The 144,179-nt window shown below is 34.8% G+C and overlaps 11 protein-coding genes, 1 long non-coding RNA gene and 2 other non-coding genes across 20 annotated transcripts; 6 read left to right on the top strand and 8 right to left on the bottom strand.

Annotated features, from left to right (window-relative positions):
- Positions 1-5,168: 5,168 nt before the first annotated feature.
- LOC149479791 (uncharacterized) lies at positions 5,169-27,687 on the bottom strand. Of its 2 annotated transcripts, XM_089707110.1 has the most exons (8): positions 27,307-27,687; positions 26,150-27,271; positions 10,608-10,861; positions 9,593-9,700; positions 8,464-8,549; positions 7,267-7,390; positions 6,428-6,606; positions 5,169-5,723 (listed from the first exon to the last, which is right to left on the bottom strand). In XM_089707110.1, exons 2-8 carry the CDS (start codon positions 27,114-27,116, stop codon positions 5,501-5,503), a joined length of 1,941 nt encoding a protein of 646 aa, XP_089563236.1. In that variant the 5' UTR covers positions 27,117-27,271; positions 27,307-27,687; the 3' UTR covers positions 5,169-5,500. The 2 variants fall into 2 exon arrangements, with proteins under 2 accessions (XP_089563236.1, XP_089563237.1); XM_089707111.1 differs by having other exon boundaries at positions 7,267-7,387; positions 26,150-27,687.
- LOC149479793 (uncharacterized) lies at positions 13,291-14,684 on the top strand. The gene is made up of 3 exons (XR_016317105.1): positions 13,291-13,714; positions 13,841-13,902; positions 13,978-14,684. It is a non-coding gene; the product is annotated as an uncharacterized LOC149479793 (long non-coding RNA).
- On the bottom strand, positions 21,366-24,409 carry LOC149479792 (uncharacterized). Its single transcript, XM_089707112.1, has 2 exons — positions 24,167-24,409; positions 21,366-23,015 (listed from the first exon to the last, which is right to left on the bottom strand). The coding sequence occupies exon 2, from the start codon at positions 22,996-22,998 to the stop codon at positions 22,624-22,626; it is 375 nt and encodes a 124-aa protein (XP_089563238.1). The 5' UTR covers positions 22,999-23,015; positions 24,167-24,409; the 3' UTR covers positions 21,366-22,623.
- Positions 27,688-32,592: 4,905 nt separating the features above from the next.
- LOC149479790 (uncharacterized) lies at positions 32,593-34,001 on the bottom strand. Its single transcript, XM_089707617.1, has 3 exons — positions 33,980-34,001; positions 33,184-33,918; positions 32,593-33,107 (listed from the first exon to the last, which is right to left on the bottom strand). Exons 1-3 carry the CDS (start codon positions 33,999-34,001, stop codon positions 32,791-32,793), a joined length of 1,074 nt encoding a protein of 357 aa, XP_089563743.1. The 3' UTR covers positions 32,593-32,790.
- A 664-nt stretch (positions 34,002-34,665) lies between these two features.
- Positions 34,666-48,091, bottom strand: LOC149479789 (uncharacterized). Of its 2 annotated transcripts, XM_089707393.1 has the most exons (13): positions 47,681-48,091; positions 47,416-47,550; positions 46,681-46,974; positions 46,074-46,232; positions 45,578-45,715; positions 44,579-44,706; positions 43,785-43,859; positions 42,516-42,648; positions 39,627-39,757; positions 38,822-38,957; positions 38,241-38,360; positions 35,645-35,842; positions 34,666-34,911 (listed from the first exon to the last, which is right to left on the bottom strand). In XM_089707393.1, the coding sequence occupies exons 1-13, from the start codon at positions 47,786-47,788 to the stop codon at positions 34,732-34,734; spliced, it is 1,935 nt and encodes a 644-aa protein (XP_089563519.1). In that variant the 5' UTR covers positions 47,789-48,091; the 3' UTR covers positions 34,666-34,731. The 2 variants fall into 2 exon arrangements, with proteins under 2 accessions (XP_089563519.1, XP_089563520.1); XM_089707394.1 differs by lacking the exon at positions 45,578-45,715.
- A 1,344-nt stretch (positions 48,092-49,435) lies between these two features.
- On the top strand, positions 49,436-70,285 carry LOC149479788 (uncharacterized). Its single transcript, XM_089707396.1, has 13 exons — positions 49,436-49,870; positions 50,001-50,135; positions 51,233-51,532; positions 53,385-53,543; positions 54,629-54,766; positions 54,940-55,067; positions 55,769-55,843; positions 57,188-57,320; positions 57,997-58,127; positions 58,585-58,720; positions 59,819-59,938; positions 65,955-66,152; positions 68,957-70,285. The coding sequence occupies exons 1-13, from the start codon at positions 49,763-49,765 to the stop codon at positions 69,092-69,094; spliced, it is 1,899 nt and encodes a 632-aa protein (XP_089563522.1). The 5' UTR covers positions 49,436-49,762; the 3' UTR covers positions 69,095-70,285.
- Positions 70,286-73,461: 3,176 nt separating this feature from the next.
- Positions 73,462-105,108, top strand: LOC149479784 (uncharacterized). Of its 2 annotated transcripts, XM_089707397.1 has the most exons (13): positions 73,462-73,997; positions 74,128-74,262; positions 74,651-74,950; positions 75,760-75,918; positions 76,533-76,670; positions 77,908-78,035; positions 78,733-78,807; positions 82,155-82,287; positions 84,988-85,118; positions 89,288-89,408; positions 89,873-89,992; positions 100,589-100,786; positions 104,947-105,108. In XM_089707397.1, the coding sequence occupies exons 1-13, from the start codon at positions 73,890-73,892 to the stop codon at positions 105,082-105,084; spliced, it is 1,884 nt and encodes a 627-aa protein (XP_089563523.1). In that variant the 5' UTR covers positions 73,462-73,889; the 3' UTR covers positions 105,085-105,108. The 2 variants fall into 2 exon arrangements, with proteins under 2 accessions (XP_089563523.1, XP_089563524.1); XM_089707398.1 differs by lacking the exons at positions 100,589-100,786; positions 104,947-105,108 and adding an exon at positions 90,985-91,127 and having other exon boundaries at positions 73,463-73,997.
- On the top strand, positions 80,676-80,751 carry TRNAS-GGA (transfer RNA serine (anticodon GGA)). The gene has a single exon. It is a non-coding gene; the product is annotated as a tRNA-Ser (tRNA).
- Positions 80,985-81,060, top strand: TRNAS-GGA (transfer RNA serine (anticodon GGA)). Its single transcript has one exon. It is a non-coding gene; the product is annotated as a tRNA-Ser (tRNA).
- LOC149479785 (uncharacterized) lies at positions 102,528-103,796 on the bottom strand. Its single transcript, XM_089707439.1, has one exon. It carries the CDS (start codon positions 103,402-103,404, stop codon positions 102,883-102,885), a length of 522 nt encoding a protein of 173 aa, XP_089563565.1. The 5' UTR covers positions 103,405-103,796; the 3' UTR covers positions 102,528-102,882.
- Positions 105,109-106,161: 1,053 nt separating the features above from the next.
- On the bottom strand, positions 106,162-112,731 carry LOC149479783 (uncharacterized). The gene is made up of 2 exons (XM_089707616.1): positions 112,372-112,731; positions 106,162-106,364 (listed from the first exon to the last, which is right to left on the bottom strand). The coding sequence occupies exons 1-2, from the start codon at positions 112,729-112,731 to the stop codon at positions 106,350-106,352; spliced, it is 375 nt and encodes a 124-aa protein (XP_089563742.1). The 3' UTR covers positions 106,162-106,349.
- Positions 112,732-116,063: 3,332 nt separating this feature from the next.
- On the top strand, positions 116,064-123,491 carry LOC149479782 (omega-amidase NIT2). Of its 3 annotated transcripts, none has more exons than XM_089707429.1 (6): positions 116,064-116,201; positions 119,542-119,688; positions 119,934-120,118; positions 120,626-120,794; positions 121,467-121,700; positions 123,137-123,491. In XM_089707429.1, exons 1-6 carry the CDS (start codon positions 116,165-116,167, stop codon positions 123,223-123,225), a joined length of 861 nt encoding a protein of 286 aa, XP_089563555.1. In that variant the 5' UTR covers positions 116,064-116,164; the 3' UTR covers positions 123,226-123,491. The 3 variants fall into 3 exon arrangements, with proteins under 3 accessions (XP_089563555.1, XP_089563556.1, XP_089563554.1); XM_089707430.1 differs by lacking the exon at positions 116,064-116,201 and adding an exon at positions 117,598-117,755; XM_089707428.1 differs by lacking the exon at positions 116,064-116,201 and adding an exon at positions 117,740-117,875.
- A 60-nt stretch (positions 123,492-123,551) lies between these two features.
- Positions 123,552-142,236, bottom strand: Daao2 (D-amino acid oxidase 2). Of its 2 annotated transcripts, none has more exons than XM_089707422.1 (8): positions 134,957-135,252; positions 126,960-127,063; positions 126,045-126,245; positions 125,611-125,836; positions 125,280-125,344; positions 124,809-124,926; positions 124,421-124,529; positions 123,552-123,886 (listed from the first exon to the last, which is right to left on the bottom strand). In XM_089707422.1, exons 1-8 carry the CDS (start codon positions 135,035-135,037, stop codon positions 123,789-123,791), a joined length of 1,002 nt encoding a protein of 333 aa, XP_089563548.1. In that variant the 5' UTR covers positions 135,038-135,252; the 3' UTR covers positions 123,552-123,788. The 2 variants fall into 2 exon arrangements, with proteins under 2 accessions (XP_089563548.1, XP_089563549.1); XM_089707423.1 differs by lacking the exon at positions 134,957-135,252 and adding an exon at positions 141,914-142,236 and having other exon boundaries at positions 123,554-123,886.
- LOC149479781 (uncharacterized) lies at positions 137,680-141,609 on the bottom strand. Its single transcript, XM_089707419.1, has 5 exons — positions 141,579-141,609; positions 139,975-140,817; positions 139,616-139,735; positions 138,298-138,490; positions 137,680-137,949 (listed from the first exon to the last, which is right to left on the bottom strand). The coding sequence occupies exons 2-4, from the start codon at positions 140,743-140,745 to the stop codon at positions 138,311-138,313; spliced, it is 1,071 nt and encodes a 356-aa protein (XP_089563545.1). The 5' UTR covers positions 140,746-140,817; positions 141,579-141,609; the 3' UTR covers positions 137,680-137,949; positions 138,298-138,310.
- Positions 142,237-144,179: the final 1,943 nt, after the last annotated feature.

The raw sequence follows: 144,179 nt of genomic DNA, 5'->3' as shown, positions 1-144,179 counted from the left end.
TGTAATATTAAATATTAAAAGGCTAATCAAATTAAGTGTGTATAGTGACATTGTTTTATATATGTATTTTAAGATTCTGAATTTTCAGATGAAATAGTTACCCAGTATTTACACAAAAAAATTTATTTTGTTAAATTATGGCCTGGAAACATTTGCAAATTTTATTATTTTAGACAACTATTATATAATAGACAAAAACAAATACAACAAAAAAGGTTTATCGAAATCAATCCATCGTTCACGCGCGATGCCATGGCCCGTGACCAAGGAAAATAGGGACTCATTTTTATTTGTTTTTTATTATTTTTTTTTATAGTAACCCTCGCAATAGAGCAGGCGACTCACTCGGTGGTAGACGCCGCCCATGACGATCACAACGTTGGGTACATTACGATCGTAGGCTTTAAGGTGGAAGTTGGTTTTTCAGGAAGGTGTAGGCTCTTTGTTTGAATTCTCTTTATACTTTAGAGTTATTTTAATATAATTATATTACTAGTGGTCCGCCCCGGCTTCGCCCGTGGTACCTACATGTTTAAACTATCGTATCTCTCAAGTTGGATCGAACTGCACATGGTGTGCGAATTATATTATAATCGGTTAAGTGGTTTAGGAGTCCATTGAGGACAAACATTGTGACACGAAATTTATATATATTAATCTTAATATGATATAATAGATGTTAAAATATATTATAATGAAATCTTGTTTTAGTATTTTCTAGCTAACTATAGGAACCAAAGTTCTTATCTTTCTTAACAATAAAAAAAATCGCCTTAGTTGTAAATGTTAAATCCAATACTTTGTCACTGGTGGTATGCATAAGAATCCTAAAAATAATATTAAATGTTTTCATTTGCTTGTGTTTGAGTTAATTTTTAACATTTATAAAATCAACTCAAAGAAAGTATATTTTAAATTTTATTTATATCTGCATTCATTGAGATTCGGCCTTGGCGGTGGGATAATATTTTATCTTTTGTGAAAATACCCTCATTTCAAAGGTAACATTTCTAGGCAAGATTTTTGAAACCTTTTAAAATTATTTTTAGAAAAGTGCACACCCGTAAACTTAATACTAAAATATAATGCTTTGGAGTAAGCTAATTCGTACATTTCTGAGGTATAAATAAACTTTTATTCAATTGAAGCAATTTTGAATTTTCTTATAAGGCTTTAATTCTAATATTATACATGCACAAAAATTTCCTTGCTTTATTCAAAATAGCCGATTACATTACTGAAATATATTACATCAGCAATAATTTTACAATTTAGAGTTAATTCCTAGTAAACAACAAAAAAATTACACTTGTATAACATCCTATAACTTTCAAAGTACAGAGGAATGCTTATTACAATCTCAAATTCAATCTACATATTTATTGCTTACTCCTTACACTCCAATATATATTTATCAATTAAACATACCCAAAATTTCATTTCAAAAACTAACAAATAATATAAAATTGTGAAATATTAAATTGTGATGGAAATATTAAGCGTAAATTGCGAATGTCGCGGGCAAACCATAGTCGGTTTGAATTAAAAATGGTCCAAGAGCCAGTGAACCCTGGGAGTAACGGTCTCCCTGTAAGGCTAGAAATTTGTATACTTACGATTTATGGCATTCTAAGAGCAATAGCCATGACCTGGCAGGCGTCAGCCCTGCACGTCATCAGCCCTTTTATTTTTTAAACTGTTAAAAGAATTGGTTTTCTAAACTTGTTTCTGTAAATTTGAAAATTTAATAGGACAAAGTTTATTTATTGTACATCTTAAAAAAAAATTGACAGGCGATTACAATAAGCAGAAGTATATGACAGATCAATTAGAAAACGCACAGTTGATGGGGTAAAATAAACTTTATCCTGTATACTCGAAATTTTTATATGTCTTCAAATAAACGTCTCAGAGTAAGTATGTACAATGCCAGGCGGTTTTGAACAGCATAAGACCATGACAGGCGAGGGGACAGTTGCTAAGGGCGGCGTGCAAATAAGAAATTTTACATGAACGCATACAGTAAATGCAATGTATTTTATTGTGTTTTATAATTCAAATCAAAAAAGCTTTTTAAATGTATTAAAATCACAATAAAATACATTATTTCATTTTTTTAATATTTTAAAATGCATAGGTAGGTACCTACTTCAAATAACTTTCTTTATGATGATTATGATAAATAAATATGTGAGCAATCAATGTCTTCTTAAAGTACTACCTACACCACCTAATATTTATTTTGTAATATTTTTGGAACAAGTATGTTCCATATCGCGCGTTGCGAAAGGGGGCTAGACATGGGCTAGACAGAAAAAATAAAGGCCAAAAGTTGTAACGAAGCTTTTTTTTTTTTAAATCGTGGCCGCGTCGCCACGCTATGTGATGTTATTATACATAGTCTATATTATAGTAGTGACACTACTAGCTATACAAGGTAATATAATAAAACTGAAGAATTTGCTCGTTTGTTTGCTATGTTGAACGCGCTAATATCAGGATTCAGGAACCACGGGTCGGATTTGAAAAATTATTTCATTCATTTGTTAGATGGTCTATTTATAGATCTTATAAGATAAGCGAAAACTTACAAAACTAAAATTATTTAATATTTTTGTACGTTTAAATAAAATAAATCTTTACTAATATTATAAAGCTGAAGAGTTTGTTTGTTTGTTTGTTTGAACGCGCTAATATCGGGAACTACTGATCCGATTTGAAAAATTCTTTCGCTGTTAGATAGCCCATTTATCGAGGAAGGTGATAGGCTATGTATCATCACGCTACGACCAACAGGAGTGACAGACAGAATGCACTATATGCATTCACGCAAAACCTCCCACTCGCACGCCCTTAGCAACTGTCCCCTCGCCTGTCATGGTCTTATGCTGTTCAAAGCCGCCTGGCATTGTACATACTTACTCTGAGACGTTTATTTGAAGACATATAAAAATTTCGAGTATACAGGATAAAGTTTATTTTACCCCATCAACTGTGCGTTTTCTAATTGATCTGTCATATACTTCTGCTTATTGTAATCGCCTGTCAATTTTTTTTTAAAATGTACAATAAATAAACTTTATCCTATTAAATTTTCAAATTTACAGAAACAAGTTTAGAAAACCAATTTTATTAACAGTTTAAAAAATAAAGGGGCTGATGACGTGCAGGGCTGACGCCTGCCAGGTCATGGCTATTGCTCTTAGAATGCCATAAATCGTAAGTATACAAATTTCTAGCCTTACAGGAAGACCGTTAGTCCCAGGGTTCACTGGCTCTCCAGCTAAAAGCCATTGGTGGTGTTAAAAAATTATACTTTAACCACATTAAATTACAATCCATGCAAATAGCATAAGACTTATGTTACTTAACATAATATGTGCTTATTAGTCAGTTCAATAAAGAAACGAATCTTCAATGGCGGCCAAAGCTGACTTTGACAGATGGTAGGATCATCAAAAAAGAAAATAAAAATAACGTAAATTGATAATTATTTTATTAATTATTTCAAATTGTTTGTTGACAAACTTTTTTGTTATTGTATTTGTGTATTTATATGAATTATCATATTTACGTATACAGAATGTAATAAAATCCCCATAATACTTGTAATAAGCCCATAAAACTGAACAACTTTTCCCAAAGAACATATTTTGTCAAATTCCAATAAAACATTATTTACTTGCAAATGCATAATTGTCATTGTAAATTTATGATAAAAACTATTATAGGGAAAATCAAATACATTTTAGTGATTTTATTTTTCAATTTTTTTTTGCATACCGTACGGCCGTGTGTGAGCGAGAGGGAATGATAAGCGCCGCCATTGAAGATTCGTTTCTTTAAAGAACTAACTAATATTAACATTGAGTAAAATCATTTTTACTACAACATCATAGTACAGAAGTCTCACTATCTTGCATGTTAGTAGTTAAGTCACAACCAATGTTAAAAACCCTATAATTTGCCCTTAACACAGCCGAAGCACTAAGTAAAATAATGCTCATATTTATGCGACAACGAGACAGGTAATCTAGAAGACATTAATTTATCTACATGCAATATTTACAAATATCATTTACATATTTCCGACCGACCAAATACATAACTATATTTGTAAATCAATCTATGAATTCACAAAAACATATTGTTCTATGAAATAATTAAAAAATAAACTCTCAGTCTTCTATTAAATAGTAATAGTAGATCGTTATAAACAAGATCCTTCCGATTTACATACATACAATTTTTACAGAATGGATTGTTTCTTAATTATTTACCAATATAGTTCGTACTTCACATCGAGTGGGTTCCTCGGAAGCCCTTTAGCGAAAAACACTTGGTGCGGTACATCCAGACAATTTGAAAGCTGGCAGTGAATCTTCTCGACACAAAATCATTCTTTCGTATAATTATATTACAGTCACCATCTGTGTCAAGGCTGTATTATTTATAAGAATGTTTTTCTTGATTAACGTTGCACAACTATACTGGCAATTTTTGAAGTGAAAACTTCTTTAGCGGCGTTGAGCACTTTTTCTGTAATGGGTATAAAATCTTAAACTCGCATCAGGACACGTGACCTGATCGAAAAAGCGTAAGACGGATACCATTCCAAAATATCAAACATGCTCAACGTTAATAATCAAGTTTTCACTTCTGTTCGGAGTGCAACCCGTCTTTTTTTATATTATTTTGATGATACATTTATTTAGTTTATTTTATTACTAAGTATATGATTGTAGTGCAAGGTCATGTGATTGGACCATCTATTGCATGGCCACATCATTTTACTGTACATATATTTTCTATTATTGTAGAAATACTTATAAGCCCCATCATGTTTCTTATATTAAAAAGTGTTAACTGTTGTATATGAACACATATAAGAATTTTTTTGATTGCAAATTCCGGATTGTGAAGTTTATTCAGTGATTAAAGCATCAGGGATAATGTTTAGAGGCTTAATATTGACTTCATTTGTGTCTACTACAGTGCAGACATATTTTTGGTCTTGTTATTTACATGTGTAGCCTGTTCTCTTCTCAAATGTGTTATTTGGCGACTAATCTAATCTCCCTTTGTTGTTTTTGCATTCATACAGAGCTGCAGTTCTGATCCTTTACTGTTCTCTATACATTGGACGCAATCATTATCGCTCCTCTTACAAATAGCCGCTTATCACCGAGAGTTCACTTTTTTCGCACTGAATACTATGATACAGACTGTGAACCAGTAAATGTTAATCGCTGCTATATGTTCCATCACTTTACACTCCGCACATGTTCACATTGTTCACTTCACTGTTCCCGGAGACTGATCACTTGGCCCTTGCCCGTTTTGCTTGGTGGGACATGGGCCAGGCTCAGTGACTTATCTGACACTAGACCAGACCGTAACATACTCGAACTGCCGCATGTGATCACTGCACTATCCATACTGTTCACTCCGTTCACTGTTCTGTTCACTGATCACTGCACGGTTCCCGCCACTCCGTATACTAGTTGGCCCTTGCCCGCTTCGCCTGGTGGGACGGTTGTGGGGCATGGGCCGGACGCGGGGGCTGATGCGGGGGCTCATCTGCCGCTAAACCAGACCGCAGCATGTATTTAAACTGCGGCATGTGTTGCATCACATCACGTATCTGGACAAGGGCCATGCCGTTCTCGCCGGCTGCAGCAGATTTGCACTTGCCCGAGTTGCGCAGCACTTGCAGTTGCGTTCTGTAAAAGAATAATGATAATAAATTTTTTTTCTGTTTAGGAAAGTAAATTTTTTTGATAATAAAGGCTAAGAGGATAATGATAATAAGTTTTTTTTTCTGTTTAGGAAAATTAAGTTTTCCGATAATAAAGGCTTATACAGGGTGTCCCACTGTTGGTATACTAAGCTCCAAGGAGGTTATAGTTTTGCATACGCTGAGTACGTAAAAAATACTTATAAAATTCCAGACGCATTTTTTTTCAAATAGATGAATTTTTAAAACTCTATGTTGTACACCCATATCAAGCAACCCGCCCAATTTTGACACCCGCACGTGAGCTATCGTTTAAGATTATGTTTTCATAGATAAAATGCTCACATTAGAGAAACGGTGCTAAGCTAGAGAAGAAAACATGAATTATCAGGAAAAATCTAGCAAAAATTTTTTGATGTAATTTTGTTGTTTAAGTATTTTTTACATGATCAGTGTATGCAAAAGTACAATTCCCTTCCCGCTTAGTATACAAATAGTGGGACACCTTGTATACATATAAGAAATAAATTTCGTCATATTATGTCGTTGGTGATCTGTCGTTTTGTCAATGTTTGGGGAGACCTATTTCCCACAGACATTTTAAAAAGGTTGAACCTTAACGATGAAAAAAGCACGGAAGACAGTGGACATTTTAAAAAGGTTAAAAACGCAAATTTGTAGGACACTAACGAGTTGGGTCGGTACAGCGACAGGCCGAGCGCGTCGAGCATGGCGCGGCACGTGGTGAGCGACACGCGCGGGAAGAAGTGGCTCGCGAGGTCCGGCAGCGTCATCAGCAGCTCCGTGTACTGGTAGGGCTTCGCGTTGATGCACGGCACCATCGTGTTCTCCACTAGGGCTTTCTGGACCTGCACACAGATAGAAAAAACCATTAGAAATGTGTTAAAAATTCAAATTCAAATTATATTTATTTGCAAGAATGTAGTTACAAATTTAAGATGTTTTGATTACAATATTATGTGGCTAATACATTCTACCCATTGATTGGGTGTGCAAATATTAAAAAAGAAAGTTGATTAGTTTAATTATTTAAATGTACACACAATTCAATTTTAACAATTACGCGAACGCACTACGATTTACACGATTATATCACACACTTATCACACACAAATCACAATTCAGTTTACACTACTTCAAAAGAGCGTATGTGCCGAACACACGTGTCAGAAGTGAAACTTTTTTGGCAAGATTCAAAGATAACAAAATCATCGCCTTACTCTATGACGTGACGGTTAGCCATGACGTGACCTTTAAATTTTACTCTCAACGCGCCTAAAAAAGTTTCTCTTCAAAAAAACATTTTCAAGGATCTTTTAAACATTTAGCAAATAACACCTATTAACGAAAATGTTTATGGCTTTTAAAAATACTTTAAAACTATCTGTTAAAAAACAATGCAGAACCAAATAATAATTATAAACAAGATATTTTTCTTTCAAATACATTTTTTTTTTAAATAAATAATTTTTATATCCATAAAAATTACATATATCGAAGAATCTCACCTTATACGGCGTATGGTTGCCAATGGTGCTGATGTCTGGTATGGGCGTGAGGCGCTTTCGCGTGTCCGCCGCGTGAGAGGTTGAGTGGCCATTCATGTTGCCGCTCACTTGCGGGGAAACGCTGCTAATTTCATACAAATATTATTACTTTTGTACAAAAAATGTTAATATAGTTCGATTCCCACTTAATGGTGGATCGGAAGTTGGGTGCAGGTGCGAGTGCGGGTGTGCAAAGGTCCCTTAACGTCCCGCTAATACCTAAAAGAGCCGCCATCAAGTTTGAATCATACTGTATTTTATTGTATTTGATTTCACACTTTTTCTTATATATACATTTAGAAATTAAAGACTGACGGATTTCTATAGAATGTTGGTAAAATAATTATTAACATAGTTTAAAAAAAAACAATGCTGAAACTCATGAAATAATTGTATTGTCAGCAATCCTTGATAAGTTTACAAAGTTCGAATTAAATATGTTTAAAGTGGGTCTTAAGTCTGCATCTTGCAAAGAGTATGTTTATATTATGAGAAAAATAATACATTTTTCAACATTTGTGTTTCCGTTGATTATTTTCAAATAAAACTTGGAAATAGTAATAGTAACTGATATAAATAAAATGTAATTAAAACTTCACTACAATTAGTTTATGAGTGATCATTCTAACAAGTGACAAACAACTTTCTAGTCGCATGAGATTTCTAATTCATCATAATATATTTTTTACTACATAATATTAAACTATTTAATTTAAAATGTTAAAATAATCGACAACTTTAAATTAAAGCTTAATTTTGAGAAAATTTGCTATTTTATAATGACCATAAACTCATGCGACTAGACAAATAGAGCAGTGTCAAGACAATGGCGACTGGAGAATCTAAATACCAACTTGTAAGACAGCCTTTATTTTCAATAAACATTTTGTAAACAAAACTATTTCATACAGGAGGCGAAGGAAATCTAACAGATAATCCTTTCTGGAATTATAAGCAAAAAAATTTTTTTTTTATTCCAGTGCATTATATATTTACTATATTTGTCACAATGTCTGTCTATCATGGGTTCGATTCTTCTTTTTTTAGTGTCAATTATTTTTTAATAATTGTGAATTAACACCACAGACTACAAACTAGCTAGCACAAAATAAGGGCCGTCTTTCTTTGAAATAGAATAAAAAAAAATATAATGCTCACTTCATATTGGTAGAGTTTTCCGAAATTCGCACCAGAGGAGGGGGCGGTTGCTGACCCATCGCCATTGTTATTGCACTGTTCGGAAACTGCAATAAACGATAAACAACACCAAATTTTACACAATATGTCTACTATACATATAATTTATATTTCTATGGGCCCTCTGCACAATGGGCAGCGTTGGGCGAGTAGAGGCAATCACGATAGACTTGTAGAGGGACTAAATGACCGACCGTCATTGTAGATGTTGTTTCATATTCGCCGTAATGGTGACCAATATCGACGATCATTTGTTGGGCCAACACTGCCCATTGGAAAGACGGGCCCATATGGCAAACGGTTTCAACTTCTTGCCAGTTGCAGTGTTCCAAAAAAAAACTGTCAAGTCAAATTCGCGCGCAAATATGGCGGGAAACTTCATTTAAGGTGTCAATTTACGTTCTTATAAAAGATGCGATGACCATAGTTTTGAAAAATCTAAATTGTATTCATAAAAAAAAATTGATTTTTTTTGTACAGATTGGTTAAATTGACTTTGGAATTATTTTTCCTTAATTACAGAACCATAACATTATCTAAGTACATATAAAGGTGTTGGGGTTTTCCTATTTACAAAATATGAATTCCAAGAACAAAGTCTAACAAACGTAAAACTTCCGTCATTAAAACATACAAATACATAAAGTACTATTTATAACTTTGGAGGTATTGATCTATGCTATGAGAAGTATCTAGAATGTTTAAACGGACTAATTTATATTAGTACACTCTTTTCTTAAGATTTTAAGAGGGTTCCAATTATTTAGTATTCATTTTATATTACGAGTAGGGTGGATTCGGATAATTGGCTATACGGTTAATCGGCGGTCGGATAATCGTCATTATTTTGTAATATAATTATATCTAATACATATACATATTATATTATAATATAATACTAGCTGTGCTCTGCTCCGTTCCTGTTGGTCTTAGCGTGATGATAATAATATATAGCCTATAGCCTTCCTCGATAAATGGGCTATCTAGCACAGAAATAATTGTTCAAATCAGACCAGTAGTTCCTGAGATTAGCGCGTTCAAACAAACAAACAAACAAACTCTTCAGCTTTATTATAAGTATTGATTATACCTGTACAGTTCTCTGGTTGTGCGATCTGTGCTGCGGCATGCTCGCCGCCGCGGCTGCGATCGCCGCGTTGTTGTAACGAGCGGCGGCTTGCGCTTGGGCAACTTGCGCCTACCAACAAATATGCTATTATTAGCTAGGAACGTGTATAGGAATGTGTATTATTGGCTAGGAATGTGTATTATTAGCTAGGAATGTGTATTATTAGCTAGGAACGTGTATAGGAATGTGTATTATTGGCTAGGAATGGATATTCTTTGCTCAGATATAATATGTCAATTTGTATTTGGTATGCACGTATATTATAGGGATAAGCTGACAACGTATGCGTGGGAATATGTGGGTGTGTGTGTGTGCGTGCTTGTGTGAAGTTTATCAAATTGCAGGATAAGTCATACATATTTTAACGGTTCTTCTGCTAAGCCAATAGAATCTATTTTGTTTTGAATATTTAAATTTCAGTTACCTATTATCTCTGCCTAGAAACACAATATTGGATATAATGAAAAATCATTGGGCTTATTACCAAACCTTATCTTTCCCAACTGTATCTTTCAATGGCTTGGGACATTATCATGAAATTTTAACCACTCTTAGATAACCTTTGTCAATGACTGTTAACTGTTTATCATGACGCATGTATTCAATGGAAAACCTTCACTCTTCAGGTTATTATTAGTAAATTCAGAAGTTATTGCGAAGTAATCGAATTATTTTAACAAAGTATTCTACAGTCTGAGAAAGAACGTCAATATCGAGGACTTGCGTATAAAGAATCAACATGTTTGTGTATTAAAAAATCGAATCTAGCTATTCGTCACATATAATTAGTCTCATATAAGCTATTTGACTACCAATATCAATTAAAAATTTGTTTGTGTAATCATGTTTGTATTTACACTGTGTATTTCCAAAACGTGCGAGTTACTTAATAATATTTGTGACTTGTGTTGTGCATACGATTTATTTACCTAGATCTAGGGAGACTATATCATGGACCAAAAACTATATAGCTCACCTGAGCCAACCGCAGCACTTGCTGCGTCTGTGCCTGGGTCAGCGTACCAGGCAGGGTCCATCCATTGGCCAGGGCTTGCACGGCCGCAGCCGATATACCACCATGGGGCATCTGCATGGCCGCGGAGGCCGGCGAGTGTCGCTGTGCGGGCCGGCGGCCGCGGGACGGCACGTTGGCGACCGCGCCCGCGACGCCCGCGCCGGGGGGCGGGGCGGGCGGCGCGCGCGTCCACTGCCCGCCGCCGGACACGGAGCCTGAAAGCGCGGGAATTGGTTAACGAGATTGATATTTATTATTACATATTTAACACTTTATTAGTTGTACAATCAGGAAAACCTTAGAATTACTTACAGCTAAAAAACAGAGTACAACTAACTTGGCGGCCTTATCACTACGTAGTGATCTCTTCCAGGCATCAGATACTATGACTATGGAGTTTCTTGCCGGTTCTTCTCCATAGATACTGCTTTCCGAATCGGTGGTAAATGTTAAAATTATGTAATGACGATGCGAAAGTGCTTCTAAAAGAAGTCTAATTGAATAAATAAATGTTTGAGTTTGATTATAAAAGAAAACATTTATTTAATGGCACATAGAATACTAGTGTGCAGTTTAGAGCTGAGAATGCAAAACGCCAGGAAAAGAGTGAATTATAAAACAAACAGCGCTAGCTTATTAAAATTTACCTATAACTTCCAAAAATTAAACTAACTTGGCCGAAATAATTAAAGTCGAATGAAAATATTCTAATGTATTAAGCTAAATTCGATCGATTTCTAAATTTTATTTTGAAGTAACCTAACCTTATCAAATTCAAAGTACCCTCACATACAAAACTAACCTAATAAATTTCTAACCACCGTTACTTGCCAACAACCATAGCTTTAACAAGTGATATTATATTTATTACGATCGTTTTCATTACAATAATACAAATTCAGAATGTTGCTTATTAAATTTCTTGCATCTCTGTAGAATCGGCAAGAAACTTAATAGTTAACAGTTTGACCCACTAAAGACTGTTCTGTTGTTTAATTTAATAATTAATAATACTCGTCTAAACATTGAATAGATGTTTGTACATTTGTATATGTACATTTCACACTAAAATATAGGAATATTTTAGTGGCTATATTTCATCACGCTACGGGCAACAGGAGTGGAGGAGCCACGGGGGTGAAACCGCGCGGAGCAGCTAGTAATTGATAAGGCCGTCCTCTCTGCTGATATTGTAATAAGTTTTAATTTTAAGCATCTAGGTAGGTATTTGTATGCCAGCTAAATTATTTTTATTATATTTTGTAATAGAAAAATCTCGGCAAACACATATAGGCATAATGATAAAGGCATGTACACAAATTCACATTTGACATTAGCAGGTGCCAGGTACCTAAACAGAAAAAAGTCTTTCGGATGCAAAATCACGGAAAATACAAATAATAAGATAAATGGTTTACATTGAAACATGATAATTTGATAAGCAATTCAGAGAACGTTAAATGAAATTAATGTAGGGACGATTTGGGACATCCGGCAAAATATACTACGCGGCCGGGTGACTAGTATAAGTATACATAAATATAAATAATAAAAAAAAGTTTCGTCGTGGATGATAGGCGATAGCCAGTATTATAAATAGTACACCTTTCATTTTTATGTTGTGCTTGTAATGGCCTAAATTGGATTATAATTTATAGATACCAGACCACTATCAACAATTGAAGCAAGAATCATACGTATTTTTGTCTCTAATTTACCTAAATCATAGGCACCTACGTAGGTAAATTCTACTCAATACTCATCAAATATCTTTAATTGACAGTTTTTTATTTCAGAACTAGCTTTCCGCCCGCGGCTTCGCCAGCTTTGCCTAAAACATAATAAATTATATACCTTCCTCTTGAATCACTCTATCTATTAAAAAAAACCGCATCAAAATTCAAAATCCGTTGCGTAGTTTTAAAGATTAGGGACATAGGGACAGAGAAAGAGACTTTGTTTTATTCCTACTAGGTACCTATGTAGTGATTATGCCTTTTTTGGCGCGTATTTATTACAACAATAATACTCATATTATCATAGATTATTTTACAATTACACGACTATTAGGCAAGTGAAAGTTTGTTAGACTTCTAGTGATTGATTACACTCAAATCAGTATTAATTATTATGAATTAAGCAATTAAACATGAGCAAAATATTCAAGAATAGTAATAGGAATATCTATATATTGTTTTCATTGACTTTAATACATACATTATTAATCGTATAGGTGGTGAATCAATTTTGAGAATTCTTTTTTTTTTTTGAGACGACTTTACGATTTTGATTAATCGATTTAAAAAAGCATTATAATAATATGTACTATGTTTGCGAAAAAATATTGTGAAATAAGGGTTGCCCGTAAAAATCATCATGTAACGGTAACGCTGACGTATTAACCTACGTCAAGTGCGCTGTGCGCTAAATAACAATAACGTGTACGCACTCAAAAACACTAGTTACTAAGAAATGAAACAAATCTAAAGCCTGAAACAAAGTTTAAGGTGATGAATTAATTTTTCTAACATTTACGGCCCTTTTTAAACCTTCGTAATTTTTATATTATTAAAGTTGTCGTGATGAAAATTCTTGACAAGAAAGTTCAATAGTAACACAATATCTACCGTTTTAGAAACATGATTCCATGATATTTTCTCGATAGAAAAAAAATACAAAGTTGTCATTGTTATTTTTTTTTAATCTCTGGCATCTTCAAAATAACAAACGTAAAGTTACGACTTTTTGGATATTAACTATAAAATATACAACCTATACGTCTACCGATTTAGAATTTTGAAATATGCGATGGTTTTGAAATAAACAAGAAATACTTGAAATTAGCGCGCGACCAGCCAATATAGCGAGAGCCGCCCTGTACCTTCCTACCCCGATCGCTGCACGAGTCATTCCCGCTACGGCCGTCACACGGGGAACTTGTGTCGCTCGCGCAATCGTAACAAAGGGTGACAACACGATAAGACAAATGGGGACAATAAAGAAAATAAGAAGAAGAAACATAAAGGTTGGAGGAAAAAGAATGCTTACAATTGGAACAAATTAATGAAGTAAGTTGGTTTTATTTTAAATTTGATGATAATTGTATTATAGACGATGTTTGATACGTACCCCTGTTTTAAGTACATAACGAATGTGTAAGATTTTTTCATTTATAGCATAGATAATCTTTTCAGAAATCCGGAATCCAGAAGGAAAATAAACCCACTGATTGTTCACAATGTGAACCCACTCCTTCGTAAGTACCTTTATTCAGTCAAAAATGTATGTTATCAACGCTCTACTTTTTTTTATCGCATGATTCCATTTTTAGCAAAAAGCAACAAAGTGCAAAGAAATAAAAAATCATGGTGAACTTAGTGGAAGTATGGTGGATGTAATATGGAACAGGAGCTCATTGGAGTAGTATTATATTTAAAAAAATACGAAAAAATTTCAAGAATTACATTTCTTAGTAGGTGGTAGATAAGTATGTTGTATAAAGAATTTGATGTTGATATTTATTTCATTTATACTTACTACACCTGTGCGGGAAATTGCTTAGTACTAAAACAGGTTTATATTCATATTTACATAGTAATGTGAGTTTTCATTTCGAAAAATTTTGTGTAAGTATATTAAATTGAGTTCCTGGGTGATCTGGAAACACAATTGGGCCCGGAAGATGGCGCTGCAGTCACTCCTCCTAATCACATGAACCGATTTGGATGAATATTTGTGTGCACATTTCATTGTTGTGGGATGATTGGTTGATTCGTTTTCACATTAGCTAATATTATGTATTTTTGTTGTAAACTTAATGTTTATAATACATTATTATTGGTATAAATAAGCCAGTGTTCGTCTCACATTGCTGTACCTGCCTACCTACCCTACCAGGGCCTAACTTTGTTCTGGCTATTTTATTTTGATTATTTGTAATGAATAATTACAATTATAATAGAGTGCAAAAAATAAATACATGCGTCAATATATTTTGTGTTTTTTTTTTAACAATTTTTTTATTTAAAAAAATATCATTCCGACCGCACCTATTATAACCTGTATTATTTTGTAATAAAGTAAACATTACTAAATAATAATAATTAATAATAATGTCTAAGAAGTTGTTAAAAAGAAGATTATTTGTTTATAAGCAAGAAAATAAAACCAATAAATCAACAATTAAATAAATGTATAACAATATTATAACTGTATGACGACTCCATACATGTTTGTCCCGAGTCGGCCAGCGGCAGCGCGGCGAGTTTGCAAGAATGACTTCGCGCACACCCGCGTTCGCGATAGCGAGCTATTAGACTCCGCCCGCCAAGCAGTGGATTTTTTTTTGTGTATCGTCTTAAGCGGCGCATCTGATAAGAAATCCCGCAATGACACCGTACCCGCTTTAATGACACCGTAAAAGATGAATAAAAAACGATAACATCAAATCCGCCGATCGAGCACTGCGTGCGTAAACCTCTTTGATACGAATTCAATGAATTGAATTAAGACACCATAGAAGGGTATTAGTCCATTGAATGAGTCCCTCCAAGGGGGGTCTAGAGTGCGTGAGTTAGTAACGTAAGATGTTTCTTCGGAAACATGTCAAGAGTCCCTAGGTAATAAACATACTAAAACCCCGGGCCACTAGGAGGAGCCCCAGAGTGGGGGGAGGGGGGAAATGGGTCCATTTTTTCAATTTTCGCTTAAATCTCAAAAACAGTACATGTTAGAGAAAAACTTTCAAGGAAAAGTTGAAAGGCCATAAAATTATCTACAAGTTGTACCTGAATCATTTTTTCCTATATCCTACCGTTTCTGAGTTATACGCAGTAAAACATGATTTTGGCTCAAACAATTTCCACATCAATCGATCAAAAAATATTTCTTTCTTCCAAAAAACTCAAATGTGCAACTTGTGACCGGTACTGATAGATTGCTCTTAATTAGGTCTATAATTGGTAAAATAAACACATTCCTCCATGGAAGCCTTTAGGAGGAATCGATTGTCAAAATATTATATTAGGGCAGTTTGAGTTACTGAACTTGATCTTTTTATTTTTTTCTTCCAAAAAACTCAAAAGTGCAATTTGTGACCGGTACAGATAGATTGCTCATAATTGGGTCTATCATTGCTAAAAATACCAGATTCCACCACGGAGGCGTTTACGGGGAATTGAATTTTATCAGGGTAGTTACGATACATGAACTTTTTATTTTTTTTCTTCCAAAAAGCTCAAAAGTGCAACTTGTGACCGGTACAGATAGATTGCTCATAATCAGGTCTATCATTGATAAAAAAAACAGATTCCACCATGGAGGCGTTTAGGAGGTATTGAATTTTATTAGGGTAGTTAGTTAAAAAGTCCATGTATCGTAACTACCCTAATAAAATTCAATACCTCCTAAACGCCTCCATGGTGGAATCTGGTTTTTTTACCAATGATAGACCTAATTATGAGCAATCTATCGGTACCGGTCACAAGTTGCACTTTTGAGCTTTTTGGAAGAAAAAAAATAAAAAGTTCATGTATCGTAACTACCCTGATAAAATTCAATTCCCCGTAAACGCCTCCGTGGTGGAATCTAGTATTTTTATCAATGATAGACCTTATTATGAGCAATCTATCTGTACCGGTCACAAGTTGCACTTTTGAGTTTTTTGGAAGAAAAAAATAAAAAGATCAAGTTCAGTTACTCAAACTACCCTAATATAATATTTTGACAATCGATTCCTCTTAAAGGCTTCCATGGAGGAATGTGTTTATTTTACTAATTATAGACCTAATTAAGAGCAATTTATCAGTACCGGTCACAAGTTGCACATTTGAGTTTTTTGGAAGAAAAAAATAAAAAGATTAAGTTCAGTAACTCAAACTACCCTAATATAATATTTTGACAATCGATTCCTCCTAAAGGCTTCCATGGAGGAATGTGTTTATTTTACCAATTATAGACCTAATTAAGAGCAATATATCAGTATCGGTCACAAGTTGCACTTTTGAGTTTTTTTGGAGAAAAAAAAATAAAAAGTTCAAGTATCGTAACTACCCTAATAAAATTCAATTCCCCGTAAACGCCTCCGTGGTGGAATCTGGTATTTTTATCAATGATAGAACCAATTATGAGCAATCTATCTGTACCGGTCACAAGTTGCACTTTTGAGTTTTTTGGAAGAAAAAAATAAAAAGATCAAGTTCAGTAACTCAAACTACCATAATATAATATTTTGACAATCGATTCCTCCTAAAGGCTTCCATGGAGGAATGTGTTTATTTTACCAATTATAGACCTAATTAAGAGAAATCTATCAGTACCGGTCACAAGTTGCACATTTGAGTTTTTTGGAAGAAAGAAATATTTTTTGATCGATTGATGTGGAAATTGTTTGAGCCAAAATCATGTTTTACTGCGTATAACTCTGAAACGGTAGGATATAGGAAAAAATGATTCAGGTACAACTTGTAGATAATTTTATGGCCTTTCAACTTTTCCTTGAAAGTTTTTCTCTAACATGTACCGTTTTTGAGATTTAAGCGAAAAATGAAAAAATGGACCCATTTCCCCCATCCCCCCACTCCGGGGCTCCTCCTAGTGGCCCGGGGTTTTAGTATGTTTATTACATAGGGACTCTTGACATGTTTCCGAAGAAACATCTTACGTTACTAACTCACGCACTCTAGAACTTTTTATTCAATGGACTATATCTACTGCGCGAATTAGGTCAAAACTCAAACACGCACCAGAGTTATCACATTTTCGCAGAAGTCTCAACGAATATTCCGTAAAATTAATACGAAGTCGGAAGCCACAACCACGTGTAATAATATATACATATCGCACCCCTAGATGAAGACTCCGGTAACTCAAAAAGTGCCCGTTTTGAGTTAATGGCCTTTTCAAATCCTCGTATCGAGTACCTACACGGAGATATAACTCACGTAACAATATCGTCCACCATTTTGAAAAAATGGCGCGAAACATTACTTTAGTTGAATGACCTTGCCCCGCACCGCCCGTAGACTAGTCCGCCATCTTTAGTTAATTCCCGATCGACACAGGTGAAGGATGCTTCAAAAGTTGCACATTTTAAGTTGCAGGAGTTTACGTGAAGTTTATAAGGTAAGTTTATTTTCTTATTTGGAGTTGATTAAGTTTTGCTGAAATTTCGTTGATATTTAGGACTGCTCATTTTGATTTGCAGGGGTTTTGATGATATTGTATCACAATGTTTTTTTGGCTATTTTGAGTTACTTTAATTTACATGAAAATTTACGTAAATTTTGAGTTAACTCAGTTTTCTTGAATAAAAGATTAACTCTGTTTATTGTTGCTTGTTTAGTTAAATACGCAATTATAATAAAGTAAATAGATTATTTATAACATTTTCAATTGATTTCTTTCTATGTTATAAATGTTCGAAGTAAGATCGTGAAGTTTTGCTGTTTTTTTTTAGTTGGTTGACTTTACTTGATTTTTTAATGAATGTGATCATTATTTGCTTTCAGAATTATGAAAGGTCGGGGAAAATTGATGTTAGAGATGTTGAACACAAAAAAGGAGGATCCTGACCCGCTAGAAGCATCGGAGGGTTCAAGGAATTTGTCCCCGGGTACAATAATGGTCACAAAAATACTAACAATTTTTATTCTATTTTTTAGAATAAACATCTATTTACTTATTGCTGTGATTTGAAGAAAATTATGATAGTTATTAAGTATAGTTTTAGCTAAGCAATAAGTAGTCCACGATCTCAATTTTATTAAAATACCTAGTAATTATTAGTAATAATAGTTTGTAATAATAAGTTCATATGTACCATTTTTTGAATACATATTTAAATTTTCTAATATTATGCATTTTTATTTAAAAAAAATATTTATTTATTTATTTATGAATGAAAAACTAGTAATATAACTCAAAACTCCTCAGCAAAAATCCGCTTTTTTTTAGGTGAAACTCATTTTAATTTCAGGTAAAGTAAACTAACTCTTCTTAGTGTACAAAAAAGTTCAATATTTCTACTTCAAAACCCCGGTAACTAAAAAAAAATATATTGTTCAGGTTTTTAACAGTCAATAAACAAACAAGTTAATCCAACACGGTCTAAAAATATTATCTTTAAATGTGTATAGTTAGAGTTTTGATATCTTTTCTAAATGCAGAAATATCAGTTTTTCTTTATTTCTGAAAAAACTGGTTTTTTGAGTTACCGGAGTCTTCATCTAGGGGTGCGATATATTGTAACCTTTTCTTCCTAACCCACTATCTCCCTTTAATGGACTGGAAAAATACTGTATGTCTATTTTTCTAATAAGTTCTTATTTGTTTACTTTGGGTGAATGAAACGTATTAAAAAATATGATAATCAGTTGTTTACTTTACATAATTAATACACGCTTCGTTTACGGCGTCTTTGGAAAGGTCCAAAAATATTTGTTATTGCACGCCTCATAAGCGAAGCGTTGAGGTGGGTACTACTGTCACTTCGCGCAAAACATCTGATTTTTCAAACTTAAAATGTCTTTATGTATCATACATTGCACTTGTAAGATAATACATACACACACATATTAAGAAAAAACACTATTTTTAACATTCATGATATTTTTGATGTCATTTTTGTTATTTAAACTAGTTAAAAAACAGTTTAAAAAAGTTCTGTCTTGGACGTCCGTGTGTCTGTATGTGCGGAGGATTTTCTTGTTAACACGATAGCGACCGAAATACTTTACTAATCGAGTCTTTTTGCACGCCTCATAAGCGAAGCGTTGAGGTGGGTACTACTGTCACTTCGCGCAAAACATCTGAATTTTCAAACTTAAAATGTCTTTATGTATCATACATTGCACTTGTAAGATAATAAATACACACACATATTAAGAAAAAACACTATTTTTAACGTTCATGATATTTTTGATGTCATTTTTGTTATTTAAACTAGTTAAAAAACAGTTTAAAAAAGTTCTGTCTTGGACGTCCGTGTGTCTGTATGTGCGGATCCTTTTTCTTGTTAACACGATAGCGACCGAAATACTTTACTAATCGAGTCTTTTTTTTTCTCTTACGCTTGAGTATGCTCAGGAATAGAACCCTTTCATTTTTCAGGGTCTGATTCGATGTGGTTTAATTGTTATTAAATAAACAAAAATAATAATTAATAAATATTTATTAAAAAAAAATTATGAGGCGTGCACTTTTGGATTTTCCAAATTATTTTTTTTCTCTTACGCTTGAGTATGCTCAGGAATAGAACCCTTTCATTTTTCAGGGTCTGATTCGATGTGGTTTAATTGTTATTAAATAAACAAAAATAACAATTAATAAATAATTATTAAAAAAAAAATATGAGGCGTGCACTTTTGGATTTTCCAAACTATTATTAGTATTTATTTAACATGGTCAATGCTCTTATGTGACCGTCTTATCCCTTTAGTTTCTATGATCTGTGGTCTCATCTATTCCATTTATAATGTCCTTACTGGATTGACTCTTGTAATAAAACGAGTGGAGTGGGGAGACGTACATTTCAAGGCTGGCCATCTCATTGAATGTTTAAAATTTACAACCAACTAATTGTGATTATAAAGGGCGAGGCATACACAGATTTTAAATACGCCATGCCATAATGCCGCGTGTACATGGCATGAACAAAACAGCATAGACTGTTATCAGATAGCATGCTTATAGCTCTTGTTTGTAAAACTCTTATCCTTAAACCCTAATCATAACTGGATTAATCTAAGTCTAGATAACACTTTAAAGAAAAACATGTGGTGCTTATTGACGCGAAAACAAAACTGGAAGGGTGTGAAATAGCGAATCTACATACGAGCCACGGCCGAGAAAGTACCTTTTTGTGTTTACGCTAAAGCAAATTGTCATACTACAAGCAATACACAAAATCTATGCAGCTGTAAAGTGACGACTTTCGGCAGTGCGGCATAAGGTCACTCTGAACATAATATCGATAATGCAAAAGTCACTTAATATCATAAAGCCTTGACATTAATACAGGGGCCATAGACAAGATTTTTTTCTTATTGATCATTATCACATACCCAAAAAAATCATCATGTTAAAAATAGATATTAGAGAAATTAATGGACCAATGAATAATTAAGCAAACTGCAGATAAGAAAAATCTTGTTGACACAGTTACAAGTTAAAAGGAAATCTTTTTTATATTGTAGACAATGTAATGCAAATTATTTTTTATCATGTCAAGGCTTACTTGAAGGTCCAACCTCAGCTGCAAACAACTTTAAAACCACTTTATACCGAGACCTATACTATAAATAACAAGTGCAAGATATAGAATTAAAAATAGCTTTGCTTTGGCTGTTAAATTTGGCATATACATATTATGTATTTAAAATTTCATTGTGTAAAGTTAGGATTAAAATATATACAGAAATAAACATTAAGATTTTTGTAATAATACTTATTATATTTAGTTTGCAAAGATGAAAACACACACATCAGGACAAACAATTAATAAACATCTATCCTTCTTATTTTTAACTAGGTGCTCCGCGCGGTTTCACCCCCGTGGCTCCACTCCTGTTGCCCGTAGCGTGATGAAATATAGCCTATAACCTTCCTCGATAAATGGGCTATCTAACACCGAAAGAATTTTTCAAATCGGACCAGTAGTTCCCGAGATTAGTGCGTTCAAACAAACAAACAAACAAACTCTTCAGCTTTATAATATTAGTATAGATTATGTTAAAAAAAATTGGTTGTTTGTAAAGTAGGTTTACGATCGAGATGTTTACGTGATAACGTCTTATTGGTGATATAAGTATTTGGGAAGTAAGGAATTAATGAAGATAACAATTTTTTCAAATTTACAATTACATCTATCGTTTTATTCACACTTTTGATGATAAATTTCGGGTGTAAAATGACAAGTTTACTTATTCGACTATGGGCCGATTTTTCATTGCTTAGATAAAACTTATCCGTCCAATAAAGTATTACACGATAATATTAAAAACGTCACGTAAACTGTCAAATACGGGCAATTAGAATACGTTTTTAAAATGGTAGTTTTATACATTATTCGACGAATAAGTTTTAACCAAGGATTGAAAAATCAGCCCTATGACATTTTTCTTCATACAAAGATACTTTTATACATTTATACAAACATTTATGCATACATACATAACATACAATACGATCAGTTACAATCTTCACGTAAATTTATCTGTTTCCAATCTGGGTAATTCTGTTCAGGATAGGACGATGATAGGAAAAGTAAGAAATAAAAGGAAGGTTTTCAGCTGTTATGTGCCATGCAAAAGTCAGGTCGATGGTTGTTCCTTTTAACGTAGTAGACTTTGAAACATCTGACAAGTTTTCAAGATTGAACGTTTCTTTCATGAATCTGAGGAATGAGTCATCTGTCATAACGTTTTTGTTGAAATCACCACACAGAAGAATGGGTATATTAGAATCAACTTGAAGGAACGGGGGCACGTACTGGGTGTTGTGAATGTACGGACCGAGTGCTTGCCAGAGTAACATTCCGACGTTTTGCGTACTAGCTCCTGGATGAACGTATATATCGCCGAGCACAAACTTGAAGGTGGTATCTGCAGTAAAGCAAGTAACTTCAGTCAAGCACACATCTCCTGAGGTTTTGATGTGACGAGCTGAGTCTGTAATCGCAATTTCAACCACTTTCGCTGTAGTTTCGAAATTTGGTTCGATGATAATCTGCGATAGATTGCAACTCCTCCAGCTGCGTTGGTGTCTGAATCAGTTCGATTATTATTCCTGGATATGCACTCATATTTGTTAATAGGAAGTGGTGGACAACTGTCTCGCATCCACGTTTCAGTCAGAACTAAATAGTCGGATCTTAGTATGACTGTATCTGTTTCTAAATCCTCAACGTGGGCGCTTAAACTTTGAAAATTGATGTTTGTTATAATTGTTTGTCCCAAGTCGGTAGCATCATCACAGAATTTTACTTGGTGCACTGCTGCTTGATTCGATGAAGCACTGGGTTGTGCAGCACTCCTAACTCTTTTTGACGCTGTCGAGATGCACGTTTTCGCTGAGCGCTGGTTTGTGCAATTTTAGTTGTCTCCACCGTGCCGCTGGCGAGAGCTATTGCAGCTTTACGTAGATGGTACGCTTTACGTTGTCTTTCAGCAGCTTTTCTTGCAAACTCCGCGGCCTGTTCTGGGGTTCTTATAGCTGCTACACGTTTTCTGTACTCACGATTTCGCAGGGCATTCTTTTCGGCAGTGGTGGGTTTTGCAGACGTTGTCGGCAAAGCATCCTCGGTCTCCATCGGTGTACTGGATGTTGAAGGAATGTGCGCACAGGGATCCATCATGTTGAGCGTAGTGATTTCTATGGAACACAAAATATTTTTATTCCAAATGAAATGAAGTCATTTGGAAGTTTTGTAAAATACACATTTCCTGTACTCACGGTTTCGCAAGGTATTAGATTCAATAATAAATAAGAAATATTCAATTATATAAATAAGAAATATTAGCAACTAGCTTTCGCCCGCGGCTCCGCCCGCGTAACGTTTATTCCTTCCCTCGGGAAATTAGTAATATTATTAAAAAGTACCCTATGTCCTTTTCTACACCCCAGACAACGTGTATGCAAAATTTCATGGTGATCCGTACAGTAGCTAAAGCGTGAAGTAAAGTGAAGCTAATTCCGTTTAAATTATCAATAAATGATATTCAATTAATAAGAAATAAAATTTGAATTGAAATCAATACTAATTTTGAATGTTTGAATTTGTAATACGCGCCTTTACCAACTTGGCACATAAGAATGATTACATGCATTGTGATTGGTCGCTCGAATCGTAGGTTAGAAATTAGAATGCAGGGTTTTGACAAGTGAGAGATTTTAATTTGGTATTATAATTCCGTTTAAATTATCAATAAATGATATTCAATCAATCCATACTATCCATACTAATATTATAAATGCGAAAGTAACTCTGTCTGTCTGTCTGTTACTCAATCACGCCTAAACTACTGAACCAATTTGCATGAAATTTGGTATGGAGATATTTTGATACCCGAGAAAGGACATAGGCTACCTTTTATTGCGAAATATGTACCACGGGCGAAGCCGGGGCGGACCTCTAGTTAGAAATAAAATTTGAATTGATTTCAATACTAATTTTAAATGTTTGAATTTGTATTTATACATGAGAATGGTTTCTTGCATTGTGATTGGTCGCTCGAGTCGTAGGTTAGAATGCATTGTTTTGACAGGTGAGAGATTTTAATTCGATATTCTAATCATTCACACGACGCGACGCGCTCCTTTATCTATTTTTTCCGTATTATAATAATTATTTAGGGTATGAGTCCAACTATGTTTTTATTTAACACTACCACAATTCATTTTTATCATAACAACCTCTAAATTTCGTTTGTTTACAAATTACACATGTCTTTTTTCCATCTTTCATTTCTTTTACAAGTTTATTCAAGAATGTTAATTGTTAGTAAGTAGGCTATTTTATTCACCTTTTTTTGTTGCAATTGTTGTAACACTTCACTTGCACTTCACATTTTGTTTCACTGTTAAATATTCCACGAAAACTTAACCGCACGAGAAAATCTCCATTCGTTTGCATGCCGCTAGAGTGAGAGAGACGGAAGATCAGTCCATTCACTCGAACGCTATGCCTGCCTCCGCTCGTGAGGATTCCGCGTGACAAGTTTCACGGAATGACTGGCAGCGCTCGAGATGAGACGGGAGATCGGTCCGTCTCTCTCTCGTTGTACCTGCGATCGCGCTCGTGAGGTTTTGGTGTGACACAAAGACGGACCGATCTCCCGTCTCATCTCGAGCGCTGCCACCAATAGGACGTTATCACGTAAACATCTCGATCGTAAGCCTACTTTACAAACAACCAATTTTTTTTCAAAGATGAGTATCTCAAGTCCCTCTATCAACAACATTGTAATATAAAAAAGCTATAAATAGAAACATCAGCAAATAAAGTATAGGTATTTTACCAAAAAATATATCAAAATGAGGTAGGCCTCAGATATATTTTTTGGAACATATTTAAATATTCCATGTAGAATCACTTCCTTGTTTAAGAATAATTAAAATTTAAGTAGTATTTTTATTGTCATATTTAAATGATATTATAATCAATGTTGATTATTTTTATTAATAAATAAATTTGCTTTTAAAATACCTAGATCCTGGCCTAGCCTGGCCTAGATCCAATACAGAATGGGAATTATTTTAAAATAAAAGCAGAATTCATATTGTTTTGGAAGGATAGATGTTTATTAATTTTTCATGTCACAGCTACTGCATAATGATATTTGCCATCAAGATAGCTTAAAACCATGTAAAAAAATATTATTCAGCAATACCTAGATCAATCCTAGAATAGTGACAATAAATAAAATTATTAGTTTTATTAATAATACTAGCTTTCCGCCCACAGTTTCACCCGCTTTGTCTAAAACCTAATAAATTATATACTAAAACCTTCCTCTTGAATCACTCTATCTATAACAAAAAACTGCATCAAAATCAGTTGCGTAATTTTAAAGATTTAAGCATATAATATAGGGACATAGGGACAGAAAAAGCGACTTTATTTTATACTATGTAGTGATGATGATAAACTTTTTATAAGCTTCAGCTGTATGTCAGTATGTAACCAACATGTTTGTATGTAATTTACTCCAGATTTTGACCCACTTTTAACAGATTCAATTAAAACTTTGTACACTATCAAGGAACCAATCCTTACAATAATATCATAAGTTTGAGTGTGTGTTTTAGTTATTATTATTGTTAAATAGTATTACTGAAATAGTGATAGCGTAATCAAGATTCTATAGTTTAGTTCTATGAGACTTATTAATTTCTATGATGCTGAAAATAGTTGATACTAAAAATATCATCCATACTAATATTATAAATGCGAAAGTAACTCTGTCTGTCTGTCTGTTACTCAATCACGCCTTAACTACTGAACCAATTTGCATGAAATTTGGTATAGAGATATTTTGATACCCGAGAAAGGACATAGGATAGGTTTTATCCCGGAAATCCTACGGGAACGGGTTTTTCTTTGAAAACGCGGGCGAAGCCGCGGGCGGAAAGCTAGTTTTAAATAATTTATATGGAAAACTGCATTAAATGTAAAACTAAAAATTAAAGTGCTTTTGAACAACATACAGCTAAAGCAAATAAATTGTTATAAAATAAATAATATCATAAAAAGTCAGCTTCAAGAGTATTTGGAACATCTAAAAACCAGGCCAGATAATATTATATATTAAATACCTATGTCATCAATAACTCTGAATTTATTTTATAAGTTTCAAAAATAATGATGAAAGCATAAATAAAAGTGTGTTTGTTTGTAAATTGTGTGAATATTGTAAAAAAAGCTTCTAGAGACAAGACCATTGCCTAATAAAACATACAAAACTCATAAAATAATATTATAATAATGTACACAAAAATATTCCTACCTTTAGCGGAGATTAGCAGCTGTGAATCCACAACTTTGTTCGGCCAATATTCCTCAAACTCTGTTCCAGGTGGGAAATAACTTTTAATGTCTGATAAACTAATCACTGAGCAAGTTTCACTCGCAAACAGTTCATTCCTAATGCCTTGCACTTTACAACAGAACTTAAGATATGACAAGTCCCAGCCCTTGAGCTGATCGGCTTTCAACTTCAAATTGTCCGTTTCACCTTCAAAATAGAACAACGGCACAAACTTTTGATTGTCTCGCACTGTATATGGAACCACTGATTCCTTATTTATCCTGATAAAACCACATTTGTCTTTATTATTAGTTGTACCACGTAACAACTTATTGTAACACACATCTAAGAAATTATAAAACTCATCTGCGTCCGATAGTCTCACAACCAAGTCCTTTTGAGTGAACGGCTCCCGTCCAAACTGACTGTCACAATGCCGATTATTGATTTCATTCAACAGCAATGCCTCTATTTCTGTGATGTAATAACTTCGTATGCAGGTACACGAGTAGATATCTGCATGTAGATAGTTCAGGTACTTGTTAAGAAGTTTGATTTCCACCATACGTACTGCTACGTACTTCTCTCCGGACCGGTAGATGTAGGGAATGTGACACTTGCCAAGCATATCCCAGCCGAAGTGACCCTTCCAGCTGGCTTCATCTGGTGCCGGCGTCTTTTTATCATCGCTAACTGGCCTCTGCTCCGTTGCAGACGGCGTGCCAGGTTTTTGGTTGCGTGTTAAGAAGTTTAAAATGCCCATTTGACCGCCAACTGCGGGGGCTGCACCACCGAGCCGGGCGCCAGGAGGCGGCCGCGCGGCTGCGACTGAAGCCGCCAATGCCTTTGCCTTATTGGCCTCCACCATCTTCGCGGCCAGTTCCCTAATTTCAGCTTCATCGGGCCGCTCGGTTTTGATCTTTACTGCTGGTATAGTTTCTGTCATCTTGACAAACACAAGATAATTGCACTAAAATCAAAGTCTGGGTGTTATTTACGTTTTATTAACATAGCACAAGCTACATCCTGACAATTAGGGCTGATATATGAAGTCAACTCCCATGACAACTTCGGCTTTTTGGAATAAACACTGAGTTATCACTATATTGTTTGACAACACTTTTCACAATTCACACGCGTAGCTACTTTGATAATAAGTAGTTTTTATTTTATTTTGATCTTCGAACATACAATGCGGCCAAGAATTGATTACACTTGCACTCGAGTGTGTTCATCCATGAGTTTCAAACAACTGACTCCACAACATAAACTTCCGTCATAACTCGAAAAACTTTTTGAAAATTAAATTTTTCAACGTTTTCGTAGTATATTAGAATTACTTTTATTCGAAAATAATAATTGATCCACTCAAAAAAATATTTTTGTTTCCACGCTGCGGACGAGGGAACATGAAACCCAAATTTTGTGTTCACGAGGGAAATGCCCAATACCGTTGTATAGTCTCGTGGGGAGTACATACTACATTTTTCACCTTTTGGTGACTCAGCAACGAACAAAATGGCCGCCGACAAGGCTTTGTTGGCCAATCGGGCCATAGCTTGCATATACATACCTACAAAAATTCACGTCTGTGACGTAACCGCACTCCTCACGAGACTATTTCTCAAGGACTTTTCATTTTTAGTTTTTGAGCTAAATATAATATTAATGGATAACCCAAAGCGCCAATAATTTCTTAAAAAGAACGAGTCATGATATCTCTTAATACATTTCATTCAAAATATTTCTATGTTCTATAAAACAAATCTTAAAACTTCATCAAAAATAAGATTTATGAATGTACTCTTACAAAGTAGGTAGTCACTATGGATAGTCTCGTGTCACCGTTTCTGAACAAATAAGGAGGCTATGAACTAATCAAATTTCTAAATTCGACCTTATGTCTATTGAGATAAGATTGATGTTTTTAATTTAATAAGAATAATTTGCGCCTTAGTGCCGAGTGTAGCGAGACTATCCGACGCGCGCATTCCTCGTACAATAATCCCCTGCATGAGTAAGCGAGATGGAAATACACAAAAAGTACATGTCAAATGTTTAGGTATTTTACTATGGACGTAAAGAGAACGTAGGTAGGTATATAATGCAATTACAAACTTACGTAAGCACATCTAACCTACTTTATAGTAAAGTGGGTACTGTATAGCGGTTGATCCAAATTAATAAAATTATATTTTTAGTCATGAACTTAAAGTAAAGCTTAACAGTTTATCATTAATAATGTACGTATACATTATCTTTATATTTTATGTTAGGTTACAAAATTGTTAGAAACCTATTTATTGTAGTCTTTAAATAAATAAGCAATAAAGCAGATAGACAGAGCGGTAATAACTTCCTCACTAAATTATAAGTTAGAACATATTAGATAAGTACCTACAATACTTAATTAATAGTACCTACACAATAGTTTATAACTCCGACATGATATTGATTTACTTTTTTGTACGAATAAAAATATATGATGCTTAATTTTATGTCTCTAGACTTTATGTCTCTACTACGGATTATGCCGAGTTAGTTTTTATTGATTAAAAAGTCAAAACAGTAGGTACTTACTATGTTTATTTTTTCCAGATTCAGTTTAGAACTAGGCGAATATTTGCCTAATAAAATTATCAAAATGTACCTATCTTAGGTTAATTTCGCTAACGATACAAGCTACGTAGTTAGGTACATTATTATATATTTTATCATTCATGTTTTCTGATAAAGTTGGTTTAATGCTCTAAGGATAAAGTGTAGTAATTTTATGAATAATAATTAGGTAAGTAGGTACCTAACTAATTAATTTTTACCCACGACGAGAGCATAACTTTCTTAAAATTTTGGGGATTCAGAGTAGGTAGGTAAGTACATACCTACCTACCTATTTCAATTTTTGTTAAAATTATTTTTACATAACATTGGAATTATATTGCGAAGCTAAGACAATTAAAAAGTACTATGTAGGTACTTAGTTAAGAGGAGCATGCGTGCTTTTGTCGATATTAAAATAACTTAATAAGAACCTAACTATGTAGTGTATTACTAAACGAGGCCTACATATTATTAACTCAATGGTTCAAAACCCAGAAATACAATCTATAATCAGATCTAATCATCCGTTTCCGTGTGAAAATGTTCACAAACCGTACCTAAAAGAGTAAAAGATCTAATCCTCAAATGGGGAATAGAGCAGACTACAGTATGTAGATATAACATAGGTACACTCGGACAGCCATATATATATATATACATATATTTCTTTCTTTCTATATATGTTACGGACGACGTGATTTATTAATAAGGATCAGCCATTATTATTTATTAATAAGGCCTAAGAGCGAAGGGCAGAGTGATAAACTTATCACTTTGACCGGTCATTATTAATAATTTAGTAAGCATGTAATAAGTAAGTGTTTGAGATAGCTTGAAAATATATCACTTGGATCGGGCAGTATGAATTATTCCCTATTTGCAGCCGGTTAATGTGATAAAATGGTGATAAATTAGACCGCGACTAAGCCGACGGATTTCTGCGTAGTAAAAAAAACAAGAAAATAACCTAACCCACCCCAACAAACTTATCCGAACCAACGACTATGTGACTATATGCTATAAAAACACTTCAGTTCTCCTATTTCATTACTTTAGCCAAAATAGGGTGGGCTTTAATAAGAACCGGGAATAGTGATTATTGATTAATCATTACATGCTATTTTAATCATATAGCCCATTAGTTGGGGAGGCGAGGTAGCTAAATGGCGTAATTCGACGGCGCCGTCGAGACTTATCAAAATCGAAAGATAAAATAATTTCGAAAAGAAAAGCTTCTATGGTAAAAACCATTTTAGCGGTGGGTTTGGCGTGTACGGTTTTTCAAAAATGTAAAAAAAAACAGTTACTTGGGCATTCTCGAGCGCGTCAGATATTCATACTACGTATGCCCCAAGTGCCTCTGATAACAACGGTATACTAATCTGCCGGTTTGCGTGGTGGGGCTAAGCATATAAATTAGTCAAAAATGCACAAAAAAAAAATTTACTCGAGCGCGTCAGATTTTCGGAAGGGGTGTTAAGTAGGCCCCAAGAAAGCTCCCCTTAAAAAAACTGACGATTTCGGCGTGACGATAAGTTACGATGAATTTTTGAAAATGCAAAAAAAATAAGTCTTTTTGAATTACTCGAGCGCGTCAGATTTTCATAGGGGAGGTTTATCTCGATATCCTGAAAGCATATTTTCTTAATCTGACAAAAATGTTGGTGGGTTCTCTTAATCTGACCGAAAAAGGTTTTTGGGTTTCGTTTTTTTAATCATCGTTATTTCGTATCAATTTTTTTAACACCCTCAGTTTTCGAGATATACTCAAAAAACCGGGAGTTTAAGTTTTTATGATGCTTCAAGTCAAAAAGTTTTAAATTTGGACAAAAATGTAAAGAGAACTTTATTGTGTAAAATAAAATTACGGTACCTTTTTTGTGTATTTATACTTTTTTTTGTAAAATATATCGTTCGCGACTTATATACTGCAACGCATTTTTCGGAAGACGAAATGGCTCCTCCAGACTTCCGGTCATGCGGAAACCGGCAGTTTTTGTATTTTTAGTAAGTTTTAGGTTATATTCTTCAAAATAAAAAATAAAAAAATCGCGCTCGAGAATGCCGGATTAACGTTTTTTTTTTACAAGTTCGCGACCATATAACTCGGCGGCGTCAAGGACTTATCGTCAGATTAGTTAGTCTTATAACACTAAAATCAACCCCCAATATCTTAATCTGACGCGCTCGAGTATTTCAGACTATCGATTTTTTTTTACTAATCTGATCGTCTATCCTAGGCGCGCGTCACTACTTATAGAGCTAAATAGTTTACAAGGTTGTTCTATTAGGTCTAAGGTATCTCCCATATCTTAAACTGCCACGCTCGAGTATTACCAAAAATTCCCCTATTCGCCTCCCTATCTACATAGACTAGAGCATTATGAACACAGACCGGCCTATCAATAGTCCCCGGACTTATCAAATTGCCCGTTACATATAATATGAAACCCGCGAGTACCGGGTTCGATCGATATTCGATAGTCTTGTAACTAATTACTATTCGATAAAAAGATAAAGATATTCTATGTTGTACTTTTTGATTATCCTGCGATTTATTGTATATGTATATATGACACATTATATGCCTTTAATATATTCTTATTTATATGTTTCTGCCGTAATTTTAATTATATGCATTTATTTATTTATTATATTTAATATTTATTTATTATTAATATTAATATACTTCCATATCTATATATTTATTTTAAGTACCTAGACCTAATTCAATATTAAGGCGAACCGCAATCGCCGGTACAGCCTGAAAATCAGCGCTGCTTTTGTGCAGCATTTTGCTGAGGCTGTATCCGTTTGCCTAATTTTAAGATAAATTGTGTAATGTTTATGTGTGTTTTTTTTTGGCAATAAATTACTTTTCTTTCTTTCAAAAACTAGTAAATATCTAGATACTCATGAATAAGTTTTAAATATTGAAATGAAATGAAATGAAAATCCTTTATTGCCATAGATATAAAAATAAAAAGCAATATAGTCTATAAATTTTAAAAAGCAAAGGGCGGCCTTATCGCTAGGTAGCGATCTCTAACAGGCAACCTTTACCAGTAAAGGAAAGAAATAAAACAAAATGTGGGTGAGCAAATATTTATTAAAATAGAAGAATCAATGGCCGAAACTAATAAAGGAATACAAAATAATATTATATCAAAGTACATAATAGGTGGTAATAGTCTACTTTTATATTATTTTATTGTGAACTAGCTTCCGCCCACGACTTTGTACGTTATATACCTCAGAGGAATAAACCTTATATACAGGATGTAATCGTTAAGTGTGCACAGGCGATTTTTCCGTAAGTATTACAGATAACAAAAAACTTTAAACTGATATCGAAAGTACTTAGCCTAATGAGTAAAATGGCGGTAATAATTTGAAATATCAAAAAATTATCTTTAAACCCTCCCATACATTAAGTATGAAATATGAATATCCCATATACATTTAATATGAAAGATTTTTTTTTGACAATCGATTCCTCCTAAAGGCTTCCATGGAGGAATGTGTTTATTTTACCAATTATAGAACTAATTAAGAGCAATCTATCAGTACTGGTCACAAGTTGCACATTTGAGTTTTTTGGAAGAAAGAAATATTTTTTGATCGATTGATGTGGAAATTGTTTGAGCCAAAATCATGTTTTACTGCGTATAACTCAGAAACGGTAGGATATAGGAAAAAATGATTTAGGTACAACTTGTAGATAATTTTATGGCCTTTCAACTTTTCCTTGAAAGTTTTTCTCTAACATGTACCGTTTTTGAGATTTAAGCGAAAAATGAAAAAATGGACCCATTTCCCCCCTCCCCCCACTCCGGGGCTCCTCCTAGTGGCCCGGGGTTTTAGTATGTTTATTACCTAGGGACTCTTGACATGTTTCCGAAGAAACATCTTACGTTACTAACTCACGCACTCTAGACCCCCCTTGGAGGGACTCATTCAATGGACTATAATTACTTCGCAAATTTGAAGTGATATTTTCCACGTTTTTCCGGACATTTTCACGCATTTTCCGGATATTTTCCGGGAATTTTCCGGACATTTCCCGGACATAGCCTGTAAATGTCTGGAAAATCCCCGGGAAATGATCGGAAAATCCCCGAAAAATGCCTGGGAAATTCTCGGAAAATGCCTGGGAAATGTCTGGAAAATATACGGAAAATGCGTGGAAAATTCCGGAAAAATCGTGGAAAATGCCTGGAAAATCCCCGGGAAATGATCGGAAAATCCCTGGGAAGTTCCCGGAAAATAACCGGAAAATGCCTGGGAAATGTCTGGAAAATATCCGGAAAATGCGTGGAAAATGCTTGGAAAATCCCTGGGAAATTCCCGGAAAATGTCTGGAGAATATCCGGAAAATGCGTGGAAAATTCCTGAAAAATCGTGGAAAATACCTGGGAAATTCCCGGAAAATTCCTGGAAAATGTCTGGAAAATATCCGGAAAATGCGTGGAAAATTCCGGAAAACCCGAGGAAAATGTCCGGTAAATATCCGGAAAATGCCTGGGAAATTCCCGGAAAATGCCTGGGAAATGTCTGGAAAATATCCAGAAAATGCGTGGAAAATGCTCGGAAAATCCCTGGGAAATTCCCGAAAAATGTCTGGAGAATATCCGGAAAATGCGTGGAAAATTCCGGAAAAACCGTGGAAAATACCTGGGAAATTTCCGGAAAATACCTGGAAAATATCCGGAAAATGCGTGGAAAATTCCGGAAAAACCGTGGAAAATATCCGGAAAATGCGTGAAAATTTCCGGTAAATATCCGAAAAATGCGTGAAAATGTCCGGGAGAAGCGTGGAAAATGCCTGGAAAATCCCCGAAAAATGCCTGAGAAATGTCCGGAAAATGTTGGGACATGCGTGGCAAATGCCTGGAAGATCACCGGAAAATGCCAGGGAAATGTCCGGAAAATGTCTGGAAAACATCCGGAAAATCCCCGGGAAATGCTCGGAAAATCCCCTGAAAATGCCTGGGAAATTCCCGGAAAATAACCGCAAAATGCCTGGGAAAATGTCCGGAAAATATCCGGCAAATGCGTGAAAATGTCCGGAAAATGCGTGAAAATGTCCGGAAAATGCCTGGAAATCCCCGGAAAATGCCTGAGAAATGTCCGGAAAATGTCTGGCACTTATTTTTCCCTCTATTAAAAATATGGCAAATATAATAATGGTTACATTGCATCATATACTTTCCAAAAATCTAAATGCCATACTGCAACTGGTACGAGTAGTCATTTTTTTATTTTTTTTTTACGTCTTGGCTAAAGTCTCACAATCGTCCGCCTCATGTTTGCAATCCGGGATAACTTTTTGTAGGTAGAATTGCATACAAACAAACAGAATATAATGATCCCATGCTGTAACAAATATTTTACGTATTGTACAGTCGTATTTTTGAAACGTCGAATACTAACAATGAAAAACTTTATTATACACATTGCCACAGGTATGGCATTATCACATTTCTGTTTATGATCAGTCAGGAGCTGTTGAAAATAAAATTTAAGGTGGTACAAATCGTTTAGCGAAAAAAAATAATAATTGCTGATTTTCGGCGGTATGGCGACCATTTGGTACTGTCTGAAAAGTATGGCATGGCGATTTTCGTACATGGCTGCAGGACGATGAGTACCTGTGCAAAAATTAACCTGGTACAAATGTTTGTTTTTATTTTTCGGCGGTCTTCCTGCGGTCGAGGCGCACCCTACTATGGTACGGCGACGGCTGCTTGAGGTGTACCTTGCAGCTGTTTGACTGCGCGAATTTTTATTTCTATTGTAAGGAGGGTGGGATGGGATAGAATAAAACTACCCTCATTTTTATAAAATCGTTAGCTCTAGCTTATCAAATGGAGGAGAAAGAACACAAAACCACATAAAAACCATAAATTTATTTCGTGAAAATATTTTTTTTTTTTCGATTTTATTTACATTTTTCAAAATCAGAATATATTAGTTTCGGCGGTCTTCTGGTTCTGGTTTCTGCGGTCGCGTCGCGCCCTGCTGAGGTAGGGCGCAGGCTGCTTGAGGTGCACCGTGCGCACGTGCAGCTTGCAGCTGTTGGACTGCGTGAACGCCTTGCCGCACACCTCGCACTTGTACGGCTTGTCGCCCGTGTGGCACTAAGGGAAATTGCTATATCTTATCTTAATACTATTATAAAGGCGAAAGTTTGTAAGTATGGATGTATGGATGTTTGTTACTCTTTCACGTAAAAACTACTGAACCGATTACAATGAAATTTAGCACACATATAGAGGGTAACTTGGATTAACACATAGGATAGGTTTTATCCCGGAAATCCCACGGGAACGGGAACTATGCGAGTTTTTCTTTGACAACGCGGGCGAAGCCGCGGGCGGAAATCTAGTTATTATATAATTATAATATGTTATGCTACTTTCCTAAGTAACATTATAAAGACGAAATTTACCCCGTCTGGTTTTGTGTTTCTTCTTCACGCTTAAAACATTTAACCGATTTGGTTGAAATTTGGTACAAATATAGTTTGTGACTTGAGAAAGGACATAGGATAGATTGTATCCCGGAAATCCCACGGGAACGGGAACTATGATTTTTATTAACATGTGCATAGGTGGAAAGCTTTCAAACGATTGGCTGCCATTAATTATTTGCTGCGTGTTGCGTGCACAGTTACCAGCAAGTGCGCGAATGAGTTTGGCATATTGCTGCATACAGACGCTCCGAGTGTACTGTGTAACTGATTTTGTCAGATAAAATCAGTCAATAAGGACATTGACCGACGCCCTTAGTCAATAACCTTATTGACTATTTTAACCGGTCAATAAGGATATTGACTGGTTCAGGGTTTTGACTGCAACATATACAACTCACGCGCGAGTGCCGGTCGAGCGCCCCCTTGCACTTGAACGCCTTGCCGCACTCGCAGCACACGTGCGGGCGCCGCTCCGAGTGCACGCGGCCGTGCGTCTGCAGGTTGACGCGGTTGTGGAACGCCTTGCCGCACTCGTCGCACTTGAACGCCTTCACCGCGGAGTGCGTGCGCTTGTGGTACTTGAGGAACGCGTTGCTCTGACCATTTTTAATGAAAACTCTATAAATGTATGCCTTTTTTGAGAAAAAGACGGGTTGCACTCCGGGAGTGCCATTTGCCAACAGAAGTGAAAACTTGATTATTAACGTTGAGCATGTTTGATATTTTGCAATGGTATCCGTCTTACGCTTTTTCGATCAGGTCACGTATCCTGACGCGAGTTTAAGATTTTATACCCATTACAAAAAAAGTGCTCAACGCCGCTAAAGAAGTTTTCACTTCAAAAAATAAAAACAAAAAAAAAGTAACGTAGATATATAAGACGAAATAATACTAATAAATAAATTCCGGACAATTTTTCACACACGTCACGATCTGATCCCATACTTAGTTTTCGCTTGTGTTATGGAAACCAGATGACCGATAAACATACATGGGTTGATCCAAAAGTAATGATAATTAATATGAAACAAAGTGATTAAAGTCAAAAAAATAATTTATTTCTCTTCATAGTCTCCTAACAAGTTAATACGCTTATTCCATCTTTTTCCTAAACCCAGAATTCCCTTAAAAAAAATCTTTTTCTTGGTCCTCTAAAACCCCTCTACAGCGGACATGACTTCTCTATCGTCTTCAAATTTCTTGCCCCGAAGGTGTTCCTTGAGCCGAGGAAAAAGAAAAAAGTCACTGGGAGCTAGATCTGGCGAATAGGGTGGATGTTCGAGTAGCTGGAATCCTGATTCTTGAATGGCAGCCATCGCAACCGCGGCTTTGTGAGCTGGTGCGTTATCTTGGTGGAACAGCACTCCAGTTAGCAGTTTGCCACGTCTTTTTTTTTAATTGCCTCCCGCAATCTCTTTATTTGTTCTGCGTAGTAAGAGCCTGAAATAGTGGCACCCTTTTCTAAATATTCCAACAAAATGATTCCCTCAGCGTCCCAAAAAACTGACGCCATAATCTTTCCCGCAGATTTTAACACTCTGAATTTCTTCGGCGTCGGTGAGGAAACTCGCTTCCAGGCCATTGATTGTTTTTTGGTCTCAGGATCAAAATGGTGAACCCAAGTCTCATCCATGGTCACAAAACGTGACAAAAAATTGTCCTCATCTGCTTGGAATTTTCTGAGATTCACTCTCGAAATGTCTACTCGTTTTTTCTTCTGCTCGTCGGTTAACATTCGCGGCACCCAACGCGCGTAGACTTTTCTCATAAGCAATTCGTTCGTGAGGATTCTTTGAACATTGCCATATGAGATCCCTGTGTCCTCAGCTATATGTCGGATAGTTACTCTCCAATCCGACAACACGATATTTTCAACTTTTTTAACATTGTCTTGAGTTAGGGACGTCGATGGGCGACCTTTACGATGTTCATCATCCGTGGATGATCTGCCCAATCTAAATTCTTTTGCCCAGCGTGCAATTGTGGAATATGGAGGAACAGAGTCCCCCAATGTTTTCACCAAGTCAGTGTGTATGTCTTTGGTAGACATTTTTTTTCAAGCAGAGGTTTAATCACAGCTCTTATTTCGTTTTTCTCCATTTTAAAATGATGTGTCCGACAGTTCTTATTCAAATCAATGTAACTTTTAGAAAACGTGACCTGTTTATAAGATTTTTTTATGGTAATCTAGTGAATAAATGACAATTAAAAATTTTTTTTTAATTTTATGAGCTTTGGATATACCCACCCGATTATCATTACTTTTGGATCAACCTAGTACATATTTAATTTTAAATAAATAATTATATAGATAATTAACACCCAGACACAGAGCAAACATCTATGTTCATCATACAAATATTTGTCCCGGGTGGGAATCGAACCCACGACCACGAAGGCAGGGCCTCTACCAACCGAGCCAACCGGTCAGTCAAAATAAAACAACAACGAAACAATTTGCATTCAAAGTTCATGTTTTCTTATTTTATAGTTTTTCACGAGGCTTCCGACTAAGTGAACTAATTGTTGCTTTACAAAATTAATGTAATAGACGCAAATTTATCTGCGGCTTTTACCTCGGAACGTTTATTATGCATGTTCGAAATTTTTTTCAATATATTTAAGCAAAACAATGAAAAATTGACTAAGCATTTCTCATAATCCCCACTACAGGTGTCTCTCAAGGATCGCTCTTCGGACCAATATTATATTATTTAGTCTTTATTATATACCGTATGATAAAACAGTCTAACTAAAGTAATAAAAAACGGGTAAATCACATTACTGTATAACGCTGGGTAATGTATTAATTTAGTAAAATTGCATAATTATTTTTTTATATTACATAATTGATTTTACATTTATAAGTTACCGATTTTAACCGCGATTTATTCTTGATATTATTTATTCTTACGTTTCATTTCATTGTAGAATAAAAGTGAGTTAATAATAATTTAACCGTTATAAATAATTTAAAATAATAATATCACTTACCCTAAAGCCCTTTCCACACTCGTCACAAATATTTTTCCTCTCTATTGGATACTCTTTATCTGGATGGTTTTTCCTGAAGTGGGCCCAGTACGCAGCCCCGTTAGCTATCTGTTCTGAGCACTGAAACGGATGAACAGTTTTCGGTGAAACAAGTCGAGTTGAAATGCGAAAGTTTGTGAGGATGTGAATGTGTGTGTTTGTTACTCTTTCACGCAAATACTACTGAACCGATTACAATGAAATTAAGCACACATATAGAGGGTAACTTGGATTAACACATAGGATAGGTTTTATCCCGGAAATCCCACGGGAACGGGAACTATGAGGCTTTTTCTTTGAATTAGTTGAAGTGAAACTTCTTTATCGAGGTTGGACAAAAATTTAGTGTAACATTTTTTCGTTACGCGTGACATCTTTCCGTTACGCGCCATCTTTTTCTTATCCTTACCACGCGTGATTCGACGTAAATATAGTAAATTATTTTTTGAAAAATATGGTCATAAAGAAGTTTCACTTCTTACGTGTGTACAATAAAGTAAATCAAGTACACGCATACATTTTTTTAAGCTAGTTTAACATACATGCGGACAATTAATCGGCCAAGTGCGAGTGTCGCTCTTTTTGTTCGTGTGTGTCTTGCGCGAGTGTGTGCAGCGCACGTGTGCACGCTTCTCTTCCTCCGTCTTAAACGACTCACCGCAATGGCGACAACCGTTCCTGGGAAATGTTGGAAGATAATTTTTTTTTTTCATAAAATTAAATAATTATTTGTAAAAAAAAGACGGGTTGCATTCCGGGAGTGCCGGCAGAAGTGAAAACTTGATTATTAACGTTCCGCATGTTTGATATTTTGGAATGGTATCCGTCTTACGCATGGAATATAAGGGCTAAAAAAAACATCCGTCTTACGCTTTTTCGATCAGGCCACGTGTCCTGACGCGAGTTTAAGATTTTATACCCAACGCCGGTAAAGAAGTTTTCACTTCAAAAACATTTACATTCGCAAATTGGTGTGCTTAAAAATGTATTCGTATTTTTTTTGCCACCTCATGAGTAAGACTGTAATGATTTCGATATTTTCTTTGTTTTCTGATATTTTGTAAATATACGTAATAAAAAAGGGCATGTGTGCCAAGCACACGTGTCAAAAGTGAAACTTCTTTCAAGCAAGATTCAAACAAATGGCCTTACTCCATGGCGTGACGGTATTGCCATGAAATTTTAAACTCAACAAAGTTAAAGTTTCAGTTCAATAACGAAATTGCACAAATAAATGATATTTTTTTTGTGGATAAAATTTGTATTAGAGCCATATCGATAAAACCGGATTAAAAAGGTGAATAAATAAATATTATTATAGACATAAATAATTATAAATAATCTCACTTATTCTCAGATTCCTGCGTGTGCCGTTTCGCTGTGACCATGTGTCGCTTGAACGCTTCCTCGGAAAAGAATTTGACGTCACACGCCTCACAAAATGGCGCCTCTTTGTCGTCCACATTACTGGCCGGCATCTGTTATGATATTTATTAATGCTACTTAAAATTTAAATATACAAATAGCTTTCCGCCAGCAGCTTCGCATAGTCAAAGTAAAACCCACATAGTTCCCGTTCCCATAGGATTTCCGGTATAAAACGTATTCTTTGTCCTTTTTCAGGTCTCAAGGTATCTTAATACTAAATTTGAAGTAAATCCATTCAGTAGTTTTTGAGATAAGCCCGGACATACATACAGACAAAAACTCTAAAAAGTATATTTTTGGCTTCGGTATTGATTGTAGAAAACTCCCCAAGTCATGGGCGTAGCCACGGTGGGGCAGGGTGGGGCACTTGCCCCACCCTGGCTCTGACCTGGAAGGTACCTAACCAAATTTAAAAAACTAAATTATCTAGGTACTAACTTTTTACTTAATATTTGTAAGAAATTCACATTTAAAAGTCTTCAGTCGACATAAAAAAATGCGATCAAAACAAAAAGCTGGTACGATTTATCTTATGCGTCATTGCGTACACAAACGCAATCTTTTTCTCCGATTTCTCGGAAACTATCTACTTTAGGGCAAAAATTATTTTGACTTTTTTGTAGAGAATTAAATTTCACATATTTTTTACCTTGTAAACTTTTTTGTAAAACTTACCGTTTACGATTTATGGCCTATTTAATGAACCGGTTTATCGTTTTTGGCTAATAACTCTTAAAATATTTAATTATTCAATAAAATGCATCTATTCATTTTTTAAGAGCACTTTATTTCCTACACTACAGCATTTGTTTGATTTTTTTTCTAATGCCGTATTTTTCGAGTTATAGAACGTTTAATGTTGGACTACTGGGCGTTAAAATTTCAAGGTATGCATTGTATATAATGGTATAAATTCGACAAACTAAAAAAAATATGTGCTGTAGTGCTTAAAATTTATAGGTAAGTAGTTTATTTTGGACGTTCTATACTCAAAAAATATGGGCACTGGAATACATTCTCTACCCAAAGTGGATAGCTTTTGAGATATTGGCCAAAAACTTTTTAAACTAGGTATATTTCATTTCTATTTTCAACTATAATTAATAAATCAAATTATTGTATTTATACAAAGCTAAGCTGTATAATAAAGTAGCCCCAAATATATGTTTATTGTTTAGGGTTCTGAACCACCAAAAGGAAAAAAGTACACGGAACCCATATAGGATCACTTTGTTGTCCGTCTGCCTGTCAACACCTTTTTTATCAGGAACGCGTGGATGTATTGCTTAAAACATTATCGAATACTCAAATCTAAGGTCCCTTGAAGCAAAAAAAAAACAAATGAAGAATCCAACTACTAGGCAAAGCAATCAAAAAGATACAGCCGCTTTTGCTAAAAAATTTCAAGAATCGAAAGGGCCCCAAGGAACAAAACCTACAGTGTACTTCCCGTGAAACCAGAATCTGTATTAAGTAACTTCTTATAGCGCAGATAAAGAAAAATATTGCGAAAAGCAAAAATTCAAAGTAACAACAAAAATAAACATGTTTGTATAGAACCCTCGGTGCGTGAGTTCGATTCGCACTTGGCTGGTTTTTTGGTTGTGTCTACTATTAACTACATCCATGTAGTATCTAGAAGACACAACTGTTAACTTATTTCTTGATACAAGGCCGGGTGTTTGTCCCTACAGACCCTTCTGACCATTTTGTATGAAATAAAAACCGCAAGTTGAACTTGCGCACCGACGCGATGGTTGCGTATGAGCCTGTTTAAATATTATGTTGTTACAAAAAATTTATAATTTTTTCACAATTATTATTCTTGTATCTGTCATATAAGATATTGCTTCTTACCAAATTTCAAGATACTGTGTTCACGGAAAGTACCCTGTAGGTTGATTCCCTTGCGAAAGTCGCAGCTTGCGAAAATTTACAGCATAAACGGCTGTATCTTTTGATTGCGTTAGTTTATAAATTTGATTTTTTCACAGCTTCAACGGACGGTAGAGGTACTTAGCAGATTAGTATTAAATATTAATTTCAGCTTCATATCTCTACGCGTTCCTGAGAAAAAAGTTTAAAGATAAACAGGCAGACAGACGGACAACAAAGTGATCCTATAAGGGTTCCGTTTTTTCGTTTTGAGGTTTGGAACCCTAAAATTTAACCGGGATATATAGACCTCGGCTATTTCTAGTTACATATTTTATGTGATTGCCCCACCCTGAGCCCATGGCTGGCTACGCCCATGCCCCAAGTATTCTTTTAAAAAATATTTAATGTACAGATTTGACTTTCCTACGATTTTATTATACATATAAATAGATAATAAAAAACTGATTTGTAGAAAAAATATGGATGGCTATTAAAAAGTGTGTTATATACTGAAATAACGTCTAAGGTGATGACGATGACGTCATTGGTGTTTGTGTTTTGTAATGTATAATGATGACGTCACACCTCACTTTCAACCCCTTGTGTATCATAGTCTTGTGCATGGTGAGGCCGAGCTGCGACACGAAGGACTAGCCGCAGAAGCCCCAAATGTTTTTTACTTATCTATACTAATATTATAAAGCTGAAGAGTTTGTTTGTTTGAACGCGCTAATCTCGGGAACTACTGGTCCGATTTGAAAAATTCTTTCGGTATTAGATAGCTCATTTATCGAGGAAGGCTATATCGGTTCGTGCATTCTGGAGTTATAGCGTCAGGAAGGAAAACCCGACTTATTTTTATATAGTAGATAACGTATATATCTTAACGTTATCTATAGTTATCGTAGCAATGATGACGTCACAACCCACCTCCAAACCTTTATGCATCATGGACTTGTGCATGTTGAGTCCGAGCTGCGAAACAAACGAGTAGCCGCAGAAGCCGCAAATGTAATCCGACGGGTGCTTGATTCGCACGTGCGATAGGTACGACGTCCATTTTCTGTATGCGGGTAATAAAACGAAAGAAAATACAACATTCTAGCTTAAAACTAATACACTTTAAGAACAATAACTTTAACAGACCGGTTGGCTTGGTTGGTAGTGACCCTGCTTTCCAAGCCAGAGGTCGTGGGTTCGATTCCCACCCGGTTCAAATATTTGTGTGATGAACATAGACGTTTGCTGTATCTGGGTGTTAATTATCTATATAAGTATTTATTTAAAATTGATATATGTATTGTTTATCAGCCATCTGGTTTCCATAACACTAGCGCATGCTTAGTATGGAATCAGATCGTGCCGTGTGTGAAAATTGTCCTGAAATATTTATTTATTTATTTATTGAATTCTCGAGTCGCGAGTTTAACTTCAACCACCGCTGTTTTTTATGGGTTTTTAACGGTTTGACCAATAAAATTTTGTATGCATAACGGGTAGATCTGAGAATTGGACAATAGCTACTACTCTAAGTGATAAGAGAAAGGCACGGTCTTATCGCTAAGCAATCTCTTCTAGGTAACTTGGTGGCGGATATGTGAATAGATAAAAATATATATGTAGGTAGTTAAAAATTTACATAACGGCAATACATTTCGGCTAAAATATTCATTGACATACGATAAAATATAATCAGACTCAAAATCGGCTATTTATACGTCGCCAAAAAATGCAAGAGCTGTGTTTTATAAAGATTCATTAGAATTAGCACCTTATTTCGTTGCAGTAATGTTCAAAGTCTAATTTACTACTCATTAGAATCCCTGCCTGATACACGCGTAAGCAGAGTTTTGCTTCGGACATTTATTATTTCGACGAAACTTATATTGGCGGAGCTTACTTTTTAATAGTGCACTTTATACAAAATATAAATTACAATATAACAGTACCACATAAAGCAAACGAAGTCAGGTGCATCTACTACTAAAATAACATCTATCTACAAAATATCAAACACTAGCGGTCCGCCCCGGCTTCGCCCGTGGTACATATTTCGCAATAAAAGGTAGCCTATGTTCTTTCTCAGGGTCTAAAGATTATCTGTGCCAAATTTCATCAAAATCGGTCCAGTAGTTTATGCGTGAAAACCGTACATACATACAAACCTTTCCTCTTTATAATATTAGTATAGATACTCACGACGACATCTCATCACAGTATGGACACTTGTACATAACGCCTTGGTGCCAGCAAAGGTGTTGCTTAGCTTGAGTCCTATAAACACAATATATACAAATTTTTATAGTAGATAGTAGCGGTCCGCCCCGGCTTTGCCCGTGGTACCTACATGTTTAAACTATCCTATCTCTCAAGTTGGATCAAACTGCACATGGTGTGCGAATTTTATTATAATCGGTTAAGTGGTTTAAGAGTCCATTAAAAGAAACATTGTGACACGAGATTTATATATATTAAGATTAGAACTACATTTAATTAAAATAATATTAAAACACACATACAAAAATAGTTTTTGAAGTAGACATTTTAATAATGGAGATAAGAGTTAATCTTATCGTCATTTTAATACAATAAGAGTCATTTATGATGAAATAAAGCTGAACATCTTATTTATATACATTTTTAATATTTCCAAACACGATTAAAAAAATTATTTGCTATTCTCAGGAACTACAGCCCCCCTATGCAAGTGGCTTTCTGTTAGTGTAGCGTTCAATAGAATAGACTACGAATGTATGAGATTGACGTAAGCTGTAGGTTCCTACAGCTTACGTCAATCTAACAGAAAGCCACTTGCATAGGGGGGCTGGTTCGATTTGAAAAATTCTTTCGGTGTTAGATAGCCCATTTATCAAGGATGGCTATAGGCTATAAATTATAATATATCATCATGCTAAGACCAACAGAAGCGGAGCACAAATGAAGAATGTTTCAAAATCGGGGGTTTAGTTATAAATATAGATTATTCTACTCACACGTGTTTAGATACATATGGGCAGTATTTGCATATATACCTCTTCGCATGTATGGTAAGATGTTTATTGAGAACTCTTGTCAATTTAAAACGAATCTTGCATATGTTACATTCCAGGCTGCCTGATGTCTGTAAAGTTGCTTTTTTTCTATATTAATGTAACACTTCGTTTTATTTTCTTTATTTAGCCATACTTACGTTACATACGTAATTGTATAAGTGTATTGAAATAGAAATAGAAAGCGTTTTATTTGCCACCATGTAAAAACATATATCTTAGTACTTAATGTAACACACAAAACAGAAAAAAAATTGGTTGTCTGTAAAGTCGGTTTACTGACGTTAGTAATTGAACGTGACAACGTCCGATTGTGCTTCTTTGTCGCTCGTTCCGCGCTCTCGCTCGCACTTCAAGCCTTACATGGAACGCCTCAGAGCGAGGTAACACCGCATGAGTCATGTTTTTTCGTGCGTGCAGCCGGCTCTATCGAATTATAAGACGTTGTCACGTCAAAAAATTATTTAAGAATTGGACACCGTGGAGACCACGTGACTGTACAGATGCAATATTGTTTTTCAAATTCAAAAAATAATCAATAATTCATGTTATCATTCTGTTTTCAATGACAACAAATATTCCAATAATATTTTAGACTAATTTAAACCAATATCATGAAATTAGTATAGTTTTTATGAGAAGATGATAAAGATTATAAACAATCTTTCTAACCCATATTAGAATTTTTGTTTCAAACACTTATTTTTATTCCCTATAATGCCATAAATTGTCCTCTAATCAATACTTTAATATTATAAAGCTGAAGAGTTTGTTTGTTTGAACGCGCTAATCTCAGGAACCACTGGTCCGATTTGAAAAATTATTTCGGTGTTTGATAGCCCATTTATCGAGGAAGGCTATAAGCTATATATCGTTACGCTAAGACCAACAGGAGCGGAATCCACGCGGGTGAAACCGCGAAGCGCAGCTAGTTTAAGATACCTTATCATGTTTCTGCATATGATGTTTCCATGTCTGTGTATCTATAAAACCCTTAAAACAGAGCTCACATTTGAATGCAGAATTTTTATAATTGAGAGACTCTCGCCGTATTTGGATTTCTTCCAATTGTTCCTCTTGCTGAAATTTTTTAAAAACTTTGAGAGAAAACAATAAAAACACATGTTCCAAAACATATTATTAATATGGACTCAATCACTTTATCGAAGAAACAGCATTATTTACCCATGGCAAACTTCTTTCCAAACTGGGGCAAAAAGCGGGTACAAGTCCCGCCTCGTTATCAAATTTATTCTTTTCTTTTAAAATGTTTGAATCTATATACCAATATTATAAAGCTGAAGAGTTTGTTTGTTTGTGGAAGTTTGAGGAAGGCTATAGGCTATATATCATCACACTAGGTACAACAGGAGCGAGCAATGCACACCTAGTTTAAAATAAATGATAAGTAATAAACAATATTTCAAATATTATTTACCGTCAAATTGACCACCGTAACATATGTTTCCAGTTCGATATTGTCCAAGGCCCCTTGGGTCTGACTCGTGAACGTTTTTAGTATGTCTTTGCGTTGAGACACTACTTTTGGTTGCGGTGCCTTTCTGGGTCTCCTTGCTTTCAAGGCTTTGGGCGGTTTCTGAAAGCATTAAATTAGCTTTAACGCGAGTATAATATGATTTAGAAATTGGACTTTTGAACAAAGTTTAAGTGATTTAACTGTAACGTCTTATTTTTCCCGCGACCACGCTCGCTGTAAGGTGTTTGACACGTCAGGTTAAATAATATATAATGAACAAAACACACCGGAAAGAAGTTAGCGCAGAATGTTAATTTCTTTAAATTATTAATTTCTCAAAAAATTGCTCCCGATTTGCTCTAATGCGCCTATAATTTGTTGGAAAGGAGAGTACTTCAGAGAACCAATAACATTTAGCAGCCAATTTCAGTCAATTTATTTTTATTTATAGTCAGACAGACATATTATATTTAGAGGCAGTTCAGCCGAAGTTCATAATCTGTTCAAACCAAATTCGGCAGATCACGAAAAATTGGTACGTTAGTACATATATTCTTGAATAACTTACCTTATCCACAATATCTTCCTCTTTTATTACTTCCTCCATGTTCACCTCAATTTCCTCCAAATTTCCTTTCATTTTCTCACTCTTATGAATGGATAATGGTTCGTCATCACTCGGCCAATCATTATCACCGTTTGTTTGAAAGGAAAAATCACAATCTAGTAATTCTAATGGCTCCTCTTTGATTGATTCATCATCTTCATTTATAATTTCAATTTCCACTACATTCTGAATACTTAAATTCGAATTTAGGCAGTAGGATTTTTTGTCCAACCGCCTAATGTCTTGTTCTAAAACCTGAAAGGATAATATAAGATACATTTCAGTTTAAATTGGTACAGCAATAGAATAATTATTCCTAATATGTTTTGTTACATACTCAAACAATTATATGATAGGGCATTTACTTATAAGCTTCAGTCTGTGGTGTTGCTTCAATGATAGAATGAGTATAAAAAGTTCTATATAAAAATAAGTTGGGTTTTCCTTTCTAACTTCAGAACGCATGAACCAATTTCCACGGTTTTGCATTCGTTGCAAAGTAAGTTGATTAAGTTTGTTACAAAGTACTTAATTTTTTTCTTTCCTTAATATATTTTATTACTAGCATTCTTTCTGCGGCTTGACCACACTTCCTTAAACTGCATCAAAATCTGTTACATAGTTTTAAAGATATGAGCGTACAAAGGGACGTCGACATTTTTTTATACTATGTAGTTATAGAATATTAATTCAGACCTTTCCATTGCTCTGTAAGATCCCCTGCAATATAGCCTGACACCTCAGGCTCCTCTGTCTAAATGAATAGAACTTGTGTAACATCGCTTTGCACACATAGCAAGCGAACATAGGAAGCTCCAAGGATGTTAGTGGCTGTAATTAAAGAAAGTACTTATTTTACATTGTTGTTTATTTATGTACATACACTTGCGTAAGATTTACGAATGATAATCTATATTTTTTAACGATAAGATAAAATAAAATAATTTTGTTTGCAACTTACATCTGTTCCCGTAAATATTCTATAATATCGTTCCAGTGAACTAGAGCGCAAATTATAAAGGGTTACATCCATTTCTAAGCACATTACACAAGCTCGAACGTTTTCCATGTTGGAAGTATTAAAATATATAACTTAATATTTTATTTTTAATTACTCTTCATATTCATAGGTTGGCGGCATAAACACTATAGACTTAATAAGACCTTAGATCTGCTCGTGTGCAAGTCGGTCTTGCAAACTTTTAAATAAGAAACATCGCGCCTGTTAAAATCAAGGGCTAATTGTGCAACAATAAAAATAAGCAGTACTCTTTATTTTCCCATCTACTTTATCAGAAATACATGCCGAATATATAAAAATAAAAGTAATGAGAACGTCTACTTTTGCAGAGGACGCCATTGAGCAAATGGCTGTGTTCAGTGTTGACGTTGTTGTCATTTCATTCATTTTAAACGTGAATACAAGTCTATTGGAACGTACAACACACATTGATGGCTGTATCATAAATCATAATAACTAAGTATTATAAATAAAATTTAATAATAAAAAAGGTATATACAGCTATTAAAACAGAAAAGTGCAATCAATTTTTTATCTACGTCTACACGTCTGCGGCACTGAAGTGAGCTATTTATTCAGTTTATTTTCTGTCTCAAAAGTTTCTAATGTCAATATGGTCCCTAAAAATTACGTATTATGTAATATCTTGATTAATAACAATATGCCATATTAGTCCATTGAAAAGTTACATTTGGGGTTGCGTTTTTTAGAGGACGCAAATTCATTTTTTTGATGTGCAGGGGGGGTCAGTTTGAGGGTATCACCAAGTTTGTGGGGTCGCCACCCTTGTCCCGCGGCAGCTATGTTGAAAATAGCGGCTGATATGGTTTTTACGATATACCTCTTAAACTATTTATCTGATTAAAAAACATCGGTAACATTATTTGTTGCAAATTAAATTCTCTACAACTTTGATCCAGTCACTTTTTGTCGTAGAACTATAAATAAAAATATAAATAGCTCTAATTTTTGAACATTTTCGCTTATAACTTTTTTATTTATAGTTCTACGACAAAAAGTTACTGGACCCAAGTTGTAGAGAAGTTAAATTGCAGCGATTCATGCAAGACTTCCGCGAGTTTACTTGCAGGTGGAAACACGGCCATACGGAACTAGACCGATAAGCAGCGAGATCTGTCGCAGTCATGTTTACACACGCTTTCGCAACTTCTCGCAAGAAGCGCTTGACAAACTTGCTACATAGTTTACACATGCAAGCTGCTGTCAGACAGATCACAGACTGTCGGACAGTTCTTGCAGAAATTTACTTGCAGATGGAAACGCGGCCTTATTTTAAATTATCGTGCAAAGATTTTTATACATTCACTTTAGAAAATGAAGAGCTATTAAAAGCTGTTTCTTCCAAAAGCAAATATAAATGCCAAAAATAAATTTTCTCTATTTAACATTGCTGTTTTAATTATCTCCCGTAAAAAATAACTAAAACTCGTATTTTTGATGCTGTTAACCCTTAAATCAAATACTGGCAGCCCTAGGTGCGGTGCGGTCGTGTGGCGAGTCGATCGCACCGCACGAGTACGGTGGTCCGGTCGCACCAGTTCGAACGTCTGTTTATAATTTTAGATAATGTATAATATGATACAGCTATTATAAATGTGTGTTGTACGTTCCAATAGACTTGTATTCACGTTTAAAATGAATGAAATGACAGTCAGTCGTCAACACAACTGACAACACAGCTGTGAGCTGACAACACAGCTGACTGTTTCTGCTTGCTCTGTGGACTGTGCTTTTATTTTTATTTATTCGGCATGTATTTCTGATAAAGTAGATGGGAAAATAAAGAGTATTATAATAATATGCTTATTTTTATTGTTGCACAATTAGCCCTTGATTTTAACAGGCGCGATGTTTCTTATTTAAAAGTTTGCAAGACCGACTTGCACACGAGCAGATCTAAGGTCTTATTATGTCTACAGTGTTTATGCAGTTATGCCGCCAACCTATGAATATGAAGAGTAATTAAAAATAAAATAATAGGTTATATTTAATACTTCCAACATGGAAAACGTTCGAGCTTGTGTAATGTGCTTAGAAATGGATGTAACCCTTTATAATTTGCGCTCTAACTCACTGGAACGATATTATAGAACATTGACGGGAACAGATGTAAGTTGCAAACAAAATTATTTAATTTTATCTTATCGTTAAAAAATATAGATTATCATTCGTAAATCTTGCGCAATTGTATGTACATAAATAAACAACAATGTAAAATAAGTACTTTCTTTAATTACAGCCACTAACCTCCTTGGAGCTTCCTATGTTCGCTTGCTATGTGTGCAAAGCGATGTTACACAAGTTCTATTCATTTAGACAGAGGAGCCTGAGGGTTCAGGCTATATTGCAGGGGATCTTACAGAGCAACGGAAAGGTCTGAATTAATGTTTTATCACTACATAGTTTAAAACAATGTCGCTGTCCCTTTGTATGCTAATTTTGTATGCTTATATAGTATAAAGAAGTTTTTGAGGAAGGCTCAGTGGGTCAAGCTGCGGGAAGAATGCTAGTAATAAAATATATTAATTATTTGAGTGTGTAACAAAACTTATTAGAAATAATTTTATTCCTGTACCCATTTAGGCTAAACTGTACATTATAGGGTGTGGAGTTGAGAGTCGTAAATTTTTGAAGTGAAACTTCTTTATCAGGGTTGGAAAAAAATTTAGTGTAACATTTTTTCATTACGCGCCATCTTGTTTTTATCCCTAATGGCTGGTTCACACTTTGATTAGTGCGAGTGCAGGTGATGAGTAGTACTACGTGTGGACAGCGACTGTTTAGTGCGAGTGTTTAGTAGGCTGTGTAGTAAAGTGAATAGAAGCGTGTTCTATTTTTTTGCGAGTGGACTGCGAGTAGCCACGTCCCGCGCGCCCTCCCTTCCCCTTCACTCGCAGTGTGCCTGCCTAAACACGTCTGGACAGGAGTGTTTAGTGTTTAGCGTAGTGTGTAGCGTCGCGAATTTCACCATTGACCTGCACTCCCACTAATCACCTGCACTCGCAGTTGAATTGGACACTACTCGCACTACACACCTGCACTCGCACTAATCACCTGCACTCACACTAATCAAAGTGTGAACCAGCCATTACACGCGTGTTTGATGTATTTCTGTAAAGTTGCATATACATAGTAAATTATTTTTTGAAAAATAAGGTCATAAAGAAGTTTCACTTCTTACATGTGTACACTAGTACACGCACAAATTTTTTTGAGGTTAGCTATTGTCCTATTGAACCTAAATCTGAAATTTCACACCGAGGAAACTTTTAGTTTTTGAGTTACGAATTTTTGAAAATCGGGTAATTACTATAGAAAGTTACTCCATCTTGTTTTTGTTACGCATATTTATTGTTTTGACAATAACTAACCTAGCCTAACCACAAAAAAATTTACGACTCAACTCCACGCCCTACAATGTACACTATTACCCCAATTTAAACTGAAATGTATTTTATATTATCCTTTCAGGTTTTAGAACAAGACATTAGACGGTTGGACAAAAAATCCTACTGCCTAAATTCGAATTTAAGTATTCAGAATATATTTGAAATTAAAATTATAAATGAAGAAGATGATGAAGAGACAATCAAAGATGAGCCATTAGAATTAATTGATTGTGAATTTTCCTATCATATGAATAGTGATAATGATTGGCTGAGTGATGACGAACCATTATACATTCATAAGAGTGAGAAAATGGAGGAAAATTTGGAGGAAATTGAGGTGTACATCGAGGAAGAAATAAAAGAGAAAGATATTGTGGATGAGGTAAGTTATTACACAAGAAAGTTTGTATATAACTTAGGTACAAATTTTCTTGTGATGTGCTGAATTTGGTTTGAACAGAATGTGGACTTCGGCTGCACTGTCTCTAAACATAAATAAATTGAATTGGCTGCTGAATGTTATTGTTTCTCTGAAGTACTCTCCTTTGCAATAAATTATAGGCGCATTATTATACATTGTAGGCGCAGTAGCTTACTACATAAAACATAGTTTTTCAATTAATTATTGTAAACATTGTCAAAATTAAATATTTTGAAGTGAAAACTTCTTTAGCGGCGTTGAGCACTTTTTCTGTAATGGGTATAAAATCTTAAACTCGCGTCAGGACACGTGACCTGATCGAAAAAGCGTAAGACGGATATCATTCCAAAATATCAAACATGCTCAACGTTATTTTTTTTTTTTTTTTTGATATAACTGCGACCAGGCAATCTGTTTGGTAACAATTGGCCTTTATATTGTTTGGAACTCCGTCCGGGAACATGATATTGTTTCAAGGGGCTCGTCCAACGACTCCACCCTTGTAGTCTAGTGTTATATTTGTTTTAGATTAGAATCTTTTAGCAAGGTTTGTAATGTCCTGTCTTTTTAGCCTGATGTATTGTTGGCCTCCCTCTCCACTTAACGCTTGAGCAAGGTCGTTGGTGTGTACTGTTAGCCTTCCCTGATATTTCTGGCTGCTTTCGACAATTTGTTTTCGAACTGTGGCTATACCGAGATCAAGGTACATGTATTTATTTGCAATACATTTGGGGATACCAAGTATTGTTCTGAGAGCCTTAGTCTGGAATCTCTCTAGGATTTCAATGTTGCTATTACTGGCAGAGCCCCAAAGCTGTATGCCATACGTCCAGATTGGCTTTAAGATTGTCTTGTAAATTAGAATTTTACTATTGTCTTTCAATTTTGAGTGGTGACCTATCAGCCAATTTAGGCTACGCAGTTTTCCATCAAGTTGTTTTCTCTTTGTCCAACGTTAATAATCAAGTTTTCACTTCTGCCGGCACTCCCGGAGTGCAACCCGTCTTTTTTTCTTTGTAATTGATAGAGCAAATCAGGAGCAATTTTTTGAGTTATTATTAACAAGCGGTCCGCCCCGGCTTCGCCCGTGGTACATATTTACGTTTTCTCTACATAAGAACCATCCTCGTACTTCAAGGAACATAATAGAAAAGAATTATCGAAATCGGTTCAACCGTTCACACGTGACAACGCGAAACGGGTGCGGACCCGCCGCCTTTTTATAGCTCCCGCCGCGAAGCGCGTCGAACGCGGCAACTGACACACAAAAATAATCCTTATGGCATGATTCTGTATTCACGCGCGATGACTTAGCGTATTTCATGTATAACTTTGGTGTTTCTACACCGATTTACATGATTCTTTTACTATAACCTGCCCAGGAGTATGAAGAATAATTGTGCCAAATTTCGTTAAAATCCGTCGTGTAGTTTTTGTTTCTATAACGAATATACAGACAGACAGACAGACAGATAGACAGACAGACAGACAAAAATTTTACTGATTGCATTTTTGGCATCAGTAGCGATCCCTTATCACTCCTTCATAGTTTTTTTTTAAATATATTTCATGTACAGAATTGGCCTCTCTACAGATTTATTATAAGTATAGATTAAAAAAAAAAAATATTTTGCGCTAAGTTCTTTCTTGTGCGTGTTTGCATTATATATTATTAAACATGATGTTTCAAACATCTTACGGCGGGCGTGGTCGGGGGGAATCTAAGACGTTACAGTTAAATCAATTAAAGTTCGTTCAAAAGCCTAATTTCTAAAAGCATATACTTGCGTTAAAGCTAATTTACTGCTTTCAGAAACCGCCCAAAGCTTCAAAAAGAAGGAAACCCAAAAAGGCATTGAAACCAAAAGTAGTGGGTCCACGCAAAGACATACTAAAAACAGTCATGAATCAGGCCCAAGGGGCTTTGGACGACATCAAACTGGAAGCATATGTTACGGTGATCAATTTGACGGTAAGTAACATGCGAAATATTGTTTATTACATCATTTAATTTAAACTAGCTGTGCATTGCTCCGCTCCTGTTGGTCTTAGCGTGATGATATATACCCTATAGCCTTCCTCAAATTTCCACAATCAAATAAACTGTTCAGCTTTATAATATTAGTGTAGATTCAGACATTTCAAAAGAATAGAATAATTTTTATCACGAGGCGGGATTTGAATTTTGAACCCACTTTTTGCCCCAGTTTAGAAAGAAGTTCGATAAAGTAATTGAGATGATGTCCATATTAGTAATATGTTTTGGAACATTTTTAAATACATATTGTCGAAATGATTTGGGTCAATTTTGTATTAGTTATTTACACATAGTAGAGTAGAGTAGTACATAGATATCTGTTTTTAAAGCACAAAACAAGGTTTAAAGTTAATGGTTTAAAGGGAGTAAAATACAGCTTAAATATAAAAGTTAGTTACTCAAAAGAGTAGAAGCTTATTGAAAATTTTCTACTCCTACATTGAATAATAGAGTACATTTTAATGAATAATAGAGTAAATTTATAAATTAATCAGGAAATTTTTGAAACAGAGTAAATTTTAAAAATGAATCAGGAAATTTTTGATATATCCTATACTTCCTACCAATATGATAAGTCCGAAAGTATTGTGAGTTAATTTGGAGAGAGAGTATTGTGAGGATGGATGTTTGTTACTTTTTCACGCAAATACTACTGAACCAATTGCACAATGAAATTAAGCACATACAGAGGGTAACTTGGATTAACACAAGATAGGTTTTATCCCGGAAATCCCACGAGAACGGTAACTATGCAAGTTTTTCTTTGAAAACGCGGGAGGATAGCTAGTTTTTCTATATAAGGACAATGTTTTAAGCTATTGCATAGCTTCTATCGCGGGCCTTGAGCGCGGGAACCGAATCGAGAAATTCCGTAACGAAAAAACCTCACGCTCCGCACTCCGACGGGCACGGAGGTGTGACTTGAAGGCATAGCATGCAATAGCTTTACCGCGGCAGTCCCCGAGTGCCACACGTCTTTTTTTTATTATTTTCTCTCAAAGTTTTAAAATAAATTTCAGGAAGAGGAACAATTGGAAGAAATCCAAAAACGGCGAGAGACTCAAAATTATAAAAATTCTGCATTCAAATGTGAGCTCTGTTTTAAGGGTTTTAAAGATACACAGACATGGCAACATCATATGCAGAGACATGATAAGGTATGTTTATATATTTTTTAAATTAGAGAACAATTATTTATAGCATGAATTATTGATTATTTTTTTGAATTTGAAAAACCAATAAACTTATACAATTATGTATACAGTAACGTATGACTAAATAAAGAAAATAAAATGAAGTGTTATATTAATATAGAGAATCATTTTTCCAGACATCAGGCAGCCTGGAATGTAACATATGCAAGATGCGTTTTAAATTGTCAAGAATTCTCAAAAAACATCTTGCTATACATGAGAAGAAGTTTATATGCAAATACTGCCCACATGTATCTAAACAATTGTGAGTAGAATAATCTATATTTATAACCAGCTTTCCGCCCGCGGATTTGCCCGGCGATCACGCATAGAAAAACATTCTTCATTGGTGCTCCGCTTCTGTTGGTCTTAGCGTGATGGTATATAGTCTATGGCCTTCCTCGATAAATGGGTTATCTAACACCGAAAGAATTTTTCAAATCGAACCAGTAGTACCTGAGATTAGCGCGTTCGAACAAACAAACAAAAACTTCAGCTTTATAGTATAGATTTACATACTAACTGTGTCCTGCGGTTTTACCCGCATTGCTCGTAACGTGATGATGTTTGCTCAGTTTTAGATAAAGCAGGCGAAGCTGCGGGTGAGATATAGTATAAACTATAAACGTATAAAAGTCTACGAAAAATTATCTTATGTAATATATGTGGAAGATTGATTAGCATTAATAAAGTATGAGAACATCTCTTGATCTTATTTGGTTTAAACTTTAAATATGAAAATTATTTTTTTTAATCGTTTTCGGAATTATTAAAAATGTATATGTACATATAAGTAAATAAGATGTTAAGCTTTATTTCAAAAAATGACTCTTATTTTATTAAAATGGAGATAAGATTATAATATCTACTTCAAAAACCATTTTTCTGTGTGTTTTACTATTATTTTAATTAAATGGAGTTCTAATATCTACTACAAAAACTTGACATTTTTATATGTGTTTATAGCACTCAAGCTAGACAACACCTTTACTGGCACCGAGGCGTTAAGTACAAGTGTCCATACTGCGAAGAGATTTCGCCGTGAGTATGTTTTTATATTTTGTAGATAGATGTTATTTTACTAGTAGATGCACCTGACTTCGTTTGCTTTATGTGGTACTGTGATATTATAATGTATATTTTGTATTAACACTATTAAAAAGTAAGCTCCGCCAATATAAGTTTCGTCGAAATAATAAATGTCCGAAGCAAAACTCTGCTTCCGCGTGTATCAGGCAGGGTTTTCTAGTGAGTAGTAATTTAGACTTTGAACATTACTGCAACGAAATAAGGTGCTAATTCTAATGAATCTGTATAAAACACAGCTCTTACATTTTTTGGCGACGTAATAATAGCCGATTTTAAGTCTAATTATTTATCGTATGTCAATGAATATTTTAGCCGAAAATGTAAATTTTAACTATCTATATATGTATTTTTATCTATTCACATATCCGCCACCAAGTTACCTAGAAGAGATTGCTTAGCGATAAGACCGTGCCTATCTCTTATCACTTAGGATATGAAAATAGCTGTACTATTGTCCAATTCTCAGATCTACCTGTTAAGGTGCTCGTAAACGGGCTAGTTTTTTATTGGTGTAAATGCTGAGTAGTCCAATTTATCACAAATACTGACTGATAGAATATATCCAATGTATTTTTGAAGTGAAAACTTCTTTAGCGGCGTTGAGCACTTTTTCTGTAATGGGTATAAAATCTTAAACTCGTGTCAGGACACGTGACCTGATCGAAAAAGCGTAATTCGGATGGATATCAAACATGCTCAACGTTAATAATCAAGTTTTCACTTCTGCCGGCACTCCTGGAGTTCAACCCGTCTTTTTTTTTAATTCGTGTAGTGTATCTATGAAATAGATATACATTGTATCACGTACACCAGTGGTGGGGTTATCTCATAGCTATCTAGCTATATGCCAGACTGGAATGGACGTGCGACCGCACTATTGAGTGTAGGAGTGAGCTAATGCAATTCTACCTAAGTACGTACTGTTAGTACAGTACAATTTGTAATTTTTTTATTAAATAAATATTTCAGGACAATTTTCACACACGGCACGATCTGATCCCATACTAAGCTTTCGCTTGTGTTATGGAAACCAGATGGCTTATAAAAATACATATATATAATTTTAAACAAAAAATTAGATAAATTAGATAATTAAAGAAAATTAGATAATTACCACCCAGACACAGCAAACATCTATGTTCATCACACAAATATTTGCCCCGGGTGGGATTCGATGATCTCTGGCTTGGAAGGCAGGGTCACTACCAACCAAGCCAACCGGTCAGTCAAAGTTATTGTTCTTATATCTAAGTGTATTAGTTTTAAGGTAGAATGTTTTTTATTTCCCGCATACAGAAAATTCACGTCGTACCTATCGCACGTGCGCATTAAGCACCCGTCGGATTACATTTGCGGCTTCTGCGGTAACTCGTTTGTTTCGCAGCTCGGACTCAACATGCACAGGGCCCTAATGCACAAGGGATTGAAGGTGAGATTATATATTTAAACTACTAATGCCCTCAAACGTTCAACCATTTGGATAAAATATAATTAGTTTAGGGAAAATAATAATTAATAATGCCAAAATGTACCTACTGTACATTTTTAAATATACACACACACGTTACAGTCAGTTGTAACATACGGACGTCATATTGAAATCTTATCCATGATTTAAGTGCAATACTCCTCAGAATTTGGCGGAGTAGTGACTGACATGAGAATATTCGTTTAACCCTAGGATAAATCTTTGGTGAAACATAAAAATAGTTTTATCATAGGATAATTATTGCTGTTATACTCTGGAGTAAGACTTATTATTGCTTCGTGAAATCACCCTATATAAAATAATTTATCTTTTAAAAACATTTTTTTCTCTGAAACTCAAATTCAAAAAGTTTTTTATTCATGTGAATGTGTTACAAGCATTTATAATTTTTTTAACTATCACTATATCCATTACTACGTAATTATTTTTCGATCAACTTTTTAGTTATTAGTACTTATTAAAATTCCATTAATATTATAAATGCTATGAAAGTTTGCAAGGATGGATGGATGTTAGTTACTCTTTCACGCAAATACTACTGAACTGATTACAATGAAGCGGGTTTTGCTTTAAAAACGCGGGCGAACTTTAGTAGCAATAATAAATATAATTACAGATGCCGGCCAACAACGTGGATGACAAAGAGGCGCCATATTGTGAGGCGTGTGACGTCAAATTCTTTTCCGAGGAAGCGTTCAAGCGACACATGGTCACAGCGAAACGGCACACGCAGGAATCTGAGAATAAGTGAGATTATTAATTATAATTATTATTTACTTTTATAATATTTATTTATTCACCTTTTTAATCCGGTTTAATCGATATGGCTCTGATACAAATTTTATCCATAAAAAAATATCATTTATTGGTGCAATTTCGTTATTTTTGAAGTGAAACTTTAACTTTGTTTAACGTAAAATTTCATGGCAATACCTCATGGAGTAAGGCGACGATTTGTTTGAATCTTGCTAAAGAAGTTTCACTTCTGACACGAGTGCTCGGCACACACGCCCTTTTTTATTACGTATATTTACAAAATATCAGAAAACATAGAAATTACCGACATCATTAGTCTTACATTCACTGGCAAAAAAATACGAAAACATTTTTAAGAACACCAATTTGCGAATTTAAATGCGTTTTTTTTACAAATAATTATTTTATTATTATTAAAAAATGTAAATTATCTTCCAACATTTCCCAGGAACGGCTGTCGCCATTGCGGTGAGTCGTTTAAGACGGAGGAAGAGAAGCGTGCACACGTGCGCTGCACACACTCGCGCAAGACACACACGAACAAAAAGAGAGACACTCGCACTTGGCCGATTAATTGTCCGCATGTATGTTAAACCTTGAATGAATGAATGAACGAAAAATACTTTATTTCACACTTAATACAGGATTATAAACTAAGAGCCATACAAGTAACAACATGTACAGAGGGCGGTCTTATCGCTGTAAGCGATTTCTGCCAGACAACCCGAAAATTTAGAAGGATTACATTTATGGTGGTGGTGCATTACAAACTTAAAATTCATAACAACCTTCATAGTTCCTGTGGGATTTCCAGGATAAACAGTAGCTTATTCACCGCCTTTCATTGTTTTCGGTTTAGTAGTATTTGCGTGAAAGAGTAACATACATACATCCATCCTCACAAACTTTCGCATTTATAATATTAGTAGGATTTCGAAATTAAAAACTTTTTAGTTTTTACCCAATTTAAACGCGAATTTTTAATTACTGTTCTCATCTCCTATCTATGTTTAAAACGTCGGGTTAATTAACATTATTATGAAAAATCTCTAGCCTCCTATTGATTTTAAGATATAAAAATCTTATATATAAAATTCTCGTGTCACAATGTTAGTCTGCATACTCCTCCGAAACGGGTGGACCGATTCTCATGAGATTTTCTGTGCATATCGGGTAAGTCTGAGAATCGGCCAACATCTATTTTTCATATGTACCACGGGCGAAGCCGGGGCGGGCCGCTAGTAATACTATAAAATCGCCGTGTAGCTATGTGCAAGCACAGATTAGATACTAGGTTTAAGTGATTTTTTCATTATTTATAAACATTTTCGTAGATACTAAATCGATTGCCTTTATAGTAGCATGAAAACTAAAATAAATAATAAAAAATAAATATTATAGGACATTATTACACAAATCGACCTAGTCCCACAGTAAGCTCAATTAAGGCTTGTGTTGTGGGTACTAGGCGACGATAAATATAATATTTAATAAATGCATATATATAGATAATAACACCCAGACCCAAGAACAAATAATTGAGTTCATCACACAAATATTTGCCCTGACCGGGGATCGAACTCGGGACCGTCGGCTCAGTAGGCAGTTACTTTACCACTGCGCCAACCGCGTCGTCAAAATTAAATCAACTTGTTTCACCCAGAACTGTTCATCCGTTTCAGTGCTCAGAAGAGATAGCTAACGCGCGGGCGTACTGGACCCACTTCAGGAAAAACCATCCGGATAAAAATTATCCCGTAGAGAAGAAATTTATTTGTGACGAGTGTGGAAAGGGCTTTAGGGTAAGTGATATTATTATTTTAAATTATTTATAATGGTTGTATTATTATTAACTCAATTTTATTCTACAATGAAATGAAACTTAGGAATAAATCGCGGTTAAAATAGGTAACTTATAAACTTAGAGCATTAAACCAACCGGAGACGACACGCGCAATTCTTTCATAGTCAAAAAGTCTGTCATTTCCTGCGGGGGGAGTCCACACATACAAATAGTGTTAACACAAACGCATTTTGCGATTACGTCGCTACACACTCACACGAAAAAATAATCAAACACCAGCATACACACATAAACACGTACAAACCTTGGTACAAACACACACATAGACACCGTGTCTGTATTCAACATCAATGTAACGCGACGATAATTTAAGTCGATAAAAATTATTATACTTATCGATACTTTATGATCAATGAATTTAGAATTTTAATTTTAATGATAATTCAATATTTGTGATTTGTGACATCTAAGTATTTATAACGAATAAAAAAGTCATATCTGATCTCAAAACATTGCAGTTAAAAAAGTGTGCGAGATAATAAATCTATACCACATGCATGATACTTATTTAATACCCGGTTAAACTGTACTATAACGGACGTCGAGTTGAGAGGTCGTCGTAAAGTCGATTTGACACTTTCAAAACAATAAATATGCGTAACAAAAAAAAAGATGGAGTATATTCTATAGTAATTTTCTAGTTTTCAAAAATTCGTAACTCAAAAACTAAAAGTTTCCGTCAACTGAAATTTCAGATTTAGGTTCCATAGGACAACAGCTAACCACAAAAAAAAATTACGTCTCTCAACTAGACGTCCTATAAAGTAAAGCTGAGCCTTTCAAAAATTTTAACTCAAAAACTAAAAGTTTCCAACAATTTTATAATAATTTTAGATTTAGGTTCCATTGGACAATATAGCTAACAACAAAAAAATTTACGCCTCTCAACTCGACGTCACATAAAGTAAAGTTGAACCACACCCCGGACACTCCATACAAAATTATCGTTTTGACAGTCACACTGTAGAGACTGCAAATGTGTGTGTTAACGCTTTATGGTTGGCAATTTGATTAATGTTGTCAATCTTCGTTACGTATCGTCCTTGCAGAAAAATGCGGACCATTTTTAGACTGATCGTGCGGGGTGAGGTAAGTGTTTAATTTTGGCGGGAGGCGGAGAGTGTCCGTTCTGTAGCGTTTAGCTACTATTATGTATTCTGTGGTTGAGCCTTTGAAAAATTCATATCTCAAAAACTAAAAGTTTCCTTCAACTGAAATTTCAGATTTAGGTTCCATAAGACAACAGCTTACCACAATAAAAATAACTGCGTTAAAAACAACCGACTTCATAAACAGAAAAGTAAAAAATAAAAAAGATTTGATATTATTAATTACTACATATTATTTAGATGTGCTATTTATTAAATAGGTTTGATGTCGGTGCACGGGCTTAATACTAGTGTTTGGCACCGACTTCAAACCTATTTAATAAATAGCACATCTAAATAATATGTAGTAATTAATAATATCAAATCTTTTTTATTTTTTACTTTTCTGTTTATGAAGTCGGTTGTTTTTAACGCAGTTATTTTTATTTAATAATTTTTAGTGTATTTATCAACACGAATCAAACGAGCCCAATCTCGATATAATTGAGTCAATATATTACTGAGTTCCTAAGGCCACCTTCCGATTCCATCATCAAATCAGCTCTATGTCATGATAATGTTTCATCGCTATCCAATTTACATAAGTATACAAAATTTCAGCTCAATCGGTTACCGGAAGTGAATCAAAGTTACTTGCTACATTTCAATGAAGTCATCGAGTACAGACAAAAATGCTCATAAAATAAAAACTACTGGGTTTATCCGAATAAAATTTTTATGGGACCAATTCGACACCATCCCGCATCGAACAAAAAAAGAATCACGTAAATCGGTTAAGAAACCTAGGAGTAATCGGTGTACATACATCCAAAAAAAAAAAAAAAAAAATTATACCGGCCGAATTGATAACCTCCTCGTTTTTTTGGAAGTCGGTTAAAAAAATTAACGCCTCTCAACTGTCTGTTTAGCCTAAATACCATTTTTTGTGAATGTCACAATTTATATATAAAACAAGAAATAGTGAACAAAAAGACAACTTCGTCATTCATTTATATCGTTTATTTACAAATATTATCATTTATTTTAACGCAGAAACACTAGTGCTAGTCCGTTTAAGAGTCCATGAAACATGATTCGTACGAGATCGAATCCAGACATCCCGAATCACAGCAGCTTTTAGAAATATGAAAAAAAATGGGAATGTAACAAACTGATAAAATTTACCATCATCTACCATAAGACGCACACAGCTGGATAATATTTATATCGATATTATTCTTGTATAGGTCTACCAGAATCTGATGGCATATTTATATTTAAGAAATAAAAGATTTTCATGTGGCAACTTATTTGACAACTATCAAATTGGTTGTCAAATTATTTGTCTTTTTTGCAGTTGATAAATAATTTTTAGGATTTTGTCTAAAAAATCTTCGAAAATGTCGAAAAAGCCGCTGTGATCACAAGCAAGAGGTGTTGTTTATAATGTGTATAGAATGATGAAGAAGGGTCAAACACATCACAATTTTCAATTTAGAAGATTTTATTGGTAAATTGGACTTACCCGCTTTGATACTTTTAATTAAAAAATATTATATGTAGGTAACTATAATATTGTTTGTTGATTGGAATATAATTTTATGAAAACTTATTACAGGAGTTTCCAATACGGCTATTCGTCAAGTCCAAGCTGTCCAAGTCAATTTTATAATGTGTGTATCTGTTAATACTTACGAAAATAAACATAGTTTTATTTTACTTTTATTTTATTTTATAAAAAATTATAAGCAGTCTAGTTTTCTATCGATATAACATCGATATTTTCACATGGCATAATGATAATGAACATATAAATATAGGTATGTGTAAATAATAATATGTTTTACCTGTGTAAAAGTAATATGTATATTATACATGTAAGTATGTACCTACATAATATTAAGTGGATATCTCATTATTAAGTACAGTATTGTCCACTTATGTAATGTGACTAATGATATTGAGAACAAACTAAAAAATAAGCAGTATCAAGATCGTTCAGTCCATTTTCCCTAGGGTTGCACACTCAAAATTTTGATTTCCCTAATTGCCATCAGATTCTGGTTTACCTATACTGTCCCATCCCTAATTTTTATGCAGTGATACCAGAATAACGAATTTAAAATGCCTTTTCACGTACATGTTACGAACGTAAATAATTGCATTATATGTAATTAATAAAATACAAACTTAAACTACTATAAAATATTAAAGAAAAACATGTGTTGCAGATAAACAATAAATGAATTTGCAAACGGTATTTATCATTGATTCATAAAGTTTATACAAATTATACTTCACGTTAATTATGGTTTCTTTGGGTAAATTTTATTACTCTATAATAACAAATATGAACGGTGATAAAAGTTATAATTAAATATTAAAACAGTCTACATACTTTAAAATTTAACCAAAAGTGGATGTAGTACCATTATGTGGCAACACTTTTACATTGACAAATTATTTCAGTATTTTGCAAATTTGCTGCAATATTTCACAAATTTTGATGTAAAAATACTTACAGATGAAAAGTAAAATTATCCTTTATTACATTCGACGTTTCTGACCTCTTCTTACACGTAAATTCAGCGCGGACATTCCAAAGATTTTAAAACAACGTCGTGTTCCGTGACCTTCATTTTCCAACTGATTCCGAAAATTGTAATGGCGAGAAAAGCGAGGAAAACGTTCCATTTTTATTTTCCTATATCGATGACGTCATCATTGCGTCATCAGGACACCTGAGCCATACGAAACACTTACGAATGGTTTTCTAACGTTTGAATGAGTTTGGAATCACTATAAATTTATCAAAATGTGAGTTCAGCAAAGCGGAACTAAGTTTTTTGGGATTTAACATTTCACAACAAGGATTTTTGGAAGATAAAGTCAAGGTCAAAAAAGAGTACCCAAAACCACAAACAGTCGAAGAATTGAGACGATTTCTAGGAATGCTAAAGTTCTATAGACGTCATTTACCTCATGCTGCAGAAATACAGTCAAAACTCAATCAATATATTCATAACTCCGGTAAGAAAGATAAAAGTCCGATACAATGGACTGATGAAGCATCGGCAGCCTTTGAGCAATGTAAACAAAACTTTCAAAGTGCCGTTACATTGTCATTTCCCGCAGCAAACGCTTCTATTGGTATCAAGACCGATTGTTCAAGCACATGTGCCGGTGTAGTACTTCAACAGAGAGAAGGAAACTCATGGAAGCCTCTCGGATTTTTTTCACAAAAATTAAGCGAAGCGTCACATCGTTGGTCCTTTACAATATTGCAATGGTTATCGATAAATTCTAACCATGATCGACAGAAGTACCTCTTGGCCAGAAGCTTTTCCCATAAAAGATATAACTGCAGAGACTGTAGCTGAAATTGTCTATACAGGATGGATTTGTCGGTTTGGATGTCCTATACGGATAACTACCGATACGACAATTCGAATCAAGCTTATTTACAAATTTAGCGAAGCGAATGAGTATTAAAAATATAAGGACTTGTGCATATCACCCGCAAGCAAACGGTGCTATAGAAAGATGGCACAGAGTATTAAAAACAGCTCTTATGTGTAGCGGTAATACAGTCGACTGGGTTGGACAGTTACCATCTGTTTTGTTTGGACTAAGAGCGAGTCTACGAGACGACACTCAGACAAGTGCCGCCTAAATGGTTTATGGTGAAGCAATGAGATTACTCGGAGATTTTTTCCAGCTGCAAAAGCCTAATATTTCCGAGAATGAAACATTCCTTTGCCAACTGCGTAAAAAAATATACAACATATCGTCAGTTCCTAAAAGAGAGTCCAGTAAACGCAATATATTTGTTCACCACACAATTGTAGTTCAGTTGGTAATTAGCTGCATTATAAAGAGGTTGTCAATCCGTTGTTTCATTTCCGCTATCCGAATATATAAAGCCACTACATAATACATTACTTATTTTTTTCAAATTCCTTGAAAGTAATGTGATTTACCGGTTTTATTACTTTAGTCAGACTGTTTTGTCATACGGTATATAAAAACTATATATAATATTGGTCCGAAGAGCGATCCTTGAGAGACACCTGTAGGCGATTATGAGAAATGCTTTGTGATTCTATGCTTTGTGATTCTTCATTGTTTTGCTTAAGTATATTGAAAATAATTTCAATCATGTATAAATAAATGTTCCGAGGTAAAAGCCGCAGATTAATTTGCGTCTATTACATTAATTTTGTAAAAAAACAATTAGTTCACTTAGTCAGAAGCCTCGTGAAAATCTATAAAGTAAGAAAACATGATACTTTAAATGCAAATTGTTTCGATATTTTTTTATTTTGACTGACCGGTTGACTTGGTTGGTAGTGGCCCTGCCTACCAAGCCAGAGGTCGTGGGTTCGATTCCCACCCGGGACAAATATTTGTGTGATGATGTTTGCTCTGTGTCTGGGTGTTAATTATCTATATAATTATTTATTTAAAATTATATTATGTATATGCATGTTAATCGGCCATCTGGTTTCCATAACACAAGCGAATGCTTAGTATGGGATCAGATCGTGCCGTGTGTGAAAAATTGTCCTGATTTATTATTATTTCGTCTTTTATATCTACGTTACTTTTTTTTTTGTTTTTATTTTTTGAAGTGAAAACTTCTTTAGCGGCGTTGAGCGCTTTTTTTGTAATGGGTATAAAATCTTAAACTCGCGTCAGGACACGTGACCTGATCGAAAAAGCGTAAGACGGATACCATTGCAAAATATCAAACATGCTTAACGTTAATAATCAAGTTTTCACTTCTGTTGGCACACCCGGAGTACAACCCGTCTTTTTTTCTCAAAAAAGGCATACATTTATAGAGTTTTCATTAAAAATCGTCAGAGCAACGCGTTCCTCATGAACCACAAGCGCACGCACTCCGCGGTGAAGGCGTTCAAGTGCGGCGAGTGCGGCAAGGCGTTCCACAACCGCATCAACCTGATGGCGCACGGCCGCGTGCACTCGGAGCGGCGCCCGCACGTGTGCTGCGAGTGCGGCAAGGCGTTCAAGTTAAAGGCGGCGCTCGACCGGCACTCGCGCGTGAGTTGTATATGTTGCAGTCAGTTACACAGTACACTCGGAGCGGCGCCCGCACGTGTGCTGCGAGTGCGGCAAGGCGTTCAAGTGCAAGGCGGCGCTCGACCGGCACGCGCTCGTAAGTGTAGCCAGCTGGCCGCACTGTATACATTCGGAGTGTCTGTATGCAGCAATATGCCAATAGCCAGCCCATCGTTTGCCAGCTTTCCACCCGCAGCTACCCACGTGTTAACAAGAAACACAGGCCCCGTTCCCGTGAGATTTCCGGGATTAAATCTATCCTGTATCCTTTCTCAAGTCACAAACTATATTTGTAATAAATCGGTTCAATGGTTTAAGCGTGAAGAAGAAACATAGAAAACAGAGTTTGTACATGTCCAAAAATGTATGAACCAAAAACCCAGAATCGACAGGAATGAAATGTGTACCATTGGATTGGCATTGAAGTATAATACACAGTAACACAGTTTCCAACTAACACAGGCTTTAGTTTCCCCAAATTTTAAAGGAACTATATTTTCTATCACCAAAATTTATATTTGTCATCAAGTTGTATCACCTAATAAATAGATCTATCACCACGAAATATTTTCGTTCTCAGATAAACAAAAATTGTTCCCAGGTATGAATTATCAACTTAATGTTAATATACATATGTGTAAAATAAGAGATCGATAACCAATAAAATTATATTGCATTACATGAATATAAACTTCGTTCTTTTAATAACAGTTTTGTTACTTAAATAATAGCTCTGTGCTCAGAATGGTAGATCTGTCACCAAATAAATCGATTATCGATCCCTGACTGCGACTCCTTTTTATTTGATATTTTGTCACCAATACAGTAGCAACATTTTATTTCGTTCAGATATTAAATTAATAGTATTCGTTACCAATTTAATACATCAATTTATAATTTTAATGAAAAAATGATCAAAGGGGCGGAGACAAATTGGCGCGCTTTAAAAATTGATTATTTTAACTTTAATTAAGTGTTTTATCTACAATTATGCTAGCCATAAGCCAGCTATTAAACCAGAGCTGATTATTCAGTAGTTATTATTTTTAAGAATAAATATTGATTATTTTAACTTAAATTAAGTGTTTTATCTACTATTCTGCTAGCCATAAGCCAGCTATTTTAAACCAGCGCTGATTGTTCAGTGGTAATTATTTTAAACAATAAATATTGATTATTTTGACTTTAATAATTGTTTTATTTACTACTCTGCTAAAAATTTTTTTTAAATATAATTTATACTACCAGTGGCAATTTAGAACCTTGGGAGTCTAGTTAAATAGCAGAATCTTTTGGTTGAAACAATGATGACAACCCTAATTTTTTATTTGAACTTAATGCAATTTTCTAGTAACATAATATGATTTATTGGTGATCTCTTTAAATTAGTTTGCTTAAATACTTATTAGGACACACCTATTATAATACATACAAAAACATTTATTTGGTACTAGACCTTATATCTCAGGATTTTAGGTGATTTATTGTGGAACTGATTTTGCATTGTTTGGTGACTACATTTTGGTGACAGATCTACTATTTTGAGGACAAACCCTATTATTTAAGAAACACAAAACTAATTAAATTGGTGATAGCTTAAATGATACCCAATTTTAAATGTATTATTTTATACTTTTTCAATAAAGATTTTTTTTTTTTTTATAATAAAATGTTACCAAGGGGGCAACTCTGAAATCGTTATAGTATAGGAGCTAGGAGCAAAACAAAATAACGAAAGAAATTCGTTAAAAATATAATATAAATAAGTTTATATTATGTTATGGCTTAACATGACGTTGTTATGATGTTGTGTCACTTGTTTCACACATGATAATAATCATCTTTTACAAGCAACAGCAACATAACAAAAACGTTGAAACATAACATAACAAAATCTCTGATTTTTGTAGTTCATTTTCTTTTGGTTCATAGATACTACAATTGCCATAGTACTATATGTTTTATTGGTAATTATGTGGCTAAGTATTGAAAAAAAACTGTATAGTGCAGGAGCTTAGCGACAAAAAAAAACAAAGTTAAAAATCGTTTGAAAATAATAAAAACACGTTATGTTGTGGATAAGAATATAGTTGTTATTCATTTATTTTTATAATTTAGTCTTATTTTGATAAATTTTAATAATATTATATTTACCTATAATAACGACATTCGAATCTACAACAACTTGTGTTACACAAGAATGTACAAGCAAAAGCAATTAAAACATTGAAATTATAATAACAACGATAATCTCATCCACAACATAATTATTTTCAAACGATTTTTTATTCAGTTTTATTGGCTCTTAACTCGTATACTATACCTATTATTATTTTTTATTTCCAATCCTTAGCCACAGAATTAGGTATCAATAATACATACAGTACAATAGCAATTGTAGTATCTTGAGCCAAAAGAAAAAAACTTCAAAAAACGGAGTCTTTGTTATTTTGTGATTGAACATGATGTTATTTTGTTGCTGTTGTTTTTAAAATATTTAAATAATAATTATCATCACATTATTACAACGTCATAAGCTACAACATGACATAAACTTATGTTTTAAACGTATTTCTTACTTATTTTATTTTGCTCCTAGCTCCTATACTATAAAGATTTCAGGGTTACCGCTTTAGCTACATTATATTATATTTAATTATTAATCCATTGGTATACATTTCATTCCTGTCGATTCTGGGTCATTTTTTGGACATCTCCTTTCGTCTTTATAATGTTACTTAGGAAAGTAGCGTAACATATTATAATTATATAATAATTTCCCTTAGAGCCACACGGGCGACAAGCCGTACAAGTGCGAGGTGTGCGGCAAGGCGTTCACGGAGTCGAACAGCTGCAAGCTGCACGTGCGCACGGTGCACCTCAAGCAGCCCGCAGCAAAGCGCGACCGCAGGAAGCGAAAATAATATATTCTGATTCTGAAGAAATAAAAAAAAGAACAAAAAAAAAATATTTTTTTCACAAAATAAATTTATGGATTTTATGTGGTCTTGTGTTCTTTCTCCTCCATTTCATAAACTAGAGTATGAATTTTATAAAAACATGTCGGGAGTTTTACTTTATCCCCCACCTCCTTACAATAATAATACAATAGAAATCAACAATCGCGCAGTCGAACAGTTGAAAGCTGCACGTGCGCACGGTGCACATCAAGCAGCCCTCACCCTTCCTCAGCAGAGCGCGCCTCGACCGCAGGAAGCGAAACTTATATATTCATTCCGAAGAAATAAAAAAAAATTATATATTATATAGCCTATAGCCTTTCTTGATAAATGAGCTATATAACACCGAAAGTATTTTTCAAATCGGACCAGTAGTTCCTGAGATTAGCGCGTTCAAACAAACTCTTCAACTTTATAATATTAGTATAGATGAGGGTAGTTTTATTTTATCCCCCACCTCCCTACAATAATACAATAGAAATTAACATTCGCGCAATCGAACAGCTGCACTTATGAAATAAACGTTTTTCAGTGGTTTTGCGTTTATGGTTATAACCATATATTAACTCCTCTCCCATGTGATAGGCTAGCTTATGGATTTTTTTTAATGAAGGTAGTTTTATGCGTACTATTATTTTTAGTCTCGATTTTACAAAAAAAAAAAAAAAAAATATTTGATGTCATAATAAATTGAAATAAAATGTCTTAACATAGCTTTGAACTGTGATTCCCAAGAACATTCCAATGAAAAAATATAACACATTTAGGTGCTTCCCCGTATGTAATGTAACAATATTTGATCGCAGAAAGGGCCACAGTATCAAAGGCTTATTAGACCACCCAATTTTTAGGGACCCTAACTAAGAGTGGTGTAATAAGACTTAGGGAGTTAGTGTCCCGATTGGTCCCGATTTAGGGCGATCGGGTCTGCCCGATCTGCCTAGCTCCCTAAGCGCCCTGCAGATTGGGTAATGTAATAACGTTTAGGGCGGTTAGGGAGCTCAGTTGCCGCGCGACTAGTGCGTGGAGTGGCTGCTTTTGTATGTAAGGTGTCACCAAACTTCCCTACTACAGGTTTATATAACTTAAAAGGGAAGTTCCAAATGTTTGTGATCACACCGCCATGTTAACAAATAAATAAATTGTTTAAATCAATTGTTTATTTAATTGTTTTAAAACTCAACAAGTGTTCAAATTGTTCTGCACCTACTCTAATTAATTCATTAAAACTCCCGGTTCAAGCACGCTTAGTATTTGCATATTTGAAAGCTTTTCACGTAACCGCAAATACTCTTTCACCCAGATCTTTCTCTTCTTTTTTTAATATTTGTTATTGCGTCAACGGTTGCCACTGCTACAGCAACTTTTTGAAGTTTCGATACTGACGGCGGCATAATGTAAAATGCAACAATACGTTTATCTCTCTAGACATTCGCGTATAAACTGAGTTAGGGCGTATTCAGAAAGAAAGCTTGAAACTTATAAGCGCTTATAAACGCTTATCGGCGCTTGTCATGTTCATTGTCTTGCTTGTCATATTTATATGAACATGACAAGCGCCGATAAGCGCTTATAAGTTTCAAGCTTTCTTTCTGAATACGCCCATAGGGCCCAATTCGCAGAGAAGTGTAATAAGCGCCACACTAACTAGGGAACACGCCCACCCTAGATGCAGGGCCCTTCATATCGGGTAGTGTAATAAGCCTTTCAGTCAAAGTCACGTCGCGACAAAACGTGCGTAGTACAAATGAAAATAATTTATTACATATTGAAGCAAAGTTTATCTTGACAGAAATCTACACGAAAATGTTGCACAGCAAAGCGAACAAAAGGCAATTATTAGGTACTTTTTGTTAAGTTGATACTTGATACTGAAATATTTGTGGACTAAATCGGCATACAATTTCATTAAAAGTAATAATGACAAAAACCCTACATAAAAATAAAAAATGATATCATCGATAGTAATAATTAATTTATATCAATGCCAGATTAACAGATATTAAATTATTACATATTCAGCGTGATTATTCAGACCAATTAAGACATTAAAATAATTCCCTTATAATCTCTGTATACTTAGTCTGTTTAAGGCTCAGTCTACGGTCGCTCTGTAATCTGTATAAAATTCTTGTCTGATAACAAATGTCATTATTATCAACATGTCAATAATTCCGATTTCAACTTATTTTCCCGTGTGGATTCCCTACCTTTTACTTGACACTGGCAAATAGTTTTAGCTTCTGCCTTCTTGCCATAAGACCTCATTCACACGAGAGTTAAAAAAGCGTTGCGTTAAAACCCGGCGTTGGCGCTTTTTAAACGTTCTCTCTGTGGATGTTCATACTAACGCTTTAAAATCACTCATGTCTCGTCTCTCGCTTCAGTAAGACGTGGAAATGGTTTCTGCTAAATTAATGGCACTAGCGATTTGTGTTATTAAAAGACGAAAAAGAAAACAAAAGGCATTCTGGGTACATCCTCTGAATGAACAGAGATACTTAAAAGGGCAGTTTGTGACACTGTACGAAGAGTTAATAAATAAATAATAAAATAATAAATATTATAGGACATTATTACACAAATCAACCTAGTCCCACAGTAAGCACAATTAAGGCTTGTGTTGTGGGTACTAGGCAAGTACTAGTTAAGGCAATACCCCGGAATTTTTTTAATTATTTTCAAATGTCTATAACGATTTTGAATACAGGAACGGACGAGACTCCACATCTATAATTAATAGTTCGGGATCAACAATCCACGACATCGTATCGATTTTCTGATGATTATAAGCACAACAAACACGTGCTACCGCTGAGCGAGCGTGCGGCATACTGAACGCAGCGCCGGCGCTTTTTTAGCGCTCGTCTGAATAATAGTAAGAAGTTTCCTATGGTCTATTTTATTTAACGCCCAACGCCGAGCGTTGAAAATAGAACACTGCGCGATAAAAAAGCGTCGCGCTTTAAAAGCGCTGACGTGTGAACATATACTTGGGAATGCATTTGTTCTATTTGGACGCTTTTTTAACGGACGTTATGGTCCGGGAGCCAGCAGCAGATTTTATGAGCAAGTTCCTCTCAAGCGGTAATTAGTAAAATGCATCAAAGTATAGTATTATGAAGCCTCGTGAACGTCAGCTGGAGCTCGGTTGGGGGGAAGAGCGGTTGTAGCCTCCCGTATCAGCTGACGGTTTTTCCACCAAGATACAGCCAGCTGACATATATATTTATCCACAGTTACATATAAGCTATCATCAGGTAAATTTTTGTTTGAGAGGAAATAACGGAAAATAATTTTTTCTTTAAATTTAACTTTCATGTTCGAGACACCAGCTGACGTATAATACACCATGTTGTAACCAGCTGACTATTTTTTTTCGTTGAGATATTGGGTTAGCTACAATTTGACAAATTTTTAGCTGAGAGGAAATGAATGAATGAATGTATTTTTTTTCCTATGTGCGTGGGAGGCTACAACCGCTCACCCCCCCAACCGAGCGCCAGCTGACGTTCACGAGGCTTTATAATACTATACTCTCATGCGTCTGACGAATTATCTCTTGAGAGGAAATAGTTAACCAAATTTGCGCCTGGCTCCCTAGTCCCTAACCATTAAAAAAGCTCTCGTGTGAATGAGGTCTAACAGAAAAAAAAAAAAAAAAAACACAGCTGACAGTCATTTGCAGTGTTGCCAACTCAGTGGAATTTCCACTACATCTGGTGGTTTAGCTCCCCCATTTAGCGGACAAATATTGGTTTTAGTGGCTGGTGGATTTTCCTAGTGGTTTAGATGAGTTCAATTAGTGGTAAGGTACGACATTCAACCACTAGAAAGATTTACATATAAATACTCAAAAAGAACGACTTGAACTATGTGAAACAAGGGTATGATTTTGTGTCATGTTGGTAACAGAACGAACATTCGGGAATTCCCCGAAAGTTGTTTGTCTATTGCTTGAATATTTTTGATTATAGACTTTATTACTATTGATATAAAGTATGATTTGATTCAAAAGGTTATATGTTTATTCTGTATTTGTGTACAAAAACAATAATAATATTGTCAGTCGGTATTGGTAACGCCGCGGCCGGTAGCTTCTAGCTTGTCGTATTTTAATTAATTTTGTGAAGTAATATGGTTTACATTAAATATGCCGAAACCACACCAAAAATTTCTTTCACAGAAATTTATTCTTCACATACTGAAACTCTAGAAGAAGCAGATTCTTCTGAAGATGATCTTTAAATACATATATTGTAACAAAAATAAAAATTACTTAGTTCAAAATAGATGTTATTTACAAATAACTCGCAAAAAATTCGCTAATGGGCACTCAATATTTACATGTCTCTGGATATTTTTTAGTGTTTTTTCTGGTGGTTTTAAAGACCGATTACTTTAGTGGATTTCTGGTGGGCCACGAGGCTCCAATATGTGGGTTCGAAAAAAAAAAGTTGGCAACACTGGTCATTTGGTCAATTTGGCGTTTCTGCTTGCTCTGTGCTTTTATTTTTATATAGTCGGCATGTTTTTCTGAGAAAGTACATGGGAAAATAAAGAGTACTGCTTATTTTTATTGTTGCACAATTAGCCCTTGATTTTAACAGGCGCTATGTTTCTTATTTAAAAGTTTGCGAGACCGACTTGCACACGAGCAGATCTAAGGGTCTACAGTGTTTATGCCGTTATGCCGCCAACCTATGAATATGAAGAGTAATTAAAAATAAAATAATAAGTTATATTTAATACTTCCAACATGGAAAACGTTCGAGCTTGTGTAATGTGCTTAGAAATGGATGTAACCCTTTATAATTTGCGCTCTAACTCACTGGAACGATATTATAGAACATTGACGGGAACAGATGTAAGTTGCAAACAAAATTATTTAATTTTATCTTATCGTTAAAAAATATAGATTATCATTCGTAAATCTTACGCAAGTGTATGTACATAAATAAACAACAATGTAAAATAAGTACTTTCTTTAATTACAGCCACTAACCTCCTTGGAGCTTCCTATGTTCGCTTGCTATGTGTGCAAAGCGATGTTACACAAGTTCTATTCATTTAGACAGAGGAGCCTGAGGGTTCAGGCTATATTGCAGGGGATCTTACAGAGCAACGGAAAGGTCTGAATTAATGTTTTATCACTACATAGTTTAAAACAATGTCGCTGTCCCTTTGTATGCTAATTTTGTACGCTTATATCTTTAAAACTATGTAATAGATTTTGATGCAGTTTAATAATAACAATAATATAACTTATACTAAGTAGTATAAAGAAGAAATCTGAAATTTCACTCTGAGGAAACTTTATAGTTTTAGAGTTACAAATTTTTGAAAATCGGATTATTACTATAGAAAGTTACTCCATCTTGTTTTTGTTACGCATATTTATTGTTTTGACAATAACTAACCTAGCCTAACTATAAAAAAATTTACGACTCAACTCCACGCCCTACAATGTACACTATTACCCCAATTTAAACTGAAATGTATTTTATATTATCCTTTCAGGTTTTAGAACAAGACATTAGGCGGTTGGACAAAAAATCCTACTGCCTAAATTCGAATTTAAGTATTCACAATATATTTGAAATTAAAATTATAAATGAAGAAGATGATGATTGTCTAATCAAAGAGGAGCCATTAGAATTAATTGATTGTGAATTTTCCTATAAAACGAATGGTGATAATGATTGGCTGAGTGATGACGAACCATTATACATTCATAAGAGTGAGAAAATGGAGGAAAATTTGGAGGAAATTGAGGTGTACATCGAGGAAGAAATAAAAGAGAAAGATATTGTGGATGAGGTAAGTTATTACACAAGAAAGTTTGTATATAACTTAGGTACAAATTTTCTTGTGATGTGCTGAATTTGGTTTGAACAGAATGTGGACTTCGGCTGCACTGTCTCTAAACATAAATAAATTGAATTGGCTGCTGAATGTTATTGGTTCTCTGAAGTACTCTCCTTTGCAACAAATTATAGGCGCATTATTATATATTGTAGGCGCAGTAGTTTACTACATAAAACATAGTTTTTCAATTAATTATTGTAAACATTGTCAAAATTAAATATTTTGAAGTGAAAACTTCTTTAGCGGCGTTGAGCATTTTTTCTGTAATGGGTATAAAATCTTAAACTCGCGTCAGGACACGTGACCTGATCGAAAAAGCGTAAGACGGATACCATTCCAAAATATCAAACATGCTCAATGTTAATAATCAAGTTTTCACTTCTGCCGGCACTCCCGGAGTGCAACCCGTCTTTTTTTCTTTGTAATTGATAGAGCAAATCAGGAGCAATTTTTTGAGTTATTAATAATTAAAAAATAATAATATTTTGCGCTAAGTTCTTTCCTGTGCGTGTTGTTCATTATATATTATTTAATAACTCAGCCGCCGGAATCACAGACACAATATAAAATCTATTGTGTCGTGGTCAGATCGGGCCGCTCGGGGCTCAATGGGTTAACATGATGTTTCAAATATCTTACGGCGGGCGTGGTCGCGGGGAAACTTAAGAGTTAAGACGATACAGTTAAATCACTTAAACTTTGTTCAAAAGCCTAATTTCTAAAAGCATATACTCGCGTTAAAGCTTATTTACTGCTTTCAGAAACCGCCCAAAGCCTTGAAAACAAGGAAATCCAAAAAGGCATTGCAACCAAAAGTAGTGTGTCCACAAAAAGACATACTAAAAACGGTCATGAATCAGGCCCAAGGGGCCTTGGACGACATCAAACTGGAAACACATGTTACGGTGATCAATTTGACTGTAAGTAACATTTGAAATATTGTTTATTACTTATCATTTATTTTAAACTAGCTGTGCATTGCTCCGCTCCTGTTTGTTTTAGCGGATATGTCGTATAATCCATATCCGTATAATCCAATGGCCATATAATCGTGAAACGTTGACGATTTAACGATCTGGCCAAACTAAATTGGCCATTTCATGAAATCAGCAAATCTACGATATGGCCACGACAGATATATAGCCTATAAGCTTCCTCAAACTTCCACAAACAAAAACTCTTCAGCTTTATAATATTAGTATAGATTCAGACATTTTAAAAGAATAGAATAATTATTGTCACGAGGAGGGATTTGAACCCACTTTTTGCCCCAGTTTGATAAAGTAATTGAGAATATTGTCGAAACGAATGTGTCTTGCACAAAACAAGGTTTAAAGTCAATGGTTTAAAGGGAGTAAAATACAGCTTAAATATAAAAGTTAGTAACTCAAAAGAGTAGAAGCTTATTGAAAATTTTCTACTCCTGCATTGAATAATAGAGTAAATTTTAAAAATTAATCAGGAAATTTTTGATGTATCCTACTTCATACAAATCTGATAAGTCAAACTCACAAAGTTTTTAAATAAATTTCAGGAAGAGGAACAATTGGAAGAAATCAGAAAACGTCGGGAGACTCTCAATTATAAAAATTCTGCATTCAAATGTGAGCTCTGTTTTAAGTGTTTTATAGATACACAGACATGGCAACATCATATGCAGAGACATGATAAGGTATGTTTATATATTTTTTAAATTAGAGAACAATTTATAGCATTATAGGGAATAAAAATAATAGAGGAAGAGCCCACGATGGCCAGACCTTCGTTATTTTATAAGAGTTGAAAGTTTCTCTGTATAAATATAAATTTATAAAGAATAGAAAAAAAAAAATTATATTTATAAAGCATTTGAATGCCATAAAACCAAAATATCAATTTCAACAAAAAAGGTCGTGTTCCATCGTCACAATATTGTATTCACTGAAAAGTGTTTCATATTGGTTGAGATGGTTGTTAATCATCTCAATAGATGGCGCGCGGTGTGTCCCTAAAGACACATAAAACTGAAAGAATAGAATAAATTCGATTGCTCTGGCGGGTCACGAGTGGCTGAGTTGGTCAGGCATCCGCCCCGGAATGGCGCGAAAGGATGCGGGTTCGAGTCCCGCTGAGTGATCGAATTTTTTCTATTCTTTATAAAATAGCCTGTTACCTTTCAACTTTTATAAAATAACGAAGGTCTGGCTTTTTTTTATTTATTAAGCTATTGCATAGCTTCTATCGCGGGCCTTGAGCGCGGGGACCGAATCGAGAAATTCCGTAACGAAAAAACCTCACGCTCCCCACTCCGACGGGCTCGGAGGTGTGGCTTGAAGGCATAGCATGCAATAGCTTTACCGCGGCAGTCCCCGAGTGCAACCCTTTTTTTTGTGTGGTGTCTCTCAATGTTAGCCAGAAGGGCTTGTACATGTTAACGCGGACGCGGGGGTGAACTGCAGGCCCACCCTGGTAGCGACAAGCGCAAGGGCGTCCCGAACGATCGCGAACCTCGGCTTGGGCTGTCGCTTGAGTGACGAAGGTCTGGCTGTCGTGGGCTCTTGGGTTATAAGTGTTTCAAACAAACAAACTCTTCAGCTTTATAATATTAAAGTATAGATTAGAGGGCAATTTATGGCATTATAGGGAATAAACAATAAGTGTTTTAAACAAAAATTCTTATACGGGTTAAAAATATTGTTGCTTTATAATCTACTCATAAAAACTATACTAATTTCATGATGTTGGTTTACATTAGTCTAAAATATTATTGGAATATTTGTTGTCACTGAAAACAGAATGATAACATGAATTATTGATTATTTTTTTGAATTTGAAAAACCAATACACTTATACAATTATGTATGTAACGTATGACTAAATAAAGAAAATAAAATGAAGTATTATATTAATATAGAGAATCATCTTTCCAGTCATCAGGCAGCCTGGAATGTAACATATGCAAGATGCGTTTTAAAACGACAAGACTTCTAAAAAAACATCATGCTATGCATGCGAAGAAGTTTATGTGCAAATACTGCCCATATGTATCTAAACACGTGTGAGTAGAATAAACTATATTAATTATAACCAGCTTTCCGCCCGCGGATTCGCCCGGAGATCACGCATAGAAAAACACCCGATTTTGAAACATTCTTCATTGGTGCTCCGCTTCTGTTGGTCTTAGCATGATGATATATAGCCTATAGCCTTCCTCGATAAATGGGCTATCTAAAACCGAAAGAATTTTTCAAATCGAACTAGTAGTACCTGAGCGCGTTCAAACAAACAAACAAAAACTTCAGCTTTATAGTATAGATTTACATACTGTGTCCTGCGGTTTTACCCGCATTGCTCCGTTTTTATTGGTCGTAACGTGATGATGTTTGCTTAGTTTTAGATAAAGCGGGCGAAGCTGCGGGCGAGATATAGTATAAACGTATACAAGTCTATGAAAAATTATCTGATATATATGTGGAAGATTGATTAGCTTTAATAAAATCTGAGAACATCTCTTGATCTTATTTGGTTTAAATATGTAAATTTTTTTTTAATCGTTTTCGGAAATATTAAAAATGTATATAAATAAGATGTTAAGCTTTATTTCATCATAAATGACTCTTATTTTATTAAAATGGAGATAAGATTATAATATATAATACTTCAAAAACTACTTTCTGTGTGTTTTACTATTATTTGAATTAAATGGAGTTCTTATATCTACTACAAAAACTTGACATTTTTATATGTGATTTTAGGACTCCAGCTAGACAACACCTTTACTGGCACCGAGGCGTTAAGTACAAGTGTCCATACTGCGAAGAGATATTGTCGTGAGTACGTTTTGATATTTTGTAGATAGATGTTACTTTACTAGTAGATGCACCTGACTTCGTTTGCTATATGTGGTACTGTGATATTATAAATTATATTTTGTATAAAGTACACTATTTAAAAGTTAGCTCTGCCGATATAAGTTTCATCGAAATAATAAATGTCCGAAGGAAAACTCAGCATACGCGTATATAAGGCAGGGTTTTCTAATGAGCGGTAAATTAGACTTTGAACATTACTGCAACGCAATAAGGTGCTAATTCTAATGAATCTGTATAAAACACAGCTTTTACATTTTTTGGCGACGTAATAATAGCCGATTTTGGGTCTAATTATTAATGAATATTTTAGCCGAAAATGTAAATTTTTAACTACCTTTATATTTTTATCTATTCACATATCCGCCACCAAGTTACCATGAAGAGATTGCTTAGCGATAAGACCGTGCCTTTCTCTTATCACTTAGGGTATTAAAATAGCTGTAGTAGCTATTGTCCAATTGACAACATTTCAAAATTTTAAGCTACTTATTTTTTTATTTTAATGAAAACTAGATCAAAAATTATGATACATATATTTTTTTCTATTTATAAATATTGAAGTTTTCATTCATCTTTTTGAGTTTTAAAATCATCTCATTCTAAAATGTCGTAAACGCCAAATGACGTCATACATACGGAGGAAAACATTTTTTCCTTTGCTACATACCTAGTTTAAATTAAAAAAAAATCTTGACAGTTGACATTTTGGCACATTTGTCACTTTGATTCGTCAAGCTTTGTTTACATTGTTATTTATTATTTGCTGATCCAAATTTTGAACAAAAGAAACTTATTCACAAGTACTGATGATGATGACTTTATGCAGGATTTGTTAAGGGGTGCTGAAAATTTCTGGGAAATAAATATACTATCCCAAAAACGTTGGAAAGTGTTAAATAAATACAACTTTTAAGTAAGTAAACAAAGTTAACTAAGAAAAATAAAACTTCATATTTCATGATTAAAATTATGATTTTAAGACCAATCTTTTCAATTATTTTCTATCGAGCCGATTTTTTAACCGTTTGACAAATGAAATTTTGTGTGCATAAGGGGGCCTGTAAACGGGCTTTAAAATGCATCTTGCTGGCAATAATTTTTATTGACCAATATATCTCAGTATATGTATATGCAATGGTACCCTTGCTGCAATTTCATTTTAGCCAGAGTGAGAGTAGCCCACCAACATTCGGCAACTGGATTGCTGCGAGATTTTGTTCGTACAAATTCTTGCGACTATTATGCAATATCTCGACAGTATCTCCGGGCTACACAGCAATATTGCAGCAATTGTTGCACTTTTTGATTAGGTGACATCCATGTCCATTTTCTATTTTGTTTTTTCTTGAAAAATGTGTTCATGATACATAGTTGGTGTTCAATGGCATAATCTATTAATTGTTGTCCCCTTAATAGATTATGCGTTGTAGATAATATGAAAGCTCTCATAATTTATTTATATGTAAAATTACAATTTAAGAGTATGTAACTCAATCGATGAACTTCATTATTGAATTTATATTTTTGGTTTTATGGCATTCAAATGCTTTATAAATATAAATTTATAAAGAATAGAAAAAATTCGATCACGAGGCGAATTTTTCTATTCTTTATAAATTTATATTTATAAAGCATTTGAATGCCATAAAACCAAAAATATAAATTCAACAAAAAAGGTCGTGTTCCATCGTTACAATATTGTATTCACTGAAAAGTGCTTCATATTGGTTGAAATGGTTGTTAATCATCTCAATAGATGGCGCGCGGTGTGTCCCTTCAGACACATAAAACTGAAACAATAGGATAAATTCGATTGCTCTGGCGGGTCACGAGTGGCTGAGTTGGTAAGGCATCCGCCCCGGAATGGCGCGAAGGATGCGGGTTCGAGTCCCGCCTCGTGATCGAATTTTTTCTATTCTTTATAAATTTATATTTATAAAGCATTTGAATGCCATAAAACCAAAAATATAAATTCAACAAAAAAGGTCGTGTTCCATCGTTACAATATTGTATTCACTGAAAAGTGCTTCATATTGGTTGAAATGGTTGTTAATCATCTCAATAGATGGCGCGCGGTGTGTCCCTTCAGACACATAAAACTGAAAGAATAGAATAAATTCGATTGCTCTGGCGGGTCACGAGTGGCTGAGTTGGTAAGGCATCCGCCCCGGAATGGCGCGAAGGATGCGGGTTCGAGTCCCGCCTCGTGATCGAATTTTTTCTATTCTTTATAAATTTATATTCATTATTGAAGTGAAACTTCTTTATCGGGGTTGGAAAAAAATTTAGTGTAACATTTTTACGTTACGCGTGACATTTTTCCGTTACGCGCCATCTTTTTCTTATCGTGATTCGACGTATTTCTGTAAAGTTGCATATAGTAAATTATTTTTTGAAAAATAAGGTCATAAAAAACTCATTCACTCTCTCACTCCCAATACAATACAATCGAAACCCTAGCACGTAAGAGATAAGGTTACATTACAATAAAAGCTGTATTGTTCAGCTATGTATGAAAATTTTAACTAATGGCGTTTACATTTTATTTACAAAACACATTTAAATTATTACATAACTAGATTTCCGCCCGCGGCTTCGCCTGCGTTTGCAAAGGAAAACCCGCATAGTTCCCGTTCCCGTGGGATTTCCGGGATAAAAACTATCCTATGTGTAAATCCAAGTTACCCTCTATATGTGTGCTAAATTTCATTGTAATCGGTTCAGTAGTTTTTACGTGAAAGAGTAACAAACATCCATACATCCATACATCCTTACAAACTTTCGCCTTTATTATATATATTAGAATATTAAATATTAGATTTAACCCAGGTAAAGTAAAAAAAAATTGGTTGTCTGTAAAGTCGGTTTACTGACGATAGTTGAACGTGACAACGTAGCAATAAAAAAAATTGTAAAAAAAATATGAAGAATTAATGGAATGGAAGATGAATTAATGGAAGGAATATCACCACTGTCGGATAAATTACAAGTAAAAACTAGTGTTATCAACTTATCATAAACTAGCTTTTACCCGCGGCTTCGCCGGCTTTTATTAGCCTATATCCGTCTCCAGGGTCCCAACTTTCTCTGTATCAAAATTCATCAAAATCGGTTTTGCCATTTAGGCGTGAAGATATAACAGACAAACAAACTCACTTTCTCTCAAATCGAACCCACGACCTCTGGCTTGGAAGGCAGGGTCACTACCAACCAAGCCAACCGGTCAGTCAAAGTTATTGTTCTTAAAGTGTATTAGTTTTAAGCTAGAATGATGTATTTTCTTTCTTTTTATTACCCGCATACAGAAATGGGACGTCGTACCGATCGCACGTGCGCATCAAGCACCCGTCGGACTACATTTGCGGCTTCTGCGGCTACTCGTTCGTTTCGCAGCTCGGACTCAACATGCACAGGACCCTGATGCACAAGGGATTGAAGGTGAGATTATATATTTAAACTACTAATGCTCTCAAACGTTCGACCATTTGGATAAAATATAATTAGTTTAGGAAAAATAATAATTAATGATGCCAAAATGTACAGGTACTGCGTTTATGTAAATAGACACACACACGTTACAGTCAGGTGTAACATACGGACGTCATATTGAAATCTTATCCATGATTTAGGCGCGGGTCAAACACAAGCGGCTTGGCGCGGGCGTGCCATAAGCGCACCTCTTGAATCTGTTTTGCACCACGTGCTTCTTATACATTTTGTATGAAAGAATTTTGGACAGGCGTTGAGACGGCACGCCACGGTTGTGCCAAGGTTGCGCCGCCCCAAAATTATTTCATACAAAGTGCCAATAGCGCACCCGATGCACGCCGGCAGCGCGCCGCTTTTATATGTCCCGCGCCTTAAGTGCAATACTCCTCAGAATTTGGCGGAGTAGTGATTTACATGAGAATAATCGTTTAAGGGGCTGTTAAGAGCAAATTTAACAGTGATTGCGCTCTCCTTTACTCCCATACAATTGGACAGTGTGCGCAAACGAGAGCGCAATATCACTGTTACTGGGCGGGGCCAGGTCGTAGAAGAAAATTATATATATATACATATATACAGGGTGTCCCACTATTGGTATACTAAGCGCGAAGGGACTTGTAGTTTTGCATACACTGATCACGTAAAAAATACATAAACAAAAAAATTTCGTCAAACATTTTTTAAAAAGTCTATGAAAACATAATCTTAAACGATAGGTCACGTGCTGGTAAACGATAGGTCACGTGCTGGTATCAAAGTTGGGCGGGTAGCTTGTTAGAGGTGTACACATAGAGTTTTAAGAGTTCATCTATTTGAAAAAAAATGCGTCTGGAATTTTATAAGTATTTTTTACATACTCAGCGTATGCAAAACTATAACCTCCTTTGAGCTTAGTATACCAACAGTGGGACACCCTGTATATATACAGTGGTGGACGTTTAATTAGAAACATGTAACAGGATGAAGTAGTCATCAAATTTATTTACTTTTGTATATTAACGTATTAGAGATTAAGCATTATTTCATATTTAATAGAACACCCGTTTATCTAGTTTTATAATAAATTGCTTAATTTTAATCAAACGTTAGCTTAAATTAATAAAATTAAACAACTTTAAGTGAAGTCTGATTTCCAAGCATTTTCAGTCTGGACAACAAATTAGAAACAGCATGCTTAGAGTGTTCCAAAGTCAAAACCTGTTGAAATGCCGCCAATATTTTTTTCTTCTACAAATATTTGCACCGTTTTTTAAACATTCCGTTGAAAAGTTTCTGAAAATTAATTTGCTTTGCAGCATAAATGGGTAAAAGTAAGATCTGTGACCCATCAACAAGAAAAATAATTTTAAGTTTACATTTTGACAAAAACTGGAGTTACAGGAAAAAATAAAATCATTTAGAGTGTTCGATAAAAATATATTCAATGCTACAGTTCATTTAAAAGAGCATGGTACTTCTGATTAAGTGCCTAAAAAAGCTCGACCATGAAAAACCACTGCTCGCGAGCATAGGCAAAAAATTCTTTTCGCAAAGATGGATCCATTTAAAGGTGTCAATTCTATTATCTAAGGCCTGATTAACTGAACGACGCGCGTATCCTTTGCCATCAAAATTGACTAAATGAATCTTAGTTTCATCCCAAAATAAAACTTTTTCACTGGCGGAATTTCCACTAGCAATTTCTTAGTAAATGAAAATCGTCGTTCCCTGTACTGCCTAGTAAGAAGCTGTACTTTCCTGGCGTCTCTCCCAAAAATTTTTGCCTCGATTTACTGCCTGCGAACCGATCTCATCGACGCATTGTGAGGTTCATCTTCGGAAAAAACTAATTTTATAATAGAATTTGAACTTTTAAATGGATCCATCTTTGCCAAAAGAATCATTTGCCTATCCTCGCGTGCAGCGGTTTTTCATGGTTGAGCTTTTCTAGGCACTTGATCGGAAGTACCATGCTCTTTTAATTAAACTATACCATTGAATATATTTTTATCGAACACTCTAAATGATTTGCAATTTTCCTGTAACTCTAGTTTTTGTCAAAATGTAAACTTAAAATTATTTTTCTTGTTGATGGGTCACAAATCTTACTTTTAACCATTTATACTGTAAGGCAAATTAATTTTCAGAAACTTTTAGATTAGAATGTTTAAAGAACGGTGAAAATATTTGTAGAAGAAAGAATATTGGCGGCATTTCAACAGGTTTTGATTTTGGATCACTCGAAGCATCCTGTTTCTAATTTGTTGTCCAGACTGAAAATACTCAGAAATCATATTTCACTTAAAGTTGTTTATTTTTATTAATTTAAGCTAATGTTTGATTAAAATAAAGCATTTTCTTATAAAACTAGATAAACGGGTGTTCTATTATATACGAAATAATACTTAATCTCTATTACGTTAATATGTAAATGTTAAATGAATTTGATGACTACTTCATCGTGTTACGTGTTTCTAATTAAACGTCCACCACTGTATATTATTATTTTTCGATCAACTTTTTAGTTATTAGTACTTATTAAAATTCTATTAATATTATAAAAGTTTGCAAGCATGGTTGGATGTTAGTTAATCTTTCACGCAAATACTACTGAACCGATTACAATGATGTGGGTTTTGCTTTGAAAACGCGGGCGAAATATAATTACAGATGCCGGCCAACAACGTGGATGACAAAGAGGCGCCATTTTGTGAGGCGTGTGACGTCAAATTCTTTTCCGAGGAAGCGTTCAAGCGACACATGGTCACAGCGAAACGGCACACGCAGGAATCTGAGAATAAGTGAGATTATTTATAATTATTTATGTCTATAATATTTATTTATTCACCATTTTAATCCGGTGTAATCGACACAAATTCGACGGCTCTGATACAAATTTTATCCACAAAAAAAATATCATTTATTTGTGCAATTTCGTTATTGAAGTGAAAATTTTAACTTTTTTGAGCGTAAAATTTCACGGCAATACCGTCGCGTCATGGAATAAGGCGACGATTTATTTGAATCTTGCTAAAGAAGTTTCACTTCTGACACGTGTGCTCGGCACACACGCCCTTTTTTATTACGTATATTTACAAAATATCAAATAATATAGAAAATACCGACATCATTAGTCTTACACTCACTGGCAAAAAAATACGAATACATTTTTAAGCACACCAATTTGAAAGAAAGAAAGAATGAAAGATCATTTATTTGACTCCAGAACACACACACATTAGCACACAATACAATTATAATATGACAATACAATTCAAACACACGATTAGAACACAATACAATTAGAATATGACAGTAAAATTAGAATATATATATATATATATATATATAACTAAATTAAAAGATATAAAATTAAGAAGTGGAGCCAGAATGGTAGCCACTCAGCATAAATTGCAACGCAGCTGTTGCAACCATTGAGATAATATTAATATGGAGACGATACCGTCTACATCACTTATGTTCCGCTCAACATACGTCATCTGGCGTAACTGCACTCAGTCGCTTGCTCGCTCATTGGCGCGAACGTCACGCTCATTTTTTATTTGTTTTAAAGTGAAACGCATCAAATATGCCTACGTGTGTGTTACGATATTGCACAAATAATACGGAAAAGTGCAAAGGAATAACTTTTCATCAGTAAGTAACTAGATAATAATTTTTAAAACTTAGTTAGAGCAAAATTTTTGGCGGGCGACATTTTGTCATAGATTAAAAATTTAAGATATGACATTGGGCATGAAATAAGTGTTGTTAGTAATATTTGCTGGCGTATATTTTTATAGTATAAAATAATAATTTTACATATTTAGAAAAGCATAGACTGGTTGTTAATTGAAAAAAGGTGAAATCATGAAATATGAAAATCAATTACTTAATCACCAATTTTTTTTTGTTAATTGATTTCAATCAAGTTTTAAATTGATATTGTATAAGCTACTGACTTGAACGTATAATTGAATTATTATTTATTTATCTGCACTAATATTATAAAGAGGAAAACTTTGTTTGTTTGTTTGATTGTAATGAATAGGCTCATAAACTACTGGACCGATTTTGATGAAATTTGGCACAGACAATCTTTAGAGTTTAGACCCTGAGAAAGAACATACGCTACTTTTTATTGCGAAATATGGGGCGAAGCCGGGGCGGACCGCTAGTTCAGAGATAAGTAATTAATATTTTTTCTATTCAAGGTTTCCATGTCTGGGCCGTGAAGAAAGGGGAAAATGGGTAAAATTTGTCCAAAACAACCGCAGTGAAGAAACCTGGTTACCATCCGATAGAACTTGCGTCTGTTCATTGCATTTTCGCGATGAGGATAATTAATATACCACAAAAGCGGGAAGGCGTTTTCTAAAGAAGTCTGCTGTTCCTTGTATTGATGTTAGTAATAATAATAAAATTTTACGGATTTGTATAACAAATAAAATATTATTTTAGCCATCACTAACATTATTATTATTTTATTTATTTTAGTCGAAGGTGTGCTACAATAGTACTGGAACAATACAAGCAATTTCTGAGCCGGGAACATGTTCTGAGGATGATGAACTAAATAAACACAATTTTTACACGGCTTTTATTTTTTTTCTAAAAAAGGCTCAATTTGTAAGGAATGAAACTTCCCATAGCCCTGACTGAACCTAAAACCCGAAAAAAATTAAATTATTCCATATGACGTCACTATTTACATCATCCTATATTATATGCCAGATATTGTTAGCCCCGCGTAGTAAAGTCAGTTTATACCTAAAATAAATATTAAGTAAGTACAAAGAAAATTTCAAGTCAACGTGCATGTAAGGAGTGGCACCCAATAAAATAGACAGAATGAAACAAAGTGTCGCCTCTATAGCGGTGAGTCAGTGACATCGCATAATCTATGACTGTCTAGCCGTCATTCGCGCGCCCCGCGCCGCCGCGCGCCGCGCACAGATTTTGTTCGTGGTGTCTGCTCCATATTAATATTATCTCAATGGTTGCAACACTGATTTTCAGTGGCCCCTCTTTGAAGCGATTGGAGCGGCAGTGCGTTCAAAAATATAATATTATGATATAATGTAAACTAATTAGAGCAAAAAGAGAAAATATGTACACTTAAGATAATTTAACATAACATATAACATGACATATAAATAGATAAATGTTTAAAATTAAATCATAATAATAAATACATAATATAGACAGATAGATAATATACCTACATAATATAAAATATTTGTAAACCTAGTAAAAGTTAAACCTATCACACAACTAAGGTTGGAATTTAAACTCATGTAATAAATATTTTTTGTATTTTTGTTTGAAAGAGTTTAATGAGTTGGAGTTTAATATGGGTGGTGGAAGATTGTTGAAAGCAGCTGTGACACTCCTTGGCATAGCTAATTTGCAAAATGAGGAACGGGTAGCATAAACGCTGCCCTCTCCCATCCATGCTAACTTGTCATAGAGATACTTTGGCGCCTTTGTCATTACTACTCCAAAAAGTAGAGACGCGAGGTGTAACCGCCTACGACTTTCCATTTTTAAGCATCCAGCCTCTATCAGGTACGGAGTAATATGAGACCGTGGGGGAACGTCCCAACAAAAACGCGCACAAGCGTTCTGAACGCGCTGTATCGCGTTCCTACTACGACGTAGTAACCTGGGCCCGTACATGACGTCGGCATAGTTAAACTTAGACAGCCGTACAAATAAACGAGTTATAACATTTTATGCAAAGAATAAACTAAGAATAAGGAAAAATCATACAAATAAACACGAAATAAATGTAACCTAGTATAACTTCGTAATAAGTATTCATACTAATGCTATTCCGTCCTTATTACGGCTACCACCCTAGTATAAGTCTGACATAACCGAGTTATAACATATCTTTTAGTACATTGTGCTGTGTTTTACAAGTTTTAGAAGCAATTTTCAATCTAAATTTGAGATAATAGCAATGAGAGTAATACGAGAAGTAGGAAAAGTTGAGCAAATTAATAATTTCATTACGTACCTATTGAAATGGAAAATTTTGTAAGAAATGTCAAAATATACGAAATTATGAAAAACCCTTTTGATATTTATAATGATTTATTTATTTACAACATGCGCCAAACCATACATACATAAAACTTATTTCTAAACTTATCACAATAATATACACTTTCGTTGAAAATATAAATCTTCTAAGCCTGGAGTTGTATGTTTTGAGTACCAGTTATTTGGCAACTCTCTATCTCAAAGTGGGTTTATCTTCTGTTCTCCAGATATTGGATAGCGTTATCTATCATTTGCTTGCATATTTAATGATATACATATTTAAATTATTTCCAATAAATATTTAAAAAATGAATAAACAGAACATCGTATGATGAAACTTCACAACAAATTTGACGAAGTCAAACGAGCGTCAGCAAAATGACAGCACCAAGGCTTAACCGTAGACAATTTCAATGTTTTTCATAATTTTGTGAATGAATTGCGACGTTGCCGCTTCGCGCCTATTGCATAGCGTGAGCATAGATACATCGACGTTATTCCAAATTTATTTGTAAGAAATTATGACATCCTTATTCTTTATTTATTCTTATCATATCTATGCATTGCATAAGGTTTGAATAAGCAAGTTTTTATTTGTACGGCTGAGAGAGTACCAAACTCTCACATAGTCGGATTCGTACTTCGACGTTCAGGTGTTCCCGAATACGATACAGCAGCTTGAGGCGATAAAAACAATTTGCAATGGTTGTATTTACGTGCTTTTCGAACCGAAGATCATCAAAAACTACACCTAAATTTCGCGCCTCGTTGACGCATTCTATTGAACTGTTTTCGACGGTGACGATCGGATTGCAAATTTAATAATTATTTATTATTATTTATGATTATTGTACCTATATTATTATTATTGTAATTATTTACTATTATTAAAAAATGTAAATTATCATCCAACATTTCCCAGGAGCGGCTGTCGCGATTGCGGTGAAACATTCATGACGGAGGAAGAGCGGCGTGCACACGTGCGTGCTCATTCGCGCAAGTTGATAGACTACAAACGCACTTGGCCGATTAATTGTCCACATGTACGTTAAACTAGCTTTCAGTCCGCTTTTCAAAGAAAAACCTGCATAGTTCCTGTGGGATTTCCGGTATAAAAAAAACTCTATTCACCGCCTTTCATTGTAATCGGTTCAGTAGTATTTGCGTGAAAGAGTAACAAACATACTTACATACATCCATCCTCACAAACTTTCGCATTTATAATATTAGTAGGATTTCGAAATTAAAAACTTTTTAGTTTTTACCCAATTTAAACGCGAATTTTTAATTACTGTTCTCATCTCCTACCTGTGTTTAAAACGTCGGGTTAATAATACCTACATTATTATGAAAAAAATCTCTAGCCTCCTAATGATTTCAAGATATAAAAATAAATAATAATACTATAAAATCGCCGTGTAGCTATGTGCAAGCACAGATTAGATACTAGGTTTAAGTGATTTTTTCATTATTTATAAACCCACCCAAAACTGTTCGTCCGTTTCAGTGCTCAGAAGAGATAGCCAACGGGCGGTTGTACTGGGCCCACTTCAGGAAATACCATCCAGATAAAGAGTATCCCGTAGAGAGGAAACATATTTGTGACGTGTGTGGAAAGGGCTTTACGGTAAGTAATATTATTATTTTACAGATAAGTAGTACAACTCAGTTGTGCGCGCGGCCCTATGTGTGCGTGAGCTTGTAAATATACAACTTTCATTCGTGTGGCAGTGACGCGGCAGTCGTCGTCCGAGTAAGACGTGTTCTTATCGCTTTTTCTTACGGGTACAGTCGTTTCGTTTAAGGAGTCAGGTAAATATTTTTTTATTTTAAATTTGGATGTAATAGGGAATATAATATAATTGTGTATAATTGTATAATTTGACGACGCGGTTGGCGCAGTGGTAAAGTAACTGCCTACTGAGCCGACGGTCCCGGGTTCGATCCCCGGTCAGGGCAAATATTTGTGTGATGAACTCAATTATTTGTTCTTGGGTCTGGGTGTTATTATCTATTATATGTATTTATAAAATATTATATTTATCGTCGCCTAGTACCCACAACACAAGCCTTAATTGAGCTTACTGTGGGACTAGGTCGATTTGTGTAATAATGTCCTATAATATTTATTTATTTATTTATTTAATATGCATAAAATTTGAAATGGCCTAAAATATTTTTTTCTCGAATACTTATTATCGTAATATTATAACGAAAAGGATTTTTTTTTTATTTACTTATTATTTAAACCCCTTAAATAATATTCAAAAAGTGCAAAATAAGGGAGCGAAATTCAAACTTCCAAAACGCGCCACCATAGGTCGAACGAAATGTGACGTCATTTGACACGACATTGTATTCATCACTCCATAGTAAACACTAAGGTAAACACCCACTGGACGTGTCATGTGACGTCACGCAAAGCAGGCGCAAAATGGCGGCGTTTGAACTGCTTAAATTTTTTAAAAGTTATAATTAATATTTTTTTCTACATTATAAAATAGTAAACTATTAATTTAAGACAAAAAAGAAAAACATGAATATTCACCATTAATGTTTATTATGATTCCATATACTAAAAAATATGTCCTTGTTACCTTTTACGTATTATTGTTTTAGACTCGAGGAACTATTGCTAAGGTATACGAATTTCTGAAAAAGATGCGAGAGATATATTGGAATTAGTAAGTGATCCAGTTTGCAGTGCAAGTCCAATTTTAATATCGAAATTAAGTGAACATTTAAATAGCGTACGGAAAAGAACAGCAATGGCAGTGGGGGTATCAGAGAGAACAATTACTAATATATTGGCTGAAGGAAAAGAATCTGACTCTAAATTTAAATCTCCGCATAAAGACCGTAGAAAACGTTTAAAGAAGTTAGAATTAGACAACTTTAACGTTGATGTTTCCACTATTCAAAATTACCATTAAGAACATCGCGAGTTACCTACCTTGCTAAAGTTGAAAAGAATATTTAAAGTTAAACTTAACTAACTATGATGGAAGTATTTCGACTCTGCGTACAGCTTTGTTAAAGTTGGGGTACAAATGGCGAAAAACTGTGGATAACAGACGTGTTATTATAAAGCGGTATGACATCCAAAAACTACGATTTTCCTACCTAAAGAACTCAGATACCGTCAAGAAAATCGGTGTATCGTATAATATACAGATGAGAGCTACATCTTAACTAATCATGTGCAAAACAAAGGATGGGGTAACAAAGATGGACCACCTTTAAAGAGAAACCTGTCGAAAGGACAAAGAATTATCATTGTGCATGTTGGTTCAGAACAAGGTTTCGTACCTAACGCACTATTGACATACAAAGCAAATAGTGTTTCTGGTGATTACCACTCTAACATAAACGCAGAAAACTATGAAAAGTGGCTAAAAGAACGTCCGAATCTTCCCCCTAACTCTGTGGTTTTTCTTGACAATGCCTCATACCATAACGTTCAAAATGACAGAGCACCAAATTCTAATTCCAAAAAAATAGAAATGGTGAGATGGCTGACAGAAAAAAATATAGCTTTTAATCAAGATATGAAAAAATCGAACTGTATGATTTGATTAAAAAAATAAAGAAAAATATATCTGTTACAAGATTGACGACATACTTCAGCCATATGGCATAAAAGTTCTTCGACTGCCACCATATCATCCTGAACTAAACCCTATAGAAAATGTGGGGAATTTTAAAAAATTATATTGCTTCGCATAATGTCGACCAAAATGTGACGGAAATAATGAAACTCATAAATGAACGTTTATGTCAAATTGATGAAGGGATGTGGGGTAATACTTGTCGACATGTACAAAAGAAAAAAGAAGAATACTTTAGACATTTTGACATGGAGTACTTTACACTAAAAGAATTTGACATAGTGGGGTAAGAATCAGTATTCGATTGGATTTTGATGTAAATGCTCTGTTAGTAGTCTTCGATAAGAAAGTTTAATCCCGTGTTACACGTAAAGTATTTACTTTTTTCCGTCTAGAAATACTTATGTAACGTGTTATTCGTTGAACGTGTAACTGGCGTACTAATTGATGTTAACATTTTTAATTATATTAATGGATTTCAGGATTTCTTGATTCCACATTGACGTATTTAACGTGCTTAATTTACATACTTTACGCGTAACAGGTGCCTTAATTTCTCAATCTTATTATTTATTTTTGAGACAAATTATGTACTTAACTTTCTTTATTACGATTCATAAAAACTAAATTTTTGAAAATTTTTGAAGTCAAATAAACCTTATAACAATTATTAAAAATTTTTCGATGATTGGCCATGGAGATTTTTCAAGTAGCGATTCAGAATAATGTTCAGTAAATAAACATTAAATTACGAAATAACTCTTTTTTTTAGAACCCGTACATAACCCGTAAATAACTGTATTTGTACCCGACTGTACCTCTTGTCACGCACACAAAGTCACTGTATATGTACAAGGTTTACCCACACCAAGAAGCTTATATCTAATACACTGGAGATTTCGGTATGAACATTAACGTGTAACAAGAAAATATTGCCCAGTTCATGTTTTTTATCACTTTCACACCTAACTTGGTATTGCCACTGTTAATAGAAAGAAAGAAAGAAAATACGTTTAATCACAAATACTTAACTAGGTACAATTTTTCACTTATAACTAATACACTCCTGAGAAAAAACACATATTAATAAGTTTAAACCTTAAAATACAATAAATATATTCAAATATTAGTCGGTATTCGTGATTAGGTGGACTACTCAGCATATGCCTCTCCGTATTAGAGGAGAGGCGCCGGTTTTCAGTAGTCCCCTCAACTTGCTACGCTTGGAGCACCAGAACGGTCTTGTGTGTTGTAAAATAATAAAAAAAGCTAATAAAATAAATATTTCAATTTTTAAAATAGGAGATAGATATTTAGAAGTGGCTAAATAAAATTATCAATAACATAATATTATGTAGATATAAACTTACTTGTACATACTTGATATTTAAATGTAAAGGGTTAAGGAATAAGATTCAATGAAGAAATTTATACATAAGTATAAGAGTGAATATATACATAATAAAATAAAATAGAAAGATAAGGCTATACATTCAACGCTATTAGGGCTGGTATAGAAATTCAGCAAGTATAACTTTTTTGTACTGATATTTAAAACTGTGCAGTGTTTTGCAATTTCTTATTGGCGGAGGTAAATTATTCCAGCACCTAGTAGCGCTGTATGTAAAGCTTCCCCTGAAAGCCGCTGTATAGTTTCTGGGGGTTGAAAGGAGATTGCCCAAGTGACTATGGCACTTGGTATCGCAATCAAACTTATTGTGTCAAGATGAAATATAGCTCAATTTAAAGCTTGATGTTAGTACTTTTAGATATGATTAAAGTTTTTATGTAAATAAGCCGCAGTTCGCGACAATAAAAATAAAACGATAGTTTTATTCAACACTTCAAAAAACTACTTAATCGAGTTTAAACTAACGATGAACGTTAAGTTTTACATTTATTACATAGGTAATATTTTAATTTACAAGACAAATGTGAAAAGTAAATCGTAATTTAAATATTATTTCAAAATAACATCGAACAATGCGTCGAACACATTCATTTGACATTTCAAATAGAAACTATGACATATGACGCTTGCAAGAGAGATAGATATAGGTATGTGTCAAAACAAAACTTTTACTTTTATTTCTATTTATTCGGTATAATTACAACTTAATAGTGATAAATATGATCATTATAAATACAAATAGGAATTAACAATATCACGAACACGTGACACAACTAGTATTTTACCGATTCCATACATAGTCATACATGTTTCAAAAGAAAAACTTTTACTATTATTTCAATTTATCCGGTATAATTAAGACTTAATATTGATACATAATATGATCATTATAAATACAAATAGGAATTAACAATATAACAAATACGTGGCACAACTAAAATTTTACCGATACCGCCCGTGGTCATTCTCCTTTATATATAGACGCCCGTGTATCATACAAACGATTGCCATCATTCATCCATGTGAGTTTACTGTAGAGGTAGGCGGGTGCCTTGGTCATGACCACGTTGAATAGTAAGGAGGCTAAGTATACTGTATTTGTACCCTATACAAATAGTATGTATTAGTACTAGTAGCGCGTAGTAAAGACGTAAAAATAATGCTTTTTAAGGCGTTCTGTCAGAATCTCTACACGTGCAGTCTATGGGCCAACTATGCGGATCGATCGCTAAATGCTCTTCGTGTCCTGTATAATAATGCCTTTCGAATGCTGTTGAAACTGCCACGCTTCTGTAGCGCCTCCGGGATGTTCTCTCAAGCACACACATCGGATTTCTGGGCCGTCATTCGCAAGCAAACAGCTTCTCTTTTAATGAGAGTGCGGGGCAGTTCCAACAGTATTATAAGGACCATTGCAGAGGATGTAAGTGCGCCCATCATGGGACACTTTGTGCGCACACTTGTTGCATCAAAGCGACTTGTCTACGCATAGAGTGTCCTATGGTGGACTTAGACTTAGTCTTAGTTGTAGTTTTAGATGTAATTACTAACATTAATACTTTAGGTTTTTATTTTTTTACTAACAAATGGATCTGCGTTATCCGAATTTTAAGCTAAATAAATAAAAAAATAAGTGCAGTCGCCGACGACTCTCCATGTTTAAAATTTTGTTGGACTTTAGGACAGGTGATATATGGGTCCGAGCTGGTATGTCCCAACAAAATCGAGCGCAGGCATTTTGTATTCGCTGTATGGAGTTTATAGTGCGTACCAGCAATCTAGGACCATACATCACATCGGCATAGTTAAATTTTGATAGTATAAGTGATTCACAAAGCCTTATACGAAGGTCTGTGTTTAAATGTGACCTAATATTATACAACACTTTCAGGCGATAAAAGCAGTTTGAAATTATCGAATTTATATATTTTTCGAATCTAAGTTGTTCGTCGAATATGACTCCTAAGTTACGAGCCTCACGTACACGCTCGATGACAGTGCCTTGAATGTTAAGTACAGGATTTTGTTGCTCGACACTTTTTACCTGTTTTGGTGTACCTAGTATCATGAATTTCGTTTTTTCAGCGTTTAGCTGCAAGGTATTATTTGCTGACCACGTAGAAATTCGATCTAGGTCACCATTAAGTTTGACTAAGCTATTTTCTGTATCATCGAGCTTGAAAGATAGATAAAGTTGTATATCATCAGCCAGCGTAGGAATGAAATTTACAACATTGTATATTATCAATAATGTCCGCAGTGTATAAGATAAATAATAGGGGCCCCAGAATTGAGCCTTGGGGAATACCTCGTTCAATAGATCTGCACTGTGAAAACATCCGCGCGCCGCTTTCTCCAGTTATCATTTTTCCAGTATTTTTGACATACACGGGAAAATGCTGATTGGCCTTAAATCTTTATATGAGTCTGGTTGATTTTTTTTAGGTATCGGCTGTATTAGAGCATTCCGCCATAACGCAGGAAAAGTGTTCGAGGATATTGATGAGTTAATTATATGTGTTATTATTTTTAGAGTTGTTGGTGTGGTTAATTTTAGCATATCAAGCGATATATCATCGCTGCCTACAGCTTGGGATGTTAGTTCTCGAATAGCCCTCCATACTAGGGATGTGAATAAATAATCGATTATTATTTTAATCGATTATTTTTTTTCCATCGTCGATTTTTTATAATCGATTTTATTAATGGTAAAAATCGATTTTTAATAAATCGATTATAAGAATTACACAATTTAAATCGATTTTTGTAAATAGTGCTATCTGTGCGATGGATGGCAAATTATGACACTAAAGTTGACAGACTAAAAATATTCATGATATTTGATGGCAATTAAATTATTATAAAAAAAAATGTATGCGTGTACTAGTGTACACACGTAAGAAGTGAAACTTCTTTATGACCTTATTTTTCAAAAAATAATTTACTATATGCAACTTTACAGAAATACATCGAATCACGCGTGGTAGGGATAAGAAAAAGATGGTGCGTAACGGAAAAATGTCATGCGTAACGAAAAAATGTTACACTACATTTTTTTCCAACCCCGATAAAGAAGTTTCACTTCAAAAAATTAATTCAAAAATTTCACGTGAAAATTAATAAAAATTACAAATGAAAATTTTTAGAAGTATTTTTTTACTGTAATTAATTTGTGATAAATTTTAAAATTTACACCTGACAGCTAACTTCAGTATTATGAAAAAATTGGTAAGTTAGTTTACTGAACAAGTCGATAAAAAAATCAGCGCCATCTGTACTCCATGTATTTGTATATCTATATTCACAAATATATAGGTACATATATACATAATTATATAAATGCATGGAGTGTTCTGGTACTGGTACATGTCCGGTATTGGGGCTTTTACCTTACATCGAATAGGTTTTTTCGCATAAAAAGTCGAGGTGAAAACAAAAATCGATTATTTAAAAAAAAATCGATTTTTCACAAATCGATTTATTTCTAAACAAAAAAAATCGATTATTGAGTAATCGATTTTTCTGAATCGAGGTCACATCCCTACTCCATACGTCTTGGTCAGTAACTGGCTTCAATTCAAGGACAGCATCATTGTTGTATCGATATGATTTGTAATACGATATGTATGACGCTGGTGAGTGTCTAGAACTTGGAGTGTTAAGAAAATGCATATTAATGCTATCAGGATCACGCAAATGGGGCGGAATACGAAGTTTTCCCAAGGCTACTATGTATGCTGTAATATTATATATATTGGTCGATTTGTGTAATAATGTCCTATAATATTTATTTATTTATTTATTCTGTGCAAAAGGTTAGTTTTTGTACATGAGTTTGTTGATAAATTGACAACAACGTCATTCAGAAGCATTGTTGGATGAGACGATTATTATTTATGCTAAATAAAATAAGTATCTGAACCAATTATTAAAAAGCGATACTCCCTGATTATGGGTAGTCACCATAATAAAATTGTAGCAACTCTCACTTTGTCAATCTGGCATGTGTGTCTAAAAAAAATGCATCGCTTCGAATATTTTAGTTAATATTGTTGCTTATTTAATAAATATTTTCCGAATGTAAAGAATGTATTGTATTGTGCAAAATTGCAGAAGTGTTTGGACACCAAATTCAGGCATAGAATTTCACAGGCAAGTGTATATTTACGTTATTTACAATATTCCTCAATACTCCTGCATTTACCTGTTTAGAATCATTTCAATGGCAAAAATTGTCTAATTTAGCATCATTTTAGTAAGCAGTCATGTTAAATTTGTTATTTTCCTAATACTTTATCATTTTTCAACAAGTTTTCAATGAAAAAATTTAACAAGTAAGGTAACCATGATGACGAGTTTTTATGGATAGCGAAGAGAATACATTGTAATAACAATATTATGATGAAAATTTAGAACACCATTTTAAAGATTGTTACTAGTAATGAAACAACACACAACATCGGTATTGCACTCACATGTAGTTATAAGATTATTCGTTTTTACATTGAAGTTTATACTTTTTTAACTTACCTCATATTTTTTTGTTTTACGTATTTCAGCTTTCCAAAAAGTAAAATAAAAAGAAATATGTGTGCCCATCAAGGGTAAAATTACTGAGGATTACGACCCAGAAAAAAATACCTTTTGAAAAATAAACTTTGTAAAGTTAGCTGAAATTTGTGCAAGGCTGCTATAAACAGCTTTTCTTTGATGATTTTGGCTTGAAGTTGATTCGTCGAAGCAACGCGTTTAAAAAGAAGATCTGAGTAGCTTACAATTTGGTAAACAGCATCTGATGCACAACACAACTTTCCTCTTTTTACAAAGGATGTTAATGCTATATATCGGTTCATATTCAAGCTTTGTAGCCAAATAGTCCACTCATTTCGTAGAAAAAAAAGGCAAATAAAAGAAAGTGAATTTGCGCATCTAATTTTTTGATATGTTGTAGGGGATACCTAGAAAAGCTTAACTTGAGTTTTTCGACCAAGATTTCCTATGAGCTTTCGTCGCCATCTTGAAAAAAGGAGTAAAATTTGTTTTTCGGCAATAACTCGGCTATCCGATGAAATTCGGAAATCACTTATAAGACACTTTTTGTTCCTTTTTTTATGCTCTACAATTAAGTCTTGACCATTTTTTCCGTATCATGCATCGTTATCGAGATATTGATCGATAAAGTAAAAAAATCAGGACACATTTTTCGTCGTGTTTTTCTCGAAGACTGTAAATTTTATAAAAAAAAAGACCTCAGACCAAAGTTATAGATCTTATAATTCTCCACAAAAGTCTGTATGATTTCTTTCCCAAGAGTTACTATTTCTGAGATATCGCGATTTGAAGAGATACATTTTGGTGACGACGACGACGTTTTATCTACCGTCCCTACGGTAGATAAAAAGTTATTTAAAACTCATTCTATACCAATTAAAATTGTATGTACCTATAAAGTATGACCAGTAATATTATAATATAAATACTGTTAAAAATATATGTCGTTTATTATTTATAGACCATGATTTTTAGTTTTTTCTATTTCAAAAAATTCTGAATATACAAACCAGCGTGGTCACTCCACAGAAAGAGACAAAAAACAACACTGACGTCATTTAAGGTCATATTTTCTTGTTACAAGTTAATGGTCATAGTGCAATCTCCAGTGTATTAGATATAAGCTTCTTGACCCACACATAGGGCGGCGCGCACAACTGAGTTGAACTATCTGTAAATTATTTATAACGGTTCTATTATTATTAACTAAATTTTATTCTACGATGAAATGAAACGTAGGAATAAATCGCGGTTAAAATAGGTAACTTATAAATGTACATAATATTATACTCGTATAAAATCAAATACAAAAAAATGATTTTGCAATTTTACTAAATTAATACATTACTTAGTTTTTTTTCAATTTCCTTGTAAGTACTTAATGTGATTTACCGGTTTTATAACTTTAGTCAGACTGTTTTGTCATACGGTATATAAAGACTATATATAATATTGGTCCGAAGAGCGATCCTTGAGAGACACCTGTAGTGGCGATTATGAGAAATGCTTAGTGATTTTTCATTGTTTTGCTTACTTGTATATTGAAAATAATTTCAAACATGTTACAAGTATAAATAAATGTTCCGAGGTAAAAGCCGCAGATTTTGCGTCTATTACATTAATTTTGTAAAGCAACAATTAGTTCACTTAGTCAGTAGCCTCGTGAAAATCTATACCTAAAGTAAGAAAACATGATACTTTAAATGCAAATTGTTTCGATATTGTTTTATTTTGACTGACCGGTTGACTTGGTTGGTAGTGGCCCTGCCTGCCAAGCCAGAGGTCGTGGGTTCGATTCCCACCCGGGACAAATATTTGTGTGATGAATATAGATGTTTGCTCTGTGTCTGGGTGTTAATTATCACTTATAATACCACAAGAGCTTCAAAATTATCGGGTATTTTCCGATAGGTTCGTTGCAAACAAATGAGGGAGTCAAGTTTTTAGTCAAGGTTAAAAAAAATTTGACTTGATTTTTCGTGAAAAACTTGACGACTTTATTCGTTTGCAGGGAACCTTGAGGGAAATGCCAGATAATTTTGAAGCTCGTGTGGTATTCGGGAGATTATTTTTCCGTCCCAAATGTTGGCCAATAATTTCACAATTGAATTGAACCTGTCAGTTTGACGTCAACGACCAGAGAAAATTTTCAAAAAATTATCAGTATAATACCATGTAGGTTGTACCACGTGACGTCGAATGGTGCAATTCTATTGGTCGATATTTGGGTCGGAAAAATAATCTATATAATTATTTATTTAAAATTATATATGCATGTTTATCGGCCATCTGGTTTCCATAACACAAGCGAAAGCTTAGTATGGGATCAGATCGTGCCGTGTGTGAAAAATTGTCCTGATTTATTATTATTTCGTCTTTTATATCTGCGTTACTTTTTGACGTGACAACGTCTTATAATTCGATAGAGCCGGCTGCACGCACGAAAAAACATGACTCATGCGGCGTTACCTCGCTCTGAGGCGTTCCATGTAAGACTTGAAGTGCAAGCGAGAGCGCGGAACGAGCGACAAAGAAGCACAATCGGCCTACGTTGTCACGTTCAACTATCGTCAGTAAACCGACTTTACAGACAACCAATTTTTTTTGTTTATTTTTTCCTCAAAAAATTAAAGAGTTCATTAAAAATCCTCAGACCAACGCGATGCTCATGTTCCACAAGCGCACGCACTCCGCGGTGAAGGCGTTCAAGTGCGACGAGTGCGGCAAAGCGTTCCACAACCGCGTCAACCTGCTGACGCACGGCCGCGTGCACTCGGAGCGGCGCCCGCACGTGTGCTGCGAGTGCGGCAAGGCGTTCAAGTTAAAGGCGGCGCTCGACCGGCACGCGCTCGTAAGTGTAGCCAGCTGGCCGCACTGTATACATTCGGAGTGTCTGTATGCAGCAATATGCCAATTGCCAGCCCATCGTTTGCCAGCTTTCCACCCGCAGCTACCCACGTGTTAACAAGAAACACAGGCCCCGTTCCCATGAGATTTCCGGGATTAAATCTATCCTGTATCCTTTCTCAAGTCACAAACTATATTTGTAATAAATCGGTTCAATGGTTTAAGCGTTAAGAAGAAACATAGAAAACAAGTTTGTACATGTCCAAAAATGTATGAACCAAAAACCCAGAATCGACAGGAATGAAATGTGTACCATTGGATTGGCATTGAAGTATAATAAAATGTTACCAAGGGGGCAACTCTGAAATCGTAATAGTATAGGAGCTAGGAGCAAAACAAAATAACGAAGGAAATTCGTTAAAAATATAATATAAATAAGTTTATATTATGTTATGGCTTAACATGACGTTGTTATGATGTTGTGTCACTTGTTTCACACATGATAATAATAAATAAATAAATAATAATAAATAAAATCTTTATTTGAATTCATACATAAGTTTGACATATTGGATTGGGGTTCAGGCCCCCTTACTAGGTATAACCTGTATTAAGGGGACCTGTTCCTTCCCCAATATTGATCCCAAGTTTGCATGAATTAAAACATAAATTTAAGAAGTTAAGAAAAAGCTAATCCAAAGTCCAAAATAAACAGTGTGTGTATTGATGGGTGTATGAATATGAGTTCGGTTGTGCGTGAATGTGTGTGTGTGTGTGTGTGTAAGTGTGTGTGTGTGTTTGTGTGTGTGTGTGTGCGTGAGTATTAATAATAATGATCTAAATACGTAACATATTTTCAAGACTGTCATAGTCATAATTTTTAAGCCAGGTTAAAACCGTTTTTTTGAATATATTCCTATTGAGAGCTTTATGTTTTTCACTTAACATATTGTAAAATCGAGGGGCAAGTCCCTCGAACGACCTTATTGCAAATTTACTTTTAAAAAAGGGAACAGGGCATCTCTCATAACGTGTATTGCCACTCTGTAAGGTGGGAACAGTTCCTATGTGATATTTTTGTAACAGACACAAAATATACAACTTACGAACACTAAGCTCAGAGAGTCCTTCTTTATATATTTCAACCGAAGGGTGTCTAAATGGCAGTTTAAGCGCGACTTTAATTAAGCATCTTTGTGCTCTTTCGACTGGAAGGAGGTGTGATTCGCCACGTGCAAATACAGTAACGAAGAACGCTTTCACATAAGGCTTTATATGTTAGTATAAGGATGTCCTTGTTAGCTACTGAGTTAAGGTTTTTAAATATATGTACTAAACGACGAACTTTCGTAGCTAGATAGTTAGCATGAGGTAACCACCTTAGATGGTGATCAATTTGTATACCCAGATATTTGCATTGTTCAACACGTGTTAGGCTTTGGCAATTACAACTGTTACTCTCCAGACTCTGTCTATTGCATGGGTATGTATGAATTCTAATATTGAAGTCACTTTTTGGTAGGGTAATTTTGGTTTGTGCAAAACATATCAGATTAGATTTTTTAGTGTTTAGGGATAATAGGTTGTCCTCTAGCCATTTTGATACAGCGGTTAGACCAGCTTCGGTCGATTTTTTGACTTCAGGCCATGTCTTGTGGTGGAATAGCAACACCGTGTCGTCTGCGAACATCGTAATATCTGCTTGCGGAATAGACAGATTGCAAAGTGGGTTTAGGTAAATAAGAAATAAAATTGGAGCAATAGTACTTCCTTGCGGAATTCCATAACCTGAGTTTAACACCTCACCGCTTAATATATCATCAACCTTTACACACTGGGATCTATTAGTCAGATAGCTCTGGAACCAATTTAAAGTTACTCCTCTTACGCCGATATTTTGTAATTTTGTAATGAGAATGCTGGAAGACACCGTGTCAAATGCTTTCTGGAGATCAAGAAATACACCAAGGCATTTCTCACCTCGATCCAAATAGGTGGTGATAAGTTGAGTGAGTCTTAGTGTCGCGTCCTCTGTAGAGACACCCGAACGGAAACCAAACTGAAATTTTGAGATAATGGAATGCTTATCGAGGAAGTTAACTAGTCTCTTTGAAACGATCTTCTTCGACGAACGTTCTTCTTCTCGTTCACTTTTTTTGGAATTTTCCTGATTTCAATGCTAGTAATCCTATTGCTTTTTTCTAGACTGTTCAGCCTTGCATCTATGGTACTAAATCTTATATTAAACTCTTTTGACTCATTTTTAATTATTTTTATTTGGTCGTGCAAGTTTTCGATTTTTTCCGACAAGAAATTTATCGATGACTCGATGTCGTTATTTGTTTTAATCACTGAAGATATATTTTTATCCATCTCGGCTATACTTTTTTCTAATTTATCTAAGCGAAGGTTCTGATTTATTAACATTTTGTTGAACATTTTTTGAAGTAGCTCCTGCATTTCTGACTTAAACATCGCGAATTCATCAATTTCACCTCCAGACAGTCGACGCCGTTTTTCACATCTTAATGTAATATTCGCTTCTGCGTCATTCTCATCCGAAGATAAATTTAATTCCGGTGCAGATAGCGTTTTAGATGTATTCGGCGGTGAACGATACATGGTAGGATCTATTTAAATATAATTATATCGACTGTATCACTAAAAGTGCGAGTCTTTACAGGGTAGAACGTAAAGATTAATGTGACGATATTACTGTGCTTCTCTCTTGCTCTTGAAGCGCGCGCTATAGCGTTATCTTGCAGCGAGCCGCTACTTGAAGTGTGAGAAAGATACGAAGATGATGTTTACTCACTGTTTATCTTCACTGAAGTACAAGGATGCCACGCAATTCGGGGAGTTCGTATTTGTTTACACTTTATAACTTAACTGTTTGTGTTCAAGTTATTATTTTTTATTTGATATTAAGAAAGTTTTAATGTTATTACTATTGTTTATTCGAAATTTGGTAAGTTTTAATTTAAGATTCGAAATTATTTCAACACACGTCCACTCGTCTTGCTGTCCGAGGAGGGAAGGGCATAGGGATAATAATCATCTTTTACAAGCAACAGCAACATAACAAAAACGTTGAAACATAACATAACAAAATCTCTGATTTTTGTAGTTCTTTTTCTTTTGGTTCATAGATACTACAATTGCCATAGTACTATATGTTTTATTGGTAATTATGTGGCTAAGTATTGAAAAAAAACTGTATAGTGCAGGAGCTAAGCGACAAAAAAAAACAAAGTTAAAAATAGTTTGAAAATAATAAAAACACGTTATGTTGTGGATAAGATTATAGTTGTTATTCATTTATTTTTATAATTTAGTCTTATTTTGAGAAATTTTAATGATATTATATTTACCTAATAATAACGACATTCGAATCTACAACAACTTGTGTTACACAAGAATGTACAAGCAAAAGCAATTAAAACATTATAATAACAACGATAATCTCATCCACAACATAATTATTTTCAAACGATTTTTTATTCAGTTTTATTGGCTCTTAACTCGTATACTATACCTAATATTATTTTTTATTTCCAATCCTTAGCCACAAAATTAGGTATCAATAATACATACAGTACAATAGCAATTGTAGTATCTTGAGCCAAAAGAAAAACTTCAAAAAACGGAGTCTTTGTTATTTTGTGATTGAACATGATGTTATTTTGTTGCTGTTGGTTTTAAAATATTTAAATAATAATTATCATCACATTATTACAACGTCATAAGCTACAACATGACATAAACTTATGTTTTAAACGTATTTTTTACTTACTTTATTTTGCTCCTAGCTCCTATACTATAAAGATTTCAGGGTTACCGCTTTAGCTACATTATATTATATTTAATTATTAATCCATTGGTATACATTTCATTCCTGTCACTTCTGGGTCATTTTTTAGACATCTCCTTTCGTCTTTATAATGTTACTTAGCTTAGGGCTGATTTTTCAATCCTTGGTTAAAACTTATTACTACCATTTTAAAAACGTAGAATACCTGTAATTGCCTGTATTTGACAGTTTACATGACATTTTAATATTATCGTGTAATACTTTATTGGACGGATAAGTTTTATCCAAGCATTGAAAAATCGGCCCTAGGAAAGTAGCATAACATATTATAATTATATAATAATTTCCCTTAGAGCCACACGGGCGACAAGCCTTACAAGTGCGAGGTGTGCGGCAAGGCGTTCGCGCAGTCGTACAGCTGCAAGCTGCACGTGCGCACGGTGCACCTCAAGCAGCCCTCACCAAAGCGCGACCGCAGGAAGCGAAAATAATATATTCTGATTCTGAAGAAATAAAAAAAACGAAATAAAAAATATTTTTTTCAAAAATAAATTTATGGTTTTTATTTGGTCTTGTATTCTTTCTCCTCCATTTCATGAACTAGAGTATGAATTTTATAAAAGCATGACGGGAGTTTTACTTTATCCCCCACCTCCTTACAATAATACAATCGAAATCAACAATCGCGCAGTCGAACAGTTGAAAGCTGCACGTGCGCACGGTGCACATCAAGCAGCCCTCACCCTTCCTCAGCAGAGCGCGCCTCGACCGCAGGAAGCGAAACTTATATATTCATTCCGAAGAAATAAAAAAAAAATTATATATTATATATTTAGCATATAGCCTTCCTTGATAAATGAGCTATATAACACCGAAAGTATTTTTCAAATCGGACTAGTAGTTCCTGAGATAAGCGCGTTCAAACAAACCCTTCAACTTTATAATATTAGTATAGATGAGGGTAGTTTTATTTTATCCCCCACCTCCCTACAATAATACAATAGAAATTAACATTCGCGCAATCGCACTTATGAAATAAATGTTTTTCAGTGGTTTTGCGTTTATGGTTATAACCATATTGTACTACTACTACTCGGGTCTTCCACGCAAGCCTTCACAGGCTTCGGGGTAACTGTTCGGGGCGATGGCCCCTTTCAGTGGTAGCAACGCCGCCTGCAACTACAGGCGGGGCACTGGGTGGGACCGGATGGTCCACGGTGTCATGTCCGGGAGGTATCCTGCTGCAGTGCGATCCAGCCCGCGGTATCGCGGGCGATCTGCGAGCTGCTGCAGGGGAGAATGTCCGAGTGTGCTTCACCCGCTGCTCAGCGAGGTCGAGCTCGCCGACAGAGTGCCGGTGAGCGCCCGTCAGCCAGCGGCGAGGAAGCGGTCGTGTCCTAGGAGATTAGGTCACGTGGTAGGCCTCTTATGTCCGGCGGTCGTCGATGGTATGGCGCGATGCCGTGCAAGTGCTGGGATCGCGCTCCGTCGGCGCGCGCGAACCATATTGTGAAGCAATGGAGAAAATAAAATTGCAGCGTAACGACACACTTCTTTATTTTGAAAGTTCTAGCAAGAATGATCCACGTTTAGCAATGGCAAGCTAATATATAGGCTTATCCCCTCCGCGTGGCTGGCTGTTAGGCATGGCGGTGGCATGGCGGCTGGCAGGAGGGGATGTCAACATGGCGGCTTGGCTTGACGGAGGTGACAGGCGACGTCACGTCCGTTACCACAGAACACATATTACTGTCCGTTACACTCGGCCATCCTGAAACAGTTGTTCCCACAGGAACAACAAAAATAATTAGCTCTCTAATAAATCAATAAGATCTTCGGTTTCCATTTGCTCATCCGAACTGCTAGCACTATCAGAAACTGTAACAATACTTTTATAGGGCCTCAACGAATCTGCAGCTACTAACCCACTAAAACTCTTATACCCACGTAAACCCTATATACTTCTAATTTGGTACCTATCATTGCCCAATACTTTCGTTACGACATAAGGACCGGAATGCAAGTCGTCAAGTTTAGTGTTAACTTTGGATGCTGAACAAGTAGGTGCTTGACGCGTTAGCAATAAATCACCCTTCTTATATATGTGAGCGGATTTTCGTTTCCTATCGAAGTTACGTTTCATTCTAGCGCTTGCTTTTAGTATCCTGACATTGCACCATATAAAACCAATCCGCTACTTCGAGACGATTCACGTTCATAGTGTCTACTGGATGTCTACTTAACGCATCTACATGTTTCATTCGTTCCCCCGGCCTATACTCTACGCTTATATCGTTATCTTGTATAGAAAGCCACCACCTTGCGATACGTGGTATAATGTCACGTTTTGTAAGCGTAGCGCGGACTGCTGTACAATCAGTAACCTTTTTTTCTACTACACATATACGCGAAAACGACGCAAGGATTCTACAACGGCAAGAGTTTCAAGTTCATAACTATGATACATGCTTTCCTCTTTACTTGTCACCCTACTAAAATATAAAACGGGTCGCAACGTACCATCAATCTGCTATTCCTAATTTACACACAAAGCACAGGATCGTACAAAGCTAACACAGGCTCGGAACACAAACACTTTTTTAATTGTTCGAAACTATTGTTTTGATCACTACTCCATATCCACGAAGCTTTCTTTTTAGTTAAATCGGTTAAAGGGCGGGCAATGATAGCAAAATATACGTAGTATATTATTATTAGTCTGTGGCAAAATTGTAAATAAACTTACGAAAATAACTACACAACTCGATAAATTGACGCACACAATGAACATTGGTCGGTGTTGGAAAACGAGACACCGCTAATAACTTTGAATCGCCCGGTTGAATACCCTTAGCCGATATTTTATGACCTAAATACGTTATTTCATTTTGCAAGAACGAACACTTACTCATGTTTAATTTTCAATTTTCTACTTCAAGTTTGACAAGTACCGCTTGCAAAATATCGCCTGACATAACGTCATTCGAGGGTAAGAGTATCGTCCAGAAATGCCAAAATTTCACGTTTACCATGTTTGTTTTTAACATTATTATTTTTAGTTCTACCTACAGATTCAACTATTTTATTTATCAACCGCATAAAAACGGATGGCGCGTTCGCTAAACCGAATGGAATACGAGCGTACTCGAAATGACCCTGGTAGGGATGCTCGATGAACATCGATGTTCGATGATCATCGATGTTGAAAGCAAAAACATCGCTGTTTTAACATCGATATTGCTATACGAAAAATATCGTAACATCGATGTTAACGGCATCTGTCATCGATGTTAACTCACGGCCTCACGCACGACACAGTGTGACCAGATTAAATTTTACAAAAATACCGAGGCACCTCAAAAAAATACTGAAATATACCGACTTACATATGACAGATATACCAATAAAAATACTGATTTTCTTAACACGTTTTAATTATTCATCCTCACAATAAATGTTAGTTTTATAGATGCTTATCTACTTTGCAGATTCGCATTGCATGCTTTACAAAATGCGGTGAACTCATCATCCTTATAACGTGAAAGCCACAAAGAAAATTCCGGAATTTGTTCCCACTTCGCTAAATAACTTTGCTGAAAACTAGACACGCTGTCCAGATGAATGCAACTAAGTAAATAAAAACAACGAAAATCGCGTTCTATATTTTATATGATGACAAAAACCATCTTCTATTTTGGGGAAATTCCCGAATTATCGAAAGAAAGTCCTCAAATATTAAGTCGAGTGCAGAAGAGACAATCATCTCACTTGAACCGTATTAGACGATTTTATACTAGTAATAAAATATCTTATATGTTTTACTAACTATCTATTCATCCAACTGAATACTTAAAAACTAGACTTTGTTTGAAAATTATAGATAAACTAGCAGTCTGCCCCGGCTTCGCCCGTGGTACATATTTACGTTTTCTCTACATAAAAACCATCCTCGTACTTCAAGGAATATAATAAAAAAAGAATTATCGAAATCGGTTCAGCCGTTCTCGAGTTATGCGCTTACCAACACATTTTGCGATTCATTTTTATATATAAGACTAGCATTCCGTCCCGAATTCATCCGGGTAAACTGATATTCATGAAATACAACGGATTTCAATGTATGCAATCTGGAAATTACGCTCTATCTAATGGTGCAAACCTCATTACAATCGGTCCAGCAGTTGTAAAGTTTTAGGCGAACATACATTCTGCAACTCTGATTTATACTATGTATTGATTGATAATTATTGTAAAGGTAGTATTACAATACTACAACGCCGGCGACGGCCGTCTTTCTTGTCATATCTGTAACTTAAGCGTCTTATTCACGGTCAATCCCCGACGTACGTCGGCTCAAGGCCGCGGTGCTGGATGTATCCTACTGACGATCGTGCGCGCATCAAGCATGGCTAGGGTTGCCAACTTTTATTTGAAGAAATAGAGTAAGTATATCTGATTTTAAAGGAGGTATATAAAGAGTAAATAAATATTTTTAAAAATGTATTTTTTTGTACTTTTTGCAGTAACTAAGAATTTTTCATTATTTTTAAATGAATTATATGAATCCAAACATTCCAAATCTAAATTTATATATTTCAAGAGCTCATTTTTAATTAATTTTTAATGAAGCTCGGTTTCTCTCTTCCCGCCACTTCACATTCATGACCGAAAAGACTCTTTCAGTAAATGCTAAAGTGGCGGGAACAGAGAGTATATAGCTAATCATTTTTTTTTAAACAAACAAATTCGTCAAGATATTTTTTTTAAATAAATTGCCATTTTTCTGCAGTGGACTTTTGCATAAAATCTGTGTTATTCAACAATTCGCCTTGGAGTTCTTTTAAAATAATAACTTCTGAATATAAACTGTCCATGTGTACAAGGTTGATCCAAAAGTAATGATAATTGGGATTTCCTGTGTACATAAAAATCAAAAATAACCGTTTCTTGCTTGCTCATGTACTCACTAAGTTATCACAAAAAAATCATATTAATAGGCCACGTTTCCAAGTATTTACATTAATTTCTGTTGGCAACACTAATCTGCTGTACGTCCGCGCTATTCACTGTCCATCTGCACGACGTTCGCGGTGGTGGGGGTGCTTGCTGTGCACATCCAGCAAGATAATAATAATAATTATTGACGTACGTCAACGCTATTCACTGTCGTTTTGCGTCGTGCATCGTGTATGACCTTGGCGGGACGTACGTCAAGATGGACCGTAAATAAGACGCTTTACTCATCTTTGCTCATAGATAACATTTATAAATCCGTAAAAGTCCCCAATGTTCGCGTTCCGGGGAATTCCGCATTGTCGCAACTTTAAGACGATCACTCACGACGGTGTTGCCATAACGTCAACCAAAATATACCCAAAAATACTGACTTCCAGCAATATACCTAAAAATATACCGATGTTCGGAAAAGTCGATGAAATATACTGAAAAAGTATTAAAATACTGAATCTGGTCACACTGGCACGACACGACCAATGCAACTTACGAAGTTAGGGCGTATTCAGAAAGAAAGCTTGAAACTTATAAGCGCTTATACGCGCTTATCGGCGCTTGTCAGCGCTGGTAACCCGCGCAGGAAAATATATGAACATGACAAGCGCCGATAAGCGCTTATAAGTTTCAAGCTTTCTTTCTGAATACGCCCATACGAAACAAAATATGTCTTTTATGAACGCATCCACAACACAAATCAAGTTTATTTTGAACTTTGAACGCGTATTCATTCATTCAGGGCGTTCCTTTTTATCAACAAAGAAATAGATTAAAAGGTTCTTCTTTATCAAAATTACTCTTCCTGCAGTCAATTGATAAAAAATATTGGAATATGTAATCATTTGATCTCTTTCTTAATAAATTCCGAACTTTTACACTGTGTTTTATTTTTTTGTCAGTTATTATTGCATAAATCATCGATGATATCCAACATCGATGTTCAGTTTTCAATAAATATCGAATATCGATGTCGGGCTTTCGATTATGACATCGATGTCAACATCGATGTTTTTCGAATATCGATCATCCCTAGACCCTGGCCCACAGAACAGTAAAGTAGATAGAAGTGTGATGTGGGCGTGGCCCACGTGTCAATGATAAGTTTAGATCACCTAACTTGCTCTCAGTTGTGCGCAGAAAAATATTCGAGTCGGTTGTCAGCTGTCAAACCTTTTTTCCATATTTATTCATTAATTAGGACGTGTTGTTCGGTATAAAGAGTGCAAAAATGATAGCAGACGAAATAATATCAGCAATGAAGGCATTTCATACCGTCGGTAAGTCTTATTTTAATTTATTTTAATTATATTTTATGTTATAAATTCGCTTGTCGTAATTTGTCAAAATTGTATACAAATATCTAGTCAAAATGAACCTTAATCCATAAGAAATTAGTACTATTATAGATTGAACAGCAAACAAGACTTTCTGGAATATTATTGCAATAAACAAACGAATGTCGCTTTAGTGATGCTTGTGGTGCATATCGACAGTATCGATACTTTAGAAAAGACAAACATTATAAATATTAAATTTTATTTTATTTTTCCTTAGCTTTCATTTGTCTAATTTATTTATAGATTTCCCAAAGAGGCTAATTTAAAAGAGAAATGGATAAATGCAACGTGACGAGTTAACTGGATGCCGAACAGTACTAAGCGGTCTAACAAAGGCCACCGATACATCAAACCTACGGCAGTTCCAAGATTTAAAATAATGCATATTTTCTGTTTGTATTTTGTAAATATAGATTTATACTATTCTATTCCGTTTTTTATTTAATAATAATAATATAAAAAGACGTACTTAGTAGTAATAAACATACTCCAAAATGTGACGCATTATACTATACTCATATAAAAGAAAGAAAAAAAAATACACAAAAAATATTTATTTGTGAATTATCGATAACAAGGCTGACATCCCTCAGAGCATAGCATCAGATAAATATCAAGTTAATGTCATTAATGTTGAGTGACACAAATTTCAACCTTATCTCTATGTGTTGCGTTTCAAATTTATATCTATCGAAAACTAACGCCCTCTGTTGTGGAGTAGCTGAATGTTTTCGAATTTGGAATTTCTGTGCAATGAGAAACAAAACAGCTAATATACCTAGGGATGTTATACTAAAATAAACCGTAACATGGTGCGTTAGGGTACATATTGAAATGCTGAATTTATAACCTAAGTCAGTTTTTACTCAAATTAAGCTGTCCAATCAAAGGCATAGTTTACTTGTAGTGTACTGTATAACTATCGGTTTAAATGTGTGGGTTTGGCGACACTGGTTTTCATACTAATTAGACATTACAGCACTTCTATATGTTTTTACTGTTCTGTGCCCTGGCCTGAGGTGTTATGAATGCAGTTTTGTGTGTACTAGTATCTTCATTACTAACACGTAATTATTGATGATGGCCTTGAACCATATCTAAACTCGTAAAATATTTGTGGCCCGCTAATTTCGAAACCTGATCGTCTATGTTTGGCAATGGAAATCTATCTTTTACGGTAATAGCATTTAAGGCACGGTTATCAACACACATCCTACTGTCACCGTTTTTCTTTTTGACTAAAATGACCGGAGATGCATAACTAGATTCAGACTCTTTGATAATCTCGGCATCTAATAAATCACTTTAGACTGAACTACTGCTTGTTCGCTATGCGATAATCGATAAGGCTGGCGGTAAATAGGCTGATCACTAGTAAGCTTTATTATTAGCATTATAATTGGCAAATCTATGGCAAGCAAGGGTAAGTACCTGGCTATTTGGCTGTAGTGGAGACTCCTGGCAGCTTTCAGCCCTGGTTAGGACCTCTCCCGGCGGCCACACGATAACCTCGCAGCCCATGTTGATGACTTTGATGTACCCGTCTTCACCAGTGAGCAGGGTGGATGGAAGAGAGTAGGCCACTCCCTGCAGCTCATGATGCCGAGGCGGTGTAACCGCATCGTTGCCGACCTTATTTCCGAGAACCCGCACTTGAATGATGGAAGAGCCAGGTGGAAGTCTCTCTTCGTTGACTGTGACGACTTTAAAGCGATCATGGTCTTCGATAGCCTCAATATCGCAAATGGGATCTTGAGTACGATTAAATTCGACAAGGCCTTTGTTAACCATAGAGATAGAATGTACTACGTACTAGAGAGGCGATCGCTACTACACTCTCTTTAACACGAGCTAGAGGTAAGAATCACAAGTCTCTTTAGTCTGTGTCGGACTGTGCCCCCCGCTTGCCGCGTCAACACGTGTTATTGCTCTGTTCAAAATGCCTTCGTGTTTGCTTAGATATTGTTTTAACAGTTCCCATAATACAAACAAAGCCCGAGGAGTGACTTTTCACCAGTAAGTTTCCTTATTATGAGTAAGTCATGCATTTTACTAATATTGTTATCATTTTGCGAAAAATCACCACGCGTTCTGCGTTTCGCGCCATTTTTCATAGACTAACAGCACAGACGTGACACTATCGATGAGTCTGTTAAAAAAATGTAACTGGATTTTTTTAACTATGTATATACAATATCTACTAGGAAAGATTACCGTGGTGTAGTACCTAAATATTTATACTTTTACCCGACTACGCAAAGTAAAACGGTAGGTTATATTAAGTAATATTTATTTATTTACCTATTTTTATTTATTAAAAAAAGCCTAATCAATAGTTGTTCCAATAGGATTTATAAATTATTATGCACAACAATTACAAATAAACACAACATTCACAGAAACTAATACAGTAAAAGTTCCTTAATCGCGCTTCCTTTATTCGTGTTTTTACTATTCGCGGATTAAAAAAATGCGACCCAATTTCTATATTCACGACTAAAAATTTTTTTTATTCGCGGATTTAATAAGTACATACATAATAATAAAATTATTCCAATAGGTATCTTACCCAATATCCTTGTCAAATGGACTAATAAGAAAGTAAAATAGATCTTATAACAAGTTTGCCTAAAGTACATAATATTATGTTCTTAAATGATATCGCCGAGGCCTTTGACACAAGCCGCCTTTGTCGCAAGCCACCTCTGCAGCGATTGATGTTTTTGAGAATGTAAATAAACAGAATGGAAGCAACCTTATAACTCAATAAATAAAGTATATTTTTAAATGTAGTTCCGTTTATAGTAAAGTTACAAAAATTGTGATCGAGTAAGGGGGCGTCCATAAATTACGTGAGGTGTTTTTTAAAATTTTCTGCACCTCCCTCCCCCCCTGGTGAGATGTCGTGAGAATTTATTCAACCCCTCCCCCATCCTCGAATCTCGCGTGAGATTTTTCAAAATGTGAGTTTCTTATACGTAAACGCCATCAACATTGAATCATCGTATCCATTTAAATTACATCATGAAGCAAAAACTGATAAAACTATTGATTACTACACAAAACGACAAAAGCTTAATAAATTGATATTATTTAAAGGAAATTAAAATACATAGTTTAATATAAAATCCTCGTTTTATTAATTCCCTAGTATCAGTACCACCAGATAGTACCGAGTAAACAGATTGCACAATGTGTCGCATCTGCACGCATTGCTTAATCTTTGAACTTGAAGCCACGCCTCGCTCGTTCCACACGTACCCCACCACATCGGCCGCGCGCAATGTTTTTGTTTGGAATAACCCCTCTAGTAATATATCTCGATGTTGTTAACTGTCAATGTCATACCTTCGCTGTTGATGACAGGCTGACCGATTAAAAGATTAACATCGGCTATTTTGATGCTAGACAAGTAGGCGTGGCATTTCATGGTTATACCGTCAATTTCTAATTGAAATTCGACTTCTCCACGACTCGTTGAGAGTCCACCGGAGAATCCTTTTAAAATGACACTCGTCGGTTTGACATCCAATGACAATGCGTTCGATACTTGATCGTTTAAAACGTTAACTTGACTGCCGGTATCAATGTATGCTTTCACGTGGATGCCATCGACTTTAACGACCTTTTTGTATATTTCATTATAAGGGCGTAGTACATTTACTTCTTTTATGTTGTCGGTTGAGATAGATCTTCTATTTTCCGTGTAAATTGTAGAACAACGTGAAGCAATGTGTCCCTTATTTCCACATTTATAACATGTACGTGTGTCAGGTAGGGAGCAATCACGCAGTAAATGACCAGTTTTCTTGCATCTCGGACACGGGTCTGTTTCGACATTGGGTGGCATTGACTTTTTATCCAGGTGAGATGGCCTACTCACCAAATTTTTATGAAACCTTGTGTCGATAGGTAAAGTACGGTAGTCGTCAAGTGCACATAAAAATCCTTCGTAAAGCTCTCCTGGCGTGTGGCATTGGAAGGCTCGAGCGTTAGGTTGTAGCGATAGTGGCAGACCACGAATGATACAGGAAACGCTGGCGCTATCGGATAACTTGCACCGGAAGCACATGGCGATTTTATCTTGATAGTATTTTGTCATCGTCTCTGTAGGTTGCTTCTTCCTTTGTAGTAATTCTTCAAGCATATTTCCATAATCGCGATATCGAGGAAATGCTCGCAATAGCATATCCTTCCATTGTTCCCACGTGTAATCGTAGTTCTCTAGACGATTATACCACTTCTTTGCTTGACCTCGCAGCTTATCTTGTAGGTAAAATGATTTAGTTGTATCGTCCCATCCATTTATTTCCCCAATTTGGTCAATTTTACGAATCCATGCTTGTACCGTGCATTCCTCACTATCAGGGTCAAATTCCGGGATTAAAGATGCAGCTCGATGGACTTTTGACTTATTTGGAGCTTGGGGGTCATCTTCCAGGTTGCGTAAAGCCTTTACTACTTCTTTTTTCAGCAGATTCTTGAGCAACTTCCGTGCAGGCGGTGAAGAAGTACCCTCATCTTCCTCCGACATTGATTCGTCAGGAAGTCGATAAACTTGTGGCCGATGTCGTTTCATCCCGCTTCTGATTTGTGAAGCAATGGAGAAAATAAAATTGCAGCGTAACGACACACTTCTTTATTTTGAAAGTTCTAGCAAGAATGATCCACGTTTAGCAATGGCAAGCTAATATATAGGCTTATCCCCTCCGCGTGGCTGGCTGTTAGGCATGGCGGTGGCATGGCGGCTGGCAGGAGGGGATGTCAACATGGCGGCTTGGCTTGACGGAGGTGACAGGCGACGTCACGTCCGTTACCACAGAACACATATTACTGTCCGTTACAATATATTAACTCCTCTCCCATGTGATAGGCTAGCTTATGGATTTTTTTTAATGAAGGTAGTTTTGTGCGTACTATTATTTTTTAGTCTCGATTTTACAAAAAAAAAAAAATATTTGATGTCATAATAAATTGAAATAAAATGTCTTAACATTACATTTTAATAGCTTTGAACTGTGATTCCCAAGAACATTCCAATGAAAAAATATTACACATTTAGGTGCTTCCCCGTATGTAATGTATAAATAACAAAGTTTATTTGATCGCAGAAAGGGCCACAGTATCAGTCAAAGTCACGTCGCGACAAAACGTGCGTAGTACAAATGAAAATAATTTATTACATATTGAAGCAAAGTTTATCTTGACAGAAATCTACACGAAAATGTTGCACAGCAAAGCGAACAAAAGGCAATTATTAGGTAATTTTTGTTAAGTTGAAACTGAAATATTTGTGGACTAAATCGGCATACAATTTCATTAAAAGTAATTATGACAAAAACCCTACATAAAAATAAAAAATAGGTAGGGTAAACCACCCTATTATTGGCACTCTACCAATTTATTGGCATGCTCCAGTTTTTTAAGAAAATTAAGAGTTTTTTGTAGCCAGTATAAATTTTGTAGTAGAAATTAATAAGTAGCATGTCATTCTTTACTCAACTAGCAAACAATGTTTTTTATTTCATATATCATAACATTGCGGCGTAACAACCATCTGTTTGACAAGCCGGGACTTGTGTGGCAAAAATATTCAAAATATTCGTTTTTTACTAAGGTAAGAGCTATCATGAACTTAAAAGAAATTGCAATTCCGTTGTATTTTTCTTATGCATATTCATTTTGTCTTATTATTGAATGTATGAACTGCCTTTTTTAAACATTATTTTAAAATTTAACCACCAACTTTTAGTTATTTGTGGTATGCCAACAATTGGGCTGTTTAAAATCTGTTTATCCATTTTATTGGCACATAAAAATGTTAATTGAAACTTAAAAATTACTTATGATATCATTCAACCAGAGCTGTGATTTAATTAAATGTAAGATAATCGTTAGCTAAAATTGTTCTATGTTTTATTTAAGTAGGTTTTTTTTTGTCTAAAACCATATTTAAAAATAAGCGTCCCAACTGAAATGGTATGTTCCTCTACAAATAAATGTGACATTTCTTTTAACAAAGTCTTTTATTTTGTTTATTTCAAAATTAATTTCTGTTAATTTATGAATGGTACAAATTAACTTTAAAATGTCATAGTACACACTTTAAAGCCCTACTTAAGATCTAGTAAATATTTTTCAGTCTTGAATAGTGACAATAATAGGTAACAATCACTGCCAATAAAAGGTTTGACTATGCCAGCAACTGGTATTTTAGGTTTTTCTTTGAAAGGTTCACTATATTAAATAAAGCGATTTAATTTAAAATTGAAAAGTACTTTATAATATTCTCCATCAAGTTCTCCATAGATTAGAATACCAGTATAAATGCTTTTTTCTTAATTAAAACATAATTGTACATGCAAATTTCACCGGTTTTGTGAAGTAGCTGCTTAAAGTGCCAATAATTGGGTGGTTTACCCTAAATTATGATATCATCGATAGTAATAATTAATTTATATCAATGCCAGATTAACAGATATTAAATTATTACATATTCAGCGTGATTATTCAGACCAATTCAGACATTAAAATAATTCCCTTATAATCTCTGTATAAGGCTCAGTCTACGGTCGCTCTGTTAATCTGTATAAAATTCTTGTCTGATAACAAATGTCATTATTATCAACATGTCAATAATTCCGATTTCAACTTATTTCACTCTTTCACTACATCGGCTTTATTATTTTGTTAATTTTGATTAGATATTTAAATAAGATAGTGAATCTCAGACATACTTATCCTTTAATAATTGGTTGCAAGTTAGTTATTACTTGAAATTTGTTTTTTGCTGCTTCACGATATGTTGAAAAGAGGTAATCTTAATAAAACCGAAATAAATTAGTAATTGTGATAATTTGAGTAAAAAATGTGTGAAACTGCTACTGATGCGGTTCACCCGCGTTTCGTTAAGAAACCTATGTTTTACAGTAAGGGTAGGGTATATTGTTTACTTTTTTAAATATTACTAATAAACTAAAAAATATGTAAAACATTACTATTCATAATATAGCTTATACTAATTTGTTATTATTTCAACTATCAAGGTCTCTATTTCCGCTAGTTGGCAAGGGCTTCATATGTATCTATAATATTTTCTTTTACAAACATATAAGTAGTTATCTTCCTTTATATTTTTTTTTATCTAAGTATTTAATACTTATATGGTTTTGATTTTTAATTTAAAACTTTACATTACCACGAAACTTCAAAGTATAAATTATAGCTTTTGGTTGTTATGACACAAGGGTTCTTCAAAATATTATATGAATATATATTTAAGATTTTTAATTACCTAATTGTAAGGCTGCCAACTATTTGAAAATTGGAAATTAACTTCAAAACTGCTTGACCATTGTGCAGTATGTACTATGTACTATGCTTAGCACAAAAGCTCCTATAAAATAATGTTTTCTTTATGAATGGTTGAAACATGTTTGAAAAATCTACTCTATAAAAACTTTGTAGAAAAAGAAGAAAGTTGGTCCCCTTAATTAATTGCAGCTATTGAAACAGAAAATTATAGGATTTAATATTTTCATACCAGTGCAAGTAATATATTGGCGATATTTTATAACAATTTTTTGGACATTTCATATTATTGCATAATTTTACTACTATTATAAAGGCGAAAGTTGGAAGTATGCACGTAAAAACTACTGAATGGATTTGAATGAAACTTTACCACAATATAGCTTATACATCAGAATAACACATAGGATAGGTTTTATCCCGGAAATCCCACGGGAATGGGAACTATGCGGGTTTTTCTTTGAAAACGCGGGCGAAGCCGCGGGTGGAAAGCTAGTGTTAAATATATTTTAAGAGTAACCAATAAATCACAAATTCACCATTAATATGGTGCTATTTTTTTTAGTTATAGGTATAAGTAAATAATATTATTCAATAGTACGAAAGTAAACATTTTAAATTCAAACAAGATAAGTACTCATTTCCTTATCTGAATAAGTTTTTAATTTTCTTATCATTGAAAATAATAGACCGTACTTACGTCAAGTTATATCATTATGAGATTGTATTTTATTTTACTCTTATTGTAGTATGTATGCAATAAACTATCTAATATATAAAATTCCCATGTCACAATGTTAGTTACCGTGCTCCTCCAAAACGGCTGGACCGATTCTCATGAAATTTTCTGTGCATATTGGGTAGCTCTGAGAAACGGCCAACATCTATTTTTCATACCCCTAAGTGATAAGAGTAAGGCAAAACAACGATTGCCGGGACAGCTAATAATTTTATAGAGTACCTAACTAGCGGTCCGCCCCGGCTTCGCCCGTGGTACATATGAAAAATAGATGCTGGCCGATTCTCAGACTTACCCGATATGCACAGAAAATTTCATGAGAATCGGTCCACCCGTTTCGGAGGAGTATGCAGACTAACATTGTGACACGAGAATTTTATATATATGATAATTAAATTTTTCCTTGTTAATATTCAACTGTCTTAAATAATTTATTCTTCTACCATAATTGAAAGCAACATCTTAACGGAGAAACAGAAGATTACAAAAAAAACACTCATAGGAAATATGCAAAAACTTGCTTAAATTTATTTTTATGTATCATGTTTCAGGTTTTAAGATCGCCCTGATACAGATGTCAGTTGGTGCTGACAAAACAAAAAATATAGCTAAAGCAGTAACCGAGATTCACAAGGCGAAAGAGTGTGGCGCACACATAGTTGCTTTACCAGAATGTTTCAATTCACCATATGGAACCAGTACGTGATTTTATTCATTTTATAATTATATTGTACCACAAATCATTTTTTATAATTTTCGAAGAATTTGAACCTTTTTGAGATTATAAAAGTCATGTTACCTTTTAATAATTTATTTTATTAGCTTCACCTGTATATTTGCATAAAAGATTGCAGAATTTGAAAAAACATCTTTTAACGTGAAAATATAAACTATGTAGTTATATCAATCCATGAAAATCAGCGTTTTTTCAATTATTTCCCAGAATACTTCGACGAGTACGCCGAAGAAGTGCCATCTGGTGAAACGTGCCGCGCGTTATCCCGCGCTGCCGCGGAGGCCGGCGTGTGCGTTGTCGGGGGGACGGTCCCCGAGCGGTGTGGGGACAAACTCTACAACACTTGCACTGTGTGGGACGGGTCTGGGAAACTGCTGGCCCAGCATAGGAAGGTGAGAGATAACTAGTAGAATACTACTTGTTGTTGCTTCAAAATAATAAATACTTAATAACTCAGGCCCCGGAATCACAGACACAATAGAAAATCTATTGTGTCGTGGCCCGATCGGGCCGTTCGGGGCTCAATGGGATAAATCATAAACTTAACGGGTCATTACTTAAAAATATGTGTACTTTAATTATATCATAATAATTGTTGTGGTGTATTTTAATCAAACTTGCTATTCATTTGCGGCTTCGCACGCATAATCTAAAACTTGACAAATTATATACAAGAAATTTTTCTTCTTCCAGAACCACTTCTATTTAAAAAAATGATCGAAATCTGTAACGTGATTGTAAAGATCTAAGCATACATAGATACAGACAGCGGATAGCAACTTTGTTTTATACTATGTACATAATTCAATTTGTTGACAGATCAAATTCAAAAATTATTGTTGCCCAAGAAAGCTATCACTTAATTCTTATAAATTGTGACTTTTATCAATTGTCCACAGTTACATTTATTCGACATAGATATACCCAACAAGATAGCATTTAAAGAATCGGATGTCCTCAGCCCTGGAAGTCAGTTGACGACCTTCGAGTATAACGGAGTGAAGATAGGGATCGGTATCTGCTATGATCTCAGGTTCCCAGAGATGGCTCACCTTATGGCTAAACAGGGTAAGTTATTTATGAAAAGCAATATATAATTTGTTACAAAAGATCTGTGAAACAGTGTTGTGATACTAAAGTTTGATCTGACTATGTTTTCTGAGTGCTGCTACGTGCTAGTTCAATCATTTTTTAATTTTAATTGAGATGTTATTTTTTGTTTACATGTTGATGTAATTTCACTTATTCCGATGACATTTTAATTATTTTGAAATAAAAAATTGCGTATGGCACCTATTTAACAACGAAAAAAACGTCTTGCAATAAAAAATTTATGTCTGATGGATCTATCTAAAGGCAAAAGATTAAAAATTACGCGTTAATAAATGACTTTAAATTAAGGATATTTACCTGCGCGCACTAATAAACGCAACCACTACCGCCAGCTAGACAGCCCGGACTCTAACCGAAATAGCAAGAGAAACAGTATATCAAAAACCCAACTATACTAAAATGACTTTTTTTAAAACGTTACTAGCTCCCGTACCATTACACAGTAAAATTACACCACCTATCTAATTTTAATTTATATGACAAATCCTATCCAAAGGTTGCCTGGCAGAGATCGCTATTTAACATGTTATGATTTTCTTGTTTTTCTTTGTGTTTATTCTTTTTTGAGTGTGTTAAATAAAGAATTTAAATAAATAAATAAATAAAATTCTCCTCAATACTTGACAGGCTGTTCGCTGTTAATATACCCGGGCGCGTTCAACATGACAACGGGTCCTAAGCACTGGGAGTTACTGGGGCGAGCTCGGGCCACGGACCAGCAGCTGTGGGTCGCGCTCGTGGGCCCCGCGCGGGACACGGGCGCGGGGTACGTGGCCTGGGGGCACTCGCTGCTCGTGGACCCGTGGGGCAATGTGCGTGGGGCACTTGATGAGGCAGAGGGCATGCTGGTCCGCGACGTCGGTTAGTAAACTGAATAGATTGATCGGGGCAGTGGGGCACGTGGCGTGGGGGCACTCGCTGCTCGTGGACCCATGGGGCAATGTGCGGGGGGCACTTGATGAGGCAGAGGGCATGTTGGTCCGCGACGTCGGTTAGTAAACTGAATAGATTGATCGGGGCAGTGGGGCACGTGGCGTGGGGCACTCGCTGCTCGTGGACCCGTGGGGCAATGTGCGGGGGGCACTTGATGAGGCAGAGGGCATGCTGGTGCGCGACGTCGGTAAGTAAACTGAATATGGTCTATTATCCGAACATAGGCCGACCTTCACCGGCGTGATAATAGAATAAGACCAATTTTACCAATTTCACGCCGGTGAAGGTCGACCTATGTTCGTATCTTAGACTAATAGATTAAGCTTGATCGGGGCAGTGGGGCACGTGGCGTGGCGTGCATGAGGCAGTACGCGTGTAGAATACAAATTACTTATTGATGCGTGTAGCGATGTGTAAGTGGACTTAGAGGATCCGGCTCGAAGGACCTTTTGTACGCGCTACATGATTTGTCAGTTTTGTTTGTTTTTAGGGTTCCGTAGCCAAAATGGCAAAAACGGAACCCTTATAGTTTCGTCATGTCCGTCTGTCCGTCTGTCCGTCTGTCCGTCTGTCACAGCCGATTTACTCGGAAACTATAAGTACTACAGTGATGAAATTTGATGGGAATATGTGTTGTATGAACCGCTACAAAAATATGACACTAAATAGTAAAAAAAAGAATTGGGGGTGGGGCCCCCCATACATGTAACTGAGGGATGAAATTTTTTTTTTCGATGTACATACCCGTGTGGGGTATCAATGGAAAGGTCTTTTAAAATGATATAAAGTTTTCTAAAAAACATTTTTCTTAAAGTGAACGGTTTTTGAGATATCAGCTCTCAAAGTCGTAAAAAGTATGTCCCCCCCCCTCTATTTTTATAACTACGGGGTATAAAATTCTAAAAAAAATAGAGGTGATGCATGCTAATTAACTCTTTCAACGATTTTTGGTTTGATCAAAGTATCTCTTATAGTTTTTGAGATAGGTTGATTTAACTGTAATTTATTATATTTGCTGCTACGGAACCCTTTGTGCGCGAGCCCGACTCGCACTTGGCCGGTTTTTTTCAATATGGTTAAGTGGACCAGACCTTTTTCCTTATAGTTCATTTGATTAGGTACAAAACGAGAGAAAAAATACGGGTCTTAATTTTTTTTTAATTTAATTATGAATGAATATTTAAAATAACACTTTATATGTAAAGTATGAAATCTCAACACAGAGAAACTATGTGAGATTAGGGTCCATTTTTTTCATACCAGTGATTTCTGATATTTGTGATTCAGTGATATCTTTAATTATAGTAGGAAATGATCTGTTTGTGTATGTTCATCAATTTATTTATATGTTCTTTATTTTACAGATTTAGCTGTAGTAGAAGAGGTCAGGAGCCAAATCCCGATCAGAGTACAACGTAGAACAGATCTCTATGACACTATACAAAAGTGTTAGAACCAAAGCCTCATAACTTTAAAAGTAGAGAATAAAGTTGCGAGCGAGAGAGCAAGTCTTTAATAACAAGTGTGGGAAAGAGATTACTGCACTTAGTAATTACATTTTTAGTGGCATAGATTTTACCAGAGTTATATTTTGTTATTCTTTACGCATATTTTTAGGGCACCGGATACTTATATATAAGGAGCCCATTATGAATATAAAAAAGCAATAATTAATGTTTTTTGTAAAATGTTTTTATAAATAAAAAATATCATGTTTTTTGTATTTTTTTATTCATCTCTATACTCTAAGTCTTTTCAAAGTACTGAATGGTGAAATATTGTGTAAATTCTTAGAAAAAATTCACAAACTCAAAGTTAACAGTTTCTATTGGAAAGTAATTTCTTGGATTATTAGAGTGACTTTTTATTAACTCAAGAATTAACAATTAATATAATAATATGCGATTTATAAATTTCTTAAACATACACATGGTTATAGAAAACAACAAACAATATCAACTTTAAATATTTATTAAAGTTATAAAAAGTTACGTATAAAGTTCAGGCTCATGTTATTTAAAGCTTGCTTTTATTCATCATCACTTTTGAATGGTTCTCGAATAGTTGTAAAACATCATTACCACATCCCCAGAACAGAGTAAATCCGCTGCCACCTGTAAAAAAAATCTATTCTAGACATTGAGGTATTATTACTAGAGAGGGCACCACGAACAAAGTCTGTGCGACAAGCGCGGCGGCGCGGGGCGGCTAGTGAGTCATACACTTTGTAGATATTCTGCCTCTTATTATTAATTATAAATTAAAACCAATCAATGTAACAAATAAATATTGTTTATCTTATTAAAAAAATATGAATAAACTTATCAATTAAAACCAATCAATGTAACAAAAAAAAAATGAGTTTGAGACGATTGACTCTAACTCGTGTTAAAAATAGTGTAGTACCGATGTCAGAGCAAGGAAATAGAACTTTCCTTGTGGGCTACATCATATGAAAAGCTGTCAACACCATATTACATAGTATTATATTATCTGGGGCAAGCTACTAGTAATTATTCTGTCTGTGGCAGGACATCTTTTGGAGCTTGCAAAATAATATCAACGAGAGCGTCGTATATCTCGTTCGTTCTCATATGTCTCCTTCCCTTCATTCCTCCATAATTTTAAAGCTTTTCTTTTCATCTTACCGTGACCGTAATTATGAATGTACAGTTTTCCGTTAATTTCTTCAGCCTCTAATCGAATTTCGTCTCTGCCCGGTCGCAAGCCCACAAAGTATTTTAATATATTCGCATTCTGTAACAAAATTTAGTTTACTTGTTAAAAAGAAAAAAATATCGAACGGATTCTAAATATGTCAAACTAAAATGGGCATAGGTGAGTTTTGAAATTGAAATAATGAAATGTGATAGCAACTCCTTCTGTATAAATTATGTATTGCAAATTTCATTAGAGTGGATTAATTATTACAATCCAAGTATGTATTAGTATTTAACTATTTAGTTTATATATTAATATTATTATTTTAAGATAGTATGTGTGTTTAAATATAACCAAAAAAACAAACAGATATACCTGTAGACATGGCAACACAGTATGACAACCTCTTAAAATAAAATCTGTATCGTCTTGATTTACATTTGTATTAAAACTACCCTTTTGTCCGGTTCCGCCCAACACGCAAAATGAATCGCTAAAAAAAAACAAGAAAAATATTATTTTTACACGCTTTATATTAGCTTCACCTGTATGTTTGTATGTTTGTAACCGACTTCTTTGGGCGCGATTTTGACCCACTTTAAACGGCCAGATTTCGTTCAAACTTTGTAGATTTATTGAGGACCGATGACAATACACTAATTTGATAAAAATTTTCTATTTTTTAGTTCGGTTTTCTATAAAAAGCGTGATTTTTAGGTTTTTTAAACTATTAATTATTATTATGGAAACTAAAAATTCGACTATTAATTTATTCTTATTAGCCTGTGACACAGATATAATAATAATTGATTAACAGAATTTATTGATTCAATTAAATGTACATACTTCGGTATGATGTAATGCCCCGAATCTTTGTCCATTATTGTTTGAAAGTTCCATGGTGCTTCAACCTGTATTATAAATTAATATTAAAAACGAGGTCTTTTGTTTGTAATTTATATTTTTGAAACACATGACATTGACGCTCTAAATTAGCGTAAATAACTATGATTTTTGAAGTGAAATTTCCAGGTCGCGTCACGGCAATACCGTCACGTCATGGAGGAAGGCGACGATTTTGGTATCTTTGAATCTTGCCAAAGAAGTTTCACTTCTGACCCGTGTGCTCGTTACACACTTTTATTTAAATATAACGTACGCATACGTCAAAACTTACCTTAACAATTTGACCTCGTACGGGGATAACCCTATGATCGGGGACTATTTCCCTCGCCCCTAAACCAGTACAATTTATCACAACATCGTATTTATCTAATCTTGGATCCTGCAATGAATTCACGCTTCCTTGAATCCTCGTAACATTTAAATCTCTCAAGCGTTGCTCTAGCCGAAATAAAAACGTTGAAGGATTGACAACAAAGGTTGTGAATGTGTTGCCAGATCTAAAAACGAGAATTGTTTTAAATTTAACATGTTACTTGTGTATTCCAAGTGGTTTGAAATTCGAAAAATTACTTATGAAGTTAGAATAATTACGGTTTTTATTACGTTATTTAAGAACTAATTAAGAATTTTCGTATTTACATTTATTTATGTCTATAGAAGTCTAAATACAGGGTTTTAATAACATGCTCTTATTTAAGGACTTACACGAAATTGGAAGAATACAATTGGTTATAATAGTCTATATGTTGTTTATTAAGTTTCCTGTATCCATATACTTTTTTTGTCCATTCCGGTTCATCAGTCGGTGTGCTTCTATAAAATATGAAAACGGGTTGCAACGTAATACCGTAGCCACCTTCAGACCACAATTTTTGGAATAATTCGTATGTTTCCATACCCCATTTGCTGTAAATACAAATATGTACAGTAAATTATCCCTAATTGATAAAAATATGTTTGCTCAGTGTAGGTACTAAAAACAACGAGGACACACATTATTATGTATGTAATAGATAAGAGTATCGATTTAAACATTTTGTTTATATTCAAAGTACGGTGTTTTTAATTCAGAGCCATAACAATAACGAAATGGAACTTTGTTACACCTATCTACACTAATATTATAAAGAGGAAAACTAATTGTTTGTTTGATTGTTATGAATAGGCTCATAAAGTACTGGACCGATTTTGATGAAATTTGGCACAGATAATCTTTAGACCCTGAGAAAGAACATAGGCTACCTTTTATTGCGAAATATGTACCACGGGCGAAGCCGGGGCGGACCGCTAGTCGTAGATAAAGGCAGTGGAAAATTTACGAAATGTAATATAATAATACCTACCTCTACATTATTATTATTAAACTACAGACCATAAACGCGAAATTTTGTAAGAATATATGGTTTGTTACTCTTTCATGCCATAACTGCTGAACAGATTCTGATGATAATATGATGATTATTGATGATGATATGCAACTAATTGCTCACACTTCCGCCTGCTCTATACGAAAAAAAAGTAGTCCGTACAGTTGTCAGATAAGCTAAGGGTGAAAGTGATGGATGGATCATGGATCCGTTTTTATTGATGAAGTTATAGAAAGATTTCTGAAATTATCACCTTATTAAATGTGTCGGAGTGTTTCCACAGAGGTAGGGGTACCACAGACCGCCGGATCCATCGCCCGTTGTATTTGGTGAAAATTGTGCTCCTAATATCGTTACCTGAAATTCATAATCAATAACAATTTCATAAAATATAGGGATGCAATGACATTCGTTTTTAACAATAATAATTATGGTATGCGATACTGTGAACATTTTAATTCTTAATAGTAATAATAATTTAAGTCGGGTCCATTTCAAACAACTAAACAGAAATCATAGAAAAAGTATGAAAAAAATATGATCCTATAACGCCAATAACCGAAAATTGTATCTATAAATCTAAAGGTAAGAGCCATTGATGTAATTTTTCGGAAATATAATTATCTTTAGATACTTCACTACATCGTATAAAACAAAGTCGCTTTCCCTGTCCCTATGTCCCTTTGTACGCTTAAATCTTTGAAACTACGCAACGGATTTTGATGCGGTTTTTTTAATAGATAGAGTGATTCAAGAGGAAGGTTTATATGTATAATAACATCCATTAAATAGTGGAGAAGTACTGTTATTTTTGAGGTTTCTAATGTGATGTCGTAAAAAATTACATTTTTTCCGCCTAAATAACAAACGCAGGCTGAACCCTACGAGTTTTATCAAAATAATGTACTAAGTATTAGTTTTAAAAAGTTTTAAAAATAATTTAATACACTTTCCAAGTATAATTCTATGAGTTTCTAAGCTAATACACCTACCAGCATAAAATCCTTATATAGTTTCCCTTTTTAATTGCAAAACCACCAACACTGATCACATTTAAGATGGAGAACTTAAGAGACAATATTGAACAGCTGACAGAGAACTTTAACACCAGGATGGCCGAGTTTCAAAAGCAATTGCAGTCAAACACCACTCCGGCCTCCTCAAATATATCTACTGAGTTTGCTCTCTTCCAAAACTTTATAATGTCTTCACTTAAAATCCTACAGAGTGAAGTTGAGATGTTGTTCAAGCTTCATGATATTCAGGAAATGCGGTCTCGTCGTAAGATCCTTCTATTACATGGAGTCAAGGAAGAAAACAAAGAAGACACTAAAGCTGTTGTTTTAGCGACTTTGTCTAGCAAGCTCCAGTCGATGAATCTCAATGTTGACTCCATCAGTCGCTGTCACCGAATGGGGCATGTGAGTACTGATTCTGGCAAACCTCGTCCTCTGTTGGTTAAATTCAGGGACATTGCAGTAAAGAATGCTGTTTGGTTCTCTAAAACCAAGTTCAAAAGCAGCGGTATCACTCTCTCTGAATTTCTAACAAAATCGCGACACGAAACCTTCATGGTCGCCCGGAAGAAATTTGGTCTCGCCAAATGTTGGACTAAGGATGGTAACGTCTTCATTATCGGTCCCGACGGAGATAAGTACCAAGCAACCTGCTTACGGGATTTAGACACTATTCCGTGCGCGCGAGTGGATGATGTGCAGTTAAGTTCCAGTGATCCCTTATCGTCCGTAACAAATAATCAATCCAAAGGCGTAACTAGACCTAAAAGATTAGCAAATAAGCATAAGTAAATTCATAAACTTTCATATTCATATACTGTATATCCTTTGCAAACAAATTTCACCTCTAATGTTGTGTCTTATGCTCTCTTTTCTCACGTAATCTCGTCCTGTATGTTTAATTACCTGTTATTACCCTCTTTTGTGCTTATATTGTGATTGTTATATTTCTTTTTCGTGTTGGTTTTAAATTTTATTTACATTTTGAATTAATGACATTTGTCAATTGTCGCACATGTCAATACCATGTGTCAGCTGTCATTTAAGTGTCGTTTCGTCTCATGTCATTTTATTGTAATTTTGCATAATCCTGTATTGTTTTGTATTTGCTGGGGGCTTAGATCATTAAGTAATGGATAACACACGCAGGCGTTTCCCCTTTTGCCGAGGTATAAGATTATTCGAATCGAAAAATCTTATGCTTTCATAAAAACTACTTGCGTAATCGATTACGAACACTCTGCGTATTCGTAAAACATCGAAAGGACGTCTGCGAGTGCTCCGCTAAAAATGCCGTTTTGCACTGTCAAGTCTTGCAGAAGCAATTCAAACATGTCGAATATTAAAAAAGATGGAATAACCTTTCATTTGTGTATATTTTTTTATTTTTTTAACGTACATTTCTAATTAAATGCAATTTCTAATAATCGTCGATGTATCGTTTAGCGATATGATCAAGACAAATAATCGAGTCATGTGTGTACTCGATCATTGATGCGGCCTCACGAAACTATCATGGAAAGAAAATATACAAATTTAATCTTTATTAACTAAGCGATAAAGTTGAATTTAGAACGCGATATTGAACCGCACTCCCCACGAGACTATAAAGTGATGTAGCGAGACTATCTTGAAGAGAAAATATACAAATTTAATCTTTATGAACTAAGCGATAAAGTTGAATTTAGAACGCGATATTGAACCGCCCTCCCCACGAGACTATAAAGTGATGTAGCGAGACTATCTTGAAGAGAAATTCAAATTTAATCTTTATGAACTTAGTGATAGAGTTGAATTTAAAAACTCGTCGCTTAAAAGGTCGTTAATTTTTACGACTTTCTTAGTGACGGACTGCTTTTAATTTGAACGTCGATAAAAAAATATTTTTCTAAGTATAATTTGAAATGAGATGAGAATTAATCTTTATTATATTAAAATTTTACACAACTGCATAAAAAGGAGTATAATGTTTATTTTGTAAGTCTTGTATATAATTATTAAAATTTACGCTCGGTTACTTTTAACTGGCAGAACATTTTAATGGTACGGAACCCTTCGTGCGCGAGTCCGACTCGCATTTAGCCGTTTTTTTTGTAATGTTAATCTTGTAACCTTTTCTATTATGTAATCTATACTAATATTATAAAGCTGAAGAGTTTGTTTGTTTGTTTGTTTGTTTGAACGCGCTATTCTCGGGAACTACTGGTCCGATTTGAAAAATTCTTTCGGTGTTAGATAGCCCATTTATCGAGGAAGGTATATATCATCACGCTACGACCAACAGGAGTGGAGCCACGGGGGTGAAACCGCGCGGAGCAGCTACTTTATTTATATGTATGTACGAATATTGCGTATATTTCAGATTTACAAAAAATCCTGCTTTAAGGCTAAGGTGGATTGAATGCTGTGGGAGAAAATCAGAATGGACACCTCGGTACAGAAATAATAAAAATTTCTGGACCGATATTTATTTTATTGAATATAATATGTGATGTGTTGAATAAATACATATTCAAATACAAATAAAATGGCGTTTTATTGTTTTTTCGTATGCATATAATAATGATGAAAACGTTACAAATGACCTGTGTAGTATTTTTTATGAATATAATATTAATGTTATTTCTAATTTCAACAAAATTATTATTTTTGTAATATCGATATGGTTACATCCCTTTAGAGCGATTGTATTATTACGTATATGTATAGAGATTTTTCTGTGTAATCGATGTATGTGTGCAAAAACATGCTAGTCTGTCCATTTTGTAATAGTTTGAGTTTGTAAAGACACAAATTATTTTTGTGAATGTGTGATTGTGTTTCAAAGTGTGAGTTACCCTCCCCGCACCAAAACCGGCAGAAAGTTTAGTTAGAACATTTGCCAGCGTGCTCCATCCATTACTTAATGATCTAAGGCTGGGGGTGTAGTAAAAATTAGCGTTTTAAATAACACTTATATTTATAAATACACATATATATATTTACTCCTATTATATATATTTTTTCTTCTTCATTCAGTCTAGTATTATCTTTTAATTATTTCCAGATTTTATTTTATTTTTTATTTTTTTGTCGATAAGTATATAATATTTATAGAATCTAATATTCTCTTCATTTTTTATTCAATATCATATTTATACCACTCTTTGTTTAATTATATAAATTATTCATAATGTCTAACGACAGCTCGTCTAGCGACCCCAATTACCTGTCTCTCTCGTCCAGCGATTGTGATAGTGAGGATAGCTTTCACAGTTCCTCATTCGTTCCTCTAAACCATGTCCTATCCTCGTGTTTCCCTTCCAGCCAAAGATCCTTCAACGCTATCCACATCAATGCCCAAAGTTTACCTGCACACTATCCAGATTTCCTTTCTTCTTTCGAATCCATTAACGCACATGCTATCCTTATTTCCGAGTCTTGGTTCAAACCCTGTCTTCCTTCCTCCAATTATTCCCTTCCTGGATTTCATTTAATACGGAATGATCGTACTGGCAGAGGTGGTGGTGGCGTAGCAATCTATTTACGTTCTCACCTTTCCTTCAAAATCATTAGTTTGTCGCCGCAGCCCCCTCCTCCAGATGCAGCCGAACATCTTATAATTGAAGTCTCCTTAGGTCATACCAAACTCCTCTTGGGGGTGTTTTATAGTCCCTCCCTTTCTATCAATTATTTCCATTTCTTTGAATCCATCCTGGAAAAATCCGTTCCTATCTACGAGCATACGATTATTATGGGGGATTTTAATACATGCCTTCTAAAAAATGATTCCCGTGCCAAGACTCTTCTCTCTATTACCGAATCCTACAACTTACACCTTCTTTCCTCAAAACCCACTCACTTCTTGCCTAACTGCTCCCCTTCACTTCTCGATTTATCTTTCGTTTCCTCTCCTAACCTAGTCCTGAAGTATGGTCAATGTGATGCTAGCGCATTCTCCCACCACGACCTTATCTTCCTCTCCTTTAATGTACGCCCTCCCAAACCTAAGCCTAAATCCGTGATGCGACGCAGTTTTGCTGGGATAGATAGCGAGAGTCTTCTCCGCGATGCTGGCAGAGTCGACTGGTCTGTTATTCTTTCTGCTGATAACGTTGATTCGAAAATTGAGTTATTTAATTCGCTTCTTACACAGCTTTACGACCGTCACGCACCTCTCAAACCTGTCAAACTCAAACACTTACCGGCTCCCTGGCTCACAGACGATCTCAAGTCGCTATTAAATCTAAAAGCAAAAGCCAAAGCCAAATATAAGTCGAACAATAGCGATTCGAACAAGGAAAAGTACGTGAGGATCCGGAATCGTTGTAATACATGTTGTAGAGATGCACAAAGACGCCATATTCACTCATCTGTCGAGAACGGCGACCCCAGTAAAATTTGGAAATTCTTACAATCCATAGGAGTTGGTAATAAACGTAGTGATCCCCTCCCTGATAACCTAAATATTGAGCAACTCAATCAACACTTTACTGATTCTTCTCCAGCTATGGACATTAACACAAAATTACATTCTCTTCAGAATCTTTCTTCTTTACCAATTCCTGATTTTCCCCCGTTCCTTCTGAGCCCATTCGCTGAGGGTGTTGTTAAGAAGAGCATTATGTCGGTATCGTCTAATGCAGTCGGTAGTGATGGCATCAGTCGTAACATGATCATCCCTATCCTTGACCTCATTATCCCTACCATTACTCATATTTTTAACTTCTCCATTTCCTCGGGCACCTTTCCCGTTGCCTGGAAAAGTGCCCAAGTCATCCCTCTGCCCAAAAAGTCAAAACCCTTATCCCATAGCGATTTTCGACCAATTTCCATTTTACCGTTCCTTTCGAAAGTCCTTGAAAAACTAGTCCATCAACAATTCAGCATTTTCCTTAACAGTCATAATTTATTGAATCCTCTCCAATCCGGTTTCCGTCCTGGTCATGGGACGACTACTGCTCTCACCAAAATCACCGACGACATTAGACACGGCATGGACAATAAGCAACTCATAGTACTCACGTTACTCGATTTCAGTAACGCCTTTGGCTCTGTGGATTTCGATTTATTGTTGAGTTTGCTACGCTCTCTTAATTTGTCGCCTTCAGCGTGTGATTGGTTCCATAGTTATTTGTATGGGCGCCGGCAGCGAATCTTGCTCGATGACGTTTCCTCGTCTTGGCGCAATATCAATGCCGGCGTGCCACAAGGATGCGTCTTGTCTCCACTCCTCTTTGCTATTTTTATTAATACTCTAACCCAATCTTTAACTTCTCTCTACCACATGTATGCCGACGATGTCCAGATCTACACGCAAGCAACTCTGGAAGGCTTGCCTAATGCAATCAGCAAGATGAACGATGACTTATCCACGATCGTTAACTGGAGCAAGAATTACGGCTTAGTACTTAATCCGTCCAAAACCCAAACGATCGTCATCGGGAGTCCGTCATTCTTGTCAAGGATTGACTGGGCAACTCTTCCAGTAGTTTCGTTGGGCGGAACACAAATTAAATACAGCTCTCACGTCAAAAACCTAGGTATTTTCATTGACCAAACTCTTTCGTGGGATCTCCATCTCAAGGAAGTGAGTAGGAGGATGTATGCTTCTGCTGGCTCACTTCGGCGCCTGCGCAACTTGCTACCTATCCCAACAAAAATAATGCTAGCTCACTCCCTTCTCCTGTCCCACCTTGACTACGCTGACACATCCTTTCTTGACCTTTCGGAAGTCCAGTTGAATAGACTTGAGCGCTTGCAAAATTTTTGCATTCGTTTCATTTTTGGCCTGCGCAAGTTTGACCACGTGTCTGACTACCGCAAGAAACTCAACTGGCTTCCCATCCGCCTCCGACGTCATTCCCACATCCTTCATCTTCTTTTCTCCATCCTCTTCGATCCTAAAGCTCCTCACTATCTCAAGGATAATTTCACTTTCTCTGTTTCTCCGTTCCCTCGCTTATCAAAATCTCTGCTTTTACGTGTCCCAGTCGCGAACAGCAAATTCTATAGCAATTCTTTTGCAGTTCGCGCTGTTAAGCTATGGAACGAACTCCCTCTAGTAGTTCGACAAGCTCAAACTTTGGGCAGTTTCAAAAATCTCCTCAAGGCACACTATCTATCACTCTCTTGATCCTTCCTCCATTTCATTACTGTTGTCCTATTCTTTCTTTTCTCCTCTTACGCTGTATTAAGTTATTCATTATTATTTATTTTAGGTATATAATATGTATTATCGTATTTATTATATTCTTATTTTATATTATGCATGCTTTATGCAATTATACGTGATAAAATTTATTTTTCCCAACGCAATAATTTTTGCTCACCCACCTCCTTTAAATGTGTTTTCCTGTTAATGTTAATGGTAGTCTGGAAGAGATCGCTGCCTAGCGATAAGGCCGCCATTTGTACATACTTGCATCTATTTGTCTTTCTCTGTGTTTATTGTAAATCTTGTGTGTGTGCAATAAAGAATTATCTATCTATCTATCTAAGTATTATACACATTGAAAAGGTCTACAGAAAAGTCCGCGATGGTATATGTCTATCTCTTATGGATAACCCACAATAACTTTTTTTTGTCATTTACTTTTTTCGACAAATAATGGCTAATTTTCGATGCGATTTTAACCAATACAGCATTAATCCTTAACCAATTAAATACCTTGAATACATTGTTCATTTAATATAGATCTATATGGCCCTTTACACCGTATGATTTAAGTGAATATTTTCGAAGATATTACAGATTTAAAAATTGCGGGACGTAGCGTTTGCAGCGCTACAGGCCGGCCGCCCGGCTATCCATTTTACCCGTGCGAAGCCGGAGCGGGACGCTATGTTTTTATATACAACGTTCACAGTTTTTCTGTAGTGTATTTAGTATCAGCATTGCACCCGTGCGAAGCCGGGGCGGGTCGCTAGTATACTATAATAGCGAAATTAACTCTGTCTGTCTGTCTCTTCTTAACACTTCAAGCACAGAACCAATTTGGATGAATTTGGTAGGTACAAAGATAGCTTGAGATTAAAAGGACTCAAAGGACATAGCATAGGTTTAATACCGGAAATTACGCGAGAACGAGAACTACGCGCGTGGAAGCGTGGGCAGAAAGCTATTATTTTAATAATATCAAAAAACCAAAAACAATCTTTATATTATTAAATGAATTGCGTAGGGCGGCATTATTTTCATATTATTTAATATTTGAATATTTTCTTTATTCTTAAGAATGTCGGAAAAACTTACATCCAAATCTGGATACCTCTCTTTAATTTTTAATGCGCATATATTCCCATTAATGCCAGCCCCTAACACTATTACTTTCATTTTAGTAACACACGTCCAATGCAACTTGCAACTTGCAACTGATAACTAAAATAAGTTGAGAGGTCATTAAAACTTATTTATTATAAACAATATTATATCTTAAATCTTAATTACTATTTGTGCCCAGTATCGTCTTGTGCATGTTGACTAGCAACAGTTGCATTAATTTCATATCTTTAAATATTGTATGTACTTATTTCTCTCCCTTGTTAAAGCTTCGAACCTTTTATCTTTCGTTATTAAACCTGTTTAGGTATATACCTACATATAATATTTAAAAAAAGCAAGCGCGGGAAATTCGAATTTTTGGTGTGGCTGTAGCTATACCTATATAAATTATGTAGGTAGATAATATAATATTTGCTTGTTAAAAAGGTTCAAAATTGGAAACACGTATTTTTCGAAGAGTTCCTTGAAGTTTATGTATGCTGAAAATTTAATTAAATTATATTTATATGCAATAGAAATCTGGTATCTAACAAAATCAGCGGTCCACAACTTCAAAGAAAATCTCCATCGAAAAACACAGGGTTCAATAAAAAATATAAAATGTTTATTAAAGATTTATTTCCAAAACCGCATCAAAGCCATAAGCATACATTTTTATACTATGTAGTGACGTGACTAACAGGAAAAGTTGTTCTGGACTGATTTGAGTATGGAAAAACTAGTACCCGTTCCTGTGGGATTTCCGGGAAAAAAAGTAGCCTTTCGTATTCTGGGTCTTCAACTACCTATATATCAAATATTATTGAAATGGGTTCCGTAGCTTTTACGAGATAGAATAACAAACATTCATCCATCCTCACAAACATTCGCATTTATATATTACTAGCTTTCCACCCGCGGTTTCGCCCGCGTTTTCAAAGAAAAACCAGTTCCCGTTCCCATGTAATTTCTGGGATAAAACCTATCCTGTGTGTTAATCCAAGTTACCCTCTATATGTGTGCTAAATTTCATTGTAATCGGTTAAGTAGTATTTGCATGACAGAGTAAACTTACTCACCTACACAATACACATACATCTATCACATCAAACTTTCGCACTTCTAATATTATTAGTAGGATTGGGATTTGTAGGATTAGAGCACTATCTTCTGTTATGTACGCGAAATAAAAAAAAGAGCAATTTTGCTGGAGTAACGCTGTTCCAGTGGGGAGATTTTTAAACGAGCGATCGGAGGAGTATGTAATGTATATCAGAATATAGCTTTTTTTGTACAGAAAAGTGCGCGAAAATATTATGTCACAAATTCAGAGCTACTTATCTATGTGTATGCCAAGGTAGCATATTCAACTGTTTCAGCAAATTACCCCAGCGGGAAACTTCATAACTCTAAAACCGTAAGCCGCCCAAATTTCATTTTTCGCGCACTTTTTTGTACATACAAAAATAAGCTATTTTCTGAAAGACATTACGCTCGTTTAAAAATCTTCCTGTGGAACAGCATCACTCCAGCAGCATTGGTAGTTAAATTTATTTCCGAAATGGTTACAAATTAATTTCGCGCATATTTACAGAAGATAGTGCTCTAATTTTTTACTATATTCAAATCAGTCTACAACAATTCTTCCTGCTAGAGTCAGGCACACTAATTTTATCTATGTAAAATAATATTCATTTTACTTTTAAGACTGGACGCAGCAGCCTCTTTAGCAAAAGATCTGTTTCTAAGTACACAATATCTTTTGACACATATATAAAAAATACTGTTTATTAAATATTCTATGTTCTCATTTATGTGCAATGAGCAGCTTTGGAGGAAGTCACAATTTACAGTACTTTTTAATATACTTATAATTTTTTTTTAATGTCCTCTTTGTATGCCTCTGTCTCAAGGAAATTATTCATTATTGTTGCACTTTTCTCAACAAAATCTATCAAGTCCTTCGAGGCATATATGAGTGACTTTTTAAGTGTTTCATAGTTTTTGAACTCAATAAAATTGTGCACTTCCTCTTGTGTATAAGAAACAAATATTTTTTTGCATTCATGACAATTGTTCTTATAATTTTTTACAATAAAGCCACAGACATATGCACAAGCTTGCATTTCGCAATTGGTTTCTTCAGTATTTCCCTCAATGGAAGAATAAATTTCATGATCATTTAATAAATTAAAAAATATGTTTGAGTTTGTAGCTGATATGTCTGTGGCTGGTTTTAGCAAATCCTTGAAGTTGCCTAATATTGCTTCATTTTCGTCAATTTCACAATTCCCACTTCCCATAGTTCCCATATTACCATGGACTAATAAATATATATATTTATTATTATATCTATTACTGAGTACAGCAGTTTTTAATCCCGCAACAAATTGGCTTGCTGTGGGATTAATGATTGATCCACAGTTTGCTCTTATGCAGCCAAATAAATTTTCTAATGGATCCTGCTGTATTCGTCTTGTCGAGAGGCTTTTAATAGATTTATGTTTTGTTAACATATAGGCGATTAACACACGGTGCCGCGTCCCGCCGCGGTTGGCGGTAAAGCGGTTCTCAAGTTGCATTGGCTTCTATTAAATCCGTTGATACCAAACACACATACACCGCTCGACCGCGCGGTCGAATGGTCCGTTCCTCGTAGGGATTCACTGCCAACCGCCGCGGTGCGCGGTGCCGTGTGTTAATCGCCTTAATGCCAAACTAATTCTAACCCATTAAGGGTCCATATCCAGCCTTCTTTAGAAGGTGGTTGATTTCTACATTGAAGGAAAACTAATTTTTTTTTTAATTTTTAAAAATTATTTTCATCTCTCGAAATAATGCTATGTGTTCTGTACTTTCTTTTATATTCGTTGAAAACTTTTTGCCTCTTCTTAGATCTAGCGTATTTGCGTTTACGCTGTCAAACAGCATGTCCATTTTTGCTATTAAATTAGCTGTTGGAGTAGCGTCACTCGGCATGTCCCCTGAAAATTCACATATCCAAATTTAGAATAAAAATATAGAAGTATGTATGTATAACTAACACAATAATATGTCATATTTTCCATTATGTTCCTTTTTAAAACAATTCCTACTCCAAACACGTATTCATTCCAATTATGTTGTCATCATTTCAATATTATGAAACTATTAGTCATTGGTATGTTAGTAAAGGCTTGTACAGTAACTGGTCATAGCTATTCTATACAAATAGATAGAAGTAACAAGTAATTATGTGTCATCAGGCATGATCAGAGAAAAATATCATTTCATACCTCCATAAGCCAAATAGTATGTACAAACTAAGCAAAAAATTTAATGTATTTTCTTACCCGTGGCTATTTTTTAATATATTCCAGCTGCTACAGAGTGGACCAAAACTTGTGCAGCAAGTTTCACCTTCATTTTTTGTTTTGAGTTTGGGTTGAGATGTTCTTCTCTCAAAGAAGGTGCAAACACAAAATTTGGATTAAGTACTATTATCCAATTCATAAAACAGTTTGATGTGGCTCCATTTGGCGATTCCTGAAAATATTCATTATTATACATATTGTTTATTTCGTTTATTTACTTGCAGTTTTTGCTAATGAAGTATATAGGAAATGTTACTTAACATTATCTAGTACTTTGCTTTTAGATATAGGTAAGCAAAAGACCATCCACTTTCCTACATAATGTATGTAATGTGGTAAAATGTTTGATATGTATTTATCATGTCAAACAAGGTTATTCTAGCTCTAGGTTCTATTATTATCTGCTAACAAATAAATAACTTACCAATTCCTTGTCTGTTTTCAGATGTTATATCAGTCATGTATTGCACGCCTCATAAGCGAAGCGTTGAGGTGGGTACTACTGTCACTTCGCGCAAAACATCTGATTTTTCAAACTTAAAATGTCTTTATGTATCATACATTGCACTTGTAAGATAATACATACACACACATATTAAGAAAAAACACTATTTTTAACGTTCATGATATTTTTGATGTCATTTTTGTTATTTAAACTAGTTAAAAAACAGTTTAAAAAAGTTCTGTCTTGGACGTCCGTGTGTCTGTATGTGCGGATCCTTTTTCTTGTTAACACGATAGCGACCGAAATACTTTACTAATCGAGTCTTTTTTTTCTCTTACGCTTGAGTATGCTCAGGAATAGAACCCTTTCATTTTTCAGGGTCTGATTCGATGTGGTTTAATTGTTATTAAATAAACAAAAATAATAATTAATAAATATTTATTAAAAAAAAATTATGAGGCGTGCACTTTTGGATTTTCCAAACTATTCCTTGTCTGTTTTCAGATGTTATATCAGTCATGTATTTTATATTGTACTAGATTTCCGACCGCGGCTTCGCCCGCGTTTTCAAAGGAAAACCCGCATAGTTCCTGTTCCCGAGGGATTTCCGGGATAAAACCTATCCTATGTCCCGGGGTAAAAAGTAGCCTATGTCCTTTCTCGGGTATCAATATATCTCTATACCAAATTTCATGCAAATTGGTTCAGTAGTTAAGGCGTGATTGAGTAACAGACAGACAGACAGAGTTACTTTCGCATTTATAATATTAGTATGGATTTTAAATACAAATTTCTAAAACACTTAAGCAAGTGTGGTGTGTCAAATATACTGACAATCTAATGTTCACCCACTTTAATTATAGGATGCTCTGCAGTTGCTCCCAAGAGACAGAGAGCTCTCTTGTTCACTCCATCCATGTCACAAACAGACACACAAATGTTCAAACCGGCTTCAAAACAAGAGCTTAAAACCTGAAACAATTTAAACACTTTAATCTATTATGTAAATTTGCATGAAAGATAAATACTATAGTGGTGAGCCTATTGCCATTAACCGGGGACATATCCAGAATCCTTTCTGTTACTATTAATTTTCGAATAGGAAAACACAATAACACCACTCACCCTGGGAATCACACCTGGGACCAATAAACTAACTTTTATAACAATATTACTTATGTTATAGCTTTAAAGTTTAAATGAATGCTTACCTCTTTTATCAATACAGACAATCTATCTGCTGTCACAGAGCCACATGATAAATAATATGCCACTGGCTGTTTAACTTTTTTTCGGATGCCCTCCACCATAAAAACAAGGGCGTGAGAAGCCACCTGTGAAAATCTCCCTTGCGTTCCATGATTTTGGAAGCCTTCAATTACATCTTCCTTTGGGTTGTACCACAAATGTTTCCTGATGGACATCTCATCCCATAAAAGAGTGAATTCCCTCTCAGATGGCAGCAAGGATTTGGAATATTTTTTCAAAATTTGCAAAATTTGTTTATTTGGCCCAGCATTCATTTGAAATTTATTTAACAATGACTTGAGTGAACTAGGAGCAGGCAGGCAAATCATTCTTCTTAATAATTTGTAACAAGTTGGGGACTTTTTGTACAGCCCCAGTGCAATTATTTTCTCGTCCAAATTCCAACGACGACCCCTAGATCTCGATCGATCTCTTTTAAAATTCTGCAGTTCTCCTTGGAGTAATAAGGCAAAAGTGGGAGTTACTTTTGTTTGCAGAATTTCTGTGACTGTCTCATTTTTCCTCAAAACATTTAAAAATGTCTCATTTTTTAAATGCTTTATGCTTTTCTGAAGTCTATAAATTTTGTTAATTTTTCTCTTCATTTTTAATAGTTGTTCTTTCATTTTGGAAGTGCATTTCTTTTGGGAAGTTCCTTGACATACTTCAAGCTTATTTTGTGCACAAGGAGGATTTGGGATATCCAAGTGAGATTCCATAACAGAAACACCCATTTTAGATGTGCCAGCAATATGCAGAAAAATATCATTTGTATCAGAGACATTGTGGCTAGAAACTGTAGAAGTCTGAAATTAAGAAAAAAAAATATAATTAAACTGCTCATGTTCTAATTACTTGAAGTCTGCATGATATGTGCTTTTTACACATACACTAAAAGTTTTGGCTGTTGTGTTTTTTTTGTTTTGAGAGAAGCCTTAAACACTTCTGCCAACTAAGGTATCAAACCCGGAATCTAATGGTAATCAAAAAAAAATTAATATTAAATCTTTTTTATCAGAACAAGAATCATTTTTAAAGTGAAACTTTTATTACATCGTCTCAAACTTTTTGGTCTGTGTAGCGCATGTCGCGTGTATCGCGGCTGCCGAGTAGGTATACCTACTCGGCAGCCGACCGTCACGCGACATGCGCTACACAAAGCAGTGTTCGGAACCGTTCGAACAGTTTCACTTTTAGCGTGGTTTCATAAAACCACACAACATTTATTTATCTAATGCTTTATCTACATACTGTTTTTCATATTAAATTACACAAATATTTAGAAGATATTAATATACTTATTAATATCTTTTAGATATTTGTGTGCATGATATGGATTACAAAAAGAATATAACATAATTATATGACAAGAAGGCAGGTACTAATTCTTTTTTATACATACTTTCATTTACTGGAAATCACAGCTAAGGCTATAACATGATTTTCAACTTATCCAGACTGAAAGTGTTGTTTAAATGTTTGACATATTTGACGAGGAAATGATTACATTCTATTATAATCTATAGTTACAAGTATAATGGATTAAATGACTATAAAAACAACCTACCTCTTCAGTTTCTACATCAGGTACTGCAGTTTTAAATGTTTACTGCACAACATTTTGAGTTGGGAATGTAGTTTCCTTTGGAAGTTTGGAGAAGCCCAGGCTTCATTGGGAAAACAATACTTGGACCATAATTCACAACTGAAAAGTCAATAACAGCATGTTAGTAGAGAATAGTTCAATAAGCTTGGTTCGTTTAATGTGTTGTTAGTCATATCTTCATAGAAATATTTCATACAACTGTAAATCAATTTCTAGAAAGGAACCGGAACGAAATGCAGGTACTTATATTAATTAAGCCCAGACTGAAATATTCATTACAGCGGGAAGGTACTTACCGTAAGCCATTTCTAGGGCCAGGGTTAGGAAAGCGATATACTTAATGTAATATTGGGATCTTTGGCACTTGAAGATCCACACTTGCAACACGTTCTTGTGTTTTCTCTGTTGGAACCCATTTCAGAACAACAAAAACAGTTAGAGTCACTTTCTCAGAACTAGAGTCTATATCTCACAAATTAATAACTACTTGACTTCACCAAAACACTACAACGGAGGAACAGAATGCTCGACTCAACGTATTAATGCAGGAAAAATCAAAATTCAAAACTAATTTTAGACATTGTCAAGAACTAAGTCAAGAACATTCAAAACTTAACTGAAAATATACTGGCGTCTTCCTTATACATAGTTACTATGTGGTTACTATACTCTTTGCTGGCGTCTGGCAGTGGCGGGCAGACATTTTTAATGTATAAATATTATAATTTATATTAATAAATATATATTAATTATAGTGTTACCTCTTCATGACACGAAATATAATTTATATTTTAAATTGTTCTTTAGAAAGTGAATAACTTATTCCGTTATTTATCTATAAAAAAAATATAATTTATAATAATTATTTCCAAGATTTTAACCAAGTATTTGTAATAAAATAAATAAATTGTTTTTTTAAACGGAAGTGTATTTTTTAATTGACAGGAAATATATTGCTATCCCTGTTTTCACTATTGTTATCTCTATCACCTGTAAGACCCCTCTTAAAAAAATTTTGTAGAGTGCATTTCACGAAAGAGTTCCCCTGCCGTTATGTTGGCATACCTGACTGTCAAAAACGAAAATATTTTTTTTTAATCAAAAATGACAGAGAAAATATTCTCCTTTCTTCCTAGCCTTATCTTATCCCGTATCTTACGGGGTCGGCTGCCTAGAAAGGAGAATATTTTCTCTGTCATTTTTGATTAAAAAAAAAATATTTTCGTTTTTGACAGTCAGGTAAGCCAACATAACGGCAGGGGAACTCTTTCGTGAAACGCACTCTAGAACAGAGTTGACAGGGCCTGAATTATGAATACCATAGAATAATAACTAGTAGCTGGCTAATAATACGAGAACCTAGGGCCCCAGCTATGTAACTCATATGTCATATACAATATTGGTTTTCAAACGCTACTTTCCGTAGTTTCATCCTTATTTTAATAACAACAAACGAATTGGTGTAATATTTTACCGAACCAAAATACGGTTCTTTATATTAATTATAATTAATCTAAGTGAATGCAAAACACGCGAGCCGTAGCAACAACGTTTCAACAGGTACAATAGATTACAGGTAAATTAAACATTCGCGAACGGAGCCTCGAGTATCCGCAAAAAAGTTATTGGGAACGTTGCCTATATGGAAATGCTTTTGGAAATGTAGCTTTTACCTGTGCACAGGTAAAAGCTACTATAATACAACACAGCTGTGTTGTATTATTGGTTGAAATCCTAAATTTTGCCTAATTTCTAAAATTTTATCTAATTACATTTTAAGCGATGATTCTAAATTAATTAGCGATTTCTTTGCGTAATATATGTATTTTATATCCTAATAAAATTTGTACATAATTTATTTTTTAAATTGTCAATTGATTATATAGTTAAAACTAGCTGTGCCCCGCGGTTCACCCCTATTGCTCCGCTCGTTGGTCTTAGCGTGAAGATATATCACCTATAGCCTTCCTCGATATGTAACACCGAAAGAATTTTTCAAATCGGACCAGTAGTTCCCGAGATTAGCGCGTTCAAACAAACAAACAAACAAATTACTCTTCAGCTTTATAATATTGTATAGATATTATTTCCTGAACTCCGGAGAATTTTAATTAAATTAAAACTAGCAACATTATTTTTGGACAGCCTGTGTTCACAGTGTCTCGTAAAACGTAGGTAGAGTGCGTTTGGGCGTATTCAGAAAGAAAGCTTGAAACTTATAAGCGCTTATCGGCGCTTGTCATGTTCATATTTTTTCCTGCGCGGGTTACCAGCGCTGACAAGCGCCGATAAGCGCTTATAAGCGCTTATAAGTTTCAAGCTTTCTTTCTGAATACACCCTTTCACGAAAGAGTTCCCCTGCCGTTATGTTGGCTTACCTGACTGTCAAAAACGAAAATATTTTTTTTAATCAAAAATGACAGAGAAAGGAGAATATCTTTCTAGGCAGCCGACCCCGTAAGATACGGGATAAGGGCGTATTCAGAAAGAAAGCTTGAAACTTATAAGCGCTTATCGGCGCTTGTCATGTTCATATATTATCCTGCGCGGGTTACCAGCGCT

This window comes from Colias philodice, chromosome 19 (assembly GCF_061535455.1).
Source record: "Colias philodice isolate Cphi_HAF_F1 chromosome 19, ilColPhil1 Martin Lab GWU primary, whole genome shotgun sequence".
In the NCBI taxonomy this organism is placed as follows: Eukaryota; Metazoa; Arthropoda; class Insecta; order Lepidoptera; family Pieridae; genus Colias; species Colias philodice.
Note: the sequence above shows the minus strand (reverse complement) of the source record. Positions and strands in the feature narration are given on the sequence as shown.

Coding starts and splice junctions, on each gene's coding strand:
- LOC149479792 (XM_089707112.1), bottom strand. CDS start 22,998: ATGATGGATCCCTGTGCGCACATTCCTTCAACATCCAGTACACCGATG.
- LOC149479791 (XM_089707110.1), bottom strand. CDS start 27,116: ATGACAGAAACTATACCAGCAGTAAAGATCAAAACCGAGCGGCCCGAT. Junction 9,701..10,607: donor AAGTGCTGCGGTTGGCTCAG/GTGAGCTATATA, acceptor ATTTGTTGGTAG/GCGCAAGTTGCCCAAGCGCA. Junction 7,391..8,463: donor GAAAACTCTACCAATATGAA/GTGAGCATTATA, acceptor GTATGAAATTAG/CAGCGTTTCCCCGCAAGTGA.
- LOC149479790 (XM_089707617.1), bottom strand. CDS start 34,001: ATGGCATTTAGATTTTTGGAAA. Junction 33,919..33,979: donor GGCATTTAGATTTTTGGAAA/GTATATGATGCA, acceptor GGGAAAAATAAG/TGCCAGACATTTTCCGGACA. Junction 33,108..33,183: donor ATTTTCCGGGAATTTCCCAG/GTATTTTCCACG, acceptor GGAATTTCCCAG/GGATTTTCCAAGCATTTTCC.
- LOC149479789 (XM_089707393.1), bottom strand. CDS start 47,788: ATGGAAAACGTTCGAGCTTGTGTAATGTGCTTAGAAATGGATGTAACC. Junction 45,716..46,073: donor TTACGGTGGTCAATTTGACG/GTAAATAATATT, acceptor AAAAAATTTCAG/CAAGAGGAACAATTGGAAGA. Junction 38,958..39,626: donor ACGCAGGAATCTGAGAATAA/GTGAGATTATTT, acceptor AACATTTCCCAG/GAACGGTTGTCGCCATTGCG.
- LOC149479788 (XM_089707396.1), top strand. CDS start 49,763: ATGGAAAACGTTCGAGCTTGTGTAATGTGCTTAGAAATGGATGTAACC. Junction 54,767..54,939: donor ATATGCAGAGACATGATAAG/GTATGTTTATAT, acceptor TCATTTTTCCAG/ACATCAGGCAGCCTGGAATG. Junction 55,844..57,187: donor TACTGCGAAGAGATTTCGCC/GTGAGTATGTTT, acceptor TCCCGCATACAG/AAAATTCACGTCGTACCTAT.
- LOC149479784 (XM_089707397.1), top strand. CDS start 73,890: ATGGAAAACGTTCGAGCTTGTGTAATGTGCTTAGAAATGGATGTAACC. Junction 85,119..89,287: donor ACGCAGGAATCTGAGAATAA/GTGAGATTATTT, acceptor AACATTTCCCAG/GAGCGGCTGTCGCGATTGCG. Junction 100,787..104,946: donor CGCTCGACCGGCACGCGCTC/GTAAGTGTAGCC, acceptor AATTTCCCTTAG/AGCCACACGGGCGACAAGCC.
- LOC149479785 (XM_089707439.1), bottom strand. CDS start 103,404: ATGTATCGTTCACCGCCGAATACATCTAAAACGCTATCTGCACCGGAA.
- LOC149479783 (XM_089707616.1), bottom strand. CDS start 112,731: ATGGTTAACAAAGGCCTTGTCGAATTTAATCGTACTCAAGATCCCATT.
- LOC149479782 (XM_089707428.1), top strand. CDS start 117,809: ATGTGTGAAACTGCTACTGATGCGGTTCACCCGCGTTTCGTTAAGAAA. Junction 117,876..119,541: donor ACCTATGTTTTACAGTAAGG/GTAGGGTATATT, acceptor ATCATGTTTCAG/GTTTTAAGATCGCCCTGATA. Junction 120,795..121,466: donor TCACCTTATGGCTAAACAGG/GTAAGTTATTTA, acceptor AATACTTGACAG/GCTGTTCGCTGTTAATATAC.
- Daao2 (XM_089707422.1), bottom strand. CDS start 135,037: ATGAAAGTAATAGTGTTAGGGGCTGGCATTAATGGGAATATATGCGCA. Junction 124,927..125,279: donor GGGCATTACATCATACCGAA/GTATGTACATTT, acceptor GTTTTTTTTTAG/CGATTCATTTTGCGTGTTGG. Junction 123,887..124,420: donor CATTCATAATTACGGTCACG/GTAAGATGAAAA, acceptor TTTTTTTTACAG/GTGGCAGCGGATTTACTCTG.
- LOC149479781 (XM_089707419.1), bottom strand. CDS start 140,745: ATGGGTGTTTCTGTTATGGAATCTCACTTGGATATCCCAAATCCTCCT. Junction 139,736..139,974: donor TGTCTGTATTGATAAAAGAG/GTAAGCATTCAT, acceptor AAATTGTTTCAG/GTTTTAAGCTCTTGTTTTGA. Junction 138,491..139,615: donor CAGAGCATCCTATAATTAAA/GTGGGTGAACAT, acceptor GAATATTTTCAG/GAATCGCCAAATGGAGCCAC.